This window comes from Carassius carassius, chromosome 26 (genome assembly GCF_963082965.1).
Source record: "Carassius carassius chromosome 26, fCarCar2.1, whole genome shotgun sequence".
NCBI lineage: Eukaryota > Metazoa > Chordata > Actinopteri > Cypriniformes > Cyprinidae > Carassius > Carassius carassius.
Window position 1 is genome coordinate 13,582,374 of NC_081780.1, and position 144,179 is coordinate 13,726,552.

The window sequence follows — 144,179 nt, forward strand, 5'->3', positions numbered from 1 at the left end:
ACTGGAGTTTAGTTACAGAATGTGATTGTCACTGCTGTAAAAAAATGTACTGCTAAGGGCTTAAATACAGGATGAACAACCACATACTTCTGCTGTGTGAATGTGGCCTTAGTGTTCGATGTTCAGTCTGTCGCTGACTTTTTTCATTCAATCTCTTCGTTTTATTGTCAGGCATTCAACTCAAACAAGTGGATGCCGGAGGTGACCAGATTATTGTAGGTGTTTCACCGGTAGACGATGTCTTCTGCTTAAATAAGGATGCTAACAATGTCATGCCATCCGGTGATGCTCCTTGGGTTCAACTTACAGGAAAGCTGAAGTACTACAGCTGTGGACCAAACAGCTGTTGGGGAGTGAACGCTGCAGGGAATATCGTCATCAGAAGGGTGAGTGCACTGCTAAGATTTCAGAATCTTGTGAAGTGCATCACTGAATCTCTAGTTCTAGGCAGCTTTAAATCATTACTTGTTAAAGTAAAAAAATAAAGTAAAGTCTTCTTGTGTTGTAAAGTCTGTAACTGGTGCTGCCTGTGGAGGGTCGGGTGCATTTGAGGCCGTTGGTGGAGCTCTGTCCATGGTCGAAGTAGCAAGTGATGGCAATGTCTTTGGTGTTGACCTTCAGGGGAATTTACTGCAAAGGTGAGCTACAAAATACACGTCTTGCATTGAAATTTAGTTTAGTTTAAAGAACCTGATAATTATGAACAAAAATGAAATTATTTTCCTTAGAAGAAACCATTTTTCTTGTGTATTTTAGAACTGGTATCACTATATCGAATCTCCCTGGATCAAATTGGGGACTTATTTCAATCTGTCCCAATGGCCACAAGCACGTGACTTATGATCTGGGAAGTCTGTATGTCATCTGTAGTGATGGATCCATCAGGAGATGCATTTAAATGTCCAACAGAGGAGCTCAACTATCAATATAAATAAAAACATTTTTCTGTCGCTTTAATGTCTTTGCTGTTGAACAAATAAAATTTTATGATTTCTGACTTTACATAATATGTGAAGTGTCATTAAAGGGTCAATAAAATGCTTTACCATTTTCAATAATTGTTTTTTTATTATTGTTATTTTACCCTTGTGCTGTGTTGAAAATCCTTTACTTAAGTGTTCTGGTCAAAAACTAAACCATTTTAAACCAAAAAAAAAGGAAAATGTATTGTTTGGCATGATAACGATTAGAAGGCATATGTGACTGGGCATTAAATCAAGCTGGACCTTTTTCACAATCATGACAACTGCATCTGGGCCAAATTCTGTGTTGATATCTCAAAGCAATCAAAAGTTTTTTCACACTTTCAGAGTGCACTTTATAAAGCCCTGTTAATCAGAGTGATCAGTTCAAATCAAGTCCAATCCAAAAAGACCAATAACAATGAATATTCTAATGAAAAATAAGAATGATCCATTTTTATCTCGTGGTGACTTTAATATGTTTTTGTACGAATAAGCCATACAATTTTTGGACAGTCAGTTTTGAGGAGTAACATGTAACGTTATTACATAATTCAATTACAAAATAATTGTAAATGTAATTTGTTACATTTACTGAGAAAAAAAGTGTAATTAAATTAAATAGAAAATTACTTAAAAATTACTTCAAAATGTTAAATGGGGTTACATCTAAATATTTTTACACACACCCACATACATTACACTAACATTAAATGGAAAAACGGCATTAAAAGGTGAGTTTAACAACGCTCCAAGGCGCGTGCAAGTAAGCAGTTTAACCATTTTCTTACAACCCATTCTCGCTTATCGCTTATACATAGTTTATCACTATGAAATCACGTTCAAGAAGTCTCATTCAGCACACATCGCGATACTTGCCATCAGTTTACATGTGCCACAGGTTCGGTGAGTAGATGTAAATACTCTTTTAATGCCTGTTATGAAATATATTCTGTCTTCTTTATTAATCAGATTAGCGCCTTTTTGATTACTCGCTGTCTTTGAGTTTCATTGCATTTAACTAAATGAACACACCTGCTAACACGTGTGATTAAACTCTGTCGGTCACGTGATGTGCCATAGACTCTCAATATATTCATTTCAGGTTCAAAGATGTAAATTTGTAGTAAAATCATGGTAACCACAACACATACAATAGTAACAAATTAAATTTGAAGTTAAAACGCAGGAACGGGACATTTACCATGTTTTTACCACAGTAACTGTAGTTTTACTATGGTATATTAATGTTGCAAGTTCGTTGGAGGAAAGGAAGAGGACAAAGGGGTCGGCTGGACTGCTGACGTATTTATTTAACAAATATAAAATTAAAGTTCACAAACACCAAATGGTGACTTCTATTCTGACACGTTGGCACAACACTTTCGGTTTACTCTTTCGGTTTGGTTTCCTGTTCGCGTCAGCAGTCCGTCTCTCTCTCGCTTGCTTCCGACTCTCCTGGCGTTTTATACTCTCTCCACGGCAATTTACTAGAACAAGAAACAGGTGATGATAATTTTAGCCCAAACCACTCACTTACCGCTCGTCTCCTGATTTTCTCTCCCGCTGCAGACTTCGCTAAACCACGCCCCCCCTGCCACATACCCTCACCGCCCGACTCAGGCCGGGGAGCCATCCGGCCTGCAGCCCCCCACCCCCCCCCCCCCCCCCCATTTCTGGAGAGAAAGTCGGCCACCGCCATCTGAACACCCGGCCTGTGGATCACCTTGAACTTAAAAGGCTGAAGAGCTAGATGCCAACGAGTGATCCGCGCGTTGGTATCCTTCATGCGGTGGAGCCACTGCAGTGGAGCGTGGTCCGAACAGAGGGTGAACTCCCGTCCCAGGAGATAATAGCGGAGGGTGAGGACGGCCCATCTGATGGCAAGGCACGTCGCGACGCATCTGTCTGCAACAGAAAAGGGAGAGAAAAATCAGGAGAGTGTAACAACGGCCCGCCACACAGAGCAGCCTTGACCTAAGTAAAGGCCTGCTGACACGGCTCCGTCCACTGGACCGTATCTGGCACCTCCTTTTTAGTAAGGTTGGTCAAAGGGCTGGTGAGGTCCGAATAATTAGGAATAAACCGTCTATAATATCCCGCCAGCCCCAAGAACTGCCTTACCTCCTGTTTGGTCTTGGGACGTGGGCAGGTCGCAATAGCGGCTGTCTTATCAATTTGGGGACGCACCTGCCCATGCCCCAAATACCTTACCAGATACCTTACTTCCACACTCCCAATCGCACACTTCTTTGGGTTGGCCGTGAGCCCCGCTGTAATACAAACGGCGTTGTGAAAGCTGTCTTTTCTCTGCACAATGGAGACAAGGGGATTTGCCAATAGCCCTTTGTTAAGTCCAATGTCGAATAAAAGCGAGCCGTGCCTAGCCGATCAAGCAACTCGTCAACCCGCGGCATTGGATACGCGTTGAATTTCGACACAGCATTCACCTTGCGGTAATCTACACAGAATTGGACTGAGCCGTCCGTTTTCGGAACTAAAACTATCGGGCTCGCCCAGTTACTATTAGATTCTTCTATTACCCCAATGTCAAGCATAGCGCCTACTTTAGCCTGAACTACTTTTTTCTTGTGCTCAGGTAAACTATACGGCCGGCTGCGAACTACCACGCCCGGCTCGGTCTCGATATGGTGCTGAATCAGGTTAGTACGGCCCGGTAGGGGCGAGAAGACGTCAGCAAACTCTGCCTGCAATTTCGTTAAATCAGTGAGTTGGGACGGCGAGAGGTGATCTCCCCCTGGAGCCAGGGCGAGGGATTGTGGTTTGATATTCGCCTCTGGCCGAGATCATCCTCTCCGCCAATCACCGTTGCCAACATCACTGATTCCGCCTCATTCCATTTTTTAAGGAGATTAAGGTGGTAGATCTGACAGGACCCGTTCCTATCGGACCGTATTACCTCATAATCAAGATCTCCGACCTGTCGTGCGACCTCAAACGGTCCCTGCCACTTAGCCATTAATTTGGAGCTCGACGTTGGGAGTAATACAAGTACTTTCTCTCCCGGTGCAAATTTGCGTAACCTAGTTACCCTGTTATACAGCTGGCTCTGGTGGTCCTCGGCTTGTAACAAATTCTCCATTGATAGCCGCCCCAATGTGTCCAGCACATATTGAATTTCGTTTTTGCCCTGAGATGGTCCATCCTCCCAAGTTTCTCTCAGTTCGTCGAGCACCCCCCGGGGCTGGCGTCCATAGAGAAGCTCGAAGGGGGAAAACCCCGTGGAGGCTTGTGGGACCTCTCGCACAGCGAATAACAAGGGCTCTAGCCACCTATCCCAATTTTTGGCGTCTTCGTGAACGAACTTACGGATCATGGATTTAAGAGTGCGATTAAATCGTTCGACCAGGCCGTCGGTTTATGAGTGATAGACGCTAGTTCGAATCGATTTAATGCCCAACAATCCGTACAGTTCGCGTAGCGTACGTGACATAAACGCCATGCCCTGATCGGTGAGAATTTCTTTTGGAACCCCCACCCGGGAGATAAGACGAAACAGGGCATCCGCAACACTTTTAGCGGAAATGTTGCGGAGGGCCACCGCTTCAGGATATCGTGTTGCATAATCAACTATGACTAATGCAAAGCGATGTCCTCGTGCCGATCGCTCTAATGGCCCGATGAGGTCCATACCAATTCTTTCGAAGGGGACGTGCATTAAGGGAAGAGGGCGCAAAGGCGCTTTTGGGGTGGCCGGTGGGTTCATCAACTGACATTCCGGACAAGACGCGCACCACCTGCGCACATTGTCATGAATGCCCGGCCAAAAGAAACGGGTCATGAGGCGATTTAGTGTTGCGGCCTGTCCCAAATGGCCCGCCATAGGATTAGAATGAGCCGCATGGAAAAGCATTTCCCTGCGGCCCTTTAAAATTAACAACTGGGTTGTATTTACTTTTGTCCGAGCGTCTTGGGTCACTCGATAAATACGGATAGGAGAGCGGGAGGGCCGGTTGGAGAGACTGGCCATCGATGGCGCGTACCTGTTGAAACGCATGTTTTAGTGTCTCATCCTGAGACTGCTCCAGAGGAAAGTCATCACGCTCCGAGAGAATCAGTCCCCTGAAGCAGAACCCAGCAGTCTTGGCTCAGTTTCCCCCACCTGTACCCGCGAGGTCTCCTTCCACGCCTTATTTCCCCAAGAGGCATCCGCACATAACGACCCCAATAAAACCGTAAATGCGGGCCAATTCGTTCCAAAAATTATCGGATGCCGGAGGTGGGGACTAACCGCCACCTCCACACTATGCTTTTGTCCCCGGAATTGAATCATAATTGGGACGACCGGATACTCCACCACATCCCCGTGTACGCACCGCACCTTAACCACGCGGCTTGTATCCAATGCCCCCGGTTGAATCAGGCTTTGATGGATTGAGGTTTGGTTACATCCTGAATCCACCAAGGCCGGATATGTACCCCCCTTGATACTCACAGGTATTTGGTACTTGCCAGCCTGACCGGGGGTGACCTGTGGGACGTCCGGTGGCACTGGACCCACTCGGTCGTCTTCTTGGGCAGCCGAGCGACAAACTGCTCCAGCACCACCAGGTCGAGGAGATGCTCCACGTCACCTCCCTCGACCAGTAGCCACTTGCGGCAGGAGTCCCGGAGCTGTTGGGCCATCGCGAAGGGCCGACCGGCTTCGCCCAAGTCCAGGGACCGGAAGCACTGACGATGTTGCTCGGGCGACCGGCCGACCCGCTGGATGATGGCCCTCTTTAGGTCGCCGAAGACCAGGAGGTTCGACACCGGAAGTTGTCGAGCGGCCACCTGTCTTCGCCGGAGAGCAGGGGAATGAGGCGCACTGGCCACTGCTCGCGAGGTTAGCCACACGCCTCCGCTGACTTCTGGAACAGCTCCAGGAATGCCTCCGGATCGTCCTGGGGCCCCATCTTGTGTAGCGGCAAGTGCGTGTGCGCGGTGGGTGTACCGGCGGCCTCGGCACGAACCTCCCGATCGATCCGACTCTTGCTTCTGACTCTCCTGGCGTTTTATACTCTCTCCACGCCAATTACTAGAACAAGAAACAGGTGATGATAATTTTTGCCCAAACCACTCACTTACCGCTCGTCTCCTGATTCTCTCTCCCGCTGCAGACTTCGCTAAACCACGCCCCCCCGCCACAATTAATAATCGATACAACAATACAATAATCATCAAACTAACTATGGTTGTAAACTGTAATGGTCGTTTTTGATGTGTTTTTATATGACAGATATCACACATTTACTGTACCATGCTTTTGATAACTTTTTATGTAAATCCAAAAAAAGTAAATAAATAAAAGGACACATTTTCCCCCTCTTGCAGTTCATTCATATCAGTTTGTATTTTAAATATTTTGCTCACAAAACATTATTAAAATTCTGTTTATAATTCTATTTTATTCTACCACCCCCCCCCCCCCCTTCTTATTTTTATTATTATTTTATTTATTTTTTTTAGCTGAAAAGATGTAAAGGAAGCAGTCAGCCCTGTGGTGTTTCTGGAGAGGTATTCCTTCAGAAATGGAGAAGACAGAAAGCTGCGGAGGCAGACATTTGCAGCAGTAAGTCTGTGATAGTTTTACCTTTTTATCAAACTGCTGTTATAAATTGCACAGCATTTGTTGTTTCTTAAACTGTTGCACTTTCCAAATACCCACACTTGCCATCTTTGCACTTGACCACTTGATTACTTATTTGACCTCTTTCCTGTATTTGCCCTAGTGTTCTAGTGAGCATGATGACCATAAGTGTGTGTCGAACTTTTCATGACCTGATGACAGTGGTTCCCAATCCTGGTCCTGGAGAACCCCAGCACTCAGGGCCAGATTAACACTTTGTTGTACCCTGGGCAACAATATTCAAGGGCCTCATCATCACGACCCCAGGATCACCATAATATGGTCATATACAGAATATATTACTGTAATATACAGTAAATATACTCAATACTTCAAATTCTAACTGTCATCAGGTGTATTTTGATTTACAAATATTTAAATGCTCATAGAACTACAAATGCACTACTATGTCCCCTATCAAAGACATTCACTCACATATGATGCTATGAAAACAAAACACATCAGCATCTGTATAATCTGGTAAAATTGACCCACTACATTGAGAGGGAGGGAAATATCCTCCATTTTCACAAAAATGAATAAATAAGCAACCACTTTCAAACCACTGTTTATTTAACAACATTTATTCCCAATAGAAATGTATTGAATTGATATAGCTATAACAGAAGACCACAGACAACACATCAAGAAACATTTTGGTCCTCAGCTCATTTTAAGCAGAAATCACCCTGACAGGGTGACCCTGTTTCCTCAGAATTCAACAAGGCAATCAAGTTATTAGTCCAACACAAACAATTTGAAATCTGCCAGTTATCCCTCCACAACAATATACAGCATTTTAATAAAGCTGGCACCTCAAGGAAAAAATAAATAAATAAAATGCAGTATCACTGTTATCTGCTCATAAACATTTTTATCCTAAGCTCATTTTAACTTGTTTTAAAATAGAACAACAACATATCACAGCACAATTAACCAGTTAAACATTGTAGTGCTACATAAACATTTAGAAATCTGTCAATTTCTCTGAAGAAGACAAGACAGAAATAAATGCTACATAATCTGGCAAAACACACAATTTTAGTCCTAAATAATGAGGAAGTGCATGTTTGAATTTGAAATGCCTTTATTTGGCAAACACATCTTACAATGGCTTTTTTCTGGACTTTGACTGTGCAAACTGGTGTACAGTATAACATCTTCAAAATCAAGGCCACTAACAAGTTCATGTCCAATAGCTAAAATAGAAAGTGCAGAGCCGTGTCTGTGACACAATTTCTCTCTAGAAGACAAGATAAAAATAAATACTACAAAACCTGGCAAAACACACAATTTTAATCCTAAATAATGAGGAAGTGCATGTTTGGTTTCATTTGGCATCTTGTAGAAAAGTCCTGGCTAGCTGAGTTGTCCTCGTCATTGACGGAAGCTGACGGCAACATTAACAGGAGTGAAGAAACTGTCGGCAACATTAACAGGAGTGAAGAAATTACCTATTTTAGGTATATACTTTACATTTTCTGCGTTTCTGATGTCCTTTTCCTTTTTTAATTTCCGCTTCGCGCTCCCACTTAGCTTCTCCATGTCAGATGTTTTTCTATTGTAGCAACGCCTGACGTAACCCGCTCGGCGTAACATTTGACCAACCTCATGCGGACTGACCAATGAGGAGAGGGTCTTAACTTGAGGCCCTCTCTTCATTGGTCATTCCGCATGAGACTGACTCTCAACCGCTCTCAACTCACGTTCAAAGTCATAGGCAGCGCAGCGTCTCTCTGTGCAGCGCAAAAGCCCGTGTTGACAGTTTGTTTAATGTAAATGTGGTTCCCAATCCTGGTCCTGGAGAACCCCAGCACTGCACGGTTTTGGTGTCTCTCTTATCTGACAAACACACTTTTGAGGTCTTGGAGTCTACACTGATGAGTTGAATCTAGTGTGTTTGAACAGGGAGACATATCAAACATGCAGTGGTTGGGGTTCTCCAGGACCAGGATTGGGAGCCACTGCCTTATGGGACACACTTATGTGTTTACAGAGATTTTTAGTTTTTTTAAATTTTATTATTCAACTTTGCATTTTAAAATAAATTCTAAATCTCTTTTCATTAGTCCCTATTACAGAGGACAATTTGATTTTTGGTGCTTCTAATTAAGTGAAAAAATTATTTTCAATATCTAATTATTATTATTATTAATATTTCACATACATTGGAAAGGTTTCTGTGACCACTTGTGAGATCTCGGCAAAAAGTCTCACAATTTATTCCAAAACATGATGCATGATGGGATACACTAAGCCTGGTATAGAGCTCCGGAGCGGTATTGGAGATGTGGGGTTTGGTGTGCATTAAGGGCACTGTGCTTTGGCATTATTAAGACTTGCGCACTACTGATAACAGTCCTGTTAGCTTATAATAATTTTTTTTATAATTCATATGAATATAGCTTGTTATTAATGACTTGCTTTTATTAATGGATGCATTTAACATTTAATTATACAGCATCTTTACAGAGGCTGTATAATTACACACACACATACATACAGTAATCTATAAGTTGCACGTAATGTAATAATATTTCCTTTCGTTCTGTCTTACAGGATTGTTTGCAGATAATTCTGTTCTTCTTTTTCAGAAGTTTTTGGTGAGCCAACCCTCACAAACCTTCCTAAAAACTAAAAGAGCTATTACTGAGTCTGAGCGAATCTAGCCATGACCAGCTCTTCCCAGGTACATTTGTTTAGAATATTTTTGAATCAACATTTACTCCTCAAATGCTCTGGTCTGAATCTTATTTTAAATTAACTTAATTATATGTTTTAATGAGCAATATTAATTGCACACAGAGTAAGTAGAGATTATCTTGTTTTTTAGAAGATAAGGAAGACCAAGGAAATTATTTGCTCAGGATGAGGAATGAAGACGGCCATCTTGAGCCCAAACAAAGACAGAAGTCCACTGGTATGTGTGTGTTGAAGCAATGCTGTGTTATGTGTTACAGGACTTTATGATTTTATCTCACAGGACTGCTCATGTCAGCCGTAATTATTCTTTCTAATATGTTTTTTTTTTTTGATACAGCTATTACAATTATAGCATGTTGGCAAAGTGTGACTGGAACATTTTTAAATTTTAAGTTTAAAAAAAAAACACCACCTGTTTGTTGAATCGTGTTTGTCTTGATGCTACTTTATCAACTTCATAGTCTATGCTTCAATTAAATTAATATGGTGAATATTGTGTGTTGAAAATTCTTGGTAAATTCATAATTTTACTAGGTAGGCTAATATCTGTTTATTCTACACTTGAAAAACTACATATTATTAATTACCAGGATTATTTTTTACTTAAGACATAAAACTTTTTTATCAGATGACATCTGGAACAACAATACACCAGAAAGTTATTATTTTATATATTTAATCACAAATATGCCTTTATATATATATATATATATATATATATATATACATATATATATATATATATATATATATATATATATATATATATATATATATATAAAGGGAGTTACTAGATTAATTATTTTGAAAAGCCATTTGCTTTATTGTTACAAACACTTGAGGGATAACTGAGAATGTAGCAGGAATGATCAATGTGGATCTTGTACTCCATTAAAACCAAGAGCATGCACATTACTGATGTCCAGCACCTGAGGAGCAAGATACGGGGGTGAGGAGGACATTTTTACACTGATTGTTGCTAATTAGTTTATAAAGTATTCTTAGGACTCCATGAATTTGTCCATGTGTAATAGTGAAGTATCACAATGTGTATGCATTGTCCTTGATTACTGCTTAACAGTGCGGAATAGATAATGCCAAGTTGTTGCAGGTTTATCCATTATATTTATTACTGTTAACTTCAAAAATAAAAGAAATAATCTATTATTTTTATTATTCAATTCAATTCAAGTTTATTTGTATAGTGCTTTTTACAATACAAATTGTTACAAAGCAACTTTACAAAAAATTATGTTTCTACAATATTTAGTAGTAGCTAGTAGTTTGTGCACATTTGACAGGATTTTATAAAATATAAAAAATACTAAATGAACTAAAAAATTAACTATCAATATTATTAATTAATAGTTATTATATGATGCAGTCACACATGCAGCAATAATTGTTAGTTCTGTTTGTTGATTCAAGGTTAGCATCATCTGGGGTCCTCTTAGGGTCAGATCTCTTCTCAGGTGTTCTGGATCCAGACTGGAGCTTGTGTAAATCCTAGTTACAAAACATAGAAACAAAATAGAGACATCATTAGCATAGCAGCTGATCCAACAAAGTCAAATTAGTTTAACCCAAGCTAATGAATAAAAATGCACATTTGATCAGATGCAACTACACTCACAATTTAAGAGATACATTATTCGTATGCTTGGCACATTATTCGTATGCTTGGCTTATTCGTATGCTTGGCGTATGCTCGTATGCTTTATTATTAAATAATTTCTTTATAATTTTTCCATGTTTCATCAGATGGCCTCACCATGTCCTGTCAAAAGCTTTACTAGCCATGATGTAAAAATAGAAAAGTGTGGACTGTGAAAACTGTCAGATATAAATGTGACTCAGCTCAGTTTGGAAAACTAGGCGCTGTTTTTTGTAGTTAATTGAAGTTATGCTTAGGGTTAGGGTTAGGATCTCGCTAAAGAGGTCATTTTTCTCAACATAGCAACCCTTAATTGTTGACTTAATTTATTACTAATGTGATAATAGCAGCAAAACGTACTTTTGCAAAATGATGCGCTGTTTAATATGGGTTAAAAGATAGTCCAACCACAGACAATCCTTCGGTGACAACGGACATTGACAGCCAATGATATCAAAGCTGAGCAGCGGCGTCACACTTCCTTATCCATTTATGACAGATGTCTTTCGTTTTTCGGCTGAAGGGATAGATTGGTTAACAATCAATAACATTTGCTATCTATTAGATTGTGTTTTATTAACGTCTACACCTACCTCCAACAATAATGCAAATGCTCTAATTATTGTTGTTCAGCTTGACAAAAATTGGGCAATATTGATGAGCATATGGCCAGCATTCGCAGTTCTATCTAACCGATTCCTCTCATTAAATATAATATTTTTTTTCAAAGACAAGTACATTTTCTAATCAAATGATTATATTCTAACATTTATATTGTATGTTATGTTGTGTTTTAAAGTTATAAAAATTATTCACTTTTGTGTTTCTGTGATTTGCCATTCTCTACCATTTGAACTCTAGCAATAAAAACAGAAAGAAAAAACTAATTCAAAGACAAAGTGCCCATATAACTGCACTGCATCCTCTTTCAATAAGCTTATTTTTGCTACTATGAAGTTTATGAATACTTTTATAAAAAATAAAATAAAAAAAAGAGTAAATACAGATAGTCTTTCAGAGAACACTGGAGAATTTAATTGACCAAAAAGTGATACAACACACTGTTTCAAACTCATAAAATAAAAACCATGAAGACATGCATGTCAAGTGTGCAATATCATCTATAAAACTCCATCAGCACAGCATCAAATAAACACTGATTGTCCGAACAATGGAAGAAAGATAACATGTTCAGGAAAACAAACAACAGCTACATAAAAATGCAGAAATAAAACTGACAATAACATCATCCACTTCATGACTGGAACTAGGGGATGGCTGTGCATGAATACGTCCTTTACGAAAACTCCTGATGAGAACTGATGTTTTTTTTTATGATACAAGCACCAGAAGTAAAGTTTACTGTATGAAGCTTGAAAAAGAGAACACAATGCTTTATCAATACGAAAATACTATTTTCAATTATTGTTTTGGTCACTGGTTCTGTATACAATATATGGGTTGCTGGAAGGTCACAATGTATTCATTATAAGCTTAGAATTAAAACAAAGTTGCATTTTCTGCAAAAATCAAACCACTGCAAACCACTGGTCACGGAAACCTTTCCAATGTATGTTAAATATTAATAATAATAATAACAATTAGATACTGAGAATAATTTGGTAGTAAAACAAAGTTTTGCACGTTTTCTTGGTGTACAGAAAAGTATATTTATTTTGTACATCATTTGCAACTGCTTTTTTTCACTTAATTAGAAGCACCAAAAATTAAATTGTCCTCTGTAATAGGGACTAATGAAAAGAGATTTAGAATTTATTTTAAAATGCAAAGTTGAATAATAATAATAATAATAATAATAATAATAATAATAATAATAATAATAATAATAATAAAACTAAAAATCTCTGTAAACACATAAGTGTGTCCCATAAGGCAGTGGCTCCCAATCCTGGTCCTGGAGAACCCCAACCACTGCATATTTGATATGTCTCCCTGTTCAAACACACTAGATTCAACTCATCAGTGTAGACTCCAAGACCTCAAAAGTGTGTTTGTCAGATAAGAGAGACACCAAAACCGTGCAGTGCTGGGGTTCTCCAGGACCAGGATTGGGAACCACAGTCATCAGGTCATGAAAAGTTCGACACACACTTATGGTCATCATGCTCACTAGAACACTAGGCCAAATACAGGAAAGGGGGGGGGGGTAGAATTAAATAGAATTATAAACAGAATTTTAATAATGTTTTGTGAGCAAAATATTTGAAATATAAACTGATATGAATGAACTGCAAGAGGGGAAAAATGTAGATTTACATTAATTTAATAATTAATTATTATTTACTTATTATTTACTTATATTATTTATTAATTATTTACATTTAATTTGTTACTATTGTATGTGTCGTGGTTACCATGATTTTACTACAAATTTACATCTTTGAACCTGAAATGAATATATTGAAAGTCTATGGCACGTCACGTGACCGACAGAGTTTAATCACACGTGTTAGCAGGTGTGTTCATTTAGTTAAACGCAATAAAACTCAAAGACAGCCTCGGATGACTCATATAATACAGCGAGTAAACAATACGGCGCTAATCTGATTAATAAAGAAAACAGAATACATTTTAAAACAGGCATAAAAAAAAGCGTATTTACATCTACTCACCGAACCTGTGGCACATGTAAACTGATGGCAAGTATCGCGATGTGTGGTGAATGATACTTCTTGAACGTGATTTCATAGTGATAAACTATGAATAAGCGATAGGCGAGAATGGGTTGTAAGAATATGGTTAAACTGCTTACTTGCACGCGCCTTGGAACGTTATTAAACTCACCTTATAATGCCGTTTTTCCTGCAGTTGAGCGTTGCTTTGGTCAAACTCACCACTGAATGCTGTTTTACCTGCAGTTGAGCATTGTTAAACTCACCGCTGAATGCTGTTTTACCTGCAGTTGAGTGTTGTTAAACTCACCACTGATGAACGCGCTAAGCCTTTGCACAAGGAGCACTTTGATATCAGATTGCGAGAATTTTTAAACCTCAAAAACAAGTTGGAGGGCCAGATAAAAACGATCTCTGTTATATATAATTTTTTGTAGCCTATTCTTTTTATTTTTATTTATATAGTCTCGTTGCGGTGTGCTGACCCAAGACGTCAAATTTAAACGCTGCTGAGTTCTATAGAAGTCTATCGAACCTGCACGTTGAAAAATAACGCCAAAGGTATACCCAGTGTGTCAAAAAAGTGACGCCAGATCCCTTGACCATGCGTCAGACATTCGACGAGTAGGGAGTGAGACTGTGTTGGTATGAACAATAGGCATGGCTTCATGATCATGTATTCAGTTATGCAATTAATTAGTTTTGCTTTCACTTACTGCACATGTTTATTTCACATGTTAACTTCAGTTGTTTTCATCGTGTCTCATACAGAGTCTGCCAGGCCCAGGTAATGGCAGTTGAAGTGGCAGACACTATTGAAAAGTTTGCTGCTAGTCTGATAAAAGCATGTTTTCAGCATCTTGTACATAAGTGCACATTGCGTTTCTTGTGTGACTGAGCAATCTTATGTGAACTAAATGATGAGAGAAATGGGAAACAAATATATATATTTGAGAGATCCACTACTGATTTTTTAAAAGAAGTCTGTTGTGTTATTATTATTTATTTTAAAGAACTGTTTTCTATTGTAATATATTTAAAAATGTCATTCATCCATGTGAATATTTTTAGTGAGCATCCTTGGATTCTTCCAAAAATATTTCTAGTATGCTGATTTGGTGCATATTAATTGTTTCTTATCATTATCAGTGTTTTCAGGATTCTTTGATAAATATAGAGTTAAACATAATTGTATTTAATAAAAAAAATATGTTTAACTGTCACTTTTGACCAATTTTATGTGATCTTGCTTAATGGAATAATGAATTTTTTGAGTAAAAAAAGAACCTTACAGATCACAAACTTTTGAATGATATTGTATATGAATCTAAGGGCCCTATTTTAATGAACCCAGGTGCACTCAGGGTGTGTCCGAATCCACTTTTTCTAGTTTAACAATGGGAAAATGGTCGGCGCGCCCTGGCACATGGTCTGAAGGGGTTGTCTCTATTCCCCTAATGAGTAATTAAGTGCTTTTTGGGCATAATGTGCAATAAACCAATCAGAGTCTCATCTCCCATCCCCTTTAAAAGCCAGTTTTGCATGGTGGGTTTACAAGGCGGAAATGTAATTTTTTATTTTAAAAAATGTTTGTGTGCTGCTGCGCTTCCCTATGTGTGTAATAAGCAAAGTGAATGCCCGTTGTGCACCCACTTATAGGCAAAAATTACTAATGCGCTCTTTAAATAATAAAGAAAAAGTATTGTGCCAGACTTTAGACCAGGGCTGCGTTTTCCGAAACCTTTTTAACACTACGTCATTTGTAAGTTGTGCCTTTATGTTAATATGTGTTTCCCGAAACGTTCTTAGTTAAGTATACCTTCTGTAAATCATTCGTAAGTAAGGTTAGTCTGGACCAGTCTTAGCTATACCTTATTGTTGTTCACAGTTCACTCAGCTAGTGCAAAAAGCTTCTTCACATTTCAGTCAATACGATTGTAATTCTGTAGCAAGAAAAAGTGCAAAACTAAATGTATTACAATTCTAAAGTTTAATACACCCAGTGTTCAATTAGTGCTCAATTAATTAAAGTGTTTTAATACAAAGAATAAAACTTTCATTATACTGATGGCTGTTCCTATTTTCCATTATAATATACAAAGGCACATTGGCTGGCAAACCATTAAGCAGCCCATAATTAGGAGTCTATTTAAAGGGAATGAATGTGATGTGGAGTTTGGTCAAACTATTGCAATGAGACAGTGAATAGTTGTCATCAAAGACGGCTGCGTCCGCAGAGACAGTTAATGTAGCATATGTGCTACATCAAAGCAGTCCATGGGAGAATCAAAAGGTTAAGAAATTTAACAAAAAATGCTTTAAAATAAGTAATTGTTGAAGCACCAGTGCGTTTAAATGTATGTTGATGCGGAAATTAAGACAGTATATGAAGTTACAGACTGTTCACACAGCACACTTTCACACGGTTTCAAATCAGCAGCAACTCAGGACTTGACATCAATAAATACAAAGAATTTTATGGATGTAAATACTAGCATGTACAAGAGTGCTTCCCTACAGGATTTTATGCATGTAAATTGTAAGAATCCACCCACCAGCCCAAAAGGCGGAATCCAGCGGCCTGGTTAAAGCTTCTGAATTTATCAGAATTTAGTTTACATTTTTGTCTAGCTCTGTGTTCAATCTGACTACAATTTCACGTGATCATTAAATTTGTGCAATATAAAATACAAAAGATATCGATTGTATATTAATTAAGACATTAGGGACCAGGTATCACACAGGAATTGCCCTCAGCCAACTGTTAACCCATGGACACAAACTCGTCAGTCCACACTTACTCAGAGGGGTTATAAGACCTTTATTGAGCTACATCCTGCTTGCTCATAACAAAAAAGTGTATTTTTTTTCACATAACCACGAGAGCTACACTGTGTTAAGCCAGTGAAAGTCAGAAATCTGAAGCACCTAATGGTGTTCCCCATGGTTCATCCATTGGTGCTTCAGTATGATCTGTCCTGAACGCAGATTTACAGAAATACCACCACATGCTAATCTACTTGAAAATAATATTTCAGAAGAGATCAGAATAAATGAAATATAACAATTTGTTATTTTAGTGAAATTGTATCATGCTGATTAAATAATTAAACAATTAGAAGCCAGTTTAGAAAAGATAATGGTATTGTGAATCACATTGTAGCAGCATGGCAACCCGCTCCTGCACATAGTCACTGTAGCTATATGAGAAACAACCAAGTGTTCCGCGCAGGAGACAAACAAATTTAACATGGTCACACCTGACTGGAGACAGAAAAACATTCTCACAGACCCCTAAAAGGGAACACAATTCCTCCTCAGCAGAACACAATTCTATAATTATTCCGTAATTAAGTGACTGCTGTGAAATTAAGACCATTTTACCAATCGCAATAAGACCTTTAAAATGATCAGTTTACGATCATGAATTCTAAATAAATAAAGTAATTGTTTTATGTGAGCATAGCAACTTTAGTTTTTGGCATTCCTCTGTCAATATTTTTGTGACCTGGATCATGTGCCCAGAGAGGAAGGATGGGTGGAGGGACCGACGAGCCAATGTTCTTTCATTTTCTTTCTTCCTATGAAGTTAATTTCATGAGGAAATATTTTCACTCCTTGCAAAATACTAGCGTGTACAAGAGTGTTTCCCTACAGGATTGTCTGTTAATGAAGAGATGGACACTGCAGAGAAAGTCATTATTTTCTGTTTTCTGATAGAAGGTAGGATTTTCTTTCCCTTCTTCACACCTAGTGTTCAGTATGACTGAGGATGTACATTAACTAGTTTCATAGGCATTAAACAAACTTTTCATTTAGAGCATTTTTAACTAAATCGGTTAGATACTAACTGGCACACAGATTTTTTTCTAAAGACTGGTATCTCATGCAACATATTTATAATATTACAGTAATTCAAATATTAAAATACATTAAAAATTACAAATATGCTCGATGTATGCTCTGCTCGTTCTCCCTTTAAAATAATACTGTATACACCCTTAATAATAACGCTTTTCATCATGTGTGTGTTGTAGGTGTTTGCTGTAGAGATTTCAACATCAGTCTGCCAAATAAGATTAAAGCTCTCAGTGGATCTTGTGTGATCATAAAGTGCAGATTTGAGATTAAAGAACAATATGACAAACACCTCACAGAGAGAGCTACAGGAGTGTGGTACAAAGATGGGACTAATCTAAACAGAAATGTAGTGTTTAACTCAAGCACATCAAGCAGAAACTTATTAATTAGAGGAAATATAACTGGAAAATTAAAAGATAAGGACTGCACCACTGTATTTTATGACCTCAGATCAAATCACAGTGGTCAGTATTTATTCAGGATTGAGAGTGAAGGTAGACTGAAGAGACCTTTATACAAGCCAGTGTTTCAATAGATGTGATTGGTGAGTAAATTCATGACTGGAAATATTATTTATAAATACTTGTATAATAATGAAATTAAAACATGAGTTTTATTAGACTAGACATCAATCAAATATAATAAATGAATCTGTGTGTATTTCAGAGTCTCCTCCCAAACGCAGAGTCCAGCTGTATGTGGAGCAGAAGGAGGTGCAGGGTCAGGAGGAGGTGTTGGAGGTGTTGGAGGGGAGCTCCGTGAGTCTGCGCTGCTCTGCTGAGACTCTCTGCTCCTCTCCTCCACCAACTCTCACATGGAGCTCCACTCCCAGAATCCTCCTCAATGAGAGCAGCAGACTACAGGATCTCATCTCTGATCTGAACTTCACTGCTACTCACCGTGAGCACGGAGTCACTTTCACCTGCACTATAACCTACCAGCTACAGGACAAGACCAAAACAGAACAGGACAGCATCACACTACATGTTCAGTGTAAGTCATGCTTTTTAGTTTTAACTTGTGAATTATAATATTTTGATTTTTAATGTGAGGCCCTATTTTGTTTACCTTCAGATTCACCCAAAAACACAACAGTGTCTGTGACTTACTCCAGCTCTGTGTTAGAGGACAGTTCAGTGACTCTGATCTGCAGCAGTGATGCAAATCCAGCAGTGAACTACACCTGTTCCAGAGAGAGTGAAGGACAGTTGAAGCAGCTGCAGACAGGAGACACTCTTACCTTCAATAGGACCGACCCGACACACAGAGGCTGGTACCACTGTACAGCTCAGAACCAACACGGCAGCCAAAGCTCATCTGTGAAGCTGGACATTCAGAGTGAGTAATACATGACAGACAATTTACCTCCTAACATTCATTAGCACCTAAAAGTCAATTATATTAAATGAAAGGTTATTACACTGTTATTGTGTAATAGTGCAAGAATAGTTATAATAAAATTTTTTATGTTGATTAAATTAAAGCCTAAATAATAATTAAAAAGCCTCTAAATTGTTCAGTTAACCAGTTAATCTTCCCACATTACTTTTATTTCAGTGTCATTTAACCCTTATATACTATTTTTATTTTTGAGTTGTCTGAAATATCAGTTAACCTATTTCATTTTTATAATTTTTTTTTTAAATGTAGTGATTTTTTTTCTCATTTAGGGTCATACACATGCATACAAAGTTTCAACACACTGATAAGTTTTGACGTACAATTTTTGTTACATTTGTGGTCCTTGTGGGTCAATCTGACCCCCACTATATACTATACAGATCTGAACTAATACATTTATTAGGAATATGTTGTTATTTTATTATTATTATTATTATTATTTTACTACCACATGGAGCCAAAAAAGAAGCTTTCCCCCCCAATATTTTCACTAGGAAATAATATTTTTTTAGACAAAGATGGTAAAAAAAGTTTCAATACGCTGATGTGCTGTGAAATACGGAAATGTTTATACATTTGTAATGTTGGCGGGTCAATTTGAGTTTTTCAACTCAATTTTGTGAAAACAAGATCTGTTAACTGTAAGTCGGTTACAAATCTTGAATATTTCAGAGCACAGACTTAAGTTTGGTAGTTTTGTTTAAAGGTGGAACATCACAGATTATTTTAGAAGTAATTAAATGTTATAAAACTTCATTCATAAAATCTTATAGAAGTTTATGAAAGTATAAAATATAAAATATATTCAGTACATTTTTTTATATTTTATATAATACATTAATGTATATTTTACATAACATGTTTACCACCAAATCTTCAAGCAAATCAAAGCCTATCATCTGAACAAGTTTTTTTGCCAAATTTTAGGCTGATATCTACATTTAAGTTTGTATACATATTTTAAACCATGAATCATCAGTGGTTTTCTAAACACTTATTCTTCTTTAGGTTTGAATCATTTCTCTTTGCTGATTGGAGTTGCTGTTGTGGCTCTGGTGGTCATGTTGTTAAGCGCCATTACATGCATCTGTGTACGGTAGGTGCACAACACACATGAGGTATTAAGAATGATGTATAATAGAAGAGCACTGTGAAACCAGTAAGAAAAACACATTCAGCATATTTGATCTGATGATTTTACTGTACATTAGCCAATTTCTGGTACATTTATAAATGTATATTTGTCTAGCAAAAACATTACAATCATAAATAAGGTTTATTTACAACTATATCTGTTTTTGAAAAATTTATAGATAAGGATATAAATTAGTATACTTTAACAGACTATGTCACATTTTAAAATGTGTTATTGCAGTATTAATAAACTTTTAATCTAAGTAGCATTTATTTTAAGAAAGATAATTCAAGCAAAATTGTCAAGCAGTTTTACAAATAGAAGCATGCTAGGTTTCAAAATATAGATACATTTTTCAAACTGAACACAATGTTTTTGACACATGTGGTTGTCACCAGTATAAGCACCTTGACACCATTTGGCTAAAAGTGTATCATACACTATGTTCTAAAATGGAATCATAGTCAAAAGCTAAAATATTGGAGTCTGTTCCCATCACCCACTATGTGATTTATCCCAAAAACCTCCAGACAGCAGATTGGGGCAAAAATCCGTCAAAATTGGTGGAGTGTTGTAGTCTTAACACTTAATAGAAACCTATAAAATCCGAGAACATACTTTCACTCTTATAGAGTGGCCTCAAAACACAAATGTATGAAAGTTATAGCGGTAGATTTTAATTTTTTTTTTTTTAATTTTAATTAACTATGGATTTCATTCAATTTCAAACCTCAAAAACAGAATAATTTTTCTAAGCTTTAAATCATAAACCATATGTGAAATATATCAAAGAACAAAAAGGTATTTGATGCTGCGTTCCAGGCAGGCTTTTGAGCCCGTAAGTCACGATTTCAAACCACGACTAATGACTTTGTTCTGTTCCAGGCAAGTCACGCCAAACTTCCTGAGCGTAAGGAATTTTAGTTAGATTATTAATTTTATTGTAACGTTACACTGTCCTAAAATCTTTTTTTCAACATGTACCACTTGGATAAGCACTGCATCTGTAGGCAATATTATTCGTAGGGACTGCCATTGTTCTTTCGCTTGCTGTGTGACGTCAGAACTCTTAACTGAGAGTACATCGATCTAGTACGAGTTCACGGGTGGGAAGTCACGGGTTTGACTGACGTTCCAGTGTACTTTCACGGGTTTAAGGTTGGAAAAACACGGGTTACGGGTTGCCTGGAATGTGGCATGAGACTGGTTGTCAAGCATTAGTTACTATGATGAACAAAACTGTGGTTACTCTGTTTGTACATTTTGTGTGAATTTCAGGGGAAATCTGACTTATTGTCCAAATAAAAGTTGATTAAAAGTAATTTTAGAAGTGACTGATATCAAAAGATAGCACAGACATGCTCTATACTTAACTAATCAATAAACTTAAAACTAATACTTTTTTATATTTGTATACAGATTGTCCACTAAGCAGAAGGTGAGTGTTTTTCTTAAATGACATGTTAAGTCACATGTTGATGATGATGGTGTTGACAAGTGTTTTTGCTTCAGGCTCAGAATGAGGCAGTAGACACATATGCTTCTCTTCAGCTCTCTGCTCCAGTTTCTGAATATGAGACTTTGAACAATAGGCAACAAATACACGTGTGATCTCCTACTCTGTCTTCCTCTGTCAGCTGTACTTTCAGTATTTTAAAAATACACATTTCCAATATGTAAGACTAATAAAAACACTGTTTTATATCTGATACATAAAGCACAAAGACCAAGCCTCACTACCAGAGAAATAAACTATTTTGACATTTGATTGGAGCTAAATCTGTTTAGTTTATGTTACACCTGCCTGTTTGCCTGGTTTGCCCCTGCTGGCTCTGCTACACAGTGCAGATGTAAATTGTGCAACAGGTGTTTTCAATCCTTAACTAACTCACCAGAGTATAAAGACCGGTGACATGGAATGAGATATGCCTCGCTTCGCCCTCACTTCTCCCCTACTTTGTCATTTGTATATTTCTATTTTCTCATTAATCATCACTTTGCTATGTTTATTTGAAGTTCCAGATATTGTTTATTTAATAACCGCACGTCCTATTTTTCCCCTAGACGTCGGTTTCTTTTGATTGTTTAATAATTGTTTGCTTGGTTTGATAATAAATTGCTTTATTGTTAAAGAATCTGTTGTCTGCCTCTTTTATTTTGCGGTTCACGAGACAGCCGTAACATTTAAATAAATAATTTTACACATTTAGAGACTTGTAATAAAATGTTTAGATGGAATATGTGTTTAATATGTATGAAATACTTTATAGTTATTAATCTTTTCACTTTTGTGCTGTTTTCTAGACTCTCTGATAACAAATAAATATTTAATTTTCTTCATTCTCTTCTAAAATTTACTGAACATTCAGGTTTTTAAATAAATATGTCCTGTATGAGACACACATACTGTCAGTCTTCTGTCTTTCTGTCACTGTCTTCTGTGAGTGTTGTGTTTGTTTGGTGCCATGTGCTTCTCTCCTGTCTTTTTCTGACCCCGCCCACCTTGTCACCTCATTACTGTTTAGTTGCTACACCTGTGTTTCTGCCTTGCTCCCGGACTAATTTACCTTTACTCTGCACACCTGTCTCTCAATCACACACTCAGCTGTTGCTCATTGTCATGGACTATATATTCTTGTCTCACACACCACTCTCTCTGGCTGTATTATTTGTTGTTTGTGTATGCTGTGACAGGGTGGGCGGGGTCAGAAAAAGCACATGGCACCAAACACAACACTCACAGAAGACAGTGACAGAAAGACACAAGACTGTGACACATACTGCTTGTTTTACACCATGAAGATATAACAGATGATAATCATAATTGACATGGTGGTAATTGTGGTAATAATGCCACTTTTGTATATAATCGCAGTGTATCTGTTTGTATCACAAAAAAACTGTCATGTCTTTTTAGCAGAATGCATAAAGTGGTTATTTCGCATTTTCTTATGTTTACCAACATATTCTAAACAATCGGTTTTTAACACACTTGGCAATGGGAACAGTGTCCTCTTTATCAATGTTCAGAGCCTAGTGAAACTCCATGGTAAGACAAAAAACAAAAAAACAATAGACTGATTGATTTTATAGCTCTTACAGTCTATTAGGATTTGTTGTTGAGAAAAAAACAACACAGGACAACAGTAGAATATATATAAAACATATTTTTTTGTAAGTCTTTATAATCTTTTGAGGTTATTTATTGATCATACTGTGGCTTCTATTGATTTCTTCTTCTTAAGACCTCTGAAATGGAAACCTTGTGTTCTGTTTGTTTTTCAGAGGCACTGCCTCCTTCAGGCTGCAGATGAGTTTTAGTTCTGTGATTCAACCAATGAAAGACAAACCGCAGCATCTTCCAATAAGTGTATGTAAAATAAATAAATATATAAAAAATATATATCTTGCATATATTACCCAAATAACTGTCTTTGAGATAAAGTAAGTGGGAATGCTATTGGAAAGCTTTTTTTGTTTCCCTCACTTTGGGGACACGAAATGAACACAGAAAGTATTTTGACACTTTGTGGTAGTCACATGCGCTAATGTGATGAACAACACTGTTAACTCTGTTAGAATATTAGTGTGAGCCTGAGGGAAACTGACTTCACATATCCACTAAAAATGACTTTGACTCAGATTGCAAAATAAGCAAAAATAATTTACATAATAGAGATGTCAGTTGTAAGAAAAGCTCTTCCATAATTTGTTTGCAGATGCCACTTGCTTTGTCTTGTTATATCTAATGTAATGACATTCAGACATTTTTAAATACATCTTAAAGAGTAATTATATATGCTACTCTTGTCTATTAATTTCTCTTCCTGTAAAACTCATATAAAGCTACACTTGAACATAAACACATGCTTTTCAAAACAGAAAACAGGAAACTTCCACTGAATAGATGTGCTATGAGAAACAAAAACTGATGAAGTGAGCTAACTGATACACACAATCACATAAATGATTTATTCACAACACAACACAAAAAGCCTAGAGTTGTAAATAAGCACTTTTTAGAGACCAAAACAAGCTCACAAACAACTGAACAATTTATACTAGAGCTTCCCATTACTGATTCAGTTCTGTCTTTAAATCAGTCCACGAGAGAATCAAGACGTGAAGAAATTAAACATAAAATACATTAAAATAAGTGATTGTTGAAACACTCGTGTGTTTAAAGGTTAAGCATGTGTGTTGATGCTGACACAGGAAATTCAGTCAGTATATGAAGTTACAGACTGTTCACACGGCACACTTTCACACGGTTTCAAATCAGCAGCAGCTCAGGACTTGAGATCAATAAATACAAATCATTTTATGCATGTAAATACTAACGTGTACAAGAGTGTTTCAGACAGGATTGTCTGTTAATGAAGAGATGGACACAGCAGAGAAAATAATTATTTTCTGTTTTCTGTTAAAAGGTAGGATTTTCCTTCCCTTCTTCACACCTAGTGTTCAGTATGACTGAGGATGTACATTAACTAGTTTAACAAGTGTTAAACTACATTTAGTCTGCTGCATTAAACTAAATGAAAACTTTTCATTTAGAGCATTTTCTAGCTAAATCAGTTAAATGACGTTGTATCTAAAGACTGCTACCTTATTCATCATATTTATGTTACATTAATATATTAAAATACATTAATAGTTACAAATATCCTTGATGTAGATTTCACTGTTGCTGTTGCTCTGCTTGTTCTCCCTTTAAAATGATACTGTATACCCCCTTAAAAATAATGCTTTTCATCATGTGTGTGTTGTAGGTGTTTGCTGTAGAGATTTCAACATCAGTCTGCCACAGAAGATTAAAGCTCTCAGTGGATCTTGTGTGATCATAAAGTGCAGATTTGAGATTAAAGAAGAATATGACAAACACCTCACAGAGAGAGCTACAGGAGTGTGGTACAAAGATGGGACTAAACTAAACAGAAATGTAGTGTTTAACTCAAGCACATCAAGCCAGAAATCCTCTATGAAAGGGAAAATAACTGGAAAATTAAAAGATAAGGACTGCACCACTATCTTTTATGACATCAGATCAAATCACAGAGGTCTGTATTTCTTCAGGATTGAGAGTGAAGGTAGACTGAAACATACCTATATACAAGCCAATGTTTCAATAGATGTGATTGGTGAGTAAATTCATGATTGGAAATATTATTTATAAATACATGTATAATGATGAAATTAAAACATGATTTGAAACTAGACATCAATCAAATATAATAAATGAATCTGTCTGTATTTCAGAGTCTCCTCCCAAACCCAGAGTGCAGCTGTATGTGGAGCAGAAGGAGGTGCAGGGTCAGGAGGAGGTGTTGGAGGTGTTGGAGGGGAGCTCTGTGAGTCTGCGCTGCTCTGCTGAGACTCTCTGCTCCTCTCCTTCACCAACTCTCACATGGAGCTCCACTCCCAGAATCCCCCTAAGTGAGAGCAGCAGACTACAGGAGCTCATCTCTAATCTGAACTTCACTGCTACTCACCGTGAGCACGGAGTCACTTTCACCTGCACTATAACCTACCAGCTACAGGACAAGACCAAAACAGCACAGGACAACATCACACTACATGTTCAGTGTAAGTCATGCTTTTTAGTTTTAACTTGTGAATTATAATATTTCGATTTTTATTGTGAGGCCCTATTTTGTTTATCTTCAGATTCACCCCAAAACACAGCAGTATCTGTGACTCCCTCCAGCTCTGTGTTGGAGGACAGTTCAGTGACTCTGATCTGCAGCAGTGATGCAAATCCAGCAGTGAACTACACCTGGTCCAGAGAGAGTGAAGGACAGTTGAAGCAGCTGCAGACAGGAGACACTCTTACCTTCAATAGGACCGACCCGACACACAGAGGCTGGTACCACTGTACAGCTCAGAACCAACATGGCAGCCACAACTCATCTGTGAAGCTGGACATTCAGAGTGAGTAATACATGACAGACAATTTACCTCCTCACATTTATTAGCACCTAGAAGTAAATTATATAAAATAAAAGGTTATTACACTGTTATTGTGTAATAGTGCAAGAATAGCAACTATAAAAAAATTTATATTGATTAAATTAAAGCGTAAATAACAATTAAAAGGCCTCTGGATTGTTCAGTTAACCAGTTAACCTTCCCAAATTATTTTAATTTCAGTGTCATTTAACCCCCATATACTGTTTTGATTTTTTAGTTGTCTGAAATATCAGTTAACCTATTTTATTTTAATTTCATTTTTCTAAAATGTAGTGTTTTTTTCCTCATTTAGGGTCATGAACATGCATGCAATTTTATTTGAAGGTGGAACATCACAGATTGTTGTAGAAGTAAATAAATGTTATAAAACTTCATTTATAAAAAGTTAGAGAAGTTTATGAAAGAATAAAATATAACAATACATATACAGTACAATTTTATATTTTATATCACAAATAAATGTATATTTTACATAACATGTTTACCTCCAAATCTTCAAGCAAATCAAAGCCAATCATCTGAACAAGTTTTATGCCAAATTTTAGGTTCATATCTCAAAAAAAGAATGATTAACTTTGGGCGAAATACCAAACTTTTCCACTAGATAATATACAGGGACTCTTCGATTTTTATATGGTTTGAGTGATCTGAACCATATATTTATAAATATTCATGAAGTACTATTCAGGATCTATCCATCTCTATAGGACTTAAAATATATTATATACAGTTGCCCCAAAACATATTTGAACACTTTTGGATACTTCAGCCACACATAATGTCTAAATATATCATCGCATTAGATAAAACATCAAGCAAAATGGCATCTACTTTGATTTCAGTTTGGTTTTGTAACCTGATGCAATGATATTAAATTAAGCTTACATCCAAATACCAATGTTACTGCCTCTAATTTTAGCTATCCCTTATTCCTCAGTTATTTCTTCCTTTTTATTTATCTTTATCTTTTCTTCTCAGATGCCCCAAAAAACATGTCAGCTTTAGCGATTCCCTCCAGCTCTGTGTTGGAGGGCAGTTCAGTGACTCTGATCTGCAGCAGTGATGCAAATCCAGCAGTGAACTACACCTGGTCCAGAGAGAGTGAAGGACAGTTGAAGCAGCTGCAGACTGGAGACACTCTTACCTTCAATAGGACCGACCCGACACACAGAGGCTGGTACCACTGTACAGCTCAGAACCAACATGGCAGCCACAACTCATCAGTGATGCTGGACATTCAGTGTGAGTAATACATGACAGACAATTTTACCTGGTCATAGTCATTAGCACCTAAAAGTGAATTATATAAAATTAAAGGTTATTACACTGTTATTGTGTAATAGTGCAAGAATAGCTGCTATAAAATGTTTATGTTGATTAAATGAAAGCCTAAATAATAATTAAAAAGCCTCTAGATTGTTCAGTTAACCAGTTAACCTTACAATATAACTTTTATTTCAGTGTCATTTAACCCCCATATACTGTTTTGATTTTTGAGTTTCTGAAATATGAGTTAACGTATTTTATTTTAATTAATTTGTTCTTAAAATGTACAGTTTTTTTCTTCATTTAGGGTCATGAACATACATGCAAAGTTTCAACACACTGAGAAGTTTTGACAAACAATTTCTGTTACAATTGTGATGTTTGTGGGTCAATCTGACCCCCATATTTAATGTTCTAAAGCAACTCTACATCTGCAATAATAACATTGCTTAGTAATATGTTGTTATTTAGTTTTTTTAACCACTTTATGAAGGCAATATTTTCACTAGGAAATAATATTTTATCAGCCAAAGATAGTAAAAAAAACAAAAAAAAAAACAGTTTCAATACGCTGATGTGCTGTGAAATGTAGATACAGAAATGTTTATACGTTTTAAATGTACGCGGGTCAATTTGAGTTTTTCAACTCTAGTCCTGAAGTGCTGAAGTACTTTTTATTTTCACATTTTGTAAAAACAAAACCTGTTAACTGTAAGTCATGACATGAAAATGACTTTTACAGGTAAAATTTTTACAAATATCGAATATTTGGAATGGAATGCATAGTCGATATAAAAAACTGGATGACGAGTAATTTCTTACTGCTTAATTCTGAGAAAACGGAGGTGTTAATTATAGGACCTAAAAACTCTGCATGTAATAACCTAGAACACTGTCTAAGACTTGATGGCTGCTCTGTCAATTCTCCTTCATCAGTTAGGAACCTAGGTGTGCTATTTGATCGCAATCTTTCCTTAGAAAGCAACGTTTCTAGCATTTGTAAAACTGTATTTTTCCATCTCAAAAATATATCTAAATTATGGCCTATGCTCTCAATGTCAAATGCGGAAATGTTAATCCATGCATTTATGACCTCAAGGTTAGATTATTGTAATGCTTTATTGGGTGGTTGTTCTGCACGCTTAGTAAACAAACTACAGCTAGTCCAAAATGCAGCAGCAAGAGTTCTTACTAGAACCAGGAAGTATGACCATATTAGCCCGGTCCTGTCAACACTGCACTGGCTCCCTATCAAACATCATATAGATTTTAAAATATTGCTTATTACTTATAAAGCCCTGAATGGTTTAGCACCTCAGTATTTGAATGAGCTCCTTTTACATTATAATCCTCTACGTCCGCTACGTTCTCTAAACTCAGGCAATTTGATAATACCTAGAACAGTGGTTTTCAACCTGTGGTGGTATTGCAGGTGGTCCGCCAATTATTTTCTGTTCATTTCCAGTCCATTCTAGGGCTGTGCGATTAAAAGAAATCGTCATAAAATCACAATTTGAGCGTGCACGATTTCTAAATCGCTTTACAGCACGTTTTTCCGGGCCCTGACCTCCCTTAGTATGCTATCCAATCCAATCAGAATGCATTGCGCCTAGCGCGAGAACAGAACAGACTGGGCATAAAACTTAGCCCATGTTAACGGATCAGAGCGTTCACACTGCACGTGGTAAAAGGCTAGAAATAAAAACGTGCAAAAATAATTAATATCTAACACATGAGCATAGAGAGAATTGTGAGTGCACAGGACGCAGTTTAAGTGAGAGGAGATACGTTTTAAGTGCGCACACTCTCTCCGCGCAGAGCAGCGTGTATCTGAGCAAGCAAGTCTGGTTTTGTGACAGCGCAAAGGAAATCTGCGTGCAAACAGAGAGATTCGCACTCGTGCATTATGTTAATGTGCTTTCGCGTTATATTTATGCGCTTTCGCTGCTGACCACATATACTGTATACACACTGCAAACACCTGAGGCAACGCTACAATTAATGTGCTCTTTGAACAATGCATGGCAAAAAAGAAAAAAAAAAGTCCTTGTACATTGGATTTTTTTTTTTTGCCATAAGTCTATACATTTTGTTACATCTTTACTATAGTGATAATTTTGACTTATGTCTGTTCTAGAGACGTTACAACTTTTTGATAAAGCTCTAATAGGTTTTCTTTTGGAAATGTTTCAAATTAATCCTGAATGCATTTATGACTGTAAAAGCATATAGGTGTGTGTCACAATCGCAAAATTGATCAAAGAAATCGCGATAGTTTTTTTTTTTTTTTTCATATCGCACAGCCCTAGTTCATTCAATAAATACAGTTAACAATCTAGCTTCTGAGAACTAAGTTATTAACCCAACAATAGCGGGGTCAGTACATTTTTTGAAGTGGGCCGCGCAAACAAAGGAGTGTGGTTGTGTGGGCCTGAGTTGAAAAAGGTTGGGAACCACTGATCTAGAATATCAAAATCAACTGCGGGGGGCAGATCCTTTTCCTATTTGGCGCCTAAACTCTGGAATAACCTACCTAACATTGTTCGGGAGGCAGACACACTCTTGCAGTTTAAATCTAGATTAAAGACCTATCTCTTTAACCTGGCTTACACATAACATACTAATATGCTTTTAATATCCAAATCTGTTAAAGGATTTTTAGGCTGCATTAATTAGGTAAACCGGAACCGGGAACACTTCCCATAACACCCGATGTACTTACTACAACATTAGAAGAATGGCATCTACGCTAATATTAGTCTGTTTCTCTCTTATTCCGAGGTCACCTTAGCCACCAGATCCAGTCTGTGTCCAGATCAGAGGGTCACTGCAGTCACCCGGATCCAGTACGTATCCAGACCAGATGCTGGATCAGCACCTAGAAAGGACCTCTACATCCCTGAAAGACAGCGGAGACCAGGACAACTAGAGCCCCAGATACATATCCTCTTTAAAGACCTTGTCTCTAGATGACCATCAGGACAAGACCACAGGAAACAGATGATTCTTCTGCACAATTGAACTACTGGTTTCGTCTGGTCAGAGGAGAACTGGCCCCCCAACTGAGCCTGGTTTCTCCCAAGGTTTTTTTCTCCATTCTGTCACCGATGGAGTTTCGGTTCCTTGCCGCCGTCGCCTCTGGTTTGCTTAGTTGGGGTCACTTCATCTACAGCGATATCACTGACTTGATTGCAAATAAATGCACAGACACTATTTAAACTGAACAGAGATGACATCACTGAATTCAATGATGAACTGCCTTTAACTGTCATTTTGCATTATTGTCACACTGTTTTCCTAATGAATGTTGTTCAGTTGCTTTGACGCAATGTATTGTGTTTAAAGCGCTATATAAATAAAGGTGACTTGACTTGACGACTATTTCAGAGCACAGACTTAAGCTTAGTAGTTTTTTTTTAGAGGTGGAACATCACGGATTATTGTAGAAGTAGTTAAATGTTATAAAACTTAATTTCTAAAATCTTATAGAAGTTTATGAAAGTATCAAATATAACAATACATGTTTTATATGGTTTGAGTGATCTGAACCATATATTTCAAAATATTTGTGAAGTACACATCCTATTCAGGATCTATCCATCACTTTAGGACTAAAGATATATTATATACAGTGGCCCCAAAACATATTTGAACACTTTTGGATACTTCAGCCACACATAATGTCTAAATATATTATCGCATTATATAACAAATCAAGCAAAATGGCATCTACTTTGATTTCAGTTTTGTTTTGTAACCTGATGCAATGACATTAAATTAAGCTTGCATCCAAATACCAATGTAACTGCCTCAAATTTTAGCTATCCCTTATTCCTCAGTTATTTCTTCCTTTATTTATCTTTTCGTTTTATCTTTTTTTTATCTTCTCTCTTTATCTTTTTCTTCTCAGATGCCCCAAAAAACATGTCATTTTTACTGATTCCCTCCAGCTCTGTGTTGGAGGGCAGTTCAGTGACTCTGATCTGCAGCAGTGATGCAAATCCAGCAGTGAACTACACCTGGTCCAGAGAGAGTGAAGGACAGTTGAAGCAGCTGCAGACTGGAGACACTCTTACCTTCAATAGGACCGACCCGACACACAGAGGCTGGTACCACTGTACAGCTCAGAACCAACACGGCAGCCAAAGCTCATCTGTGAAGCTGGACATTCAGTGTGAGTATTAAAGGAATAGAGGAAATATTTCAAACAAGTGACTGTAAGCAATGAAAACTGCATGAAAAGTTACCAAGAAACATTTCAGGTGTGCTGCTCAGACCATTCTCGATCTTTCACTCTGTTAGATTTTCCTCAGATCTCTACTTCTTCCAGCTGTAGCAGAACTGATGTAACTGTGTGTTTCTGTGAGGCTGATGGGAATCCCTCTCCTGAACTGGAGTGGCATCTGTCTGGACGTCATGTCACTACTTCTTCAAACACGTTCATCAGTGAAGAGCGATTGAGCAGCACAGTCTTGAGGAGCTTCATCACTCTTCATCAGTCTCTCACAAACACATCCACTCTGCTGTGTGTCAGCAGAAACACTCGAGGCACTGCGAGTTATCTGTTTCAGCTGCCTTCATCTGTTGAACGTAAGTTTCAGTTCTGTGATTCATCCAATAGAAGAACATCTATCAATAATATTTCAGACATGAACCACTTTGGCAAGTTTACTTGAGTTTATTGAACACAATTTATCTTTGGCAGTATGGTTCCTTATGGGGGTTCTTGCTCCCAGAATAATTGAACATACAAGAGCTTTAACATGAACCCCCTGGAACCATGAATTTAGAAATACATAACAATTAAGACTTTTAATAAAGTCTTTAAAGCAAACGGTGATAATCATGTAGATGTGGCAGTGGACCGTCTATCCTGTAGCCTGGTTATGAAGATGGTTGTCTCTCAGCAGTGAGGTCCATATCAGCTAAGATTTTGGAAGCCTTAGTGATCTGAAACAAAGAAGACGACAGCTAGAAGGTGCGCAGTAATGTGCTCATGCTTATAATGGGGAGGGAGGGTTGCGAGCCGCTGAGCATACTTACCGAGCAGTAGTGCCACATACATATATATGTCCCGTGTCTAATAGGAGAGAGGAGGTGATTGGAGCGATTTGACAGCTGACCGCATCAGCTGTTCACAGCCTTGCCTCCGTGGCCTGACTGAACTAAAGCTGCGCTCTATATAAATGACAAACATGATAATTGTGCATTCACCAGCAAAATATCAAACATTGGTTTCATCCTAAAAATACTGCATTCCAATGTGGGAAGGCACTAAGGCATGCCAATGTTAGTCAATGTAAGCATACTGTCTCCAGAAATGCCTTAATCCGATAAATTTGTAAAAGTTATATAGATCTGTCGTGTTTCCCTGCCTTTGACATCCCACAATTCTGTGATCAATTCCATGACAGGTGGTTTAAAAATGAAAAAAAAAAATGATGTCATTAAATATTTGCCAAAGCACTCACTAACTTGTTGTAGATCATTAAACCATTATGCTACCTCAGAAGTCATGAGGTACCTTTGTGTACCTTTGTACCTGATAAGACAGTGAGGCATCAGCTGCCTAAGCTTTCAGATGCAACCACTGACATAAGTGGCAATGCTAATGCTAATCTCTTACTTTTTAAATTCTCATTCCCGTGCCATCATACAGTAGTTATTTTGTTGTTAAAAGATTAAGATAATCTGGCAATTGCATAATTGCATCAGTGAATCATCAGTGGTTTTCTAAACACTCACTTATTCTTCTTTAGGTTTGAATCATTTCTCTTTGCTGATTGGAGTTGCTGTTGTGGCTCTGGTGGTCATGTTGTTAAGCGCCATTACATGCATCTGTGTACGGTAGGTGCTCAACACACATGAGGTATTAAGAATGATGTATAATAGAAGAGCACTGTGAAACCTGTAAGAAAAACACATTCAGCATATTTGATCTGATGATTTTACTGTACATTAGCCAATTTCTGGTACATTTTTAAATGTATATTTGTCAAGCGAAAACATTACAATCACAAATAAGGTTTATTCTCAACTTAATAGATAAGGATATACAATTTTATAATTTAACAGTCTATTAGGTCATTTAAAAATGTATAAGTGTTATTGCAGTATTAATAAACTTAATCTAAGTAGCATTTATTTTAAGAAAGATAATTCAAGCTAAATTTTCAAGCAGGTTTACAAATAGAAGCATGCTAGGTTTTAAAATATAGATATATTTTTCAAACTGAACACAATGTTTTTGACACGTGGTTGTCATGTGTTACTGTGAAGAACAACACAGTGTTTACTCTTCGACTGTACATTTATGTGAACTTGAGGGAAATCAACTTCTCACACTACACACCAGTATAAGCACCTTGACACCATTTGATTAAAAGGTGTTGCAAAGAATAGATAAGTTAGATCTGAGAAACCCTTAAGCATAAATAGTTTGTAGATGCCACTTTTGATTATTTGTGTCTAATGCAATGACATTTATATATGTGACTTAAATGCCAATCCTGTCTGATTTATTGATTTAGCCAACTGTGAAGCTTTTGTAGAATTTTTTTTATTTATTTAGAAAAGGGAATGGGAAACTTTCACAGACTACACAAGAAGGCACCAAGAGAAGTGATCAAAGTACCAGTGAAGTGAGTTACAACAGAAACACAAAAACAAAACAACAACAATACTAATACTATAAAAAAATAATAAAAAAAAATCACAGTTTTTTTAAAACCAACTAAACTAGAACACAAATGGCTGAACATTTTAGAGACACTCTAGCGCTTTCCAGCACTGATTCAACCCTGTCAATCATTAGGTCGCCCCACACGAGAATCAAGACGACCCTGTTTATGTCATGATGTCATCTGCTGGAGCCGCAGCAAATCAAGACTCCGTCATTTATTCCCCCATTGTCTTCACAAAATCAGAATCACAAGAGTTTGGTAGCCTCTCTTCACTTGACTATGCTGTGATGCAGGATTGTTCTAAAGGGCTGTTAAAGACTGAGAGCTCAATAGGAGAGTCTTCAAGAGCCAGAGAAGCACAGGTGATTGTGAGTGCAAATGTGCGAATGAAACAAACAGAGGAAGAGCTGTTTGAAGACTCCTCTCAGCTTTACGCAAAGGTTAAACGGCGTAACCCATAGAAAACTAGAGAGTTTGCCATTCCTCTATTAGATTTTTCCTATATATATATCAGATACTGTATATGTAAACAAGATAAAAATGTAACATTTAGCCTCATTATTGCTCACTCATCACACAACTTTACAGGTGAAATGTGTTTGTTAAACAGACTCATGAGTAAAAATGAGTGGAGAATGCAAGGATAAAAAGGGGACTGTAAAAACTCGCAGATCTTATTTAACCCATTTGGTGTGCCTTTAGTATTTAATCTTTTGTTGTGTATTATATCATTAATCCCCAAATTTCCATTCTTTGGCGTTTTGGGGAATGTTAAATCCACATGGTATTATTTGAAATCCCTTGGATTTGTCATGGAAATTGGAATGTGATATGTTTTAGTTTATACATAATACTGATTTCAGATCAACACATATTCTGGAGTAGAAGCACTTCTAGTTAATGAATATCAAAATCAGTCTAAGATTTTCATTTGGTGCTTTTGAGACAAAACTGAAGTTCCAACATAAGAATCTACGAATTCTCCATAGCAAACTGTGTGTTGTTTTATTTTCTTACAGTTTTGTTTATTTGTTTTTAATCATTTAATCATTGAATTATTTTATTTAATCATATTCATTTACTACATGTATAATTTAAACATTTAATCATAACCTAATGAGTTATTAAGAATGATCCATAGAAGAACAACATGACTACATCAATGAGAAAACGTATTCAACATATTTTATCTGATCTAATGTCTGATTTCCAACATCTTTAAATGTATATTTTTCAAGAAAAGAAAAAAACTTGTCTCAGAAGAGGTGCATTTAAGTCATTGTATTTTAATAATTAAGAGTTATGTAAAAAAAAAACATGTAACATGTACATACAAGTAAAAATGTTGTTGCAATATAAAACAAACTTTCAAATCAACTGTGATGAACAATGTTGTGTTTACTCTTTTACTGTACATTTATGTGAACTTGAGAGGAACCATATTCACATTCACACTATAGTATAAGCAACTTGACACTATTTGGTTAAAAGCTGTTGCAAAAAATAGGGAAGTTGGTTCTGAGAAATTCTTAAGCATACATAGTGTGTAGATGCCACTTTTGATTATTTGTATGTGATAATATCCATATATGTGACATTAAAAGCAGCATTTGGAGATATTCCAGTGTTTCCTGCATTTCAGAATTTATTTTTATCACCTGTATGACCTATTAAGAAGGCAAGTCATTTTAGCAATTAAAACACAGAAATAAGACAATATACTTTTAGAGCACACACAGACAACAACAAACACCCCTTTTCTTTCTTCTCTACATTTATCCTCCCATCGTAAGAAAAAACAAATGTTTTGATAACAAAGTTTGGGAGGAACATTCAATTAATTGACCAATTTGACATTCGGATAACATGCCAAATATGCATACTATTTGCTCAATCTGATTACATGTAAGTGTTAAAACAGATAATGTCCTGGCAGAAAATATTAAGTTTGCCATATTTCTTTCAACCCTAACACAAAAACCATGCAATGTGCAATTCAAAATAGAAACTGAAAAAAATACTAATAAAATAAAATTTTATATATATATATATATATATATATAAATAAAAAAATAATGTGACGAGTCAGCTGCCTCCTCCCTGATTATCATCGGCACCCTGTCCTAAATTACCATCCTTCACCAGGCTCCCGACAGGAGTGAGTGTGTGAGAGAGGAGGCCTATCAGGTGCGAGCTATCCTCGACTCAAGACGCCGAGGCAGGGTCCTCCAGTATCTCATTGGGAGGGGTACGGTCCGGAGGAACAATCTTGAGTTAACTCTCAGGACATCCTAGATCCCAACCTTACCACTGAATACCACAGGGGCCACCCCGAACGACCAGCTCCTCGACCCCCTGGAAGACCTCGGTGTACAAATCATGCTCGCTTCGGAAGCCACTCCCAGGAAGGGGGCTCTGTCACGACGCAGGCCTCTGTGGCTCTCTTCGACGGCCACCGGAGGGGACCTTCACCTGAGTACTAACATCTTCATGGACTACATTACCCATATGCCCGTACCTCGGACTAATCACCACCAGGTTTTCCTTATTCTACGACCTATAGAAGCAGAAGCCAAACACTCACTCAGTGCGAAGTCTTGTTTAGCCCGCCTAGCATTTCTGAGCATTTATCCTTGCCTGATTATCCGTGTATTACCTTGGACTGTTGTGATTCTGCAGATCCTCTGCTGCCTGCCCTACTGACCCACTGCTTTGTCTCTGAGCTGTCTATTGTCTGCCGCCTGCCCTGATTCAAGCCTGGTTAACGATCTCGATTCTGATTGTCTTTGATATCCCTGATGCTGTTGTCTGACCTTTGCCTGGTACTTCTAACTTTTCTAATTAAACATTGCACATGGATCCGAATGTCTCTGACTCCTCGTTACAGTGTTGGTGTCTGTAAGGTATTAATGTTTTTGAAAGACACTAAAGTCCCATTCATACCAAGAAGGATAACTATAAATATAAAAATCTTAGTGTTTGACCAGTGAATAATTGTATTTTTATTCTAAGCACACGTGCACATGCTGCTTTAAGTTCTTGAGTTTGTTATAGCAGGATTAATTCTGATTGTTCTTGTCCTTGTGGTGAACAGGCCTTAATGCTTACTAAAGTTGCATTTAGCTGTTTAAATGTATGCTTTTGTTAAAAATTGACATTTAAATTTACAAAAGCGAACTATTACATCTTGAATTCTTATATAAAGACCTTCATTTATTTATTTTTAAGATTCTGAGTCTCTCCATCAAATCCCACTGACACATGTTAGCAAGGGATGATTGCCTCTCCTAGAAGCTTCAAACATCTGACCCTTGAGGCTTGTTCTCAGCTACAATTCAGTTGATCAGGTCTGTGATGAACGTTGCTCTGCGGTCACATTGGGTATAGAGATCTTGTGCTTCGTGACTGGATGAGTGATGCAGCTGGAGATGACAGAGATGGTTTCCAGACAATCAATCACATTTCCATGTTAGAGATGCACTGCAGTCACACACAAGCTGAAGGTGGAAAGGTTGCTAGTTAATGCAAAGGCTCTAATCAGAGTTTAGAATAAGGCAGAAATTACACAAGGCACATGTATGAAGAAATGAGAGCCTTTCTCAGACTGTTAGTACACAGCAACGTGTGGTAAAAAAATAAATAAAAAGAAATTCTCAATCTGATTGCAGCAATGCCAGCTGGATGAATTTATTAGAAGAACAGCACAGCCTTGTGGTGATACATAATTTAACACCACCTCGATTCATTTCAGGATCTATTTGGCCAGTCACAGAAACAGCTTAAACTTGGGTAAAATATAATTTCCAGCTAGAAAGGTAGAACAATTATTTATTTTAAATCTTTATTATGTCTTGAGTTTATGCATTTGTGAATAAATAATTTGAATAAATAAAAAATAATTTAAATAAATAAGACCACAGTGATAGAACACAATCTCGTGTAACTGGACCACAAAACCAGTCAAAAGTAGCACAGGTATATTTGTAGCAATAGCCAACAATACATTGTATGGATATAATTATTGATATTTCTTTAATGCCAAAAAATCATGTTCCAAGAAGATATTTAGTAAATTTCACACCATAAATATATAAAAAGTAAATTTTTGATGAGAAATATGCATTGCTAAGAGCTTTATTTGGATAACTTTACTGACGGTTTTAAGTTTTTTTTTTTTTTTTTTTTTTTTTTGCAGCTTCAGCTTTTCAAATATCTCAGTCAAATGTTGTTCTATCCGAACATTTTATAAATTAATGGAAAGCTTATTTATAACATTTTCATGTGATGTATAAATCTCAATTTCACGAAGTTGACCCTTATAACTGGTTGTGTGTTCCAGTGTCACATTGACGTGTGCTCTCCTCAAAAATCCAAATGACCCTTATGTAATTAATCCTGGGGTTTTCAGACTTGTAGACTTTGGTCAAGATTAACTGCAGTCAATGTCACTATTATAATAATTTCATAAACTCAAATTACATGTAAACACAATAAAATTAAGTTCTCCTCTGACCAAACGAAACAGCTGCAGCAATGTGCCAAAGACTATGTGCCATATTTCTAGAGAGAAGAGTGGCACCACTCCAGGTGAGATGAAGATAATCTCTTATCAACAGGTCAGGTCTGCCCCAAAAGCTTGGCCAATTGTCTATGAAACCTATGATATTCTGCGGGCACCACTTAGACATCCAGCCATTGAGTGATGACAATCTGCTATGCATCTCATCACCACGGTAAGCAGGGAGGGGACCAGAGCATATTACAGTGTCTGACATCGTGCTTGCAAGTTCACACACCTCTTTAATGTTATTTTTAGTGATCTCCGACTGGCGAAGTCGAACATCATTAGCGCCAGCATGAATAACAATCTTACTGTATTTGCATTTAGCATTAGCCAGCACTTTTAAATTTGCCAAGATGTCAGGCGCTCTGGCTCCTGGTAAACATTGGACTATGGTGGCTGGTGTCTCTTTATTCACGTTCCGTACAATAGAATCGCCAATAACAAGAGCACATTCGTGCTTTTTAACAAGGGGGGTAATGTTTTGATCGGAACCGAAGAGCGGTGTATTGAACCACGACTATGCCGACTCACTGTCACCCAGTTGCCCTGCTGCAGAGGCTCTGTTACCAGAACCGAACAATGTACAGGACTCCCTGAGCTAGACGCATCCAAAGCCGTATCTAGAGCCCTCAAATTCTTACTGTCCTCAATTAAAGTTTGGATGTGTGTCTCTAATTCTGAAATCTTCTCTGTCAGCCTAACTATTTCCCTGCATTAATCATATGTTAATCCCTCGGCTCCGACAGACAGAGATAAACTATACATGTGGGAAGCGGTGCAAATAACAATAGCAGGAGAAGCCATTACTCACAGTGCTTGCTGAAAGATTCTAACCACAGTTGTTTGATGAACTTGTGAAAAACCGGAGAGACAGAGTAGCGAGAGAGAGAGGAGAATGAAAAAAGAAAACAGCGATAGGCACAAATGGAAATGCTAATGACACACTAACGAATGCTAACATGATGCAGGTGCACTGCACTCATGGATTTAGAATAAAAAGAATTATCAAATTAATCAGATTAGTTTGATAGATAATATCAGAAATATGGTGGGAATTAAGTTATATTTTATCACTTTAAACAACACTGACTGATAATAAGATAGAGATTCTACAGAAAAACAAAGCTACACGGCGCTACTTTCACAAACCAGCAGCAAGGCAAGCAGGAATAACACTGTCCAACAGCCACGAAGTGTCGTTCAAAGATGGGACTGATGTGAACAGAAATGTAGTGTTTACCTCAAGCACATCAAGCCAGAAACTCTTTATGAAAGAGAAAATAACTGGAAAATTAAAGTATAAGGACTGCACGACTGTTTTTTATGACCTCAGATCAAATTGCAGAGGTCAGTATTTCTTCAGGATTGAGAGTGAAGGTGGACTGAAACAGACCTATAAATATGCCAATGTTTCAATAGATGTGATTGGTGAGTAAACTCGTGATTGGAAATATTATTTATAAACACTTATATAATGATGAAATGAAAACATGAATTTGATGAGACTAGACATTTCTTTGAATCAATATAAGAAATGAATCTGTGTGTATTTCAGAGTCTCCTCCCAAACCCAGAGTGCAGCTGTATGTGGAGCAGAAGGAGGTGCAGGGTCAGGAGGAGGTGTTGGAGGGGAGCTCTGTGAGTCTGCGCTGCTCTGCTGAGACTCTCTGCTCCTCTCCTCCACCAACTCTCACATGGAGCTCCACTCCCAGAATCCCCCTCAGTGAGAGCAGCAGACTACAGGAGCTCATCTCTGATCTGAACTTCACTGCTACTCACCGTGAGCACGGAGTCACTTTCACCTGCACTATAACCTACCAGCTACAGGACAAGACCAAAACAGCACAGGACAACATCACACTACATGTTCAGTGTAAGTCAAGCTTTTCAGTTTTAACTTGTGAATTGTATTATTTAGATTTTTATTGTTAGGCCCTAATTTTTTCTCTTCAGATTCGCCCAAAAACACAGCAGTGCATATGCTTTCCAGGTGTGCTGCTCAGACCATTCTCAATCTTTCTCTCTATTAGATTTTCCTCATATCTCCACTTCTTCCAGCTGTAGCAGAACTGATGTAACTGTGTGTTTCTGTGAGGCTGATGGGAATCCCTCTCCTGAACTGGAGTGGCATCTGTCTGGACGTAATGTCACTAACTCTTCAAACACATTCATCAGTGAAGAGTGATTGAGCAGCACAGTCTTGAGGAGCTTCATCACTCTTCATCAGTCTCTCACAAACTCATCCACTCTGCAGTGTGTCAGCAGAAACACTCAAGGAACTGCGAGTCAACTGTTTCAGCTGCCTTCACCTGTTAAACGTGAGTTTCAGTTCTGTGATTCATCCAATAGAAGATAAATATGTCAATAAGAATATATAACTAAGTAAACTGTAAATAATAGCTTAATTACTGTCATTGTGATAAATGTTAATGCTAATCTCCCACTTTTTAGATCATTCTCATGTCCCATTCACTATGGTTATGTATTTGTGTTTTGTTTTTTAAGATTGATACAGCTCTCTAACACTTGCTTAATAGTTTCCCAAACAGTCATTTATTCTTTAGGTTTGAATCTTTTCTCTGTGCTGATTGGAGTTGCTGTTGTGGCTTTGGTGGTCATGTTGTTGTGCGCCATTACATGTGTACGGTAAGTGCACGACACATCGAAACATGCTCCTTGTTGATAGGAAACGCATGACAAATGAAAAATAAATGTACAAATTCAAGAGTGCAGTAATTGTTGTAGTGACTCTTGAGTTGCAAAACACAAAAAGTGTATATGTATGTTATGTTGGGTAAATATGGTCAGTATGGAGTGTACTGATTGTAATGAGAGCTGGAGGTGAGTGATGTTAAATCTGTTATAGGATGCTGTGATTCAAACTGTTCTACAATTGAATCATAGTTAGAAGCTAAAACATTGGAGTCTGTTCCTATCACCCACTGTGATTTTCCCCAAAATCTGCAGACTGGCTCTGACCATATGTAAAATATATAAAAAGGTATTTGAGACTGGTTGTCAAGCAATAGTTAATATGAAGATGATATGAACTGTTTTTGTTTTCAGGCTCAGACTGAGACAGTAGACACATATGCTTCTCTTCAGCTCTCTGCTCCAGTCTCTGAATATGAGACTTTGAACATTAAGAGAGGTGACACACAATAAACAACAAATACAAATACAATACAACAAATGTCTGATCTCCTCCTCTGTCTTCCTCTGTCAGCTGTGTTAATGCTCCTAAATTATGGAATTCGCTACTAATATATCAATGTATTATATATACAGTATCTACAATATATGTAGATATCATCTTTTTCTACATTCTAGACTCAGCTAAAAATTTATGTTTTTAATGTGTATTTTAAATAATGTGGCTGTATGTGGCCTTATGTGTTTGTATTGTGTATGTGGGTGTGCATATGTTTTGTTTAGCTCTATGTAAAGGGACCTTGATCTATGGAAAGGCTCTATATAAAATAAAAATTCTTCTTCTTCAAATCAGTTTAAATAAGTCATTTCATACATTTAAAAACTTGTAATAAAATGTTAAGATCTAATGAAAAAACAATATATATGTGTGTGTGTGTGAAATACATTTTGGTTATTAATCTAATAACAAGTTCACATACTGCTTGATTTACACCATGAAGATATAACAGATGATAATCATAAATGACTTTAAAAAGATGTAATTGTGTTCTTCGGTTCTTTACTTCCTTTGGTTTGTTATTTCTTTACCTCTACGGTTATGCCACTTTTGTATATAATCACAGTGTATCTGTTTGTATCGCTAAAAACAGTTATGTCTTTTTAGCAGAGTGTATAAAGCGGTAATTTAGCATTTTCTTATGTTTACCAACATATTCTTAACAATCGGTTTTTAACACACTTGGCAAAGTGAACAGTGTCCTCTTTATCTATGTTCAGAGCCTAGTGAAACTCCATGGTAAGACAAAAAAACAATCGATTGATTTTATGGACCTTACAGTCTAATATGATCCTCCAAAATCTTTTTTTTCCCTTTTTTGTTTTTTAGATAAAAAACAACAACACAGGACAACAGTAGACTTATAACTATAACTTTTTGTAAGTCTTTATCATCTTTTGAGGTTTATTATTGATCATACTGTGACTTCCGTTATTTTCTTCTTCATAAGACCCCCAAAGCTAAAACACTGTGGACACGAAGTTTACACAGAAAGTTTTTTGACACTTTCTGGTAGTCACAGCGCTAATGTGATGAACAACACTGTTAACTGCCCAGGGACTACAGGTGGAAATTAGCAGAAATGCTACATCCTGGTATAATGCATCTCTCCTTTTTAAGGTTAATGTATATTTTACAGTGTCCCTGTTCAATAAAAATAAAGTAAAAAAAAACACTGTTAGAATATTAGTTTGAGTCTGAGGGAAACTCCACTAAAACCAGTATCCACTAAAAATGACTGACTCAGGTTGTAAAATAAGCAAAAATAAGGTACAGAATAGAGAAGTCAGTTGTAAGAAAAGCTCTTGCATAATTTGTTTGCAGAACTTTGCCACTTGCTTCGTCTTGTTATATCTAATGTAATGATATTCAGACATTTTTAATTGTGAATACATCTTAAAGAGTTATAAATGTAATTATATATTCTAGTCTGGTCTATTAATTTCTCTTCCTGTAAAACTCATATAAAGCTAAACTTGAACATAAGCACATGCTTTTCAAAACAGAAACAGGACACTTCCACTGAATAGATGTGCTATGAGAAACAAAAACTGATGAAGTGAGCTAACTGACACACAAAATCACATAAATGATTTATTCACAACACAACACAAAAAGCCTAGAGTTGTAAATAGGCACTTTTTACACGCCAAAACAAGCTCACAAACAACTGAACAATTTATACTAGAGCTTCCCATCACTGATTGAGTTCTGTCTATTTAAACCAGTCCACAGGTGAATCAAGAGTTGAAGAAATTAAATTAAATTAAATACATTAAAATAAGTGATTGTTGAAGCACTCATGTGTTTAAAGGTTAAGCATGTGTGTTGATGCTGACACAGGAAATTAAGACAGTATATGAAGTTACAGACTGTTCACACGGCACACTTTCACACGGTTTCAAATCAGCAGCAGCTCAGGACTTGACATCAATAAAAACAGGACAGGAATGTCGGTTAATGAAGAGATGGACACGGCAGAGAAAATAATTATTTTCTGTTTTCTGTTAGAAGGTAGGATTTTCCTTCCCTTCTTCACATCTAGTGTTCAGTATGACTGAGGATGTACATTAACTAGTTTAACAAATGCTAAAATTCATTTAGTGTGCTGCATTACACTAAATGAGAACTTTTCATTTTTTCATTTTCATCTCGTTCTCCCTTTAAAATGATACTGTACTGTATACCCCCTTTAAAAAAATGCCTTTCATCATATGTGTGTTGTAGGTGTTTGCTGTAGAGATTTCAACATCAGTCTGCCAAATAAGATTAAAGCTCTCAGTGGATCTTGTGTGATCATAAAGTGCAGATTTGAGATTAAAGAACAATATGACAAACACCTCACAGAGAGAGCTACAGGAGTGTGGTACAAAGATGGGACTGATCTAAACAGAAATGTAGTGTTTAACTCAAGCACATCAAGCCGAAACTTCTTCATTAGAGGAAATATAACTGGAAAATTAAAAGATAAGGACTGCACCACTGTATTTTATGACCTCAGATCAAATCACAGTGGTCAGTATTTCTTCAGGATTGAGAGTGAAGGTAGACTGAAACAGACCTATAAACAAGCCAGTGTTTCAATAGATGTGATTGGTGAGTAAATTCATGACTGGAAATATTATTTATAAATACTTGTATAATAATGAAATTAAAACATGAGTTTTATTAGACTAGACATCAATCAAATATAATAAATGAATCTGTGTGTATTTCAGAGTCTCCTCCCAAACGCAGAGTCCAGCTGTATGTGGAGCAGAAGGAGGTGCAGGGTCAGGAGGAGGTGTTGGAGGTGTTGGAGGGGAGCTCCGTGAGTCTGCGCTGCTCTGCTGAGACTCTCTGCTCCTCTCCTTCACCAACTCTCACATGGAGCTCCACTCCCAGAATCCCCCTCAGTGAGAGCAGCAGACTACAGGAGCTCATCTCTGATCTGAACTTCTCTGCTACTCACCGTGAGCACGGAGTCACTTTCACCTGCACTATAACCTACCAGCTACAGGACAAGACCAAAACAGCACAGGACAGCATCACACTACATGTTCAGTGTAGGTCATGCTTTTTAGTTGTGACTTGTAAATCATATTGTCTTGATTTTTATTGTGAGGCCCTATTTCTTTTCTCTTCAGATTCACCCAAAAACACAACAGTGTCTGTGACTTACTCCAGCTCTGTGTTGGAGGGCAGTTCAGTGTCTCTGATCTGCAGCAGTGATGCAAATCCAGCAGTGAACTACACCTGGTCCAGAGAGAGTGAAGGACAGTTGAAGCAGCTGCAGACTGGAGACACTCTTACCTTCAATAGGACCGACCCGACACACAGAGGCTGGTACCACTGTACAGCTCAGAACCAACACGGCAGCCAAAACTCATCAGTGATGCCGGACATTCAGTGTGAGTAATACAGGAACAGAGAAAATCTTTCAACCAAGTGACTGTAAGCAATGAAAACTGCATGAAAAGTTACCAAGAAATATTTTCAGGTGTGCTGCTCATACCTTTCTCGATCTTTCTCTCTATTAGATTTTCCTCAGATCTCTACTTCTTCCAGCTGTAGCAGAACTGATGTAACTGTGTGTTTCTGTGAGGCTGATGGGAATCCCTCTCCTGAACTGGAGTGGCATCTGTCTTGACGTCCTGTCACTAACTCTTCAAACACGTTCATCAATAAAGTGAGATTGAGCAGCACAGTCTTGAGGAGCTCCATCACTCTTCATCAGTCTCTCACAAACACATCCTCTCTGCTGTGTGTCAGCAGAAACACTCGAGGCACTGCGAGTTATCTGTTTCAGCTGCCTTCATCTGTTGAACGTGAGTTTCAGTTCTGTGATTCATCCAACAGAAGAACATCTATCAATAATATATAAATGACAAACATGCAAATTGTGCATTCACCAGCAAAATACCAATCATTGGTTTCATCCTAAAAATACTGCATTCCAATGTAGGAAGGCACTAAGGCATGCCAATGTAAGTTAATTTTAGCTTCACTTGCTATCTCCTGAAATGCCTTAATAAAATACATTTTTAAAAGTTTCATAGATATATTGTGTTTCCCACCTTTGACATCCCACAATCCTGTGTTCAATTATGTGACAGGTGGCTAAAAAAAGAAAAAAAATGGCTCCTGAAAGTTGCAGTTATTAAATCAGTGAATCATCAGTGGTTTTCTAAACACTCACTTATTCTTCTTTAGGTTTGAATCAATTCTCTTTGCTGATTGGAGTTGCTGTTGTGGCTCTGGTGGTCATGTTGTTAAGCGCCATTACATGCATCTGTGTACGGTAGGTGCACAACACACATGAGGTATTAAGAATGATGCATAATTGAAGAGCCTTGTGAAACCAGTAAGAAAAACACATTCAGCATATTTGAGCTGATGATTTTACTTTACATTAGCCAATTTCTGTTACATTTTTAAATGTATATTTGTCAAGCGAAAACATTACAACCATAAATAAGGTTTATTCTCAGCTGTATGTGTTTTTGAAAAATGTATAGATAAGGGTATAAATTTGTATAATTTACCAGACTATTAGGTCAAATTTAAAAAGGTGTAAGTGTTATTGCTATATTAATACACTTTTAAACTAAGTAGCATTTATTTTTAGAAAGATAATACAAGCTCAATTTTCAAACACATTTACAAATAGAAGTATGATTTTAAACTATAGATTTAATTTTCAAATTAATTTTCAAACAAAGTTTTTGACACGTGGTTATCATGTGTTACTGTGATGAACAACGCAGTGTTTACTCTTCGACTGTACATTTATGTGAACTTGAGGGAAATCAACTTCTCACACTACACACCAGCATAAGCACGTTGATCCCATTTGGTTAAAAGGTGTTGCAAAGAATAGAGAAGTTAGATCTGAGAAACCCTTAAGCATAAATAGTTTGTAGATGCCACTTTTGATTACTTGTATCTAATGCAATGATATTTATATATGTCTCTTAAATGCCAATCATGTCTGATTTATTGATTTTGCCAACTGTGCAGCTTTGTAGAATATTATTATTATTTCTTGTCTTTTTTTTTTTTTTAGAAAAGGGAATGGGAAACTTTCACATACTACACAAAAAGGCACCAAGAGAAGTGATCAAAGTACCAGTGAATTGAGTTACAACAGAAAGACAAAAACAAAACAACAACTATAATAATACTAATAAATGCAAAAAAACAAAATAAAAATACTAGAGCTTTCCAGCACTGATTCAAACCTGTCAATCATTAGGTCGCTCCACATGAGAATCAAGATGACTCTGTTTATGTCATGATGTCATCTGCTGAAGCCGCAGCAAATCAAGACTCCGTCATTTATTCCCCCATAGTCTTCACAAAATCAGAATCACAAGAGTTTGGTAGCCTCTCTTCGCTTGACTACGCTGTGATGCAGGATTGTTCTGAAGGGCTGTTAAAGACTGAGAGCTCAATAGGAGAGTTTTCAAGAGCCAGAGAAGCACAGGTGATTGTGAGTGCAAATGTGCGAGCTAAAGAAGCAGAGGAAGAGCTGTTTGAAGACTCCTCTCAGATTTACGCAAATGTTAAACGCTGCAACCCATAGAAAACGTCTCATGTTACGAATGCAACCATGGTTCCCTGAGTAGGGAACGAGACACTGCGTCCTCTAGGGGGCACTATGGGGAACACCTCGTCTTGACCCCTGTCTGAAGCATACATTGAAAAAACACCAACTTGTTGGCCGGCGACAAGGGAACTTCGAACTGCGTCCTCTAGGGGGCGCTATGGGGAACAGTATACCCACGCCGTCATGCTGAGGGGAGTGCAGGGAATCATGGCGAGCACTAAGTACCAACTCTACCATTTCCATGGGAGTCGCCCCTGGGACGTTTAGACGGCTTCTATGACAGTCCCCCTTACGGCCAAAGGCCTAAGCTACATACCCAACTTAATTGTTAGGGCCTCGGCCCAGGGTAGAGCTGAAGTCTTGGAATCAGGAAAGATTCCTTTAAAGGGATACGGCTAAGAACCTAGAATTTTATACCAAGTCTTGCCTGTCAAACAGGGGCTACCGCTAGCTTACGCATAAGCTTGCTGAAAGAGCTGTCTCAACAGTTCTCTAGTAGCAACACCCTGTTTTAGATAGTTATCCGAGGATACATGGGTGGAGTGGCGCCCAAGATGAACGGGGCTTTAACCGACTCAAGAAAGGGCATGAAGCAACCGCGCAAAGCCCTCACCATATAGGATTTTAGAAAGAATGCAGAATACTAGCCTACGAACTTACCACACTGTGGATTTCAGAAAGTGTGCAAAGACTTCACGTGCTCACTTACCATAGCATGGATTTTCAAATACTGTTCTAAGGAGGGGCTCTCATGGCACTCCGATAAAGCAGCTCATAGATAGAATAGTGCATCTCAAAACAGTATGTTTGAGAGTCATCAACTCGATCTATGGAAACAATACCTGAGCGCTCTGATGAAAAAACTGAGAATTCCGTCTCATATGAGGAGAACTCCGAGCTCAGAGTAGCGCGCTCATAGGCGGCCCTTTTCCGAAAAAGGGGAGTGCTGCTAAACTACCATGAGAATCACCCAAATAGCCCCTCATGTTGAGGGAAGCGATGCTTGAGGTGTATAAACAAATACACACTGGCTGAATAAAGCCCAAGGAACCAAGGTCTAATCATCTCAAGAAAGGGAAAGAAGCGGAGAGCGTAACCCTTATCGAACAGGATTTCAGAAAGTGTGCAGAGTCTTGCGTGCACACTTACCACTTCTGTGGATTTTAGAAAGTGCGCAAAGTGTTCACATGCACACTGACCACCATGTGGTTTTGAGAAAGTACACAAAGCTTAGCGTGTGTACTTAAAGGTTCCTAAGCATCGCAGAGGCACTGAATTGCACGGGAGAGGCAAGCTCAAATTTTAGAAACCTCGGATGAGGGGAGCATCACCTGAGGCAGCATATACAAGAAGATATGCAATCCGGACATCCACGAAATTCCCTACAGTGCTGTGCCAGGACTGATGATCAAGGAGGCTCCCTCAGAAACCTGTGATCTCAGCCACCTAATACCGGAACATGAAGCCAGACAGCTGGTGCTGGCGAGTGTTTAGTAAACACTGTAATTGAGCACTGCAAAGGAAACTCACAGAGTTTATTAGTAGACACATAACCACCAGCAATTTAATACACATAAGTATATACAGAGAGGGTTACATTTACTCACCCACCCTCCTGCGCTGGAGCCCCGCTCAAGGGGCGCCTCCTTTTAATCTGGACCATCAGTCAGGTGGTTGCTATGAACACAGAACCATAAAAAACATTATAGGTCAAGCATAGGAGACTGTTATGTGAGAGGTTTCCACCTAACCTCAATCAGGTGGAGAGCTGGTGGTTACAGGGGAATTAGGAAGGGGAGGAAAAAAGCAGAAGTAAAAAATCCCCAAAGGGAACGTAGATACCTCAGTATCACTCCGATTCGGACGAGAATGCTGCCTCATCTGGATCACATCCTTTAGGTTCTGCTTACCTCCTCGTGACTCACGATTCCTCTAACCCCTGCCCGCAGGTGGGGGAGGAACGCGAGTTGCGACACTAGCTTTCTGTGCCTGTCTTTGATCCTCAGATCGAGAATGCCAGGAACCCTATGTTGTTTGGGCTCAGACCTGGACCTTCATGGAACGAAGGATCTGAAAGCAGCAGAGCGCACCTTTGTCTCCCTGAACTTCTCAATCGCCGTCTCAACGGAAATACCGAAAAGTTCAGAAGGCGAAACCTGAGCATCGAGAAGAAAGCCTTTTCTTACCTCCCGATGTCTGCCAGGTTCATCCACAGATGTCTCTCCGCTGCCACCATGGCCGCCATAGTCCTGCCCATGGTGGAGGTGGCCTGCTTGGTATCACAGAGAGAGATCCGTGGTGCGGCACAGCTCAGCTACCTGATCAGAAAAAAGGCCTCCGCCTCTATCCAGGTCTCTTAGCAGATCAGTTGGATATGCTTGAAACACCAGCATCATGTGTAATAAAGCCACAGCCTGACATGCTACTGCGTATGCCTTGCCATTTAAGCGAGATGATTTTCTGAATCGGCTTAGATGGCAAGGAGGAAGATTAAGAGAGGATGTTTCCCCTGCAGAAAATATTTTTTTTTAGCTCTTTCTACAGGGGAAATCCCCTCATAGCCATAGCCATCACCTCGATGTTGGCAAATTTACTTTCGTGCCAAAACCGATAGATGCGAGAAGAAATTTCTTTCATTTTTTTTGATCTCTGCATGGAGATCATGCAGAAATGAAAGGCTCACCTGAACTGGAAGGCTATGGTCAAAAAGATAACACTGATTAAGGTTTTTTTGTTTTTTGTTTGGGCCTCACAGTATCACCTTGTTAGCGCACTCTAATGGAAAGTCCCTTTTTTTTTTTTTTTTTTTACTTTGCCGTGGCGCGATCAATAACCTCCAACAGCTTTACATACGCAGGACAGGAGAATTGAGAAGGCTGAGCCTCAGCTTCTTCACCATCCTCAAATATCTCCTGCTTTTCCTGGGTAAAAACCCAGCAGAGCACTAACCTCAGGATCAGAAAGTTTTAAAGATATAACATCATCCTCCCGAGGCTCTCTCTCGTCCGCCGCCATTACGAGCGCGAAAGGGAATATCCCTCTTTAAACCATTCAGACAGACAGAGCTTCTCACGAGCTCATTCTCCTCCATGCCTCAGCAGCGACAGGTCCTGAACTGCGGGAAGCAGATGGCTGCCTTTTTTCTTTTTTTTTTTTTAGAAGAGAGAAGAACGAGAGTGGAGCTTTTTTCATTGAAAGCACGCTCACAATGCATGCAGATTGCCTCCTCAAAGACATCGCGTGCGTGCTCTTCACCCAAACAAATAACGCAAAGATCGCTTGTGTCATCGGGTGTCATAACGCCGACACTGATGCACTCATTGTCTAAACGCTTGCTAGTTGTCGCCATGATAAACAGAGAAAGATCGCTGTTACCGGTTCTTTCAGATGCACACTTCAAACAGAACGGTCAGTGAAGATGAAGAAGAGAATGAAGTGTGTTCCCGTTGGTTGTTTATAGTCACACCGGTAGTGACGTCAGAGGCTGTCGCCGGCCAACAAGTTGGTGTTTTTTCAATGTATGCTTCAGACACGGGTCATGACAAGGTGTTCCCCATAGCGCCCCCTAGAGGACGCAGTTCAAAGTTCCCTTGAAAGGGAACTAGAGATTTTACCATTCCTTTATTAGTTTTTTTTTCCTAAAAAAAAATATTTCAGATACTGTATATCATAACATTTAGCCTCATTATTGCTGACTCATCACACAACTTTACAGGTGAAATGGATAAAAGGGGTATGGTAAAAACTTGCAGATCTTACATTTTTTAACTAATTTGGTGTGCCTTTAGTATTTAATCTTTTGTTGTGTATTATATCAATATTCGCCAAATTTCCATTCTTTTGTGTTTTTGGGGAATGTTAAATCCAAATGGTATTATTTGAAATCCCTTGGATTTGCTATGGAAATTGGAATGTGATATGTTGTAGTTTATACATAATACTGATTTCAGATCAACACATATTCTGGATTAGAAGGACTTCTGAATCAATGAATATCAAAATCAGTCTAAGATTTTCATTTGGTGCTTTTGAGTCTAAACTGAAGTTCCAACCAAAGAATCTATGAATTCTCTATAGCAAACTGTGTGTTGTTTTATTTTCTTACAGTTTTGTTCGTTTATTTGTTTTTAATCATTTAATTATTCAATTCTTTTATTTAATCATATTAATTTACTACATGTATAATTTATAAACATTTAATCATAACCTAATGAGTTATTAGGAATGATCCACAGAAGAGCAACATGATCATATTATTAAGAAAACAGATTCAACATATTTTATCTGATTTTATAGCTATTTCCAACATCTTTAAATGTATATTTTTAGTATATTGTCTTAGAAGAGGTGTATTTAGGTCATTGTATTTGAATAATTAAGAGTTATGGATAAAAATTTACATCATGTAACAGACCCATAAATACATTTATTGGCATTTATTTTTTACACATATATTTGTCAAACTGAAAACAAAAACTATTTAAGGTGGTTGTCATGTGTTACTGTGATGGACAATGCTGTGTTTACTCTTCTACTGTACATTTATGTGAACTTGAGGGTAACCATCTTCACATTCACACCAGTATAAGCAATTTGACACTATTTTGTTAAAAGGTGGTGCAAAAAAAATAGGGAAGTTAGATCTGAGAATCTCTTAAGCGTAAATAGTTTGTAGATGTAGATTTTGATTATTTGTATGTGATAATATCCATATATGTGACATAATTATGCATTATATGCAGAGGTGGGTAGTAACGAGTTACATTTACTTCGTTACATTTACTTGAGTAATTTTTTGGGGTAACGAATACTTTTCGGAGTATATTTAAAGATGGGTACTTTATACTCTTACTTGAGTAAATTTTTGGGGGAAAATCTGTACTTTTACTTCGTTACTGTGGGCGACGCTCCTCTCGTTACTTTATCTTAATGCAATAAATGTTATAATGCTTCAGTTTATTCCAAACGCGCCGTCTACTTTTCTCTGGGCAATGAGCGATGCCCATTCGCGAATGATTCATTCTTTTGAGTCAATTCTGTTCAAAGGCTTGATCAAACCAATTGGCAAACGAGTGAATTGGTTCATGAATCAGTTTGAATGAGTCGTTCAGTTCCCTGCCGCACGCGCTGAGCGTCTGAAGTGGTTAAAGAGTAATTATATATTCTAGTCCGGTCTATTAATTTCTCTTCCTGTAAAACTCATATAAAGCTACACTTGAACATAAACACATGCTTTTCAAAACAGAAACAGGACACTTCCACTGAATAGATGTGCTATGCAGGGGCGGCCTTAAGCATCTGGGGGCCCGTTTCAATAACTAATAGCGGGCCCTGCCCACATAAAATGTAAACATAATAGAGCAGAAAAAGCAAGGATTCCTGTTGGTTTGCATCATATTATTTTATTACTGGCACTTTCAGCTTCATTAAAAGGCAGCTTTATACAAACTATATACAATACAGCGTTTTACGTTGGAATAAGCCTCGCCCTTTCACGCAGGGCAACATCACTGCTTATTTGATTTGCGCAGTAGCTATATTTTCAGCTGTCTGGGCTGACTTAAAAAAAAAAAAAAAAACAGCTCAAACATCCCCTCAACTTGCCGTATTACGGAGCCCGGGAAGTCACCTGTGTAAGTAAAAATAATTTTTAAAAAATCCGTGACGACGGTTTTGGCAATCCGTGCGCCCTAAACCGTACTCACGAATTCTCAAACTGTTCCCTCGGTTTAACAAATCGTGCCCACGGATTAATAAACCGTACCCACGAGTTTCTAACCCGCGCTCTCAGATTTGTAAACAGTGCCTGCAGTTTCTGAAATCTGTACCCACGAATTCATAAACCGTGCCCACGCTTTCGCAATCCGTTCCCACGGGTTTGTAAAATGTACTCACGGATTTGTGGCTCACTCATTTTAGAAGATCATTTGAGAGCTACTTTTTAAAAATGAAAGTGGCCGAGAGCTACTCATGCAATAATTAAATCTCTTAAATAATGTCTCATAACTCTCATATTAACAACTATGCTAACTGTTTTAGACCTAAAAGAGTTATTGTAGGCCTATATATGTCCCCCTTAATTGACATAGGCTATATATATCAAAATATTATACTGTAAAAACACATAATTATTGTTGATTTTATAGTGCATCATAACTAGAGATAAAATGGTATAAAAATGTAATTTCATGGTTATAGTGACCAAAATGAGCATGGTTATCACATAATCCTGTTCAAAAAGTACTAATACTACACAATAAAATCAATTCACCAAGTTTTATGTAGAAAACCAAATAACAAATAAACTTACCATCAATATGCACTTTTTGTTTACATGAACATTAAAATAGTAACATTAAAAATTATGGCCAAATTTGAAAGGAGTGTCTTGCAACATGTTATCTAACAATCTAAAAAGACAAACCTCGCATATTTCAGCCTTTAAATCATTTTTATAGAAAGAATGATTCAAAAAAAGACAAAATACTGACATTTACAATGCACATTATTAGCTTATCTTTTATTATTAATAGTAAAATTCGGTTCCCGTGGCGTCTGTCGTTGCTATGCACCATGCGCTCTCCACAACGACAGAGAAGTTTTAATAGCTAATGGATTTCCACCACCGAAAAACGCTTTGCTGTAGCTCTGCTAGAAGATTTATTTAGAAAAAACACCCGTAGTTTGGGTGCACCCCCATCCTTCATGTTGACTTGTTGCGCCTGGAAAAAAATGAGCGCGTCGCTTCAATTATTTGAAATAATGAACTTGAGCGTGCAAAAGACGCGATATTGAACGGCCCTCGAGCTACCTCCAATCAGGTCACGAGCTACTCTCGCGAGCGACGTGTTGGAGACCACTTTAGACATTATGTCTGAAAATCAATATCCTAGGGAGAAAATGAATGGGATTTTCCTGTTCTGTTGGGGGCCCCCTTGGAGGGCGGGGCCCGTTTCAATTGAAACGGGTGAAACATAGGTAAGGCCGCCTCTGGTGCTATGAGAAACAAAAACTGATGAAGTGAGCTAACTGACACACAAAATCACATAAATGATTTATTCACAACACAACACAAAACCCTAGAGTTGTACAGACCAAAACAAGCTCACAAACAACTGAACAATTTATACTATTTATACTTCCTATCACTGATTGAGTTCTGTCTATTTAAATCAGTCCACAGGAGAATCAAGAGGTGAAGAAATTAAACATAAAATACATTAAAATAAGTGATTGTTGAAGCACTCGTGTGTTTAAAGGTTAAGCATGTGTGTTGATGCTGACAAAGGAAATTCAGTCAGTATATGAAGTTACAGACTGTTCACACGGCACACTTTCATACGGTTTCAAATCAGGTGCTAAACTACATTCAGTCTGCTGCATTAAACTAAATGAGATCTTCATTTAGAGCATTTTTTTTTAAATCAGTTAGATACTAACTAACATGTTGTTTTCTAAAGACTGCTATCTTATTCATCATATTTATAATATTACATTAATATATTAAAATACATTAATAGTTACAAATATCCTTGATCTAGATTTAACTGTTGCTTTTGCTCTGCTCGTTCTCCCTTTAAAATGATACTGTATACAGTACACCCTTAAAAATAATGATTTTCATCATGTGTGTGTTGTAGGTGTTTGCTGTAGAGATTTCAACACCTATCTGCCACAGAAGATTAAAGCTCTCAGTGGATCTTGTGTGATCATAAAGTGCAGATTTGAGATTACAGAACAATATGACAAACACCTCACAGAGAGAGCTACAGGAGTGTGGAAGATAGGACTGATGTAGTGATGTATGATGAACATAAATGTAGTGTTGAAATCAAGCACATCAAGACAGAAATCCTCTATGAAAGGGAAAATAACTGGAAAATTAAAAGATAAGAACTGCACCACTGTATTTTATGACCTCAGATCAAATCACAGTGGTCAGTATTACTTCAGGATTGAGAGTGAAGGTGGACTGAAACATACCTATATACAAGCCAGTGTTTCAATAGATGTGATTGGTGAGTAAATTCATGACTGGAAATATTATTTATAAATACGTGTATAATAATGAAATTAAATAATGATTTGAAACTAGACAACAATCAAATATAAGAAATGAATCTGTGTGTATTTCAGGCCCTCCTCCCAAACCCAGAGTGCAGCTGTATGTGGAGCAGAAGGAGGTGCAGGGTCAGGAGGAGGTGTTGGAGGGGAGCTCTGTGAGTCTGCGCTGCTCTGCTGAGACTCTCTGCTCCTCTCCTCCACCAACTCTCACATGGAGCTCCACTCCCAGAATCCCCCTCAGTGAGAGCAGCAGACTACAGGAGCTCATCTCTAATCTGAACTTCTCTGCTACTCACCGTAAGCACGGAGTCACTTTCACCTGCACTATAACCTACCAGCTACAGGACAAGACCAAAACAGCACAGGACAGCATCACACTACATGTTCAGTGTAAGTCATGCTTTTCAGTTTTCAGTTTTGACTTTTGAATTGTATTTTTTTTTTTTTTATGTGAGGCCCTATTTCTTTTCCCTCCAGATTCACCCAAAAACACAGCAGTGTCTGTGACTCCCTCCAGCTCTGTGTTGGAGGGCAGTTCAGTGACTCTGATCTGCAGCAGTGATGCAAATCCAACAGTGAACTACACCTGGTCCAGAGAGAGTGAAGGACAGTTGAAGCAGCTGCAGACTGGAGACACTCTTACCTTCAATAGGACCGACCCGACACACAGAGGCTGGTACCACTGTACAGCTCAGAACTAACATGGCAGCCAAACTCATTAGTGATGCTGGACATTCAGAGTGAGTGATAAAAAAATAGAGGAAATCTTTCAACCAAGTGATTGTAAGCAACGTAAACTGTATAAAAAGTTACTAAGAAAGATTTGTGCTGAGAGTTGTACTGCTCAGACTATTCTCGATCTTTCTCTCTATTAGATGTTCCTTAGATCTCAGTTTCCTCCAGCTGTAGCAAAACTGATGTAACTGTGTGTTTCTGTGAGACTGATGGGAATCCCTCTCCTGAACTTAAGTGGCATCTGTCTAGATGTCCTGTCACTAACTCTTCAAACACATTCATCAGTTTTTTTGTGTGTATGTATTGGGTGCAGGTAGAGTACAGGAAAAGCAGTGGTTGTGGACTGGGCCTGGACTGTGGTTCTGCAAGTGACCAGTTGTTTGTATATATATTTAAAAAAAAAAAAAAAAAAAAATGTTTTCCCTTTTGGCTTTGTTCCAGTTGAAATGTCTCAGGAGCTGGAGGAATGGGTTGGGCAGCTAATGGAGCAAATTAAACAGTTAAAGGTTGACAATGAAAGGCTACGTCAAGGAAATGTAGAATCTTCAGGGGCTGTAGGACGGGAAGAGCAGAGTCAGCCAGAGTTAAATCGCCAAGAGCTTAATTCTCAAGAGCCAGGGTCTTCTGGATTAAGGTATGTGTATGTTCCTAGAGAACGTAAATATCCCAGGTTCTCTGGTAGTTCAGAGTCTCCTCCGGTGGAGGAATGGATTGAGGAGGTCCAACGATGCAAAGCTAGAAATTAAACTCGATCCAGCTTCAGTTAGATCCGAGCCTGAGAATATTTTCTCTATACTGACTGAGACTTTTGGCTGTAGCCAGTCTTATATTAACGCTCAACAAATTTTTTTCAATGTCGTCAACGGGAGGGAGAAACGTTGCGTGAATTTTCACACTTGTTAATGTAATTTATGGAAGTCGCACAACGTAAAAATACAACCGCAATTGCTAAACCTGATTGTGTTCTCCGTGATCAACTCTTGCTCTGGCTACTGTGTATAGACCACCAGGGCCGTATACAGTATTCCTAAAAGAATTTGCAGATTTCCTCTCAGACCTTCTGGTTACAGTTGATAAGGCGCTAATCATGGGAGATTTTAATATTCATGTTGATAATACAAATGATGCATTAGGACTTGCGTTTACTGGCCTAATAAACTCTTTTGGAGTCAAGCAAAATGTCACCAGGCCCACTCATTGTTTTAATCATACACTAAATTTAATTATATCACATGGAATCGATCTTACTGCTATAGATATCATACCTCAATGTGATGATATTACAGACCATTTCCTTGTATTGTGCATGCTGCATATCACTGTTATTAACTATATGTCTCAGCGTTACCGTCTGGGCAGAACTATTGTTCCAGTCACCTAAGACAGATTCGCAAATAACTTGCCTGATCTATCTCAACTGCTATTTGTACCCAAAAATACACATGAATTAGACGAAATGACTGACAGCATGGGCACTATTTTCTCTAATATATTAGAAGCTGTTGCCCCCATCAAATTGAAAAAGGTTAGAGAAAAACGTACTGTGCCATGGTATAAAAGTAATACTCACTCTCTCAAGAAAGTAACTTGTAGTCTTGAACGCAAATGGAGAAAAACTAACTTGGAAGTTTTTAGAATTGCATGGAAATACAGTATGTCCAGTTATAGACAGGCTCTAAAAACTGCTAGGGCAGAGCATATACACAAACTCATAGAAAATAACCAAAACAATCCAAGGTTTTTATTTAGCACAGTGGCTAAATTAACAAATTACCAGACACCACCTGATTCAAATATTCCACCAACGTTAAATATTAATGACCTTATGAATTTCTTCACTGATAAAATAGATAACATTAGAAATACAATAGCGAATGTAGATTCTACAGCGTCTAACACTTCAGTTTCATCCATTGCACCCAAAGATAAACTGCATTGCTTTACAAATATAGGACAGGAAGAGCTAAATAAACTTATCACTGTATCTAAACCAACAACATATTTATTAGATCCTGTACCCACTAAATTACTGAAAGAGTTGTTATCTGTAGCCGAAGAACCGCTTCTCAATATTATTAACTCGTCGTTATCTTTAGGTCACGTCCCAAAACCATTCAAGCTGGCGGTTATTAAGCCTCTTATTAATAATACGAGTTAATAATATTGGGAAGTCGTGGCCTAATGGTTAGAGAGTCGGACTCCCAATTGAAAGGTTGTGAGTTCGAGTCCCGGGCCGGCAGGAATTGTGGGTGGGGGGAGTGCATGTACAGTGCATGTTAATTATTAATAATTTCTATACTCATAGATCGATTACAAAACTATACAGGTATTCAAGGGCAGGCTCTAAGATGGTTTAGATCCTACCTGTCCGATCGCTACCATTTTGTTTACTTAAATGGGGAGTCATCTCATTTATCATCAGTAAAATATGAAGTGCCACAAGGATCCGTCCTAGGTCCCCTTCTATTTTCAATATACATGTTGCCCCTTGGTAATATTATTAGAAAATACGGAATTAGCTTCCACTGTTATGCTGATGATACTCAGCTATATATCTCAACGAGACCAGATGAAACCTCTTGCAGATTACAATCTGCAACTAGACGGATGTACTGTTACTTCTTCTACAGTCAAAAATCTGGGTGTTATATCAGACAGCAACTTGTCTTTTGAAAATCATATTTCCCATGTTACAAAAACTGCATTCTTCCATCTTAGAAACATTGCCAAGCTACGAAACACATTGTCTGTTTCTGATGCAGAAAAGCTAGTTCATGCATTCATAACCTCTAGACTGGACTATTGTAATGCACTTCTAGGTGGTTGTCCTGCTTCTTCAATAAACAAGCTACAGGTAGTCCAAAATGCAGCGGCTAGAGTCCTTACCAGGTCAAGAAAATATGATCATATTACCCCAATTTTACAGTCTCTGCACTGGCTACCTATCAAGTTCCGTATCAGTTACAAATTATCATTACTTACCTATAAGGCCCTAAATGGTTTAGCTCCTGCGTACCTAACTAGCCTTCTACCATGCTACAATCCATCACGCTCCCTAAGGTCACAAAACGCTTGACTTTTGGTAGTTCCTAGGATAGCAAAGTCCACTAAAGGAGGTAGAGCTTTTTCACATTTGGCTCCCAAACTCTGGAATAGCCTTCCTGATAATGTTCGGGGTTCAGACACACTCTCTCTGTTTAAATCTAGATTAAAAACTCATCTCTTTCGCCAAGCATTCGAATAATGTATCTTAAATTGTGAGTATAGTTGTATCTGATCAAATGTGCATTCTTATTCTTTGGCTTGGGTTAAACTAATTAATTTTACTTTGTTGGAACAGCAGCTATGCTAATGATGTCTTTATTTGTTTCTATGTTTTGCCACGGGATTTACATCCCGTGGTAACTAGGATTTACACAAGCTCCAGTCTGGATCCAGAGCATATGAGAAGAAATGATGCTGACCCTCAGAGGACCCCAGTTGATGCTAACCCTTAATCAACAACAGAACTAACAAATATTGCTACAAGTGTGACTGCATCATATAAAGATTATTAATTATTAATAATATTAATAATGTTTATCATCTGGCTGACTACGAAATTTTTCTACAAATCCTGTCATAGCTATTACTAAATATTGTAGAAACATAATTTTATGTAAAGTTGCTTTGTAACAATTTGTATTGTAAAAAGCGCTATACAAATAAACTTGAATTGAATTGAATTGAATCAATTTGCAGAAAACGTTAGAGACAAAATGCTGTGTAGAGAATTAAAGCATATCTGCCTTAATCCTGATTCCTCCTTTTTGGACTTGCGTCGTGAGGCATTTCGTTGGGCCGATGATGGTGAAGGGCCTCTTCTTGTCCATGCTAGAGCTTTTTCGTGTGACACTAGTTCAAGGGTGGTAGGAGCCAAGCAGGCAGAAGCCCAAGTCATTGTAGCACAACCAAGTAATGAATTGACTGAGCTCAAAGACTGTTTGCGTAGGCAGCAGGCCCAATTAGATACTATTCTTAAACATCTGTCCTCTGGTTCAGGGCCATCCAATCTACCAAATAGGCAGACCAATCATCAGAGGCGGTTTCGTTTTGATGTGGATGGCAGACCTATTTGTCTGCGTTGTGAGCAAGTAGGCCACATGGCTAGGGATTGCCTGGTTGGCTCACGGCAGACACAGCATGTGGGGGTTGAATCCAGGTTGGCCGTTGGGAATGGGAGGGATGACTCTTCCAGCAGGCAACAGGGAAACTAGCACCCTCTAGTGCATGGAGCCAAGCACTGGAAGGGGGTTTGATGGGCTCAGATTCGTTCATATCTCTTTTGACCTGTCCTTCTGCATTGATGGGCGAGTGTCCAGTGGCAGATGTTCAGATGGGCGGTATAACTGTTATTTGTCTTATAGATGCCGGTTCAATGGTATCTACCATTACGGAGTCCTTTTTTAATGACCTGGGAATGTACGAGTAAAAACCAGATGGAATAAAGCGATTGCGATAGTATTACAACTAAACAAGCTCGTGGCTCGACACTGCGGTCTGTGTTCATACAGGAGGACCGTCATTTGCCATCTTGACCACTGTTTTTCCTGTGCCCTGTTTTTAGTATTCAGTCGTGTGTGTGTGTGTGTGTGTGTGGGAGGGAGGCCCACTGTGTTTCCCATTAGCCTTCCCCTGTGCGTGTTGTTTGTTTCATGTTTTCTTTTTCGGCCATTGGGCTGGTGCAGTATTCTGGTGGGGGGGGGGGGGGTAACAATTTTGTTGTGTGGTCACTGGGTTCCTGAGTGTAAATTATTATTTTTGTTTTCCTATGCATGTGATTTTGTGATGTGCCTTATTTACTCTTTTTTGTTGATTTGAGTTTTTGCTAAATTTTTGTTATTCATTTAAACATCTTGATTTTGCACTTTGTTTTACCCGTCCCTGAATTTGTTGACCAGAGGCCTAATGTTTGTTATTTTTCGAGTGTGTCTAATTTGAGGAAAATAAAATAAATTGTTTATATTTTTATATTACTCCAGTCCCTCTCTCTTCTCCTTTCACTTACTGTGTGCACACTCTTGTCTCTGATGTTCATCACCTCAGGAAACTTTGACAAGTAATCAACAATCAGTAGAAATGACTGACCTCTGATTTCAAAGATGTCGGAAGCTACTTTTAACCAGGGGAGCTCTGGGATTTAATGAGAGATGAGCGGCTCTTTCTGGTTCCTGGGCTGAAACTGCTGGCACGTTGGACACATCTCAACCATCTGTTCTATGTGTTTGGTCATTCCATCATGTGCTTTTGTGCGCTGCATTCCTTGAAGTGAGATATGTAGTTTCTGCAACATCTCTGATCTCATTGACTCGGGAATTAAGATTCTACCTGCTACCAGTAATATGCCATCTTGCACAGCCACAGTGTGTCTGACAGGCCAGAACTGATGATTTGAGGGACTGAGTTTCTATGTGTTGGCCATCCTGTCTTTTGAGTTTTCACAAGCAACTGGAGTGTACTGTCTCTTGCAGTAGCATCTCTAAGCTGCTTCAGCATTTCTTCACTGAGAGCCTCTGCTGCTTCAAGTGAATATATGACCCTTTCATCACTGAGATCATCTGTACATGTGTGTTGGCCTTCAGCGACAGCACGTGACAGTGTATCAGCAATTAACATGTCCTTACCAGGCGTGTATTGAAGAATGAGGTCATATTTCTGTAGCTGTAAGAGCATACGTTGGAGTCTCGCTGGAGTTTTGCTCAGTGGCTTCTTGAAGATAGCCTCCAATGGCTTACCGTCAGACTGCACATTCACACTGCGTCCGTACACATACTGATGGTATCCATTAAAGACCTGGACGCATATGCTATTGGTTGCCCCTCCTGCAACAGACATGATCCTAAGCCGTCTTTGGATGCGTCTGTTTGTATAGTGAGTGCTGTGTTGGGGTCATAGTACGTACCTCAGAACTGGTGTGTTTGTCAGTGCTGTTTTGAATGCAGACAGTTACTTGTGGTGTTCTGGTTGCCACTGGAATGCAATGTCCTTTCTCAACAGCTGTCTGAGAGGAGCCATGAGTGATGCCTCACCTGGAATAAACGGTACAAGATATCTTATCATACCCAAAAGACGCTGCAGTGCTTGTCTGTCCATGGGTGCTGGCATGCTTACTACTGCCTGTATCTTGCCGTCATCTGCTTTCACACCCTGTGGAGTTATCACATGGACCATGAAATGTACATTGTTCACCTTGAACTGGATCTTGTCGGGGTTGAATTTCACATTTAGTTTTTTGCTCTCTCCATAACTTTAGCAACAATAACATCATGTTCTTGTTTTGTGGCAGCTGCGACAATCATATCATCAGCTACAATATGTACACCACCTATGTCTCCGAACATTTCATTATTGTACTGCTGGAACACTTCACTAGCAGACTTGATACCAAATGGTAGACGTTTTAATCTGTATCTACCCCATGGCGTGTTGAATGTGCATAGTAGGGAGGATTCCGTGTCAAGTTTGACTTGCCAGTATCCGTCCTTTTCATCAAAGATGGAGAAAATTTTCTTTCCAGCAAGCTTGCACAGGACATCTTCAGTTGTTGGAATAGAGAAGTGTTGACGAAGAACAACTTTATTTAGGTCACGAGGATCCAAGCATACTCTTAATGACCCATTCTTTTTTTCAGTGACAATAAGGCTGTTGACCCAAGGAGTGGGCTGGGTGACTGGCGCTATGATGTCTGCTTGCAACAGCTGACCCAGTGTGTCCTTCAGTTTGCCCAGCCCTGCTAAGGGAATTTTTCTGCAGCCATGTATGACCGGGATTGCTTTTGGATCAACATGAATATGATGTTCACCTGGAAACTGACCGAGCCCTTCAAAAACTGTTGGATGTTGTGCCATCAATTCCTCTTTGGAGGTAGAATGCTTGATTACAACAGTCTCAACTCTTTTTAGCAGTTGCATCTGTTCACATGCTTCCTTATCAAGTATTGGAATGGACGAGTGTCGGGTGATGTAAAAGGGTATGCAAACTTGCACTTTGGGTGTGACACACTGAAGCTTGGCCACGCCTTCTGGCTTTAATTTAGTTCCACCATACGCCACCAGCATAGTCGAAGTCAGTTGCAACAACGCTGATTCGTGCAGAGATTGATAAATGTCGAGAGGTATAATATTGGCTTCTACTCCAGAGTCCAATTTGAACTTCACTGTCACATTTCCAATGTCTACATCCGTGTGCCATGCATTCTGTACAGAGCCACGAGTCTCTTTTAGTTCAACTGACCCGATGAATAATGAATCCACAGTGACATTTCTATTGTGGCATCTATTTAGGCATTGTGTCTTTTTGTTCAGACATGCACACTGAGGTAAAGTGATTCCGTTTTCCACAGACATGACATGTTGCGCCAAAAGCTGGACACTGTCGTGGAAGGTGAGATTTTCCACACTTTTTTCAGGTGAATGAAACTGCTTGTGCTGGTGAGATGATGTTCTTTCATATCTCTTGTTCTGTTTTGCATCTTTTGTCTTATTTTTAATGGCATTAACAGTTTATTCTGCTCTCCCATTGCTTGAATCTGTGTTTTAGCTACCTCTGCCGCTCTGCAAATGTCCACTGTTTTTTCAAGAGTCAGGTTTGTTTCTCTTAAGAGCCTCTCCTTTAAACGTTGATCACTGATACTGAACACTGAATCTGGCATGGGGTAGGCCAAGAATTGGTACATTTCGAAAACAACATTCTTTCTGGGTAGGCAATACTTCTCCAATGCAGTTACTATATCTTGCATTGTTTCATTCCCCCCATCTGGCTCAATAGACAGTGAATTGTATACTTCTAAGGCCTCCTCTCCTAAAGCATCACTTTCTAAGTCTGAACCTGTAGCAGTCATGTAAATGTTGAACCGCTGTATCCATATTCTCCAGTTTTCACCTGTATTCTCTGACAGGACTAATGAAGGTGGTAATCTGAAGTGATAGACTACATACACGGAGAATTATAACTCAAAACCACATATTTATTATAGAACACAAGCTGCTCCTGCTGCTAACCCGCTCATGCAAAACCACAGTCTAACTCGTCTAACCCGGTAACCCACCTCAGTCAACCCCAAGGTTGGTGTGGTGCAATTACACCATAAATGCATATAACACTACATCACGTAACTATATAGCTATAATTTTGTGCATCACGTGAATACAGCGCTCGACTGCATGATGGTTTGGTTTGTTATACAGAATAAGTTTTATATGGTTACATTTTATTTTGATTATCCCCTTAATCAATCGACTATAAGCAACTTTGCAACTACATGCCAACTAACTCTCATTAGAGTATTAGTATGCTCAAGAATGATAGACTCTAGTATAATAGAATGAGTTTACATACTTGCAAAGAAATTTGAGGTGATTAAAACCCTCTTGGGAAGGCAGAAGTCTGCCGGGGAAACACGGGCTCTAAGGCTATACCGTGGACTATACACATATGAGTACCGCTTAGATCTCAATATGGAACCCACCCTTCCATGGTTCTCACGGATTCATCATGAAGGTCTGGCGCCAGACGTTCCGCCGCGTCCAGCTGCTTAGGGTGATGGAGGATCTCAACAGGTTCTACAGTACAGACACTCTGGAGCGGTTTAAGCAAGCCGACACTAACCGGGGTCTCTTAGTGCCACTACCCGTTTGAGGTGAGAACACAGGAGGATACCGGCTCTACACGAAGGCTATAGAACCTAGCAAACGTGTTAGAGGTCTTCCAACCCGCAGCTCTACAAATATCTGTCAGCGAGGCGCCACGAGCCAGCGCCCAGGAGGATGCAACACTTCTAGTTGAGTGAGCTCGTAACCTGAACAGGCAGGGCACACCCTGAGCCTGATAAGCCAGGGTTATGGCATCCACAATCCAGTGGAGCACCCTCTGCTTAGAGATGGCACTCCCCTTCTGCCAGTCTCCATAACAGACAAAGAGCTGGTCTGAGGTCCTGAAGCTTTGTGTCCAGTCTACGTAGCACCTTAATGCTCAGACGGGACAAAGCACAGCCAGGGCTGGGACTGCCTCCTCCAGGGGCAGCGCTTGCAGGTTCACCACTTGGTCTTTGAAGAATGTAGTGGGAACCTTGGGCACGTAGCCAGGCCGGGGCCTCAGGGTTACCTGGGAGTCAGCCGGCCCGAACTCTAGGCACGAATCGTCGACCGAAAATGCATGCAGGTCCCCTACCCTCTTGATGGAGGCCAGTGCAAGCAGGAGCAGAGTTTTCAATGAAAGAAACTTTAGCTCAACTGAATGCAAAGGCTCGAATGGGCCCTGCTGTAGTGATTTAAGCACTAGGTCTAGGTTAGGTCCCAAGGGGGTATAAAGGGGGGCTGGGAAGGATTTAACCTCCTGGCCCCTCTAAGGAACCTGACGATGAGGTCATGCTTACCCAGAGACTTTCCATTCACTGGGTCATGGTACGCAGCAATAGTGGCAACCTGGACTTTGAGGGTGGAGGGAGACAGCCTTCGCTCCAACCCTTGCTGCAGTAAGGATAGCACGACCGCAATCGGGCATCTTCGGGGGTCTTCTCGGCGAGAAGAACACCACTCAACGAACAGGTTCCATTTCAAGGCATAAGCGTGTCTCATAGACAGTTCTCTCATTAAAGTGATGGTGTTCACTACCTCTTGGGGTAGGTCACCTAGAACCTCTGCGTCCCGTCCAGGGACCAGACATGGAGTTTCCAAAAGGTCTGGACGCGGATGCCAAATGGTGCCCCGTCTCTGAGTCAGTAAATCTCTCCTCAGAGGAACCGGCCAAGGAGGGGCTGTCGAGAGGAGCACTAGTTCGGGGAACTAGGTCCGAGTAGGCCAATATGGCGCTACTAGCAAGACTTGCTCCTCGTCCTCCCGGACTTTGCACAATGTCTGTGCGAGAAGGCTCACTGGGGGAAATGCATACTTGCATAGGTCCCGCAGCCAGCTGTGTGCCAGTGCGTCCGTGCCAAGAGTTTCCTCGGTCAGGGAGTAGAACAACTGGCAGTGAGAGGTCTCTGGAGAAGCAAAGAGGTCTACCTGAGCGGCTCCGAACCATCTCCAAATCAGCTGGACCGTCAGGGGATGGAGTCGCCATTCTCCCGGGAGCATTGCTCGAGACACCTCGTCGGCTGTACGATTGAGCAGGCCTGGAATGTTAACGGCACGAAGTGACCTCAGAACCTTCTGACTCCAAAGGAGGAGGTGGCGAGCGATTTGCATGTACGCAACGGTTGCAGTGTTGTCCATTCGGACCAGCACATGCTTGACTCGTAAGAGACCTTTGAGACGGTTCAAGGCAAGGTGTACTGCTAGCAACTCTAGGCAATTGATGGACACATGACACATGAAAGTACGCGTCCTTCAGGTCGATCGCTGCAAACCAATCTTGGGGACGGATGCACCCGAAAATGCGTTTCTGTGTCAACATTTTGAACGGTAGCCGATGGAGGGCCCGATTCAAAACTCGCAGATCCAAGATCGGCCGTAACCCACCGCCTTTCTTGGGTACAATGAAGTAGGGGCTGTAAAACCCCGTCCTCATATCGGCTTGAGGGACCGGCTCTATCACGTCCTTCGCCAGTAGGACTGCGATCTCTTCCCGCAAGACAGGGGCATCGGATGCTTTCACTGCAGTGAAGCGGATACCGCGGAACTTGGGGGGACGCCGGGCGAACTGAATCGCATAGCTGAGGCTGATGGTCCGCAGAAGCCAGCGAGACGGGCTGGATAGCGCTGACCAGGCACTTAAAAACCGTACAAGCGGGACCAGTGGAACCACAGCCGTACCCGCAGTGGGGCGGTGAGGTGGAACACAGGGACCCAACTCGGGCAGCTTGTGAGCAGGCCGGAGTGTGGTGTGGGGTGCAGGGCTCACCTGGTTCCACGGGTTGGCAGAGGGTGCGTGAGTAGGGCCTTTGTTGACGCTCTCGAACCGCCCGCGGCTGCCATCTGGTGAAGGAGGGGGATGAGTGAGGTCCGGAGCTTGGCCGTCCGCAACTCTCCGTGCCCCCCTGGGATCCAGAGATAAGGGAAATTGATCTTTTATCGAGTATTTGGGTACCGTCGGCCGTGAGGTCAACGGCGGGAAAAAATGAAACAAAAGATTCTCCACCTGGACCTCCTCCGGGGGAGGGAGTGGTGCGTTCACCATCTGCCGAAGAGCAGATCCCTCCATCTCTGGGTCGCCTGTCTCAGGGCCGCTTGCTCTTCCGTTTACCGCCAGGTTTGGCGGGGGCCCGCCCACGGCCGGCTCCACGGCGTTGCTTTGTTGGAGGCTGCTGCGGATGCAGCGCGGGAGCGGGGGCAGACGCAGGGGGCCGCCCTCGGCGACGTGCAGGCTGGGGCACTGCGGCCGGGAGGAGGCAGCAGGTGCCTGCCGGGGCAGGATGTGTCGTATCGCCTCAGTCTGCTTCCCGTAGGGCAATTCAGTTTTAGTCTACCAGTCGTATCAACAAGACAAAGACAACACTTAATCCAGCATTTAGAAACACTGTCAGTAGTATCATATTGCATTTGGGTGCCAGAACAAGCAACAAATACACAGGCCACAATACTAAGTCTGAGCAGTGACCAACTTTATTGTCATTGTTCACAGTACAAGTACAGACAGAGAAACAATGGGGAATAATTAAATGTTTATTTTTGATGCATTCATTGCATTCTATGCATTTAAAAAATTTTAATATTTTTTTTCTAAAAAAGGAAACTTAGTTCATTTTAAGAGACCCAGGAGTCTTATTTTCTCTTGCATAATTAATATTGCACTTATTAAGCAAAAACACATTTTATCCGATTACTCGATTAATCGATGGAAATTTTGGTAGAATACTCGATTACTAAAATATTCAATAGCTTATTATTATCAAATATGGTTGATAAATATAAACCATATTTATATTGCGGCGCCGCAGCATAAATGGCTGCCCACTGCTCCGGGTGTGTGCTCACAGTGTGTGTGTGTGTGTTCACTGCTCTGTGTGTGTGCACTTCGGATGGGTTAAATGCAGAGCACAAATTCTGAGTATGGGTCACCATACTTGGCTGAATGTCACTTCACTTCACTTCTTCTTCTAAAAAAGTAAAGCCCAAAGGGTCTTCTTTCCAAAGACACCAAAATTATGTTTGTAACACACTGAAGTAGGAAACTGTTACAATTATAAGTTAGGTAGAGCACTTTCAGCTGTGAGTTCCATAATGGGGGGTGGCTAACAGGTCAATTTGTCTGCTTCGGGTCTGATATGCTACACTGATTAGAGTTGCTGTTGTGGTTATGATGATTTGCCTTGATGTGTATGGTAAAGGGGCACAACACTTACAGTATAAAGTATATAAATGATGTAAAGAAAACCCACAGTGATACTAAGTGACTGAAAAGAACATAAATACTAAAAAGTGATAAATAATATAAACATATTACATTGAAAATCTGTGCAAAAGCCATGTCGTGTATGCACTTAATTATTCATTTCCCAATCAAGTGCATTTGCAATTCGTTCCCAAAATTATCGGATGCCGGAGGTGGGGACTAACCACCACCTCTACACTATGCTTTTGTCCCCGGAATTGAATAATAATTGGGACAACTGGATACTCCACCACATCCCCGTGTACGCACCGCACCTTAACCACGCGGCTTGTATCCAATGCCCCCGGTTGAATCAGGCTTTGATGGATTGAGGTTTGGTTACATCCTGAATCCACCAAGGCCGGATATATACCCCCCTTGATACTCACAGGTATTTGGTACTCGCTAGCCTGACCGGGGGTGATCTGGGGGATGTCCGAGACCCGGATCATCGTTCCCACCTTCATCACTGGACACCTGTCCACAAAATGATCCGGGTCCCCGCAACGCCAACAGGCCAGCCCAGACCTACCCGCCGCCCCAGTGGCAGGGAGTGGATTGGAGAATTGGCGCGGAGAGAGCGGAGAAAAGGAAGCACTGTCCCCTCCGGCAGCCATAAGCCCCGCCCCCCTGGGCGGAGCCCTAGGATTCACGAGGTGCCCTTGGTCAATCCCGCCCCCGGGGCGGGACACGAGGAGGGCCGAGTGGACGGGACCTAGGGAGAGGGACAGGGCGAGAGAGAGAAGGGGGAAAGAGAGAGAGGGAGAGAGAGACAGGGGTTCGCTGACCCCTGAGCACGCCACCATGTGGTCCTCCGCCAGATGGATGGCCGAGTCCAGCGACGTGGGGCGGTAGCACTGGACCCACTCGGCCCCCCCCCCCCCTGCCACAGTCTGTATGTCAATTCATTTTGTGCACAAAAAAAATTATCAGATGCTTTTAGTCATGAGAAAAAATGAAGTCTTTATTAACAGAGTGGATCTGTGAATGCTGAGCAGGAAGCTGGTGGAGCTGTCACATTTATTTTCAATACTGAAGATGATGGAGACTGACTTTTTTCAAAAGCTGTGGTCACAGTTTAGCCTACATTTACATTTTTCACAGTGTCAATAAACCAGATAAATTGTAAGTTAAACTCTGGAGGAATTTAGTTTACATTTCTTAGAATAGGTTAAGACACCAGTTTTGTGATTTCATGTTTTGAAGAGAAAAAAATAAAAAAAGCACAAAGAAGGAACAATGCTGTGGAAGCATCAGATCAACTGCAATAATGAGTGGTTATATACATGATTAGATTATTGTAGTCGAAATGGATAAAAAATCATCAATCAAATATAATCACCATGCAATGTGATTTAATGGCTTATCACTTTTGATCAATAGGTTGCATCATAGGTAGATATCAAATTATTTTTATTTAAAATTTTGAGAACAATTTATTACATTTATTAAATTTAGAGCCAAATAACAATTAAAAAGACTGGTTGTTCAGTTAACCAGTGCTCTGTGCTCTGTCGTGCACAGAATTCATGTTCTTGCTGATAAATGAAGTACTGGTGTGAGCTGATGAAAAAGGGAAGTTACAATAGATCTGTTGTCAGTCAGTAGACTGTACTTCAGATTCTGATCCTGCAGCAGAGCTACAGTCCGTCTCTAATCAGCAGCAGATGTTACAGCTGGAAACTTAGGATCTAAACAGGAGATTCCTGCACTTCAGGAAGGTCAGATTAATTTTCTTTTACAAATTAGCTCTGTCAAATAAACTCTTTATATTTATACATTGCCAACACTTCGTGGCCTATGCATTTTAGCTTGCTTGATTTACGTTGGTTACACACATTTATGCGTTACCATGACATTCACACATGCACAAATCTACTAAAATAGTACATCAATGTTTCACACACACACACACACACACTGTTAAACATTGCAAAAATAAGCTGAAACAACTGAAACGTGATGCCTGGAAAATGCAAGTTTCAAGATATGTGGCTCACCAAATAAGATTACAAAGAATAGCTGAAAACTGTAACAATGTAACCTTGCTCTCACTTGAAACGTGTCCCAACATTAACAGGGTGACCAGAGGTGTTATGAGTCTGGTTCTTCCTTCTGGCTTTTCCTTTCCTTTTCCTCCCTCTGCTGGTCATTACCTCACTCTTTCCCTTTCCCTCTTCAGCTTTTCTCATTTGTAGCTTTCTCGCTGATCCGTTCCACCTTTTCCCCCCTCTAACTCGCTTGCTATTTAATGTCCTCTGTTTTCTTGCCAGTTGCCGGATTATTTCGTCAGAGTGTGATGCTGGTGGCTATCTACAAACCCTGCTGTATCCGTCTTGTCTTGTCACAGTCCTGTCAACAGTCAGGTTCAGGTCAGCTACACCATATCACTGCTTATTAACCTCTCTTCTACTGTGTCCAGCCCTCCCGCTGTCGACGATCTCCCTGAGCTGCGCTCAGTGCATTGCGGCCGCTCAGTACGTGGGGACGAGAGGTCTAAGTTCCACTAGCCGGTCTCCCTGATTACCTGCTGCATTCCAGCCGCTCACAAGAGTCACGAGAGAGCCACTGACCCATTAATAGAGGACCCTCTTCAGAGACCGTCCTGTGATCTTTCCTTTGACTTTTTGCAATCTGCCTGTGTTTCAGTTTAAAGAGACTATTTTTCTCTGCATCACCTGTGGCTACTTGTGTTCCCTTTTGAAGAGACTTGTGTCATCGCTCTCTCAATAAACTCTTTCATTTGCATTTGGATCCTATCTCTTCCTTACTACAATAGGTTCTTAAAAAGTCTTAAATGTCTTAAATTCAAGTTCGATGGGTCTTAAATATTTTCGGTTCCATTTCAGCAAAAAATTCTCCAGTTTGACGGACCCAGTGACCGTTTAAAGTCATTGAACAGACAGATTTTCTACTGCTACAGTTAAAATGGGTTAATGCAAGTTTACTGAAAATTGGCTTGTACTACAATTGATAGAGAATCACGTAAGACTTTGCTGTATTCAATAACATAATATTCAATAAAATATGTTAACATGTAGGCTACATATGAGCTTGCTGCATGAATCTGTGAGTACTGTTTACAAATCTGAGGGAACAGATTGCGAAAGCGTGCACACGGACTATGAATTTGTGGGTATGGATGAAAAAAACGAAGGTATGGTTTACAAAATCTGAATTGAAAATTAAAAAAAAATGAAAATCCATGGGTACATTTTATTAATCAGTGGGCATGATTTGTTAAACCGAGGGAACAGATTTTATGGCATCGTCTATGGCATCGGCACTCACTATGCTCCCTTACCGGAAGTAACATCATATTTCTGAAGCATGAAACATAACCCCACAGACTGCATGCATAAACCACAGTGATGACGTTCTACTAAGTTGTTCAATGACATTGTACATAAAACGTGTAATGAGTCAGGGAACTTACCAGTGACTGAATTTGTGTACGATCTACTGATTCACGAGCTCGGGAGCTGATTGAGATGAACTTAATGATCTATAATAGAGAATATATGTATAAATATATATATCATATATAGATCAGTGGACGCATGATCATGCTTGGTCATGCGGTGCTTTTGTGGGGATATTTTCAGAGGTGGAAAGAGTACAAAAATATTCTACTCAAGTAAAAGTACCATTACATAAATGAAATTTTACTTAAGCACAAGTAAAAGTACCAGTCTAAAAATCTACTCAAGTAAAAGTAAAAAGTAGCTCATTTAAAATTTACTCAGAGTAAAAATTACTTAGTTACATTTTAACAGTGGGAGGAAGTCAAAATGGGACAGGCCAAGGGTGTCAAACTCAGTTCCTGCAGGGCCACAGTCCTGCACAGTTTAGATTTAACCCTAATTAAACACACCTGATCCAGCTAATCTAATCATTTAGGTTTATTTGAAAACTACATGATATGTGTGCTGGAGCAGGGTTAGAACTAAACTCTGCAGGGCTGCGGCCCTCCAGAAACTGAGTTTGACACCCCAGGGATAGGTCTATTAATCTCAAACTAGTTGTTTTTAATTAAAGGAATCAGTTATTTAGAATAATAAAACATTTGGGCTGTTACCAGGCAAATCAGTATCAACAAACTCATATTTTAATGCAGAGGAAATGCAGAAGATTCATTGGAAGTGGCATTTAGATGTATTACACTGTTTAGTGCAGGACAAGAATGCATTTAACCTGCAGTTACAAATGCATGAATAATGTTTTGATATACAAGACATAAAATGTTGAATACTCATTTGAAATGATAAGAAATTAATTATTTAAAAAAAATCAAAAGATACTTTAAATGTGAAATTAAAATGGCCAGTATGTGTCAGCAAGTCACTGTTAATAAGCGAGTCATTGCGATTGAACCGAATCATTTAAACGGTTGATTCATTCAGGAACGAAACACTGTCACGTTGCTCAAAGACGAAAAACTGTGCTTTGGTGGCTGTGTTTGGAATTATTTTCTGTTGTAGAAATAGAGCTAAAAAAGGCAATATGGTGTCTAAAACGCAAGTCTCTTAATTAACTTGTTTACTGAACTGTTATATATATATATGTATGTATATATTCATGATGATTTTTGGAGGAAAAGATGGCATTCTTTGTGTGATTTTTATTTAATATATGAAATTATATAACTATGTGAATTTTCTGCCCCTATATCTTCAATTTTGTGATCATTCTAAATCATGGGCGGATCTACAGGGGGGCAAGGGGGGGCAGGTGCCCCCCCACTCTAGAGCCTTGCCCCCCCAGCTGCCCCCCTAACTTTAATGATCCAAAAACTGTACTTACAAAAACAACCCACCACTATGTCCAATACATTTACCAAAAGTGAACAATTTAATTTTTAATTTTAAATGTATTATTCGCCCTTCCCCCCTGCCCCTCAAATACTTAGTTACGTCCCTGATTCAAACGTGCAGAGCGGTGTTCGCTCAGTCTGGCTCATACACACAGCGAGTCTTCTTCGGTGCGGTGTCCCTGCAACCAGAGACTGAGCTGCCCCGGTCAGATCCTCTGAAGGTGAAGTGAGTTTCCCCAGGTGTAGTTTAAACACACGTTTAACTTAAAGTTACATTTGTAATGAATGTATTGTATGCTAAAGACGATTCAGCATCAGCAAAAACAGCGAGTCTATTACGTTAGGCAAAATCAGCGGTCAAATCGCTCCCTCGTGATTTGTAAGATCACTCTTCTCTTTGATTAGCCTGATTTAGATTTTAGTAAAGACAAGAACAGCTTAATAAAAAATATAAAATATTGAGGGGCAGCGCTAGGGCTGGGCTAATGGGGCTTAAGCCCCGAAAGTTTTTAGTAAAGCCCCGAATATTTTGTTAACTTGTCTTTCTCACAGAGCAAAACAATTCATCAGAAAAACAAATGTGAATAAGATTACAGCGGCCGCGATTAACTAATCATGAACAGTGCATATTACATTTTTATTTATATTTTTCCCTTTGCATTAAAGGTACTTTTGACGTGCTTTTGCAACGTTGAGCATTGTAGCCAATCACAGACATGTCTGTTGATCACATCGGCCAATCAGAGGCGTTTAAATGAGTCGCTGTGCTGAAGATGTGTTTTGCGCGAGCTCACCGAGTTCACGTTCGCAAACCTGTCATTATTATTGGCAATAAACTTAAGATGCAGATAAGAGATTCACTTGATATTATTATTGATGCTGCTCTGATGCACTACATTACGCAACGCTCTGTTTGTTGTTATGAAGACTAAAAGTTCAGCGGTCTAGCTCATCAATGTCAAAATTATTAAATAAGTTAACAAATGCCTGGTAAAATGTAAGTAGATAATTTAATATTTGACTGTTTTACAATGGAAAAGTTCAACTTTTTTATTTATTTATTAAATTTTGCCTTTTTGAATTGAAAATATGCTATAATTTCCTTGATTCATTTATGTAAATTAAAAATAAAATATTAGTTGCAAATAGTTACAATTATTTCACTAATACAACAAGGCTTTCTTTTTCTTTATTCCCTTAAATCGCTTTAATAATTAATTAATTACTTTAAATAAAAATACCCAATTTAAGTTTGGGCTGTTACGTGCCAGTTAGGAGATCGATCATTTGATTAGCTAAGCCTAAGCAGTCCTATTAAATCCAATTCCTCTCAGATATCACAGCAATGAAACCAGGTTACAACTGGGGAAATAACAAATACAATAGAATTAAGTAGTCTAAACATAACTGGTGTGTGTGTTGTGAATTAAACGTTGTAGTGTGTAAGGGCATGATTAAACAATAACTACTGTAGTTTAAAAGTGTTTTTGTGTTTTTTTAAAGCAATTCATATATATGGATTCCATGTACCCCTGCCACCCTGCCAAGACCTCTTGCCACCCCTTTGCCCCCCCATGCAAAATTTTCTAGATCCGCCACTGTTCTAAATGCATTTTAGGAGACTGAATCACACAGTGAAAGAACGCACTATAAATGCGCGCGCACATAATTAAAACAAAAATAGCACACTCCTCACCACGGTCTTTTTAGCTAATTTTTGCAAAACCTCTTGCTAAAATGTCAAAGCTTCATTTTAACCACCAATGCAACGATGCAATTATTTAGCTTACCTCTACATTCTTGCGAAGAGTGGATGTCTCGTCGAGATTTTATAAGCTGCTAGTTTGGTCTTCCTAGGAAAGTACAGCTTACACTGCATAATAGAGCATACATATGGCCAGGGGTTCACTTCATTTCCTTCGAGTTAAACTTCAGAATATGACGGGGTTTCGTTTTCAGCGGTGTCTGCACCACTAACGCCTGTTTTGTCCGTCTGCATCTTTCTTGTGACTTTAGCGCCAGTTTGCCCTCCTGCCCATTATTTACTGACGTAGTTTCCAGGGAGCGATTTATTTTTTTTATTTTTATTTTTTTTACTCAGTAATTAATGTGTTTTAAAATGTAGCGAAGTACAATACTTCAAACTAAATATACTTAAGTAAAAGTAAAATTACACATTTAAAAAATTACTTTAAAAAGTATTAGTACACAAAAAAGCTACTCAATTACAGTAACGCGAGTAAATGTAATTCGTTACTTTCCACCTCTGGATATTTTAACGCATTCTCATCCCAAGGCGTCATATACTGACCCTTTTGACATTTCGTCAACATCCTACGCATATGGCACCCTCTAGCATCAATATGAGACACAGATTATGGGTTAAGGTTAGGGTTAGGGTTAGGGTTAGACCGCTAGGAGGCGCCTTCTGGCCCATTTTTATCTGCGTCTCATATTGACGCTAGAGGGTGCCATGTGCGTAGGATGTTGACGAAATGTCAAAAGGGTCAGTATATGATGCCTTGGGATGAGAACGGTCTGGATATTTTGTATCAGATATTGTCTGCTGATGAGAAGTTTGCTGTATAATGTAATAATAAAAAGCATGTTTGGCAGCAATATATCATTTATATTTAACAAATTAAAAGTTTGCTGTATAATGTAATAATAAAAAGCATGTTTGGCAGCAATATATCATTTATATTTAACAAATTAAATATTACATTATACGTATGTAAAATAATGTGATTTCCATCAGAGGTTTGGTCTTAAATTTCATAAAGATGGTATTAAAAAGGTCTTTAAAAGTCTTAAATCTAACTTGTTCATATCTGTAGACACCCCGATTAAGTCCTTGAATCTGAGACAGTATGAACAGATACTGTCATATTCATGCTTAATTTTTGTTATAAAGGACATATTATATGAACAATTTCATCAAACAACTAATAAAAATGTCATGCATAGAATATTTTGATCTTTTAGTGGTCTAAATATTGTATATGCAATACTGCAATATTAAAGTAATGGGCCAAGTTTCAAGGGTCTAAAAAAAGAATTCACAAAGGAAAAAACTGTGAGATGTTTGCTCAATATTATTTTCAGGAAGTATTTTAATTTATGGAAAATAAACCAAAAAGTAAGGCAATGATTTAAATCAACCATTAATATTGATGTAAAGTGTGAATTGTTAGTTCCTCCTTCCTGAGATAGCAACTTTGTCAAAATATGTGCATCTTTTTCCTTAAAAGCGAAGGTGTGTTTCTTGTTGCTAGTGCTCTAACAATCACAATGAAAAATCTCTTAATCACAGGAGGTGAGAAATTAGTCATTTTTGAATATATGACAAAATAATTTGTGCAAACATGTGATGTAAAGGGTGTGTGTGGCGGGGGGGTGGGGGGTGGGGGGTGTTACGCAGTTGTATTTATTTATTTTTTCTTTGTTTTTCACCTATAGGTTGACATTCCTCAATGAACAAAATGATGGACATCTGGAGAGCAGAGAAAATAATTCTACTTTTTCTTTTGAAAGGTTAAAGTATATTTTGATTTATATACTATTAAAAAATTACAGACCTCTTTTCTTGGTATTTATGGTTATTTTTGAATTATTTCTTGTTTGTGTGTCTTGTAGGTATTTGCTGTAGATATTTTAGCGTCACTCTGCCAGAGAAGATTGAAGCTCTCAGTGGATCCTGTGTGATCATAAAGTGCAATTTTGAGATTGAAGAAGAATATGACCAACACATAAACGAGAATGATGCTACAGGACTGTGGTTAAAAGATGGAACTGAAGAGGGTATACATCAAGTGTTTAACTCCAGAGATCCCAAACCTAATCACTTTAATGGGAAAATAACTGGAAAACTACATGAGAAGGACTGCACCACTGTCTTTTATAATGTTAGCTCAAAGCACAATGGTAAATATTACTTCAGGATTAAGAGTGGAGGTCTGAAACACACCTACACGCAACCCTTCTCCACTATAAATGTCATTGGTGAGTGATTTGAGCCTTTTATTTCTAAACAAAAGTGTTAAATGAGTGTTTTAATAGTTGCCATCATTGTCATTTTACTTTTTCTATTTCAGAGTCTCCTCCCAAACCCAGAGTGCAGCTGTATGTGGAGCAGAAGGAGGTGCAGGGTCAGGAGGAGGTGTTGGAGGTGTTGGAGGGGAGCTCTGTGAGTCTGCGCTGCTCTGCTGAGACTCTCTGCTCCTCTCCTCCACCAACTCTCACATGGAGCTCCACTCCCAGAATCCCCCTCAGTGAGAGCAGCAGACTACAGGAGCTCATCTCTAATCTGAACTTCACTGCTACTCACCGTGAGCACGGAGTCACTTTCACCTGCACGATAACCTACCAGCTACAGGACAAGACCAAAACAGAACAGGACAACATCACACTACATGTTCAGTGTAAGTCATGCTTTTCAGAAACACAGCAGTGTCTGTGATTCCCTCCAGCTCTGTGTTGGAGGGCAGTTCAGTGACTCTGCTGAAAAGGTTATAACACTGTTATTGTGCAATAGTGCAAGAATAGTTACTATAAAAATGTTTATATTGATTAAATTAAACCCTAAATAATAATTAAAAAGCCTCTTCAGTTAAGCAGTTAACCTTCCCACATTACTTTCATTTCAGTGTCATTTAACCCTCATATACTGTTTTGATTTTTGAGTTGTCTGAAATATCAGTTAACTTATTTTATTTGTATTTATTCATTTATGTATTTATTTATTTTAAATGTAGTGATTTTTCTACTGCATACAAAGTTTCAACACACTGATATGTTTTGACGTACAATTTCTGTTACATTCGTGATCCTTGTGGGTCAATCTGACCCCCACTATATACTATACAGATCTGAACTAATACATTTATTAGTAATATGTTTTTATTTTATTATTATTTTTTTACTACCCTATGAAGGCAAAAAGAACCCCCCCCCCCCCCAACCCCAATATTTTCACTAGGAAATAATATTTTATTAGACAAGGATGGTAAAAAAGTTTCAGTACGCTGATGTGCTGTGAATTACGGAAATGTTTATACATTTGTAATGTTGTCGGGTCAATTTGAGCTTTTTCAACTCTAGTCCTGAAGTGCTGAAGTACATTTTGTGAAAACAAGATCTGTTAACTGTAAGTCATGATATAAAAATTACTTTTCCAGCTATAATGGTTACAAATCTCGAATATTTCAGAGCACAGACTTAAATTTGGTAGTTTTTTTTTAAAGGTGGAACATCACAGATTATTTTAGAAGTAATTAAATGTTATAAAACTTCATTTATAAAATGTTATAGAAGTTTATGAAAGTATAAAATATAAAAAAACATTACAGTACATTATTTTATATTTTATATAATAAATAAATTTATATTTTACATAATATGTTTACCACCAAATCTTCAAGCTAATCAAAGCTTTTTGCAATTTTGTATATATACAAACAAGTTTATATATAAATAAAAAAATACACTTTTGATGTAGTTAATATTGTACGCATTAAATATTTGCCAAAGCTCTCACTATCTTGTTATAAATCATTACACCATTATGCTACCTCAGAAGTCTGTCTGAAATCAGTTTCGTGAGGTACCTTTGTGTACCTTTGTACCTGATAAGACAGTGAGGCATCCGCTGCCTAAGCTTTCAGATGCAACCACTGACATAAGTGGCAATGCTAATGCTAATCTCTTACTTTTTAAATTCTCATTCCCCTGCCATCATACAGTAGTTATTTTGTTGTTAAAATATTAAAATAATCTGGCAATTGCATAATTGAATCAGTGAATAATCAGTGGTTTTCTAAACACTTATTCTTCTTTAGGTTTGAATCATTTCTCTTTGCTGATTGGAGTTGTTGTTGTGGCTCTGGTGGTCATGTTGTTAAGCGCCATTACATGCATCTGTGTACGGCAGGTGCACAACACACATGAGGTATTAAGAATGATGTATAATAGAAGAGCACTGTGAAACCAGTAAGAAAAACACATTCAGCATATTTGATCTGATGATTTTACTGTACATTAGCCAATTTCTGGTACATTTTTAAATGTATATTTTTCAAGAAAAAACATTACAATCATAAATAAGGTTTATTCACAACTGTATGTGTTTTTGAAAAATGTATAGATAAGGATATAAATTAGTATACTTTAACAGACTATTATGTCACATTTTAAAATGTATAAGTGTTATTGCAGTATTGATAAACTTTTAATCAAAGTAGTATTTATTTTAAGAAACATAATTCAAGCAAAATTTTCAAGCAGTTTTACAAATAGAAGCATGCTTGGTTTCAAAATATAGATACATTTTTCAAACTGAACTCAATGTTTTTGACACATGTGGTTGTCATGTGTTACTGTGATGAACAACGCAGTGTTTACTCTTCGACTGTACATTTATGTGAACTTGAGGGAAATCAACTTCTCACACTACACACCAGTATAAGCAGCTTGACACCTTTTGCCGTTAAAAGTGTATCATACACTATGTTCTAAAATGGAATCATAGTCAAAAGCTAAAATATTGGAGTCTGTTCCCATCACCCACTATGTGATTTATCCCAAAAACCTCCAGACCGCAGATTGGGGCAAAAATCTGTCAAAATTGGTGTAGAGTTTTGTAGTCTTAACACTTAATAGAAATCTAAAAAATCCAAGAACATGCTTTCACTCTTATAGAGTGGCCTCAAAACACAAATGTATGAAAGTTATATCGGTAGATTTTAATAGAAAAATTCAAATTTTAATTAAATATGGATTGCATTCAATTTCAAACCTCAAAAACAGAAGAATTTGCTAAGCTTTAAATTATAAACCGTATGTGAAATATATCAAAGAACAAAAAGGTATTTGATGCTGCGTTCCAGGCAAGCTTTTGAGCCCGTAAGTCACGATTTCAAACCACGACTAATGACTTTGTTCTGTTCCAGGCAAGTCACGCTAAACTTCCTGAGCGTAAGGAATTATAGTTAGATTAGAAGGAGCAGAGTCCTAAAATCTATTTTTCAACATGTACCACTTGGATAAACACTGCATCCGTAGGCAATATTATTCGTAGGGGCTGCCATTGTTGTTTCGCTTGCTGTGTGACGTCAGAACTCATAACTGAGAGTACATCGACCTAGTACGAGTTCATGAGTGGGAAGTCAAGGGTTTGACTGACGTTCCAGTGCACTTTCACGGGTTTAAGGTTGGAAAAACACAGGTTACGGGTTGCCTGGAATGTGGCATGAGACTGTTTGTCAAGCATTAGTTACTATGATGAACAAAACTGTGGTTACTCTTTTTGTACATTTTGTGTGAATTTCAGGAGAAATCTGACTTAATGTCCAAATAAAAGTTGATTAAAAGTAATTTGAGAAGTTACTCTGATATCAAAAGATAGCACAAACATGCTCTATACTTAACTAATCAATAAACTTAAAACTAATACTTTTTTATATTTGTATACAGATTGTCCACTAAGCAGAAGGTGAGTGTTTTTCTTAATAGACATGTTAAGTCACATGTTGATGATGATGGTGTTGACAAGTGTTTTTGCTTCAGGCTCAGAATGAGGCAGTAGACACATATGCTTCTCTTCAGCTCTCTGCTCCAGTTTCTGAATATGAGACTTTGAACAATAGGCAACAAATACACGTGTGATCTCCTACTCTGTCTTCCTCTGTCAGCTGTACTTTCAGTATTTTAAAAATACACATTTCCAATATGTAAGACTAATAAAAACAATGTTTCATATCTGATACATAAAGCATGAAGACCAAGCCTCACTACCAGAGAAATAAACTATTTTGACATTTGATTGGAGCTAAATCTGTTTAGTTTAAATAAATCATTTTACACATTTAGAAACTTGTAATAAAATGTTAAGATGGAAAATATGTGTGTTTAATATATGTATGTATGAAATACTATATAGTTATTAATCTAATCACTTTTATGCTGTTTTATAGACTCTCTGATAACAAATAAATATTTCATTTTCTTCATTGTCTTCTAAAATTGACTGAACATTCAGGTTTTTAAATGAATATGTCCTGTATGAAACACACATACTGCTTGTTTTACACCATGAAGATATTACAGATGATAATCATAACTGACTTGGTGGTAATTGTGGTAATAATGCCACTTTGTATATAATCAGAGTGTATCAGTTATTTTGCATTTTCTTATGTTTACCAACATATTCTTAACAATTGGTTTTGAACACACTTGGCAAAGGGAACAGTGTCCTCTTTATCAATGTTCAGAGCCTAGTGAAACTCCATGGTAAGACAAAAAACAAAAAAACAACAACAAAGGCTGCAGATGAGTTTTAGTTCTGTGATTCAACCAATGAAAGACAAACTGCAGCATCTTCCAATAAGTGTATGTAAAATAAATAAAAATGTCTATATATATAAATCTTGCATATATTACCCAAATAACTGTCTTTGAGATACAGTAAGTGGGAATGCTATTGGAAAACTTTTTTTGTTTCCCTCACTTTGGGGACACAAAATGAACACAGAAAGTATTTTGACACTTTGTGGTAGTCACATGCGCTAATGTGATGAACAACACTGTTAACTCTGTTAGAATATTAGTGTGAGCCTGAGGGAAACTGACTTCACATATCCACTAAAAATGACTTTGACTCATTTCTTCACTGCTACTCACTCACCGTGAGCACGGAGTCACTTTCACCTGCACTATAACCTACCAGCTACAGGACAAGACCAAAACAGCACAGGACAACATCACACTACATGTTCAGTGTAAGTCATGCTTTTCAGTTTTGACTTGTGAATTGTGTTATTTTGATTTTTATTGTGAGGCCCTTTTTTTTTCTCTTTAGATTCGCCCAAAAACACAACAGTGTCTGTGATTCCCTCCAGAAATGACTTTGACTCAGATTGCAAAATAAGCAAAAATAAGGTACAGAATAGAGAAGTCAGTTGTAAGAAAAGCTCTTCCATAATTTGTTTGCAGATGCCACTTGCTTTGTCTTGTTATATCTAATGTAATGACATTCAGACATTTTTAATTGTGAATACATCTTAAAGAGTAATTATATTCTAGTCTGGTCTATAAATTTCTCTTCCTGTAAAACTCATATAAAGCTACACTTGAACATAAACACATGCTTTTCAAAATAGAAAACAGGAAACTTCCACTGAATAGATGTGCTATGAGAAACAAAAACTGATGAAGTGAGCTAACTGACACACAAAATCACTTAAAAGATTTATTCACAACACAACACAAAAAGCCTAGAGTTGTAAATAAGCACTTTTTACAGACCAAAACAAGCTCACAAACAACTGAACAATTTATACTATTTATACTTCCCATCACGGATTCATTATGTCCATTTAAATCAGTCCACGAAAGAATCAAGAGGTAAAGAAATTAAACATAAAATACATTAAAATAAATGATTGTTGAAGCACTTGTGTGTTTAAAGGTTAAGCATGTGTGTTGATGCTGACACAGGAAATTAAGACAGTATATGAAGTTACAGACTGTTCACACAGCACACTTTCACACGGTTTCAAATCAGCAGCAGCTCAGGACTTGAGATCAATAAATACAAAGAATTTTATGCATGTAAACACTAACGTGTGTTTCCTACAGGATTGTCTGTTAATGAAGAGATGGACACAGCAGAGAAAATAATTATTTTCTGTTTTCTGTTAGAAGGTAGGATTTTCCTTCCCTTCTTCACATCTAGTGTTCAGTATGACTGAGGATGTACATTAACTAGTTTAACAAGTGCTAAACTACATTTAGTCTGCTGCATTAAACTAAATGAGAACTTTTCATTTAGAGCATTTTCTAGCTAAATCAGTTAAATAACGTTGTTTTCTAAAGACTGCTATATTATTCATCATATTTATAATGTTACATTAATATATTAAAATACATTAATAGTTACAAATATCCTTGATGTAGATTTCACTGTTGCTGTGGCTCTGCTCGTTCTCCCTTTAAAATGATACTGTATACCCCCTTAAAAATAATGCTTTTCATCATGTGTGTGTTGTAGGTGTTTGCTGTAGAGATTTCAACATCAGTCTGCCACAGAAGATTAAAGCTCTCATTGGATCTTGTGTGATCATAAAGTGCAGATTTGAGATTAAAGAAGAATATGACGAACACCTCACCGAGAGAGCTACAGGAGTGTGGTACAAAGATGGGACTAATCTAAACAGAAATGTAGTGTTTAACTCAAGCACATCAAGCCAGAAATCCTCTATGAAAGGGAAAATAATTGGAAAATTAAAAGATAAGGACTGCACCACTATCTTTTATGACATCAGATCAAACCACAGTGGTCAGTATTTCTTCAGGATTGAGAGTGAAGGTAGACTGAAACATACCTATATACAAGCCAATGTTTCAATAGATGTGATTGGTGAGTAAATTTGTGACTGGAAATATTATTTATAAATACATGTATAATGATGAAATTAAAACATGATTTGAAACTAGACATCAATCAAATATAATAAATGAATCTGTGTGTATTTCAGAGTCTCCTCCCAAACCCAGAGTGCAGCTGTATGTGGAGCAGAAGGAGGTGCAGGGTCAGGAGGAGGTGTTGGAGATGTTGGAGGGGAGCTCTGTGAGTCTGCGCTGCTCTGCTGAGACTCTCTGCTCCTCTCCTCCACCAACTCTCACATGGAGCTCCACTCCCAGAATCCTCCTCAATGAGAGCAGCAGACTACAGGATCTCATCTCTAATCTGAACTTCACTGCTACTCACCGTGAGCACGGAGTCACTTTCACCTGCACTATAACCTACCAGCTACAGGATAAGACCAAAACAGCACAGGACAGCATCACACTACATGTTCAGTGTAAGTCATGCTTTTCAGTTGTGACTTGTGAATTGTGTTATTTTGATTTTTATTGTGAGGCCCTATTTTTTTCTCTTCAGATTCACCCAAAAACACAGCAGTGTCTGTGATTCCCTCTAGCTCTGTGTTGGAGGGCAGTTCAGTGACTCTGGTCTGCAGCAGTGATGCAAATCCAGCAGTGATCTACACCTGGTCCAGAGAGAGTGAAGGACAGTTGAAACAGCTGCAGACTGGAGACACTCTTACCTTCAATAGGACCGACCCGACACACAGAGGCTGGTACCACTGTACAGCTCAGAACCAACACGGCAGCCAAAACTCATCTGTGAAGCTGGACATTCAGAGTGAGTAATACATGACAGACAATTTACCTCCTAACATTCATTAGTACCTAAAAGTCAATTATATTAAATGAAAGGTTATTACACTGTTATTGTGTAATAGTGCAAGAATAGTTACTATAAAAATTTTTATGTTGATTAAATTAAAGCCTAAATAATAATTAAAAAGCCTCTAGATTGTTCAGTTAACCAGTTAATCTTCCCACATTACTTTTATTTCAGTGTCATTTAACCCGTATATACTGTTTTTATTTTTGAGTTGTCTGAAATATCAGTTAACCTATTTCATTTTTTATAATTTTTTTATTTTTAAATGTAGTGATTTTTTTTTTCTCATTTAGGGTCATACACATGCATACAAAGTTTCAACACACTGATAAGTTTTGACGTACAATTTCTGTTACATTTGTGGTCCTTGTGGGTCAATCTGACCCCCACTATATACTATACAGATCTGAACTAATACATTTATTAGGAATATGTTGTTATTTTATTATTATTATTATTATTATTATTATTTTACTACCATATGGAGCCAAAAATGAATCTGTTAACTGTAAGTCATGATATAAAAATTACTTTTCCAGCTATAATGGTTACAAATCTCGAATATTTCAGAGCACAGACTTAAGTTTGGTAGTTTTGTTTAAAGGTGGAACATTACAGATTATTTTAGAAGTAATTAAATTTTATAAAACTTCATTTATAAAATCTTATAGAAGTTTATGAAAGAATAAAATATAAAATATATTCAGTACATTTTTTATATTTTATATAATACATTAAATGTATATTTTACATAACATGTTTACCACCAAATCTTCAAGCAAATCAAAGCCTATCATCTGAACAAGTTTTTTGCCAAATTTTAGGCTGATATCTACATTTAAGTTTGTATACATATTTTAAACCATGAATCATCAGTGGTTTTCTAAACACTTATTCTTCTTTAGGTTTGAATCATTTCTCTTTGCTGATTGGAGTTGCTGTTGTGGCTCTGGTGGTCATGTTGTTAAGCGCCATTACATGCATCTGTGTACGGTAGGTGCTCAACACACATGTGGTATTAAGAATGATGTATAATAGAAGAGCACTGTGAAACCAGTAAGAAAAACACATTCAGCATATTTGATCTGATGATTTTACTGTACATTAGCCAATTTCTGGTACATTTATAAATGTATATTTGTCTAGCAAAAACATTACAATCATAAATAAGGTTTATTCACAACTATATCTGTTTTTGAAAAATTTATAGATAAGGATATAAATTAGTATACTTTAACAGACTATGTCACATTTTAAAATGTGTTATTGCAGTATTAATAAACTTTTAATCTAAGTAGCATTTATTTTAAGAAACATAATTCAAGCAAAATTGTCATGCAGTTTCACAAATAGAAGCATGCTAGGTTTCAAAATATAGATATATTTTTCAAACTGAACACAATGTTTTTGACACGTGGTTGTCATGTGTTACTGTGATGAACAACGCAGTGTTTACTCTTCGACTGTACATTTATGTGAACTTGAGGGAAATCAACTTCTCACACTACACACCAGTATAAGCAGCTTGACACCTTTTGCCGTTAAAAGTGTATCATACACTATGTTCTAAAATGGAATCATAGTCAAAAGCTAAAATATTGGAGTCTGTTCCCATCACCCACTATGTGATTTATCCAAAAATCTGCAGACTGACTCTGACTTTTGGCAACTAAAGAAGTCCTCCAGACAGCAGATTGGGCCAAAAATCTGTCAAAATTGGTGGAGTGTTGTAGTCTTAACACTTAATAGAAACCTATAAAATCCAAGAACATGCTTTCACTCTTATAGAGTGGCCTCAAAACACAAATGTATGAAAGTTATAGCTGTAGATTTTAATAGAAAAATTCGAATTTTAATTAAATATGGATTGCATCCAATTTCAAACCTAAAAAATAGAAGAATTTTGCTAAGCTTTAAATTATAAAGCGTATGTGAAATATATCAAAGAACAAAAAGGCATTTGATGCTGCGTTCCAGGCAGGCTTTTGAGCCCGTAAGTCACGATTTCAAACCACGACTAATGACTTTGTTCTGTTCCAGGCAAGTCACGCCAAACTTCCTGAGCGTAAGGAATTATAGTTAGATTAGAAGGAGCAGAGTCCTAAAATCTATTTTTCAACATGTACCACTTGGATAAACACTGCATCCGTAGGCAATATTATTCGTAGGGGCTGCCATTGTTGTTTCGCTTGCTGTGTGACGTCAGAACTCATAACTGAGAGTACATCGACCTAGTACGAGTTCATGAGTGGGAAGTCAAGGGTTTGACTGACGTTCCAGTGCACTTTCACGGGTTTAAGGTTGGAAAAACACGGGTTACGGGTTGCCTGGAATGTGGCATGAGACTGGTTGTCAAGCATTAGTTACTATGATGAACAAAACTGTGGTTAATCTGTTTGTACATGTTGTGTGAATTTCAGGGGAAATCTGACTCATTGTCCAAATAAAAGTTGATTAAAAGTAATTTTAGAAATGACTGATATCAAAGGATAGCACAAACATGATCTATACTTAACTAATCAATAAACTTAAAACTAATACTTTTTTATATTTGTATACAGATTGTCCACTAAGCAGAAGGTGAGTGTTTTTCTTAATAGACATGTTAAGTCACATGTTGATGATGATGGTGTTGACAAGTGTTTTTGTTTCAGACTCAGAATGAGGCAGTAGACACATATGCTTCTCTTCAGCTCTCTGCTCCAGTTTCTGAATATGAGACTTTGAACAATAGGCAACAAATACACGTGTGATCTCCTACTCTGTCTTCCTCTGTCAGCTGTACTTTCAGTATTTTAAAAATACACATTTCCAATATGTAAGACTAATAAAAAACAATGTTTCATATCTGATACATAAAGCATGAAGACCAAGCCTCACTACCAGAGAAATAAACTATTTTGACATTTGATTGGAGATAAAATCTGTTTAGTTTATGTTACACCTGCCTGTTCGCCTGGTTTGCCCCTGCTGGCTCTGCTACACAGTGCAGATGTAAATTGTGCAACAGGTGTTTTCAATCCTTAACTAACTCACCAGAGTATAAAGACCGGTGACATGGAATGAGATATGCCTCGCTTCGCCCTCACTTCTCCCCTACTTTGTCATTTGTACATTTCTATTTTCTCATTAATCATCACTTTGCTATGTTTATTTAAAGTTCCAGATATTGTTTATTTAATAACCGCACGTCCTATTTTTCCCCTAGACGTTGGTTTCTTTTGATTGTTTAATAATTTTTTGCTTGGTTTGATAATAAATTGCTTTATTGTTAAAGAATCTGTTGTCTGCCTCTTTTATTTTGCGGTTTACGAGCCAGCCGTAACATTTAAATAAATAATTTTACACATTTAGAGACTTGTAATAAAATGTTTAGATGGAATATATGTGTTTAATATGTATGAAATACTTTATAGTTATTAATCTAATCACTTTTGTGCTGTTTTCTAGACTCTCTGATAACAAATAAATATTTAATTTTCTTCATTCTCTTCTAAAATTTACTAAACATTCAGGTTTTTAAATAAATATGTCCTGTATGAGACACACATTTGTTTGGTGCCATGTGCTTCTCTCCTGTCTTTTTCTGACCCCGCCCACCTTGTCACCTCATTACTGTTTAGTTGCTACACCTGTGTTTCTGCCTTGCTCCCGGACTAATTTACCTTTACTCTGCACACCTGTCTCTCAATCACACACTCAGCTGTTGTTCATTGTCATGGACTATATATATTCTTGTCTCACACACCACTCTCTCTGGCTGTATTATTTGTTGTTTGTGTATGCTGTGACAGGGTGGGCGGGGTCAGAAAAAGCACATGGCACCAAACACAACACTCACAGAAGACAGTGACAGAAAGAAACAAGACTGTGACACATACTGCTTGTTTTACACCATGAAGATATAACAGATGATAATCATAATTGACATGGTGGTAATTGTAATAATGCCACTTTTGTATATAATCGCAATGTATCTGTTTGTATCACTAAAAAACTGTCATGTCTTTTTAGCAGAATGTATAAAGTGGTTATTTTGCATTTTCTTATGTTTACCAACATATTCTAAACAATCGGTTTTTAACACACTTGGCAATGGGAACAGTGTCCTCTTTATCAATGTTCAGAGCCTAGTGAAACTCCATGGTAAGACAAAAAACAAAAAAACAATAGACTGATTGATTTTATAGCTCTTACAGTCTATTAGGATTTGTTGTTGAGAAAAAAACAACACAGGACAACAGTAGAATATATATAAAACATATTTTTTTGTAAGTCTTTATAATCTTTTGAGGTTATTTATTGATCATACTGTGGCTTCTATTGATTTCTTCTTCTTAAGACCTCTGAAACAGAAACCTTGTGTTCTATTTGTTTTTCAGAGGCACTGCCTCCTTCAGGCTGCAGATGAGTTTTAGTTCTGTGATTCAACCAATGAAAGACAAACCGCAGCATCTTCCAATAAGTTAATGTAAAATAAAAAAAAATATAAAAAATATATATCTTGCATATATTACCCAAATAACTGTCTTTGAGATAAAGTAAGTGGGAATGCTATTGGAAAGCTTTTTTTTTTTCCCTCACTTTGGGGACACGAAATGAACACAGAAAGTATTTTGACACTTTGTGGTAGTCACATGCGCTAATGTGATGAACAACACTGTTAACTCTGTTAGAATATTAGTGTGAGCCTTAGGGAAACTGACTTCACATATCCACTAAAAATGACTTTGACTCAGATTGCAAAATAAGCAAAAATTATGTACACAATAGAGAAGTCAGTTGTAAGAAAAGCTCTTCCATAATTTGTTTGCAGATGCCACTTGCTTTGTCTTGTTATATCTAATGTAATGACATTCAGACATTTTTAATTGTGAATACATCTTAAAGAGTAATTGCATATGCTAGTCCAGTCTATTAATTTCTCTTAATGAAAACTCATATAAAGCTACACTTAAATATAAACACAGGCTTTTCAAAACAGGAAACTTCCACTAAATAGATGTGCTATGAGAATCAAAAACTGATGAAGTGAGCTGATACACAAAATCACATAAATGATTTATTCACAACACAACACAAAAAGCCTACACTGTAAAAAAACATTCCGTAAAAAAATGGATAATGTACTGGCAGAAAATTACCAGGACATTTTCTGTTAAATTGACACTTTATGGACACTTCTGTGGATTAACATTTTCTTCCGTACCATAAACGGAAAATCCGTTATGCAGAGATTTAAAAAAAAAAATTATAGCATAGGCCTCTTCTGTAGCAAATAAATCCAGCACAATATGTACAAATTGAACATGGTTAATTTTTACCTCATGTGAACATTCTTAAAAATGCGTTCAGTAGCTTTTATTTGCCTTAAACAGGTGAAGACAAAAATATTATGACATCAATTTAACAATGTGAAAAGCACCATTGAAAATGTTTGTATTATAGAACAATTTTTAGTTTAAACAGCAACATGCAGAAAAAAGAAATCATGAACAGGTACTTGTACAATATTGGTGTTGCACCAAATAGTGGTCACAAAGAATACATTTTCAAATACATGGGGTAAAAATTAATACAAAAGACAGGGCTGTCATTATTAACAATTGCTACGGACTTATAGTCAATAGTCAAGTGAAATGACACCATTTTCCCATAGAACACAACATTATTTAAAAAGCACAAAATGTGATTTTTTGTCATCAGTTACTCTTCCTCATACAGTTTCAAATCCATACGATTTCCATTCATCTTTGAAACACAAATGAACAGTATTTTTAATGAAATCTCTGTGCTTTCTGTCCCTCAATTGACGGCCTATGCAACTACCATTTCAACGTCCAATACAGTATAGCTGTCAGATTTCATTAAAATGGATCTTCATTAGTGTTCCAAAAATGAACAAAAGTCTAAAAGGATTGGAATGAGATTATTCATATAATATTATGAACTGTGAACTAACCCTAGTTAGATTACTAACCTCATATTCATGCTAAATTATCTGCATCTACAATTGACATCGAAAAAAAATAAAGAAGAAAGATTTATCCACTCATGACTGACATTTCAATGTTAAACTAAGAAAACTATACAATCCAAATTAAGATCAGGGCTCCAAGTGTTTGTGTGCATTTAGTATCTCTTGCCATGTGCCCGTTTGAGGAAACTACTTTTTTTTTCTTTTGCTGCATTTTTAGTCCAAATCCTAAATTGAGATTTGAAAAAAAATATATAATAATTACACGGAATCTAGAAGTAGTTCATACATGAGTCTTGGAAGCGTAGATTGCCTTCATCTGAACATTTGACGCTTGTTCAGGATTTCTTCACAGGAAGACTGTTAATGACAAGAAATGAAAATGAATGAAAAAGTAAAGAATAACATGCAGAACAGGTTGAGATTGAATTATTAAGTTCCAGTTTAAACATTGCTTATAAAATATCTGTTAAGTCATTCAGTTATCTTCAGATCACAAATTAAGATATTTCTGATGAAATTCGAGAGCTCTCTGACCTATGGGGAATGTGTGTGGTGCTGTTGACGTAGACCCTGCATGCGCTGCACCTTGTTTACTGGCAAATTAATGCACACGCATCCATAGTGGTACTCTAGTTAATGGCGGCAGACTATCCCAGGAGAGGATAAATCATTGAATAAAGTTGTAATTTTGTTTACTTTGCACACAAAAGTATTCATTTTATATAAAAAAAAAAGAACCACTGATGTCACATGGACCATTTTAACAATGTCCTTATACTATGTTTCTGTGCCTTGATCGTAGTAAAAGTGAAAGTGACATTCAGCCAAGTATGGTGACCCATACTCAGAATTCATGCTCTGGTTTTAACCCATCCAAAGTGCACACACACAGAGCAGTGATAACACACACACACACTGTGAACACACACCCGGAGCAGTGGGCAGCCATTTATGCTGCGGCGCCCAGGGAGCAGTTGGGGGTTCAGTGCCTTGCTCAAGGGCACCTAAGTCATGGTATTGCAGGTGGAGAGAGAACTGTACATGCACTCCCCCCACCCACAATTCCTGCCGGCCCGAGGCTCAAACTCACAACCTTTCGATTGGGAGTCCGACTCTCTAACCATTAGGCCACGACTTCCCTTTACGGCCCTTGCTGTCTATGCAGGGTCAGAAAGCTTCCAGATTCCATCAAAAATATCTCAATTTGTGTTCTGAAGATGAACGAAGGTCTTACAGGTTCGGAACAACATGAGGGTGAGTGATTAATGACAGAATTTTCGTTTTTGACTGAACTAACCCTTTGATTATTTTCCACTAAAAGGCAACATAAAATGCTTTATACACAGTTTCATTAGATATGTTCCTTACATTTGTATGAATTCCAGTGTAGGTGCCATTCTCCTCCGGATGTTTATGTTTAAAATAAAACAAAGGGAATGTCTCAATGGGGGAGGACATGGTAACTTGTATGACAGCAATCTGGAATCACCAATAACAATAAACAAAGAAATTATAAACAACACATTGTAAATTCAGAAAGCCACTCCAAACATTGATTAAATCTTTCCTACACAAACAACTTCACTAACCAAGTTAACTGAATAAACAACTCAATGACTATTTTTCTGTCATTGTTGAACATCCCTAATGGTAAATAAATATGGAAACATATGGGTAGCAATTTGAAATATGCAAAATGGCAATGCAATATGTAAAATGTTAATGTATTTCTGTGTTTTAATTTACATTTCACCATACATGTCCAAAATTTTGTTCAAAATGAAAATTCTGTTATATGATTTACATATCCATTTTCTACACTAGTTTTAATATGCATATTAAAAACATTTAAACACTTTATAAGTTGCAAAATTAAAATTAAAATGTATTACCCAAATTGATTAGATAGGTTTAACATGTCCAAGCAAAAACTGTAGCAAAATTTTTGACATGCTTTTGACATTTTTCCTAAATGCATTAAGTCTTGAGGGTAGAACACATTTTAATCATAATACCTCATAATAATTGTAGCAAAAATGCTGTGAGAATTTCAGAATGCATTCTGAGCCAAATGTGCAGCAAAATGGTGATTTAAATCTTTATTTTTCTTAAATGCATTGACTCTTACATAGAAGACGTTTCAATAGCATTTTCATTTAACACCCTGCGATGAATTTAGTTTAAGTCAATGTGGAGAGCGTTTGGTTGACTGAATATTGACTTATTGTGTGTCCTGTTGCGAGCCCCATCTTGATGTAGCCTAACGATTGACAGGCCAGGGGCGTGTTGCATTTTCAAATGCATTTCAAATCCACACTGACTTTTTATTCATTGCGAGGTATTAAGTGAAAATGCAATTGAAACATCTTGTATGTAAGTGTCAATCCACTTCTTCAATGCACTAAGAATAATAAAAATTTAAAACACCACTTTGCAGCACCTTTGGCTCAGAATGCATTCTGAAATTCTCACTGTATTTTGCTACAATTATCATGCTGTATTATGATGAAAATGCAATCCCAAGTGTCCTACCCCCAAGTCAAAATTTATTTAGGAAAAACTGCATTTAAATGATAATTTTACTACAGTTTTTGCTTGGACATATTAACCAAATCTAATCAATTTGTGTAATATATGTTCATTTGAATTTTGCAACTTATAAAGCATTAAAATATGTTTTTATTTTGCACATTAAAACTAGTGTAGGAAATGGCAAATGTAAACTATATAATAGATGTTTCATTTTGCACTAAATATTAAACATTTGTATGGGAAAATGTACATTAAAATACAGAAACACATTGCCGTTTTACATTTTGCATTGCCATTTTGCATATAAAACAGAATACAAACCCATGATAAGAATGCAGCAGGTGCTTGGGATGCAAAGTACAGCAGCAATTATGACCTGTCATTAGAAAAGAAACACCATGAATGTCATGAACTACTGTCCCTTTAAAACATGACTCACATTGATGGACATCTGACACATCCCAACTCTTTACATCAGTCAAGACTTATTAAAGACTCTCACTCACCAGAAATTCTAATTTTGACTATTTTGCGTGCTTTTGTCTGTGTAAGTGAGAGAGAACTCGATGCGCTCCTGGCGCGTTCTATGAAGCGGCATTCTCTGCGCGTGCACGACGTATGCATTCACGGACAGTGTGCCAGTTAGTGATGGGAAGTTCGGATCATTTTACCGACTCGGACTTTTGAGTCTCGTTCAGCAAAATGAACGAATCTTTTTTCGAGTCATTTCGTTCATTTCAGCAAATTGTAATGAAAATGTTATGTGTTACTTCCCCAACAGATCTAGTACTTACGCAAACGTTGATCACACTAAAAACAATACAAAACTAAAATGCTATAAGATACAGAAAAAAAATTCATTCTTTACCTGGGTCTTTAGTCTGTGATTAGCTCACCTCACCTCTTATCTGACAAGAGTCCTCGGGTTTAAGTCATTCCTTAATCACGTGACAGACCCATACGCAAAACGAACGCAGTCTTGAGCCGGAAAGAGAATTGATTAGTTCATCTCATGAGTCTTTCGGGTCTCGGGTCGAGTTTGACTCGTTCCTTAATCACGTGACAGACCCATACGCAAAACTAACGCAGTCTTGAGCCGGAAAGAGAATTGATTAGTTCATCTCATGAGTCTTTCGGGTCTCGGGTCGAGTTTGACATGGAGTTTGACTCGTTCCTTAATCACGTGACAGACCCATACGCAAAACTAACGCAGTCTTGAGCCGGAAAGGGAATTGATTAGTTCATCTCATGAGTCTTTCGGGTCTCGGGTCGAGTTTGACTCGTTCCTTAATCACGTGACAGACCCATACGCAAAACTAACGCAGTCTTGAGCCGGAAAGAGAATTGATTAGTTCATCTCATGAGTCTTTCGGGTCTCGGGTCGAGTTTGACATGGAGTTTGACTCGTTCCTTAATCACGTGACAGCCCCATACGCAAAACGAACGCAGTCTTGAGCCGGAAAGAGAATTGATTAGTTCATCTCATGAGTCTTTCGGGTCTCGGGTCGAGTTTGACTCGTTCCTTAATCACGTGACAGACCCATACGCTATTTCTGACATTTTCTGTCACTGTGTTTTTGTTACTGTTTGTTGAGGATCTGTGGTTTGTTATTATTTTATAAATAAATAAAACCCTGTTATAAATAAAATATTGATTAATTTGTCATTTTGACTGTCTATCGGTAAATAAACACTAGGCTATATAATAATATAATCCAAGCGTACAATAAAAAGTATTTATAGACTAGTTTGTTAATTTTTACTCCAATTTTGAGTTTGCTGGTATAATAATTGCTTGTCCTAGGCAAACTTGACATATTGGTGTAATATATGTATAAGAAGATTGCTCAAAAAAGGACATAATGACATATACATTAAAAGCAAATAAAATTTTGAATTTGAATTATTAATGTTAGTTTAAAACATTAAGGTTATGATAACTTCAGCTTTAACAGTTTTAACCCAGCTCAGAGTGAGGAGGATACTTCAGATCCTGGTGCGACTGCCAGTGCAGGGGCCATGTTTTGGGAAGACTTTGACGAGAGGGTAGCAAGCTTGAGGCCTTCTGCTACCTCTTCTAAGACCTCAGATGCTATAAAGGTGCAGGCCTACCTTGCAGAGCCACTCTTACCCCGCACATCAGACCCTCTGGCCTGATGGAGGAGATGTTCACCAGTATACAAAAGCCTTTCTGAAGTCACAAAGACAAGACTTTGCATTGTGGCCACATCTGTGCCATCTGAAAGAATTTTTCCTAAAACTGGGCAGATTATCTCAGATAGAAGAAACAGACTCAGCCCATCCAAGGTCAGGGAGCTTGTTTTTTTGTTTTTTTTAATGCAAACATGCCTTAAAGCAAGTCCTAAAAATATAGCCACAGTGTGTTATTTATTTTAAAGCTTATTTATTTTTCTTTATTTAGAAAAAGACTAGCTTGTTGTGCAATATTTTTGTTGTTGTTGTGATTTTAAAGGTAATTTGTTATTGTTATAAGACTCAGTAGCTTTAGTATCTCTTAATTTTCATTTATTTTTATTTAAATGGTTTAAAATTATTTGGGGAATAGTTATCCTCTTTGATATAAAGTTTTTATTTTGGCACAAAAGTGTTATTTATTTTAAAACGTATTCATTTTAAATTATTATATAAAAAAGCAAAGCTTGTTGTGCAATTTTTAGTTTTTCTTCTTTTTTTCTTTTTTTATATTGTACTTTTAAAGTTCATTTGTTAAGGTTATTAGACCCTGTGGCTTTATTATCTTTTAATTTTAATTTTATTTTTAATTATTTACTTTTTTATTATTTTGATTTATTTTGGAATAGTTGTCCTCTTTGTTACAAAGCTTTCTGGCACAAAAATAAACAATAAACAACAATTCAAAAGTATGTACACAGTGTTTTTTAATGTTTATAAAGTGTCATATGTTACAAAAGTATGGTTTATACAGACAATCTGATTTAATAATTACTCTAGCCAATGTTGTCACATCACGGGACAAAAGAACGAACAACCCGAAGAACCGAAAGATGAACTAATCAAGTCTCTTTCTGGCTCAATACTGCGTTCTTTTACTGTTAGCGTATGGGTCTGTCACGTGATTAAGGAATGACTCGACCCGAAGACTCATGAGATGAACTAATCAATACTCTTTCCGGCTCATACTGCATTGGTTTTAGCGTATAGGGCTGTCACGTGATTAAGGAACGAGTCAAAAACCCGATAGACCCGAACTATGAACTAATCAATTCTCTTTCCGGCTCAGACTGCATTGGGTTAGCGTATGGGGCTGTCACGTGATTAAGGAACGAGTCAAAAACCCGATAGACCCGAACTATGAACTAATCAATTCTCTTTCCGGCTCAGACTGCATTGGGGTAGCGTATGGGGCTGTCACGTGATTAAGGAACGAGTCAAAAACCCGATAGACCCGAACTATGAACTAATCAATTCTCTTTCTGGCTCAAGACTGCATTGACTGACAGGTGAATCACTACTACTAGAACAGAACCTATAGAATAATGCGCATGCGCGACTGAACGAATCACTCCCCGAGACGACTCGTTCTTCCCGAGTCACATTAAAGATTCGTTCAAATTGAACGAATCGTTCAAGAACGACACATCACTAGTGCCAGTAAAGTTACAGAATTAACTTATCGAGTGTGTGTGTGTTTAACATAAACAAGCCGATAAAATGTCTAAACCTTACAGTTACCTTACTTACAGTTGTAAGTTACCGCACTTCAGATTTAACGTTATCACAGCTGCTCAGTAACATTAATATGCCGGATGCTTTACAAGATGCTCATTAACAAAAAACGTTACACTGCATTAACAACAATAAAAAGTTAATAAACCTTTATTTATAAAACTGACAGTGAGTACTGTAACACGTACCTTCACGCTGTATAACGTTAGAAGTGTAAGATGAGACGGTAACTTAACGTTATGCTGAAAATGTTGAATGCGACGGCTCTGACATCCATTTGCCAAACAAGCCAGGCAGCAACTAAGTTAATGTTACAGTTTGTTACATTTAACAAAACATAATTTACAAAGGAAGAGTAAGAACCATTCTCAAAATCCTAAATCCGACTTTAAAATGAGATTTTGACCGAGACTATCTCCGTGAATAATGGCGCCTGCTCAAGCACTGGTTTCGCGCCGATTGTCGACTGACTGAGCTTCTTGTACCCACAATGCAAAGCATAATTTAAAAAATACGGGGAAACACCTGTAAAAAGAAAATACGGACAATTCCTTTAAGTTATTACGGTATATTGTACTGTATTTTTACGGACTTTTTTACAGTGTAGAGTTGTAAATAAGTTTTTACAGACCAAAACAAGCTCACATACTACTCACCAATTTACACTAGAACTTTCCATCACTGATTCATTATGTCAATTTAAGTCACGAGAGAATCAAGAGTTGAAGAAATTAAACATAAAATACATTAAAATAAGTGATTGTTGAAGCACTCGTGCGTTTCACATGTGTGGTTCAACATGTGTGTTGATGCTGACACAGGAAATTAAGACAGTATATGAAGTTACAGACTGTTCACACAGCACACTTTCACACGGTTTCAAATCAGCAGCAGCTCAGGACTTGAGATCAATAAATACAAATCATTTTTTGCATGTAAATACTAACGTGTACAAGAGTGTTTCCTACAGGATTGTCTGTTAATGAAGAGATGGACACAGCAGAGAAAATAATTATTTTCTGTTTTCTGTTAAAAGGTAGGATTTTCCTTCCCTTCTTCACATCTAGTGTTCAGTATGACTGAGGATGTACATTAACTAGTTTAACAAGTGCTAAACTACATTTAGTCTGATGCATTAAACTAAATGAGAACTTTTCATTTAGAGCATTTTCTAGCTAAATCAGTTAAATAATGTTGTTTTCTAAAGACTGCTATCTTATTCATCATATTTATAATATTACATTAATATATTAAAATAAATTAATAGTTACAAATATCCTTGATGTAGATTTCACTGTTGCTGTGGCTCTGCTCGTTCTCCCTTTAAAATGATACTGTATACCCCCTTAAAAATAATGCTTTTCATCATGTGTGTGTTGTAGGTGTTTGCTGTAGAGATTTCAACATCAGTCTGCCACAGAAGATTAAAGCTCTCAGTGGATCTTGTGTGATCATAAAGTGCAGATTTGAGATTAAAGAAGAATATGACGAACACCTCACAGAGAGAGCTACAGGAGTGTGGTACAAAGATGGGACTAATCTAAACAGAAATGTAGTGTTTAACTCAAGCACATCAAGCCAGAAATCCTCTATGAAAGGGAAAATAACTGGAAAATTAAAAGATAAGGACTGCACCACTATCTTTTATGACCTCAGATCAAACCACAGTGGTCAGTATTTCTTCAGGATTGAGAGTGAAGGTAGACTGAAACATACCTATATACAAGCCAATGTTTCAATAGATGTGATTGGTGAGTAAATTTGTGACTGGAAATATTATTAATAAATACATGTATAATGATGAAATTAAAACATTATTTGAAACTAGACATCAATCAAATATAATAAATGAATCTGTGTGTATTTCAGAGTCTCCTCCCAAACCCAGAGTGCAGCTGTATGTGGAGCAGAAGGAGGTGCAGGGTCAGGAGGAGGTGTTGGAGGTGTTGGAGGGGAGCTCTGTGAGTCTGCGCTGCTCTGCTGAGACTCTCTGCTCCTCTCCTCCACCAACTCTCACATGGAGCTCCACTTCCAGAATCCTCCTCAATGAGAGCAGCAGACTACAGGAGCTCATCTCTAATCTGAACTTCACTGCTACTCACCGTGAGCACGGAGTCACTTTCACCTGCACCATAACCTACCAGCTACAGGACAAGACCAAAACAGCACAGGACAGCATCACACTACATGTTCAGTGTAAGTCATGCTTTTTAGTTTTGACTTGTGAATTGTGTTATTTTGATTTTTATTGTGAGGCCCTATTTTTTTTCTCTTCAGATTCACCCAAAAACACAGCAGTGTCTGTGATTCCCTCCAGCTCTGTGTTGGAGGGCAGTTCAGTGACTCTGATCTGCAGCAGTGATGCAAATCCAGCTGTGAACTACACCTGGTCCAGAGAGAGTGAAGGACAGTTGAAACAGCTGCAGACTGGAGACACTCTTACCTTCAATAGGACCGACCCGACACACAGAGGCTGGTACCACTGTACAGCTCAGAACCAACATGGCAGCCACAACTCATCTGTGAAGCTGGACATTCAGAGTGAGTAATACAGGAACAGACAATTTACCTCCTAACATTCATTAGCACCTAGAAGTCAATTATAAAATGAAAGGTTATAACACTGTTATTGTGTAATAGTGCAAGAATAGTTACTATAAAAATGCTTATGTTGATTAAATTAATTGATTAAAGTTGATAAAAAATCTTCCCAGATTACTTTTATTTCAGTGTCATTTAACCCCCATATACTGTTTTGATTTTTGAGTTGTCTGAAATATCAGTTAACCTTTTTTATTTTTATAAATTTTAATTTTTTTTTTAAATGTAGTGATTTTTTTTCTCATTTAGGGTCATACACATGCATACGAAGTTTCAAAACACTGATAAGTTTTGATGTCCAATTTCTGTTACATTCGTGATGCTTGTGGGTCAATCTGACCCCCGTATTTACTATACAGATATGAACTAATAAATTATTAGAAATATGTTGTTATTATATTCTTTTTTATTTTTTTACTACCATATGAAGGCAAAAAGAACCCCCCCCCCCCAATATTTTCACTAGGAAATAATATTTTATCAGCCAAAGATGGTAAAAAAAGTTTCAGTATGCTGATGTGCTGTGAAATACGGAGATGTTTATACATTTGTAATGTTGGCGGGTCAATTTGAGTTTTTCAACTCTAGTCCTGAAGTGCTGAAGTACATTTTGTGAAAACAAGATCTGTTGACTGTAAGTCATGACATGAAAATGACTTTTCCAGCTATAATGGTTACAAATCTCAAATATTTCAGAGCACAGACATATTAATTACACAAGTGATTAAATCTTATAAAACTTCATTTATAAAACGTTATAGAAGTTTATGAAAGTATACAATATAACAAAACATTACAGTACATTTTTACAAACAAGTTTGTATATAAATAAAAAAAATCCACTTTTGATGTAAATAATATTTTACTCATTAAATATTTGCCAAAGCTCTCACTATCTTGTTGTAGATCATTACACCATTATGCTACCTCAGAAGTCTGTCTGAAATCAGTTTCGTGAGGTATCTTTGTGTACCTTTGTACCTGATAAGACAGTAAGGCATCCGCTGCCTAAGCTTTCAGATGCAACCACTGACATAAGTGGCAATGCTAATGCTAATCTCTTACTTTTTAAATTCTCATTCCCCTGCCATCATACAGTAGTTATTTTGTTGTTGAAAGATTAAGATAATCTGGCAATTGCATAATTGAATCAGTGAATCATCAGTGGTTTTCTTAACACTTATTCTGCTTTAGGTTTGAATCATTTCTCTTTGCTGATTGGAGTTGTTGTTGTGGCTCTGGTGGTCATGTTGTTAAGTGCCATTACATGCATCTGTGTACGGTAGGTGCACAACACACATGAGGTATTAAGAATGATGTATAATAAAAGAGCACTGTGAAACCAGTAAGAAAAACACATTCAGCATATTTGATCTGATGATTTTACTGTACATTAGCCAATATCTGGTACATTTATAAATGTATATTTGTCAAGCAAAAACATTACAAGCAGGTTTATTCTCATCTGTATTTGTTTTTGAAAAATTAATATATAAGGATATAAATTGCTATAAATTAACAGACTATTAGGTCACATTTAAAAATGTATAAAAGGTTATTGCAGTATTAATAAACTTTTAAACTAAGTAGCATTTATTTTTAGAAAGATAACACAAGGTCAATTTTTTTACAAATAGCTGTTTTACAAATAGAAGCATGCTAGGTTTTAAAATATAGATACATTTGTCAAACTGAACACAATGTTTTTGACACATGTGGTTGTCATGTGTTACTGTGAAGAACAACACAGTGTTTACTCTTCAACTGTACATTTGTGTGAACTTGAGGGGAATCAACTTCTCACACTACACACCAGGGACGGACTGGGACTAAAAAACAGCCCTGGACTTTGACTAGGCCCGGCCCAAAGCAACTGGGGCGCATAAACTCGATAACAACAACAATAACGCCTGGCATGAATGTCACAAGACTTTAATTGTGGCTCATGATACCATACCATCCAAATTATAGCAATAACACTGATGTTGACTAGTTGTTGAGCTGGAGTGGGTGTCTTTCTCTGCTCTTAGTCTAAGCTCAACCTAAATAAACAATGATGGAATGGATTGTTTTTTTTTAAACAGGTTTTATTCCAAGATAGCATGGAATAGTTTATATAATATGCTGTTATAACAGCATATTATACAATCTATTCCATGTTGTCTTAAAATAAATGTATTGCTTAATAATCTTAATTTATGCAGTAATTAATTAATTAATCTTACTGCACAGATAATAATACCACATCTAAATGAAAATACACCATTACAAATGTAACTTCTGTATTCAAAATCTTCAAAGTTTGTAAGCATTAACTGTAAAGTTACCAACATTTTTAAAGTAAAAGAACAACATATTTCTTAATATTAGCTACTGCATGTGACATTTTACAGCTAAAATGTTGAAGTTTAGCTGTTTTAGCTACTGTAATCATTAAAAATGTAGCAACCTGAATATCACTTCCTAACATCATCCCTATAGCAAGTAAATTTCTTTCTCCTCTCATGTTCCATACTTGGATCTGGATCTGCATGTGTAACCAGCTAATCTTTCTGTCCTTCATCATCATCACTGATGGCATGTTGCTACATATTTGTCTGGCTCACTTCACTGCTTCTAATTTTTAACTGCGAGGTGATGCTTCTGGAAAATATTGCTATATATTTCAGTTAGTTTGGGAAATTTAGCGGCTTCAGTATCTAAATTCCGTTTTTTTTTCTCTCGCCTTCTCAGCCCCACGCTTTTCTTTCCGTTTTTTACCCGCAGCCGCGTTATGCATATTGTTTGTTTGTTTCTATGCTTCTTCTATCTAACGTTAACGTCTTTGCAGTTCATTTCTTCCTACTCTTCCACTTCTTATTCTTCTTACTTGGCGGCCACGGCCAGTTCAACTGACATCCAATTTAAAGGTGAATTGCTGCCACCTACAGTACTGGAGGGTAAAACAGATTAGCGGAGGAAAAAAAAACAGGTGATGACTGCACGCGTGGCGGGTGGTGGTCCGGCCTGCCGGCCGTCCTGGAGTACCGGCCGTTCTGTGATTCTCCAGATCACACAGATGGCCAGTCCGCCCCTGCTACACATCAGTATAAGCACCTTGACACCTTTCCCTTAAGCATAAATAGTTTGTAGATGACACTTTTGATTATTTGTGTCTAATGCAATGATATTTATATATGTGACTTAAATGCCAATGCTGTCTGATTTATAGATTTTGCCAACTGTGAAGCTTTTGTAGAATAATATTATTATTTCTTTTTTTTTTTTTTTTTAGAAAAGGGAATGGGAAACTTTCACAGACTACACAAAAAGGCACCAAGAGAAGTGATCGAAGTACCAGTGAAGTGAGTTACAACAGAAACATAAAACAAACCACTATAATAATACTGATAAATGCAAAAAAGATAAATAAATTCTAGAGCTTTCCAGCACTGATTCTACCCTGTCAATCATTAGGTCGCCCCACATGAGAATCAAGATGACCCTGTTTATGTCATGATGTCATCTGCTGGAGCCGCAGCAAATCAAGACTCCATCATTTATTCCTCCATTGTCTTCACAAAATCAGAATCACAAGAGTTTGGTAGCCTCTCTTCGCCTGACTACGCTGTGAAACAGGATTGTTCTGAAGGGCTGTTAAAGACTGAGAGCTCAATAGGAGAGTCTTCAAGAGCCAGAGAAGCACAGGTGATTGTGAGTGCAAATGTGCGAGCTAAAGAAGCAGAGGAAGAGCTGTTTGAAGACTCCTCTCAGATTTACGCAAAGGTTAAACGGCATAAGCCATAGAAAACTAGAGAGTTTACCATTCCTCTATTAGTTGTTTTTCCAAAAAAATATATATTTCAAATATATACAGTCTCTCATTCACACCATCTCATTCAAAGAATTTTCTTTGAATTGAAATTGTAGATTCACACTGAAGGCATCAAAACTATGAATTAACACATGTGGAATTATATATGGAATTATATACATAACAAAAAAGTGTGAAACAACTGAACATATGTCATATTCTAGGTTCTTCAAAGTAGCCACCTTTAGCTTTGATTACTGCTTTGCACACTCTTGGCATTCTCTTGATGAGCTTCAAGAGGTAGTCACCTGAAATGGTCTTCCAACAGTCTTGAAGGAGTTCCCCGAGAGATGCTTAGCACTTGTTGGCCCTTTTGCCTTCAGTCTGCAGTCCAGCTCACCCCTAAACCATCTCGACTGGGTTCAGGTCCGGTGACTGTGGAGGCCAGGTCATCTGGCGCAGAACCCCAACACTCTCCTTCTTGGTCAAATAGCCCTTGATGCCTTCAGTGTGACTCTACAATTTTCATAGTCGTGAAAATAAAGAAAACTCTTTGAATGAGAAGGTGTGTCCAAACTTTTGGTCTGTACTGTATATAGCCTCATTATTGCTGACTCATCACACAACTTTACAGGTGAAATGTCTTGGTTAAAACAGACAAGCAAACTCATAAGTTAAAAACAGTGGAGAATGCAAGGATAAAAAGGGGGCTGTAAAAACTTGCAGATCTTACATTTAACCCATTTGGTGTGCCTTAAGTATTTAATCTTTTGTTGTGTATTGTATCATTATTCCCAAAATTTCTATTCCTTGGCGTTTTGGGGAATGTTAAATCCACATGGTATTATTTGAAATCCCTTGGATTTGACTTGGAAATTGGAATGGGATAGGTTCTAGTTTATACATAATACTGATTTCAGATCAACAGATATTCTGGATTAGAAGCACTTCTGAATTAATGAGTATCAAAATCAGTCTCAACATTTTCATTTGGTGCTTTTGAGTCTAAACTGAAGTTCCAACAAAAGAATCTACGAATTCTCCATAGCAAACTGTGTTGTTTTATTTTCCTACGGTTTTGTTTGTTTATTTGTTTTTAATCATTTAATCATACAATTATTGTATTTAATCATATTAATTTACTACACATATAATTTTAACATTTAATCATAACCTTATGAGTTATTGGGAATGATCCACAGAAGAGCAACATGACCATATTAATAAGAAAACAGATTCAACATATTTTATCTGATTTTATAGCTGATTTCCAACATCTTTAATGTATATTTTTAGTATATTGTCTTAGAAGAGGTGTATTTAGGTCATTGTATTTGAATAATTAAGAGTTATGGATAAAAATGTACATCATGTAACAGACCCATACATACATTTATTGGCATTATTTTTTACACATATATTTGTCTAACTGAACACAAAATGTATTCGACGTGGTTGTCATGTGTTACTGTGATGAACAATGCTTTGTTCACTCTTTTACTGTACATTTATGTGAACTTGATGGGAACCATCTTCACATTCACACCAGTATAAGCAACTTGACACCATGCAATGTGCAATTCAAAATAGAAACTGGAAAAAAAATATACAGAAATAATTTAATATAGGAGAGTAGTTTGCATCCTAGTGTAGTTGACTAATAAACCTGGCGTTGTATATTACAAATATTGTTGAGCTTTTTTTCTCTCTCTATTTTGTAAAAGGACAAAAGAATCTCCTAAATTCATAAATACAACTTCTCAGTACATATTGATGGATGGCCACTATGAGTGAAATCCTGCTCTTAATCAGCACTCTGACCAATGAGAGGACAATTTTACTCGCATGTGATTTTTGTACATTTTGGCATGCCTAAAAATGTTGACTTGTAAAAGTGAACCAAACTAAGTGTAAAATGCAACATTTTAACAATTTACGTCCATAAAAAAAGCTAAAATCTACAGGTCAAATACATGAAACATGTAAATTTTAGTTCCCTATCTGTCGGTCACTACGAGTTATGTCGAACGACATATGGGGTCTCACTTGGGAGGCCAATCATCTCTGAGTTTAAGAGAAAATGCCAATGAAAATTGGCTAGTGGATTTAACATACCTGAGCCACTCCTCGTGCCAACGGGTATAAATAGGGCGACAGGAGCATCCACTCATTAGATTTTTGCTTCGGAGCCAAGTTGTGGATGTATCCAGTCTCTACAAAGCCTTCATCTGTGTGTTCGAGAGCTGTTCCTGGTCGGTGTGACGGCACAGTACAGCGGTGTCCCTGTCAGCGATTCCCCTGGGCGCTTCGGCTAAAAGAGCAGTTTGTAAAAGAGCAAATCACGGACGATTCGCGTCTTTTTCAAGATGCCGTTTCGTCTGTGTCCTTCTGGATGTGGTCGTTTCCTGTCTTAGGTTGACGGTCACGAGCGTTGTCTGTAGTGTCTGGGCGTCCAACACGCTGAGGCTGCGCTCGTGGATGATTCATGCGTCTATTGTGGGCGTATGAACATGGCAGCGCTGCGATCGCGTCTCTCACTCCTCAAGGGGAGTGCAGCAGACCCCTCTGTCGCCACCCGTCCCGGTTTCTCTGGCTCGTGCAGGGGACCGCCGGCTGGCAATCTGGGAGATCTGAGGGTTACAGTGATAGCTTCTCCGATGGACCTCTCGCTCCTCCCGCAGCGCGTGTCCCCTGCGGCTGCCGATTGATTCTGCTAGGCCGTCTTACAGCGGCCCCAGGGTGTCTTTCGGTGCGCCGCCCGAGGATCAGATGTCGATTGCTGCATCGGGGGGATGGGTTATCGGCCTCTGAGGATGAGGATTTGGCGGGGCTGCCCCCCTCAGGGTGCCCCCTCAGCCTCCCTGCGTCCTCCACACCAGCTCCGCCCCGTGCTGAGAGTTCTTCGAAGCCGGTGCATCGAGCCCCGCGCAGGAGAGCAGCGCCCCCTGTGTCACTCCCGGCTGCGAAGTCCTCTAAAAAGATGACTAAGCAACCCTGACATGGGCAACTCGGAGATGTGGGAGACTGCTCTTCAGGAGCTGGCGGAGAAAGCGCCACTCCTTCCCCCGGAGGAGGGCAGGGTGGAGAATCCTCAGTTTTTGTTTCTTTCTGTTTCGCCGCTGGTCCAATGGCCGGCAGCAACCCACTTTGTCAATAAAAGAGCAATTTCCCTTTCCTCCGAGTTGCAAGGCTCGTGGGTTGACGATGAGCGACACATTGCCTCCTCATTCTCACCCATGACGCCCTCTTTCGCCAACAGTCAAGAGGTCGCGGTTCGGAGACGCAACGCCTCTCCACGCGTCTCTGGCCAGTTCCTCCGGGAACACGAGGAGTGTGGCTGTGATGACTGTTTAAATAACATTTCTGACTGTTTCAGCCGCTGTTGCTAGACAGGCACGTGTTGGTCCACAAGGACAACACTGCGGCTGTTTCATACATCAACCGACAGGGCGGTCTACGATCACGTTGCATGTCTCAACTCGCCCGCCATCTCCTCCTATGGAGTCAGACGCGGCTCAAGTCGCTGCGCGCTATCCACATCCTGGGGGAGCTCAATCGTTCAGCCGACGCGCTCTCATGACAGCTCACCTTTCCCAGGAAATGGTGACTCCATCCCCAGACGGTCCAGCTGATCTGGAGTCGATTTGGGGAAGCCCAGGTAGACCTGTTTGCTTCTCCCGAGTCCTCCCACTGCCACTTTGGAACCTTTACGTGTGGCTTCTGGACGGGACGTGGCAGACCTAAGTGATCTGCCCCCAGCGGTGGTAGACACTATCACTCAGGCTAGAGCCCCCTCTATGAGGCAGGCCTATGCTCTGAAGTGGAGTCTGTTCACGAATTGGTGTTTTTCTCACCGAGAAGACCCCCGGAGATGCCCGGTCAGAGTCGTGCTTTCTTTCCTGCAAGAAAGGTTGGAGCGTGGGCTGTCACCCTCCACCCTGAAAGTGTATGTGGCTGCCATTGCAGCCCATCACGATGCAGTGGACGGCCGGTGACCTGATCGTTAGGTTCCTGAGGGGTGCCAGAAGGTTACATCCTCCTAGGACACCCCTGATTCCCTCCTGGGACCTCTCTTATTGTCCTGGCGGGACTTCAGAGGGGTCCCTTTGAGCCGCTGGATTCATTCGAGCTTAAGTTCTTGTCTCTCAAGACAGCGCTCCTGATCGCTCTCACTTCCATCAAGAGGGTCAGGAACATCCAAGCATTTTCGGTAAGTGAAGAGTGCCTTGTGTTCGGGCCGGCCTACTCTCACGTTGTTCTGAGATCCCGGCCGGGATACGTGCCCAAGGTTCCCACCACTCCCTTTCGAGACCAGGTGGTGAACCTGCAAGCGCTGCCCCTGGAGGAGGCAGATCCAGCCTTGCCGTTGCTGTGTCCCGTAAGAGCGCTTTGCATATACGTGGACCGCACCCAGAGCTTCAGAAGCTCTGAGCAGCTCCTGGTCTGCTTTGGAGGTCAGCAGAAGGGGAAGGCTGTCTCCAAGCAGAGGTTGGCCCACTGGATAGGGGATGCCATCGCCTTGGCATACCATTCCCAAGGTGAGCCGTGCCCCCTGGGGGTTAGGGCCCACTCCACAAGGAGTGTGGCCTCCTCCTATGCGCTGGCGCACAGTGCCTCTCTGGCAGACATCTGTCGAGCTGCGGGCTGGGCGACACCCAACACCTTTGCGAGGTTTTACAACCTCCGTGTAGAGCCAGTTTCTTCCCGTGTGTTGGGTAACAGGTAATTGGCGGGAAGGGCTGGCTGGGTGTCAAGCTTGCTGCGCCATTCCCCCCTAACATGTGAGCGCCTCTCCCAGTAGAGTTCCCCGGTTGGCGTTCCCATGTCGAGCATCCTCCAGCACCCTCGGCAGTCAGACTTGGCGGAGCAGTCTGTCGCTAGGCCAAGTACTGGTGTTAGCATGTCCGGAGTTCCGGTCAGCCCCTGTACTGGGCTAGGTGTTCATATGTCTTGATTCCCTATGGGTAATCCCATATGTGTATTCTTCCACGGTAAGGTTTCCCTCTTGGCAAACCTGTGTATTCCCTTGACAGACCCGCTCTGTCAGTCTCTTCTGGCAGCTATTCCATCCCTACTCTAAGGTAGAACCTGCCTCAGAGACCCATTCCATATGTAGTACTCCCCCCCGGGCCAGTCCATATCAGTATCTCCACATGTCACCTCCCTACGGGTAGGATGTGGTCTCCGTAGCGACCTTTTCCTCAGGCTCGCTTCCCCATCGTTCTGCCAAGCTGTAAGAACAAATAGGGAAGATTTGAAGCAATCTTTCTCCGAAGGTTGAAATCCCTTCCACTAACTTTGTGTGGGCGGAACAGCAGCGTGGCAGCTTCTCCTGCAGCGATGTCCTCTCCCTTTGGCCCCTTCGGTACCAAGGTCAGTAAATTTGCGCTGGGGCTTTGGGAAGGTTACGACCTTAAGCATAGCTTTTGTGGCACGCCAGGGCTTGTCGACAATTGCAGCACCACAGGGTTGTGACGGTGTTCAGGTTGTGGCGTTTTCCATAGGACTCCATATGTCATTCGACATAACTCGTAGTGACCGACAGATAGGGAACGTCTCGGTTACGTACATAACCCTCGTTCCCTGATGGAGGGAACGGAGATGTTATGTCCCCATGCCACAACCTTGAACCGGTCGCTGTTGCCGGGACACGTTCTCGGCTCGTCAGCATAAAACCTAATGAGTGGATGCACCTGTCGCCCTATTTATACCCGTTGGCACGGTTAGTGGCTCAGGTATGTTTAATCCACTAGCCAATTTTCATTGGCGTTTTCTCTTAAACTCAGAGATGATTGGCCTCCCAAGTGAGACCCCATATGTCGTTCGACATAACGTCTCCGTTCCCTCCATCAGGACGTTTACTTAAATTCCATACAACAAGAATAAGCATGAAGTTGTTTTTAGTTTTATGTTTGGAAATGTGGCTGTGTGATAGCCTGTTTAGCTGCAATTTGTTTTCTGATTTTGCAAGTGTAACACTTGATAGGTGGATGGGGATTTTAGGCACAAATTTTATTTACAAGAATCCATGTTCTTTATTTTCAGGTACATTTTTGTGTGTGTGCTTTTTTCTTTATATTTTTGTGTGTATTTCTTTGTGTTTGTTCAATGGTTTAAGGGTGTGGGGTGGTTAAGTGATGTGTAGGAGGTGTCTAAAGCTTCGTGGAAGATCTGATCATCAGGGTGGGGTGTGATGTGTTTTTTTTTTCTCTGTGACATGTTTGTGTGTATTTCTTTGTGTTTGTGCATTAGTTTAAAGGGATACTCCATCCCCAAAATGAGAACTTTGTAATTAATCACTTACCCCAATGTCATTCCAAACCTGTAAAAGCTGTGTTTGTCTTCGGAACAGAATTGAAGATATTTTGGCTGAGAACCGGGAGGCTTGAGATTGTCCCATAGACTACCAAGGAAATTACACCGTCATGGTCCAGAAAAGTATGAAAAGCATGACTTTATTCAGTAGTATTCTCATCACTTCATAGCGTTAAGGTTGAACCACTGATGGCAGATGGACTATTCTGATGATGCTTTTCATGCTTTTCTGGACCTAGACGGTGTAATTTACTTGGCAGTCTATAGGACAGTCACAAGCCTCCCAGTTTCATTTTGGGGTGGAGTATCCCTTTAGGGTGTGGGGTGGTTAAGGGCTGTGTAAGAGGTGTCTAAAGCTGCTTCATGGAAGATGTGAAGATCGCAGCACTTTGTGAGGGTGGGTGTGATTAGATGTGGTTTCTCTTTAGCTGATTGAAGACTAAATGTAAAAAACAGTTAGCTCAACAGATGAAATCCATTTCAATAGGAGTCCATACAATCAAGGATTAAATGTGGGTGTGAAAGTTTTCCCTTTGTAGATTTCACAATGACTGTAAGTTGGTCAGGCAGATTTGCTGCAGTGACCAACAGAAAGCTATTTGTTTTGAAAGTGACTTCTGAGTCAGCTGTGCTTCATATTGTTTCATTATTGACAATAGACAATGGCCCTTTTTACCATTGACATTTTGATAACTTGACTGTAATGGACAATGTGCCAGATTCTGAAACAAATGTTCCAAACAACATGTTGTTTTGGGAAGCAGCAGTGTCTGGTGGACTTTCTATCCAATATCTACTTAATAATGCTGTTAAAGTCAGGTGCCCAGGATACTTAAGGTATCATGTAAGGTTGTTAGGGCTCCCCTACAGTGTTGGGCATTCTCCTCTCAACAAATCCTGAGCTAAACAGCTTCAGTTGTTCCCAACAAGTGAGATCTTTCAGGGATTTTATTGTGTATTTAAAGTGGGTTGGGTTTAATACATAAAAAATAAATGATCAGTTCCACTGTGAATTATTACGACGGTGTTTTAGTGCCACGTCAAAAAAAAAAAAAAAGATTAAAGTCATAATATTTCGAGAACAAAGTTGAAATTACAAGAATATAGTTGAAATATTTATGAGAATAAAGTCGTAACAGGCCTACTACGAGAATAAAGTTGAAATGTTTAGAGAATAAAGTCGAAATATTACGAGAATAAAGTCAAAATCTTTCGAGAATAAAGTCGAAATATTACAAGAATAAATTCAAAATATTATGAGAATAAAGTCAAATTTTTTTGAGAATAAAGTCGAAACATTACGAGAATAAAGTCAAAATATATATAAATAATTAAAATCAAAATGTTTCATGAATGAAGTCGTAATACTACGAGTTTAAAGTCGAAAATTTTCACATATTTTGAATTTTCAAAAAGAAATATTTATGAGAATAAAGTCAAAATGTTTAGAGAATAAAGTCATAACAGGCCTATTACGAGAATAAAGTTGAAATGTTTCGATAATGAAGTCGTAATACTGCGAGTTTAAAGTCAAAATATTTCGAGATTAAAGTCGAAATATTATGAGAATACATTTTCACATATTTTGAATATTCACAAAGAAAACAGTTTAATTTAATGAACTGCTTCACATAAATACAGCAATCTGATCATTAAGAACTTGAAAAACACGTTGTAAGACATCTTTTGTGTTTCACTATAAAACTGATTTTGAAAGCTGAGACATTAAAAGTAGGTCTATCAAAAGCAGCTGCTGTTCATAATGTATATATAAAATTCTTCATTGCTCTCAATCCAGGACATTTACATGTGCAATAAAGGCCTACTCTCAAAATAATAAAACTTTAATTTCTACTATTTAAATTCTCAGAATTTTGACTTTATTCTCAAAGTATTTTGACTTTATACTCGAAACATTTCGACTTTATTATCGTAATATTTCGACTTTATTCTCAAAATATTACAACTTTAATCTTTTAATATTAGATTTTTTTTTTCAACGTGGCACTAAAACGCCCTCGTAAATTAAATATATAAAAAACAAAACAAAACAAAAACTACTGTCAGTATTAACTGAATTCAACCAATGTGAGGAAAACACCTGATACCATAAGACATCAAAATTCTAAATACAAATATAAATATAAATGAGATATATGTCTATATTTAGCTATATAAACTAATTGTCACACAACTAATTTTACAAACACTGTGGCCACATTTGTAGTGTAGCATCACTCAGTTTATTATATTTTTATATACTGATGCTGGGTTAGGCTTTGTTGGTTGTGGTGAACAAAAAGAATGAAGTCTTCCTTTTCTTGGAGACCAGTTTTGAAAAGGTTAAATTATCCATGAAGCACAATCAACGTAATTCTTTACATACAGTATACAGTATCTTTTGTGTTGTTAATAAATGAAATCACTTTAGCTTTAAAACCTACTTAATATCAAGCAATATTGACTTACTGTAGGCTTTATTGAGTTGTTCAAGTTTATCTACATAGAAACTTCCACGAAAAAAAGGTCCAGCTCCTGACCCCTGAATCCTGGTCCCCATTCACCAGAAGACCATGAAAGAGATACCATGCAACACAAAAACGATTCAACAGGAGTACAGCACAACCTTGTGGTGGCACACAATTTAACATCTTCTTGAGTGTCTATTCACTCACAGACATAATTCAAATTCTATAAAATGTGCATAAATAGATATATTTATAGTTTAATTTATGTGCATAGTTTCTATTTTCCCTTCATTTTTAGTTGATTTTTGTTTAATGTTATTATATTTTCTAGCAAAGTTTTCAGTTATGAATTCAAAATAAATGTATGCAAGAAAGGGCCATTATTATCTGCACATTATACAACAAAACAGAATTGTACTGTATATGTATATATACAAGTTATATACATTTCTCATGCAGCAAAATACAATTTTGGTCATATGGTCTATCCCTAGTTGCCGTAGTTAGTCATTTGTTAATTGTTAATTCCTTGTTTTATCCCAAATTGATGCTGTGTATTTATACCAGCTGTTGTGGTATGTAGTCCTTTTGTTTGTTTTTGTCTGTGTGGTTTGGTTTGTGGTTAAACATATTTCCTAATCTTTTTTATGTTGAAATATTTCTTGCCTGCACCTGTGATAAAAATGAGAGATGTGGAAGATATTTGTTGTCTATGCTACTGTTAGAAAGTTTAGAGTTTAGTTTAGAGTGTGAGAAGTTTCACCATTTATCATAGCTTTCACTGTTTTTATTCTGTTACCTATGGTCCATAAATGAACATTTGTGATCTGCCTCTTGGTGCCAATGTTAATGACCTTGTATTCTAATTATGACTCAAAAACAGTTTCTTACTTCATGATGTTATTGAGGGGAATACGCACATTTGTAAGATCTGGTTTAAGACAAACTGCAGTATTGTGAAGATCTTATTTAAAAAAATCAAGTGTGGGTCAATACAGACTGAAATTCTGCCAGTGTGGACTGGTGTGGTGTGAAGCTTGTGGGAACAGGTGAGTACTTTGTCTGTTTTAGCATCAGAGTCCAATCCTGCTGGAAGATTGTAACCTTTGATCTGAGAAAGCTGTGGGTTGTCTGTAGTGATGGATCTATCAGAAGATGTACTTGAATGTCCACCATGAGTTCCAGAAGACTTGACTCGAAGTAAGTTTTAAATTTGATTTTTCATTAGATTTTTGTTTGAAGGTTTATATAAAGTTGTTTCATTTTCTGAAAGTTTAAATGAACTTGGGCAATGGCTTACTACTTAATCAACTTTCACAAAATAGTTTGCTAGGTTTTAAACTATAAATAGTGTACTAAACGCTCAAAACATTTGGCTATAGTTGTCAGATGTGAATGTTAACTCTTAGACATATGTGTGAACTTTAATGGAAATGACTAAGTTCTTAAATTTTTTTCTTTAAAAAATGTGTTCAATTATATATGGAAAAATATATGGAAAAATAAACAAATATTATTGCATATTGTTTGTGTAGTTTTGGGTTAGTTTATTATCGATTTTGTGATCTCGTCCCATTCAGGTCCCGCACTTCGGTGGGCTGAAACAATCTGGTCACAGGCAGGTCCCGCTACACAATCTTTCGAACATTTCATCACACACTTCCGGGAGGTATTTGGCACAACAAAGGGTGATTCATCCATTGGTGAGCAACTATACCAACTCAAACAGGACAAACTGTCTATGCATGAATATACCTGCAGTTTAGAACTCTTGCAGCGGCCAGCGAATGGAACGAAGTGATCTTTGATCACCGCGTTTCGCCAAGGTCTAGAACCCTGACTTCGCCTCCAGATGGCATCTCGATGACTCGCAGGGTCTAGAAAGTTTTATCCAACAAGCCACCAGATGTTCCAACCGCTTGAAATCTTCCTCCAGGAATGCTCACCAGCCAGATTTACACCACGATACCACCGAGCTGACACCCAGAATGGTGCATACAATCTCATCCGCATAAGCAAGGGGGATGAATGGAAGATGGCATTTGTGACCCCTTCTGGCCACTATGAATATAGGGTCATGCCGTTTGCGCATTTCTACTGCCATTTTATAAAGAACTACAGTACCATCACTAGTCCCATCACCAACCTCCTACGTAATAAGCCAAAGTCTCTGTCCTGGACTCCCACTACCACTAAAGCCTTCACCACCCTAAAACAAGCCTTCACAACCGCTCCCCTCCTAGTTCACCGAGACCCTGAACTCACATTCGTACTGGAAGTGGATGCCTCTACCACCGAAGTGGAAGCTGTACTTTCCCAATGGCAGGGCTCTCCTCCTCGACTCCAACCATGCGCCTTCTTCTTAAGCAAGTTCAGCCTGGCGGAGAGGAACTACAACATTGGGAATCGGGAACTGTTGGCTATCAAGTTAGCATTAGAGGAATGGCAACATTGGCTAGAGGGCACGGCTCATCTGTTCACCATACATACAGATCATAAAAACCTACAATACCTCAGAGAAACAAAATGCCTATGATGGGCTCTCTCTTCACAAGGTTCAATTCCACTATCTCCTATAGACCCGGTCCTCGTAACATCAAGGCTGATGCCCTGTCCCGAATCCATGCTCCCAAAGACAGTACAGAAGAGCCTAAAAATATAATCCCTACTCAACTCATTTCTAGCCCTATTCAGTGGACCTCACCACCAGTCATTGCGGAAACTCCTCCTGCTGCTCCGCCGGGCTGCCCCCCTGGATGTCAATATGTTCCACGGACCCAACACACTCCACTCATTCTAACCACTCATACCTCCTTAGGAACTGTCCACCCTGGGACTGATGCAACTCTCTCACTGCTAAAGGATTGCTTCTGGTGGCCCAACATGGCAGGAGATGTGAGACCATCTCATTCCCCTACAGGGTCTACTCACAGCCTTGGAGACAGCAGAACTCTTCTTTAATTGGGTGTTTCGCCAGTTTGGCCTCCCCGAGGGCATTGTGCCGGACAATGGACCCCAATTCATTTCCTGGGTATGGAAGGCCTTTTTCTCCTTCCTAAATGTGACCGTAAGCCTCTCCTTTGGTTGCCATCCTCAATCTAATGGTCAAACGGAACGAAAGATACAAGAGGTAGGACGATTCCTCAGAACCTTCTGCCATGGTCACCAGAACTCCTGGAACCAGTTCCTGGGCTGGACTGAGTATGCCCAGAATTCACTTCGTCAACCATCTATGGGTCTCACACCATTCCAATGTGTACTTGGGTACCAGCCCCTATCTTCCCCTGGTCAGGAGACCCCTCCGATATTCCTGCGGTGGATTACTGGTTCCGGGAGAGAGACAGAGTCTGGGATGAAGCTCATCATCATCTCCAAGGGCAGTGCACAGGCAGAAGATGGCAGCCGACCTTCGCAGAGCACCTACTCTGACTTATCAGCCTGGACAGAAGGTATGGCTGTCCACTCGGGAGATAAGACTGCACCTGCCCTGCCGGAAACTCAATCCCAGATTTGTCAGCCCCTTCACCATTCTTCACCAATCCCTCTTTCAAGGATTCCTCTCCAGCGTTATCCCCAGAGGTGTGTGCAATATATTCCCCATTCTGGTCACCCCACCTGCCATACAGAGTAAGCCAAGATCCAACCAAGATCTCCATAACCTGCTCACCGGATCCCCCGAACTCTCTCACCTGCTACTCAGTCAGAGTCATATACATACCTGCTTTTAATAAATAACCTGTTCATATTTTACCTTCTGTCCCTGAGTCAGTTTGTTACACAAACAATATTGTCTTTTTATTCTAATCACATGCGCACCTGCTGCTTTAAATTCTTAAGTTTGTTATAGCAGGATTGATTCTCATTGGGTACCAATGTTTTTTTTGTTAATAAGCTGGGAAAAATAGGTCTGAAAGTGATTTCACCGATAGTGTTTCTCTGTGCCATTATTGTTATATCTGTGGTGTGGACTGTTATTCTGTAAAACTGCAAACATCTTTTAGAATTGTATATTTATTGTTATCTTTATAGTTATTGTCCTTGTGGTGAACAGGACTTAATGCTTACTAAAGCAACATTTAGATGCTAATTACAATTAAAATTTATAAATGAAAAGTACTACAGCTTGAATTCTTGTCATTATTCTTGTGTGTAGTGCAGGGGCGTAGTTTATGGGGGGGGATGGGGGGGAGGTAACCCCCCCAATATTCAAATCCATCAGTTACAACCCCCCCCCAATATTTCAACATGAAAATCACAGTAGATCAAATGAAAAATATAATATGAAAAAAATAGAATTTATTTTTTTTTAAAAATAATTTTGTTCCTAATCAAATATGAGTATGTCATAATAAATCAGACAAAAAATACTCCCCCTCCATTGAACCGATTGGTAACGCCCAACCAATGAGTCGCACTTTCACCAAAACAAGCGAGTGGTGTTTGAATGGGAGAGCACACGGTTAATGTTAACGCCAAAAATGAAGAAAGCCTGCACAGCGGACTATATTTAACTGCTGGTCAGAGAGGGATGCAAAAAAATAAAGCATGTACTGAGAATGAGGTATGAGAATATTGTGTAATAGTTAGTACACACCACATATATTTTACCTAGCTAATCCATTGCAATGTATTTAGCTATAACTATCAGTATAACAAGTTACCAAAGCAGCTGTCTGTTTTGCTAGTATATTTTTCAATAGTGTCTGTAATTATCAACGACAAAAGTATTCACATCGGTGTTTGTTTTCTTACTAAATTAATCTGACTTTTGAACGAATTGGATGAATTAACGATTTAAGTGGCTAACTCATTAAAACAGTGAAACACTGCCGCCTACTGGCGGTTTCAATACTTAATTTCTTTCTTTTGATAATCTCTACTATGTTAGAATTTTATGAATGATGATTATACACAAATTTTAATAACGTTATGAGGTGTATAATCTCTTATAACATGTTTTTATAACAGATTCGAGGTAAATATAGCTGCAGGGTAGAAAAGTCAGCAGAGGGAGAGGAGGAGCAGGTGATCAGGTAAAGAAGATGCCATTCAATCAATCAAATAAAATAAAATAGGAAACAGTATAGAAAAACAGCAGTTTTGTAAAGTTAGGCTATACATTAATGCCTTTAATGTTTTAAAGATGTGTTTCCCTTTAGAAAAAAAATTAAAAAGCATTAAGGTGGAATGTAAAAATCTTAAAATAAATGTCTAAATGTTGTCTCTTTCATATTTGTATATGTTGAATTTGTAATCAGTTAAAGCATGTTGCCAGATAGATAGATAGATAGATAGATAGGTAGATAGATAGGAAGAAATAAATTATCCAATAACAATACACATAAAAAAAATTTTTTTTGAAAAAAATAACGGGCAGCATACAACGTTCAACCCCCCCAATGTTCAAACCAAATCTACGCCCTTGGTGTAGTGTGTATTTTATTTCATTTTATTTTATTTTATTACATTCTGAGTCTCTCCATCAAATCCCACTGACACATGTTGGTAAGGGATAGTTGCCTGTCCTAAAAGACTCAAACATGAGACCTTTGATCTGGCAAGGCTTTGTGTTATCTGTATTGATGGATCCATGAGAAGATGTGTTCCAGAGAAACTCCGTTACACTGAAAAAATTTAAACAATTTTCACATTTTAAAATTGCTAGAAGTTTCACAAACCAAGTGATACATTGAAAAATGTATCTTTGCTTTTTATACACTATAAACTAGATTTTGCTCTACACTATAAATTTGAATTTTGTGTTGATAGGTTTAATAAAATCATACAGATAACTGGACGTAATCGGCGGCTTCTTTCCTAGCGTTCTGCCATGTTCAGATATTCAGATATTCCTTTTGGCTTGGTTTGTGACGTCTTCAGGGGCTAGGCCCACCACTCTCATATCCTTCGTGATGGACTCTATCCACTGCTTCTTGGGTCTTCCTCACGGATGGAGGCCTCCAGGATTGAAACGGAGCATTTGGTACCATCTCAGAAGGGCTTCCCTCATCTTGCGGCTACTCGGAGACATCGCCTGGCGGCCTCATTCATTACGTGGTTGTGTAGGCTCAGCCCAAGCATCCACTGTAGCACCTTTTTAATCGTGTGGATGGCCGACTTAAGTTTCTTGGTCATGAGCCAGCATTTTACACTCACACACACGGCTGTCAATGCAGATGGTCCCATTGATTTGGTGCCGAATTCAAGGTACTCTGTTTTGGCAATGTTGATTTTGAGCCCTTTTTGATCTGGCCGTACCGTTGTTGTGCTTGCTCCTTGAGGCTTATGTGCATTGTATCTGCGAAGGTGAAGTCACCAGTGTAGAGAAGCATCCAGGGGTTTGGTCTTTGGAGGATGGCCATCACTGTGTTCATACAGCTGTATATGACAGAGGTGGTTTCCAGACAATCAATCACATTTCCATGTTAGAGATGCACTGCAGTCACACAAGATGAAGGTGAAAAGGTGCTAATTACTTGAAACTCTATGCTCAAATCAGAGCTTAGAATAAGGGAGAGATTACACAAGGCACATGTATGAAGAAATGACATTAATCAGTCATTCTCAGACTGTTAGTACACAGCAACTTATGGTAAAAAAAAAATCCCAATGTGATTGCAGCAATGCCAGCTGGATGAATTTAAGAGAAGAACAGCACAGCCTTGTGGTGATACATATTTTAACACCACCTCGATTCATTTCAGGATCTATTTGGCCAGTCACAGAAACAGCTTAAACTTGGGTAAAATATAATTTCTAGCTGAAAGGTAGATCAATTATTTTAAACATGTATTATGTTTTGAGCTTATGCATATGCATTTGTGAATAATTTGAATAAATAAAAACAATTTGAATAAATAAGACGACAGCGATAGAACACAATCTCATTTGTGACCCTGGACCACAACAAAACAGTCATAAGTAGCACAGGTATAATTGTAGCAATAGCCAACAATACATTGTATGAGTAGAATTATTGATATTTCTTTTATCCCAAAAAATCATTAGTAAATTAAGGAAAGATCATGTTCCAAAAAGATATTTAGTACATTTCCCACCATAAATGTATAAAAAGTTAATTTTTTATGAGAAATATGCATTGCTAAGAGCTTCATTTAGAAAACTTTATTGGCAGTTTTAAGATTTTTTGCAGCCTCAGATTCCAGCTTTTCAAATAGTTGTACCTCAGCCAAATGATGTTCTATCCTAACAAATCATACATCAATGGAAAGCTTATTTATACCACTTCCATGTGATGTATAAATCTCAATTTCACAAAGTTGACCCTTATAACTGGTTTTGTGTTCCAGTGTCACATTGACGTGTGCTCTCCTCAAAAATCCAAATGACCCTTATGTAATTAATCCTGGTGTTTTCAGACTTGTAAATTTCAAGATGAACTGCATCCAATGTGACTATTAGAATAATTCCATAAACTCAAATTACATGTAAACACAATGAAATGCAAGAATATTCTACATTAAGGGCTGATAAAACAATAATCAATCTTCATTGTTTAGAAATTTTAATTCAGTGAAAAAATGGTGGAGGACAAATATTTATACTGTAAACAAAATAAGCAGCAGCAGGATGTAATTTCAGTTAGGTGATGGGGACATGGTGCTTCTGAAAGCTTTTGTTTTTATGCTTTTGATTTGAATGTAAACAAATAACAAAGCTCGAAATGATAAATAATGCAAGTAAGTAACTTAAGTAAATTATATGACGCGAAGTCCTTTTCCTAAATACCAGATAAAGTAAGGTGTCTCGAGATGTGACAACGCTGAAAGACTTCACCTCAGTCAAACCTCACCTCAGTTGTTATGGAGACAGCAGCGCCACGCGGTGGTTACGGGAGCCGTTACAGCGGCGAGGCGCGTTTGTTTGTCCGGGGTTTGGCTCGTGAGAGCGGCTGGCTGGTGCTGACAGGTCCGCGAGAGGGACAGGCAGGAGTGACAGCCGCTGCCGGGTCTCTGGGCGGACTAACACCTCCGGAGAGAGTTACCGGTCATTCGCAGCTCGACTCTCTTCACAGCATCTCTGCTTTAATCCATCCTCCGTTGCACAGAGCTGCTGCTGGAGCAGGTGAGGCGGCTTTTGTGGAATTCGCTGCCTTTCTGAAAGGTGACGATGCCAAATAACGGGACTCGGTGACTTGAGGACATATTGTGAATCCCTGGAAAGGTGCGTACTGCTGCTCTTATCTTATAGAGTCTTATCTTTGAAATGAGGTGCACTGAAATGAATAGATACTTTAACGTCAATGTCGTATTTCAACTGTTGCCAGTGATGCTCGATCTTCACCGGGCATTAAAATAGAATAAAAGGTGGATAGACTTGGTTTTAAAAGTGTTAAACATGCCTATTTAGGTTAATTTTTAAATTGCTCACTGTTGATAAAGTATTGCTCTTGCTCATTGTTACCCGCGTGCATGAATGATACTGAGGGATGCAACAAAACATGCTCTGATGGTTTATGCAGAAAGTGTTTAGTCTCATCAGTTAGATCTGATCCAATGTGCTGCATATTTAAAATCAAATGCAAGCAGAAACATTACTGTAGGACTTAACACATGCTTTTCTCTTGCCATGCATAAATCAGAGCAGTAGTCATTCCTTATGTACGGTATAGAACCCCTGGGCTACATTTTACTTTAAAATGTATTATGTGTCAAAGTAGTATTTTTCAACGCCGTGCATTCACCGAATGTAGGATTGAATGTTAACGTGTATGTAAATGCATAATTCTATGATTTCAGTTCTCTGAAGTACTTTCACAGTTACAATTTTGAGGCCTCAGTTGATACAAAATTACAAAAACCTCCATGTAATTGAGGAATTATAAAGAATTAGACTTGTATTATGATGAATTCATGTTTTTTCAGTGTAATATATATTTAATTTAGTCTCTCAATAATATAACATCACAAAAACCTTCATGCAAATATACAAAAATTACTGAGATTTTACTGAAATAGCTGTGGATGGAGTATATCATATCAGATATGACATGTCATGCCAACTACCCGATTACAAATTAACACAAATTAACAAATGCCTGTGACAGGTTAGATTTTTTTTTGGCTGCTAAAAAAGCCCTGGGCATTATTATGAATGATCCATGTCATCCTATCTGTAGTTTACAAATGGATTACGATTAAGGGGCTTATTTTTGACAGATATCATCCATGCAGTGAATGCTAGCGAATTACACACATTTCTACTAATTGCCTTTTGCCCATTTCCTAATCGTCTCCTGATTTCACGGTCGTGAAAGACAAGAGACTTGATGTTTCTCTAAATGATTGTGTTGTTCACACGCATGTTTGGTCCCAATCCAATTCCTCTTCCCAAAGCGTGCTGTATCCTCCACTACAGTAAATGAACTCTGTAGTGTGAGTGCTGAATGGCACACGGGAGAATCGTTGTAATCCAGGCTCGCTGAAAGGAACCATGTAAAGACAGATGAATCAGTTCTCTGGGCGGATGGAGAGTTAATGAGATTTTCTCACACTTGTCACCACATGGTTTCTAATTTGAACCGGTGGCCACTTTCACTAGCGGTGCAGTGGACCCTGAAGGACTCCTCTCTTCTCCTCTTCTACATTCACAGCTCATCCCTCAATCTCCTCCAGCCTTTCTCCTCCCATCTCCATCTGCAGTTCTGTTTCACATTCAGCGTCTCTTCTGGCCATTGTTTATGCTTAATTTGACACGATTTACCTCATCATATAGCTTTCATCTTAAAGGAGTATGAAAATGTACTCACCCTCAGGCCAGAATAGAATATTTTGTTACTTCACCTGAACAAATTTAATTTATATCACTAGCTCATCAGTGGATCCTTTGCATTGAATGGGGGTCTTCAGAATGAGAGTCCAAACAGCTGAAAAACAGCAACACACAATCCACAGGACTCCAGTCCATCAATTAACTTCTTCTGAAGTGAAAAGCTGCATAATTGTTCGTAACAAATGGATCCATCATCATGGCATTTAACTTTCTTGGTCTTTAAACTGTCACTCCTGCCCAAACATAGTAACACTTCCTCCAGTGAAAATAATCCATCCCCTTTTGTCCTTTCACATCAAAAACCCCCAATATGTTTGTTTAGAACTGTTTTGGAACTGTTTTAGGTGCTTATCAGCTGTTTGAAGACTCATTCTGACGGCACCCATTCACTGCAGAAGATCCATTGGTGAGCAAGTGTGGCAAAATTTTTCCTTTCTTGAACCCCTCCCCCCATTTTTTTCTTTTTTTGTGGCCTTTCATGATTGTTGTGTTCCATTTTTCCTAAAGAGAAAACTGGCTTTACTTCTTTCACAGAGGTGTGTTCAAGTTTCAAGGAGAGATGAAGAGAACCGGCATTTGATGTAGGGCTGGCGCGATAACCGCAATATTGTAATACCGCGCTATTGACATGCAAACCGCGGAGGAAAGATAGCAACCGCAGAAACCGCGGCAACCGCAGTGTTCAGTTTTTTTCTTTTTTTTTTTTTTTATGAGGCTGTGGCCTTCTTGTTTTTTAAACTTGTAACTATGCATTCAATGTTAAATGAATGAATGATACAATATGGTTACGACTGTAATTTTCTCGCGAGCCGTTGTAGCTTTATGGTGCTTCGTTTGTTTTGAATAGGCCGGCTGAAACGATGGGAGGCGCTCAATCTCGTCCCAAATACTAATGTCACGTCGCCAGTTTGGGAACATTTCGGCTTTCAACCCAATGAAAAGGGCGAGCCAGCGAATTTAGATGAGCCGATATGCAAAATTTGCTGATAAAAGGTTCTTGTGACGTGGCAATGCATCTAATTTGAGGTCTTCGGGACATTCTAAAACGCTTAACGTGAAAACCGCTTAACGTGGTTTAATGTACTAATACAGTGATATTAACAGACCAAACTCACTAAACATCATATTAATAAGGTATACTATCTACAAAAAAATCAGATGATCCCTGAATATGAATTCAACGCGTTTAATAACACGTTAAGCCTTTTCCTCCCATAGAAAACCATCATAAGGCTTAACGTGTTACTAAACGACTTGCATTTATATTCAGGGCTCATCTTTTTTTTTTTTTGTACATAGTATACTTTATTAGTATAATGTTTAGTGAGTTTGGTTTTTAAAAATCAGTGGTGGCGCGATAATCAGTCTAGATTTCCGCTGCTGTCCAAAGTCGCGCGCAAATACATGTGTAATACATGTTAGAACTTTGATTTCTTAAAAAAAAAATTATTGGAAAACGCATGTTCTTGTTGCTGTTTGGCATTTAACAATAAACTAAAATGTTTTAAAACGTGTCTCTCTGTCAGTTAAAAAAGCAACAATATATGCCACATAACTCAACAATAGAGCTTTGTATGCAGCAAAATCAGGATAAATTAGGTATGTAAAAAAAAAAAGGCGGTAATACCGCATATCGCGCCACCCATAATAACCGCAGGGAAATTTATTAACCGCGACAGCCCTAAATTTGATGAAGAACTTGCTTTTCGACCAAAGTATGTTCTACAGTTTATTTATGCATGCCTGTTGGAGTTGTCATGATGCTTATGATGGCAGCTGGATTGCTGTTTGCAGCCAATGAAGAATGCACACTTTAGTGAGGTTAGTTTATTCGAACATGGGACATGATTTTTTTTATTTCATATTCGTTTCAAAGCATTTGATTGGACACAAATATGTTTACTGCATCATAAATACTTTTGGTCTATTTTTGGCAGAAGAGAAAGAATGTATTTGTAATGTATGAGTGTATCAGCTTTCACTTTCTATTTCTTTATGCATTATCTAGAAACCGATTTGCAGGGCAATTTAGGAAAACATCAGAAGAGAAACAATGCCATAGAGCTGCTTGAGAAATGCTTTTTTGGGCAATGTGTCAGAAGTTGAGGAGGGAGATACAGAAGAAATTGTGAGATGGAGGGAATGAGAAAGGGATGAGGAGAGAGAACAAGAAAGGCCAAGTTGATTTGTCACTTGGATCCGTTAAAGGCAGAGCGCATTCTGACACTGATGGCTTGTGAAGCGACTCTCAAATGCCTGTGAATTAGGTTGTCATGACAAATAGGCATTCTTTCCTGCACTTGTCTGTGACTGCGGCCAACATTGCCTTTGAGTGGGAGAAATAGAGGAAATAATTAAAAAAAGAGGTGTCGGTAACTACTTCCTTTCTTTTTATCTTTGCTCAGCAGCCTCAATCCATCTCTGCGACTGAAGTAATTTGTTAGTGTGGTTTTAGACATTTCTGGAGACTTTTTAATAGTGTATTATCATTCTTTTATGTTATTGTATGCATTATAAATTGAAATTATTATTATTGATGTTTAAATAATCCTGAGAACAATGTATCACATGCAGTTTCCACAACAACATTAAGCAGAACAACAATTTCCAATGATTATAATTAATAAGAGATATTTCTTGAGCAGCAAATCATCATATTACAATGAGTTCTGAAGGATCACTGAAGAATGGAGTAATGGCTCCTAAATGTAATAAATGACATTTTAAAATATATATTAGAAAACAAAAATGTTTTGCAATGGATAATAGACATCTTTAATAATACATTTATTGATACTGACTTTGGGATGTAATGGGAATATAAAGTAACATATAAAGTAAGCATTTCCCACATGACCACAATAGCTCAATATGAAATCTTATAAGGTGTTTTATATATTTTTTATATTTTATATATTATAATAAGACATTCAAATCGTAATCAACATATATTAGCTGTTTAAGTTAACCTGCCAGCAGTGAATAACCCCAATAGTCCATATTTGCCCTTACTGTAGGTGTAGCACTCATAAATTCAAGCAGGTCATGAGTGTGGAAAGCAAAGGACACCACAGAGCTTCATACTAATAACAATGCACCACCGTTCTGACAGCACATATAGCAGAATGTCACTGTATACAGTGCTACAATACGGTTTATTCTGATTCTCTACTCGCTTCCGAATGTAAAGTTGCAGTGAATGAATTGAGAAGCAAATTAGGAAGACTCTCCAGTCTGATTAGATACCACTCCCTCATTTCTGTCAGCAAGTAAAAGGAGGCTCAACATGGTTTGACGTCATAAGGTTTTTATTGAACTCATCAGGCTACACTGGGAATGGAAAGACATGACAGTCAGGCGTCATTTTCAGATCCAATTAATCAAATCTGAATGTTACGGTATTTTATTTATTTTTTCATTTTAACAGGCTCACCACAGATGTTGTCTTGAAAATGCCTGTAAAAGATCTTGCCGTGAACCTTGAGCGTTTTTCACTCGAAACTCTGTACATAGCCTACAGACTCCCAGTGTTCGCGCAAACATTTGCCTTTTCATTAAATATGTCAGTCAGAAGTTGCTGAGGATTTTATTTACAAAGATCTTTAACACCCTGTTTCATTTCAATTAGGCCAGAGCTTGGTGTCCTGTTAGCTTTGATGCTGAAAGGCTTTAATTAACCAATGCCAAATAACCTAGACAATCAGCCTGTCTTTCTTTATCGTAGAGGTGCAGCCAGAATCCAATCTACTCCGTTTTTAAGGTGTCAGTTTTAGGGTGTGTGTGTGTTTCTTTGTGGTATGAAGATTGTTCCTCGTATGTGTGTTTTTCTTCTTGTGCTATTAGGAGAGAATAAGACTTGAGATTTTTCTACCTCACAGTGCTGTGTGAAGGGACCCTCGCTGATTGTTATTTCTGCTTGTGTGTGTGTGTGTGTTTGTGTGTGAATGGGAATTGGTGCGGACGGAGTCCAAGAAATGCTGAAGAAGAAGAATTTCTTTCCTTCCCTACAATAATCATTGTGGCATTCATTGTATCATAAAATTCTGCGTGCAAAAGAGGAATATTGTGTGTGTGTAATGGCTGTTTTGAGGGTTTCTCTGTCACTGGGTTCATTTACTCAGTGGGTTGAATACTCTATTTACAGTGAGACTCATACTTTTCTGCTTTAAAATCATGATAGCAATGCATTTTTAACTAGCTTTTGTGTTGTTGTCATAGCAGCAGAGAAGTTAGACTCCTCAAAGAAGGTTTTGGATCATTTGTTTCAAAGGGATAAAATTAATTCATTTCAAATTATCCTGCATTCAGTGGCGATGGCAGTTGAAGCCATGGGTTTTTATCAAGCATAAATCAGTGAATGGATTTTAGCATCGAGGATTATCTCAGCAGGCCAAAAAGAGCATCTGCTCCCCTCTGACTCCCTCCTGATCTCTCTGTCTACATTTGCTCTTTTGATTTGTTTCTGTCTACCATCCTAATGTCTTTAATATCACAACTATATTCTTTTCTGTTCATGTTGAACACAGGGTAACCCACAGTTTATTGGTTTATTAAATAAGATAATTGAGAAAACAGGCCTATATTCAGCAAAGAGTTTGGAAAATGAGTCATTATCCGTCATATCCAGTAATGCTGCATCAGTGGAGCGTAGTGTGAGGTTTTCATATTAAATTAGAGCATCAGGAGCCAAGAGATACACCATACCGTTGTGTGGTTGTGAATGGGCAAAGTGATTTGAATCACAAAGTGCCCATTAGCCGACACTAGTAACACTGAGCCCTTTCGTAATCAAACTCACAATAGAGCAAAGCATCTCTGCCAAAGACAAATCTTATGATAATTACCTTTAAAAACTCACCTTAATCAGTGAAGCTCTGAGGAGCAATTAGCAAGTCACTGCCAGGCTTGGGGGTGAAAAGTAGCTTTTTCATTTGCCTTCTAAGCTGTAAGGAAAATGGAAGATTTCATAGTAATTTGTGTCCCTACTATACATTTGACATATTATATGCATAGCAGCAAATACAAAATAATTACAAAAGCTGCATCTGGAATTGCATGCATTTCATGGGATGGTTTTGAATGGACTTTGTGACCATTAACTATATATATATACATATATATATATATATATATATATATATATATATATATATATATATATATATATATATATATATTTTTTTATATTTTTATATAGTTTTTTTTCTGATCAAATAAATGCTGCCTTGGTGAGCATAAGATACTTATTACAACAAAAAAAAAATACTACCTTATATGCTTATTCCTCTGTTATTGTATATTGTTGTGATTGATTGTGGCTAGAATTTTTAGGAACTTGGTAGGAAAGAATAATCAAATACAGAAAGTTCAAAATTTGCTGTTTTTGGAATTTTATTTCTACAAAATATTCACATCTTAATTTAAATGTATTTTGGCAGTTCACTCTCATGTACCTGCAAAAATAGTTGCCTGCTGAGGATATAAATCTTCATGACTAGATAGACACAGGTGAGTTTCTCTTTGCTCTGCACATTAGGTTTTTCTATAGATGTGAATCACTCAACCAGAGGTAAATTAATCCTGTCAGATTGTCCATCCTTTCAGTGAGCGTGTAGCGACCCCAATCTGCTTTCGTCCGTTAAAGTTAACCTTTTCATATAACAATCGAAGTCTCGGACAGTGAGTGACCTTACATATGCAGGTAAAATCTGATTTTCTCCAGTCATTGTTAAAAAAAAAGCTTACAAACTTTATAGCTAGTGTTAGTGAAGTGGTCAGGGGAATCTTTCTGCCTCCACCTAAGCTCCACCCACATTAAAAAGCCATTAACAGAAAAAGGGTTTGTACCCTGAGCCAATCCAGAGCTGTTAAAAATCTAAATTTAAACACTCTGTGACAATCATAATAATTGTGACGCAGATGACGCATTTACTCTGTGCTGTGTAGTTTGGTTTGAAGTTGTCTAATACAGTGTCTCTGGTTTAAAAGTGCTGCATGAATGTGAACATTTGACATAGAAATGACTGATAATTTGAAACTGATGTGTGAATGGTGCACTACTGGTAAAAAAGATAGAATGCCATTGCCTGTGTGAACAGCACATTTTTGTATTTACCAGTAAAGTCGTTCTGGTAATTTTAAGCAATTTACTGGTATTAATGTATAAAAGGGGATAATGTAAGATACTTTTTGAGATGCAGTGCAATATTTCTTTTCGCCTGCATAGTTTTCTTTTCTAATTGTTCTCTAAACCTTATAAAACGTATTTAAAATGCTGTTCTCTGGTCTGTTTATCCACCACAGTAGTATGTAAACTCTGCTGTAAACACATGGTATGGATTTATCTGCCATAATTACACTTAGCAGGACCTAATTAAGTTATGAACTATTTACTTTCAAAACACAAGGGAAACTTCACACAGACCACGACAGGCGAAGACGCTGCGACCAAAGATGCCATGCACAGCAATCTCTCACTCCTTTTCCAGCTTAATGGGTTTCTGCTGATATGGTTGCATGCCAGCCTTTCTGAAGCCTCAAAGCTACAACTTATTGGAGCATTTATTGGTTAATTACACTATTAAACAATAATGGAGGACCTCCCCTGTTAAGTGATGTTCCGCTCTCATCTTTTGCCTTCTTTCATGTCTCTTCATCTGTCTCCTCCCGTTCTCTCAGGCCTCCCAGATGATGCAATGCTTGTTCTCACAGTCAGTCTCATCTGCTGCCCCGTGGTTCCTCCTGCCATGGTTGGGGACTGACATGCCTGCGTGTTTTTTACTTAAAGTGGGCGGTTGAAAGCAATACTTTCCATTACAAGCTTCTCACCACAGTTTTGATGATCTGAAGATTTTTTGTTCCCCTTTTTGCATAAAACGCAATAAATTCACCCGCTGGATGATGAGAGCACACTGGAACATGCACGATTGGTCAGATCACTGACTTTAGGGTTTACTTAATGGTGCAAACATCGCCTGCCTGCTTTGTAGTATTTAACACTCAATTCGATGTGAATCTGAAAACATTTTACATCATCCTCCTACACACTTGCAAACACACAGCCTGTCAGACCAAGTGTGGTGTAATGAATGTCATTAGTTTTCTGTGAGCTGCGGGCATGCAGAATTCATGAGAGGGCATTCATTTATGCCAGCATGGCAGGCGTGCAGATTATTGCAGGAGGTGGGGAAGAAAGGTGAGAGTGTGAATTTGCGTGAATTAGGAAAGGAGGGAGGCAAACATCCTGTCACTGGCCTAAAGCTCTTGGAACTAGGATTGTGCAGATAGACAATAGTATTGTGTATCGACAATAGTCAGAGAAATGATAAGCCCCTTTCACACTGCGATTCCGGCAAATACACGGGTAAAGTGTTCCAGCAATTGTTCCCAGGTCGCTAGATTTTGCACATTCACACTGCCAGTGATTACCCGGGATATGTGCGTGCTTTCACACACAACCCGTAAAGGTCCCGTAACGACATGTGACATCAGGGTGTGACGTGTAATGTACGAGTCGAAAACGTTAGGCACGTTATACTTTCACTGAAGCTGGCGAATGATCTCGGCGTCAGCGCGGAAAGTGAGGAACTAACTGATCTTTGCATCATTACAGTTTGCACATATTTTTTTGTCACGAACGTTGATCTTCCTTCAAAACTGCCGGTAAAAAAGTAGCGCGTTAACGTGCGTCATCACTACGACACGGCATTAGATCTGGCTTTTGTTCACACAGCGCTCGTCTTTGTTAGACGGCCTACTATAATTTAGCTATTATTATCAAATTGTCCTGCTACTTTACTTCAGTACCACATTTCACACTCGCGCAAATGAGGCCCATTTATGTGCAATATTTTAACTGAGCCCTCACCAACTGAGTTTAATGCCGCAGGTATGTTAGAATGCATATCATTCTTGTTTTTCTGGGGGTGAGGGGGTTATGTCTTGGTCTTTAAAATAAATCTACGTTTGATTTTCACAGTTGACTGCAGACCTTTTAGACTGATAACTTCCATGCTCTGATGCTGCAAACTTGTTACAGGATGAGCGATCCTGATAGTGGTGTATGATTGTTGTATCTGAATATATTTGAAATAGCTGTTTTAAATATTTTTTTTAGATTTAACATGTTAGTTTATTAATAGGCTATGTTTGAAAGTATATTACTTTGATTATTGGCGTTTTCATAGGCTCTCTCTCGCTCGCCTGCATGATTTAAAACAACACATAGTTCTGAAATGGCATATGATAAGATAGGTACAGAGAGTCTCTCTCTTGCCCCCACCCACCCATGCATGCACGATAATATTGTGTATCAGCTATTTCACGGGCTGGCGATATGATGATTTGAAAAATGACCATATCACCCAACACTTCTTGGAACACATGACAGTTGGATAAAGTTCAATCTTTGAGTGAACCCAGACTTTAACAGGGTTATTTTGTTCACTTTTGTAGTGGCCTTTGGGTTATTCCCTAATGGTATAATGGGTTTTGAGTATGTGTAGGGTTTTTGGCTCAATATCTGAACTTAAGGAAGTTGTGCTGCCAGAAAACTGTTGTATCTCGGGAGAAAGTCCCTTTGGTGCTCTGTGGTTCTCAAATGCTAAGAGGTGCTAGAGGTTAAAACATAATTTTTATCATTCCTAGGTGTGTATGCATGAAGGTGCGGTCATGTTTGCGATTTTTTCCCACAAAATTTTCATGTGCAAAATCCAGGTACTCAATAAGAATCAGCATGATCTTATCTTAAAGGGATAGTCAATTCGCTTACAGAAAGCCTTTATTAACCCCCCCGGAGCCATGTGGATAGATACACTTTATTGGACTTCTATTGGGCTATTGAATATCAACACCCATTTACTGTCATTATAAAGCTTGGAAGAGCTAGGACATTTCTTAATATAGCTCTAAGTATATTTGTCTCAAAGAAGAAAGTCATATACCCCTAGGATGGCTTGAGGGTGAGAAAATCATTGGGTAATTTCCATTTTTGGGTGAACTATCCCTTTAAATGTTCATTACTTGCCTAAAATTGGTTTTGTTTTAAATGTTTCAAAATTTAACACTTCCTCATTGTATGTGTTGCATACCACAGCGGGAATCATCTGGATCATGGTTTACAATTAGACTGCTGGGGCCTATCAGCTTTTTAAAACTGGAAATGTTGCCAGAAACAGGAAGACGCTTAAGTCATGCATCTTCCAACACATGTCTAATTAGCTTGTTTCGAGAATGGCAGAGTTTTCCTCTGTGCCCAATTTGCCTACTGCAGGAAGGCAGCGATTATTAGGGTTGGGTACCTATGTAACCAGGATGTAATAGAACCGAATCAGAACGCAGATTTCGGTGCCACTTAAATGCCTGAGCGATCAATTGAAATATTTGTCCTGGTTCTCCGAAATGGACGTAAGAAACATGGGCATTACTAGGCCATTTTTAGTGGGGCTATAGCAATTAGCTCCATAAACTGAACATAAATTTGTGTTCGCCTCAGAGTCAGTGCCCTTTAAATTTCATATAAAACGGTGACAGACTTTGTCTCCTCCACGTCTTTCAACACGCTCTTCAATCCACAGACCGTGGCGGCGCAGTGCGAGTGGACTCAAACAGAAACAGAGTACACAAGTTGTGTTTTTATTGATTTTTTTTTTTAGGTATCAGTTCAGGCAACCTTTAGGCACTGTACCATTTTAAAAGTATTGATTTGGCACTGGTATCGTAAAAACCGCAATCGATACCCAACCCTAGTGATAACACAGAAAATCCTTTTCTGCCGCCTGTCACTCTTTCCCTCGCCCCTGTTTTCTCTCCCAGAGAGTGTGTGTCAGTGATCCATAGCCTTCATCTGGCACCGAAAAACAGCCAAGCAATTTGTCCCGACCTCTGTCATGTTTGCCCAGCCGCAGTTGCTGTTGGCGGAGTAGTGGCAGACCCAATCTGGGATAGGATGAGTATAATGGTGGTTGCAAGGCACCCGTTGTCATTTGGACGTGTGTTTATGCGTGGGTTTCAGGCCATTGTGGTACATTGATAGGGGACAAGAGAAATTTGAATCATTTCCATTGGCTCATCCCTACTGGAAAATAGGCAGCTGTACTTGTCCTGTGGTTTGAGAGCATTGAAGTAGCTTGTACTTCTTTAAGTGTGTAAAATATTAGAGTAAATGTTCTATGTGTTCATTGAGCTTAATGCCAAAGGCTGGCTATACACTACTGTAGGCCTGTAGGAGAAAATAAGTGGTGCTAAATCAAAGACTGAGATGAGCTGATCTCTCTCACGAAGACACCTGCTGCAATAAACGATACACAAATATGGATGATCAACAATGATGACACAAAGCTGCAACATGCAAGCTATCAGATGTTTGAACAGTTTTATAATGCATGGGCTTTATTATCATTTCAAAAACTTTTTCTAACTTGCAGTGTTGTGTGAAAATGCCTCCTGGAATCCAATTCATGAATTGGATTCGAGGCGGCAAAGAGAATGGATAATCACAATTTGGATTCAACTTTTCCACAATTTGGAAAGAAGAATTTTCATGTTTTTCTTTTACTCCAGTTAGTTTAATAACACACATGTGGCAGTTCTTGATGTTAATATGTCAGCCCGTATGGCAGGATACAATGGATTTGATTTTTGTTATTGGGAGGAAGTAATGTTATTAAAGTATAAATATTTAGTAGCTACAGTGATTGAATAAATCAATATTTTTTTTCACAATAGCTTACTGTGATCAGAACTAGGGTTGGGCAATGTCTACAAATTTGCCTTCGGACAATGTCTACAATGAAACATTGTGATAGATGATGACATCGGCAGGGCAGGGGTGGGGATGGTGGTTGGTGTCATGGGGGATGGTTGTGCCTGAAGAGATTCATATATATATATCAGTCAATAGAAATCATTATAATCAGTGATGCTGTCTACACTGGACTCGGCATGACACCACAAATCTCCCAAAAGTAAACTGCTGCCTTGTTCTATTTATGACGTGCTGACACAAATTTGATTGACTCAACATCGTGATATCTATCAGCCATCGGCGATGGATGATGGCATCTTCTATCGGCCCAACCTTAATCTGAACATTTTCAGTATGTTGTACATGATTTCATTAGATGTCTTAGATAATTTATTGCATGCTAATAACTTGTAGCCCTATAGATGTTGTTAAACATTTCTCAAATACTTCATGAATATATTAAAGCTGCAGACTGTAACTTTTTTGGATAAAATTATCCGAAATCAATATGTGAGCAAGTAAATAACCAACCAGTGTTCAAAATGGATTTTAGCCTTTTCTCACAGCAGATGGAATAATTAAATTTCTTAAATTATTTGGTGGATTGTAATCCAGAAAGGATTAAGTGTTTATGAAACACAAGTGACTTAAATTTAATTATATTCCAGTTTTAAATGTACATCTGATTACAGTCAGATAGCCTGGGATTACACATGATTTGTATTTTAAAGACAACCAGTTCAAAGAAAGAATAATTTGCTTTTTTGGGTTAAAATATTTTTTATATGAATTTTTAATGGTATGACATTTAGAGATTAGACTGTACAGAAATTGACATCTACAGTACATGTTAATACACATTATATACACGTAGTGCTGATGTTGTTAACATGAACAATTTGAGAACAAAGTATAACAAAAATAAGTTTGATGTAATATGAGCTAATTAATAATAATAATAATAATAATAATAAATTTTATTTAATAAAGCGCCTTTAAAAGCAGCTTCTCAAAGCACTGAACACAGTATAATCAATACAACAAAAAACAATACAAAATCAATTAGCGAATGCAAAATGTCTTAGGTTGAACCTTAAAAACATCATAATTCTGAGAGCCCCTAAGTTCAAGAGGCAGAGAATTCCAAAGGACAGGATCATAGAAAGCCTTGTCACCCATAGATCTTTGATGTGTTTGAGGAACAACTAACAAGTTTGACTGAGAAGAACACAATCTACGACTAGGATAGTATGGATGTGACAATTCTGTAAGGTAATATGGTACCAGTTCATGTAATGAATAAAAATAAGCATCGTAATTTTGAAATCCACCCTAAACCTGACCAGGAGCCAGTGCAAAGATTCTAACACTGGAGTAATATGACTGCCAATCCTAGTCCCAGTTAAAATCCTAGCAGCTGAATTTTGTACATATTGCAACTTATTCAATGTAGATTTAGAAACTCTGGCTTAAAGAGCATTACAATAGTCTAACTGTGAGATGACAAAGGAATTTATTAGCATTTCTGCAACTGCAAAATGTAACATAGGGTGCAATCTTGTGTTATCTCTAAGGTGGAAAAAAGAGGTTTTGACAGTGTTCTGGACAAAAGAATCAAAAGACATATTTGCATCAAAAATAACTCTGAGGTTCCTAATTCGACTCTGGATTTCCCAAACAGAGCCGTCAGGAGTCAGAGACAGACAAATGGCTTTAGAAATTTAACAGCGGGAACTAATTACCATAACTTCAGTTTTATCACCGTTTAAGCACAAGAAATTATTATCCATCCATATTTTAATCTCAGTAATGCAGAACAAATAAGCAACAAATAAGCAACATCAAGGCACTCATGAGGTTTTGAATATATAGAAATCTGTTTGTTGTCAGCATACACGTTGATGAAGGACGAGCAATCTCAAAAGGTGGCCTAGAGGTGAACAATAAATGTTAAAACGTAAAAGACCTAAAAGTTACCCCTGAGGGACGCCAGTTGTGACAGAACTAATCTCAGACCTATAACTACCCATTATCTATGGGAGTGGTCAGTAAAATAAGACCTCAGCCACCTTAAGACACACCAAAGACTCTTTCAAGATGAGTTAGTACTGTAGTAGACTGTGATTCACAGTTTCAAAGATGGCTCTTAGATCAAGAAGAATAAGAAGAGATGTTGCACCAGAATCAGAAGACATCAACAGATCATTGGTGACTTTGACCAAGGCCCTCTCAGTACTGAAAATTGTATTAAAACCCGACTGAAGAGGTTTAAAAAATATTATTAACTGTGAAATCATTACACAAATGAGAGGCAACCATATGCTCAAGTAATTTTGCCAAAAACGGGAGATTTGAAATAGGTCGTCCTATTCGTTATAAGTCGTCCAGTGCATCATTTTCTTTTTTATGTACAGGGGTTATAGCAGCAATCTTTAATGCTGCTGGAACAATCTGTAAGGAGTCATTTATAATACTAAAAACAGCAGAATTTACCGATTGTTAGATTTAATTACCATTGGTAGTAAGATTTATTGTAATAAATTTTTCCTCATTTGGTCAGAACAAATGTGGCAGACTTGCTCAGAGGACAATATCTGGTGAAAATTCTTATTTGGGTCATACTTCCAAGAAGTAGGCTAGAATCTGAAGTACTGTGACTGACAGCCACACATACTCCTCAAAAGATTACATGCATCCGCACTGGAGCCATGCCGGTGCACAGCCAACATAATGAAGATAACTGCACAAATAACTGAAATTGCAGGTTTTCAAACAGAGATAGCGACAAAGACGCAAAGACGCAAAAAGTGCTTTAAGTGGTAGATAAAAAATATCCCAAATTTTTAATGTGGTCATTTGGTCAAAATGAAATTGAACACTTATATGTTAATAATGCAGTCTTCTTCAGACCTCAAGCCATATGTTTCCTCACTCTGTTTCAAGAGAGTAATCTTCTGTAAAGTTATAAAAATGGGAAGTGGTCATGCTTTTCTTTGAGTTTCCAATGAATAACATTTTCTTTGACCAACAATCCTGTTACCGCTACTTCAGAGTGGCATAAAAAAAGTCCCATGTCAGGACTCGGAAAAAGGGACGTCAGTAAAGCCAAAGCCACATGGTGTGTTATTATCTTCTGGTGTGCTTCCATTTATCTCTTGCCCATGTCATCTCTCTCTTCTGGTTTTCTTTTATACAACATCTGCAGCCCATTGCATTACAATGACTCCCCAAGGATGACCTGACTATGGGGCTTAAGCCTGAAGATTCACTTTGGTCTTGTCATCGTTCTGTAACCGTAATATATGATTTGCCGGTCTCTGATGTAAGACCTTGAGAGGCTCTGTGAATCTGTTGCTCCGATGTCATATTCGTTCCAGTCAATTACATCACCTACAGACTGGCTCATCCTCCTCACTCAGCAGTGTCTCCTTGAATCCTCCGATTACGTTGTACAGGTAGATACGTCTCTGCTACTTTAAGAGTGTCTTTATAGATCCTCATAATCTTTGACTATTTCATTCACATCAAACCTCCCAAAATAAGGCCCAACTTGATTCACCCAAGCATGAATAACTCGCACACATCCTTCGCTTCAAAGTTTAGGTCTGAATGCCTTTGATACTGTCATGGGGAATGTAGGCCATGGTATCAAGGTGCCCAGAGAGACGCTCACAGAGCACCACAGATAACATGAAACAAAACCTCTAAAGCTGCCCAGCCATAGGTCTTAGAGGGTCTGTTGAATTTCACTGCAGAGAGAGCCTGTATTTTCTCTCTAATGCTTAGAGCTAGACAGGGACTCTTTTGGGAGGATTATATAAAGGGATTTCAAAAGCAAAGCAATGATTGGATTAATTTCAGTGTTACTCTTCTAATAATTTAACAGTATAGAGAGAGATTTTTATAAGAACTCTTATTAAAAACTGTAAAATAGGCTATATAGTGTGCAGCTGCATTCTTTTAGAGATTAATTAATTTAGAGATTGGATTGGAAATGGCTGCTGATTTGTAATTAAAATGTAAGGAATAAGTCATTTGTATTTCATTTGTGTATATTTTATTATATTAAAAGGACTAGATAGTTATGTAATTAATATGTCAAAATGTCAATGTGGTTGATGTTTTGTGGTGCGTGTGTGTTTATAGAATCTATACATAATACACGTTAATTATATCTAGCTATAGACAGGTAGATAGATAAATTGATAATTATAATTAACATAGTGAAGACTAATTAATTTACACAATGTATTGCAATTCTTTCTTTATTTATCTTCAATGAGCCTGAGTTTTTTTTGCTTCTTCTTTTTAGGCTTGAATTAGTTTGATTAGAGGTTGATCAGAGGTGGTTTATTTCGACACTGGTGACAAGCATTATCGAAATTCTATGGTATCAAAATTTCAATATCATAAAAACCTTTTTAAAAGAAAAAATAACTATATTGTGATATAGATCGTTACCGTGATATAAAATTACTCAAATCGTGATATAAGACTTTGGTCATATCACCCACCCTATTAATATCTGAAAAAAATTAATTAGTTTGAATTAGTTGAACATATCACCTGGTCCATTTTCAGACACATTGCAATCAGGCTCAGGATGTTAGTAGTCTTTGCACGCAAGCAGAGAGAAGGTAAAGGCACCTTAAGCCACACTTCGTATCACGTCTTCCATTAGCAGCGTCCAGCTGCTCTAAATACCTCTTTAAGGGATTTTCACCACCACACGTCAGTTAATCACTGCTGGTGTACTTGCGGCTCCCCGAAATCCATGTGGTTCAGGGTTTCCTCTCCCTTATGCCCACTGCTTCCCATCAGGCCTTGTGATCTAGCAGTTTAGACTCTTTGATACCTGAACAACAATAATGTGCCTAATGTTTCCCACTGCGACACCTAGCCGATAGGAGCCAATGTTGTTCGAGGAAAAAAAAAAATACTGATACTGTAACCTGAATCATAGATTCTGTCTTTTCTGATTGGACTGTTTACCTGCTGTAGCATAAATTATGCCTAGTGTTTCCAGGGTTTTCTATACATTCAAAGGACATTTGCCATTTTTCATTCCCCTTGTCTTAAGGCGCGGTCACATTACACTATTCGTTCCATTGACTTCCATTCATATGCATGCAAATGCGTCAGACCTGAAACGAAAACCAGTGCAAAAAATTTTTGCATTTCGCTGCGTTCCAAAGTTCAAACTTGTGGCGCTTTTCCACTACACAGTAGCAGCTCGCCTCGACTCGGCTCTGTTTGGTTTTCCACTGTGTAAAAGTTGTACCTGTACCAGCTTCCAGGTACTTTTTTTCGTACCATCTCCGGCGAGGTTCCAAGCGAGCTGAGGCGAGCTGAGGCGATACTAAAATGTGACGTGAAAACACAGCAGGCTGCTGATTGGTCAGAGAGAATCGTCACTATTCACTGCGTCATCAAACTCTCCTGTTTTTTTCAGCAGTGTTTCGTTTTGCTGCCCTCAGCCTCTCCTGAAACAACGTTTGTCTTCTTGCTGTGAGAAACAGCCACATCCCGAGGATCAAAAACAACATGCACTCGATTTCCTCTATTGTCCTGTGTGTGTGGGTAGCGGGTGTGTGTCGCGTAGAAGATTACGTCACGGCAGTTTCCTGCAGCGTCGCTATGACAACCAGGTACTATTGTGGAGGTACTATCTGCAATGGAAAACGGAGTGAAAAGCGAGCCGAGGCGAGTCGAGTCGAGCTGGTACTGGTAATGGAAAAGCGCCATTGGTGAACTCTGGCCTGCGAATTGGCATCACGTGACACTGTGTGACCAATGGCAGATCGGTTAGTCACAGCATGTCCACCTATCTGAATAAAAGAATATAAATCTAAAACTGCAGTGCTGATGACATCATAACATGACCGTTGCAGCGTCCAAATGAACTTTTCATGCTCAAAGTGTATTTTTTCCTACACTCCTTGCCGGATTTGCATCTCTCTTGATTTAATCTACAGATATTCTTACCTACACTTTTTGATCCAACACTTCTAATTCAGACCCATATCTAGATGTGTAGGGTTGTGTTTACCCATGAGAGATTGACTTGAATGACTAATATGCCAATGGAGAGCAAAGTCCCTTGAGTGTAAAACAAGCTGTAAACGATCATTGGAGGGGTCTACTTGCTACAACACCAGACATGTCTCACCAATAGATGCCTCTGGTGTCTCTGGTGTCTTCTGATTCCTATTTGTGGATCAGACATACATTTGATGTCTTATTTTTCAGCCTCCTCTGGGCTTTTGTCCTCAATGACACAATTTTCCTTTTGCCCTTTCTGAGAACTTTTGGATGTGGAATTAGGACAATCGTTATGATTATGGAAGTGAACAGTGCCTCATGCTTTCTCCAGTAATTTCTTTCCCAAGCCATTATTTGTCTTTAAGCCCTTTTTTACTATGCACCATGAAATTGGAACGGTAGTTTATCTTGTGGTTTAGATTTTTAAGGGGATCGCTACATTGAAAAGGCCCTGTTGCTCACGATTCATTAAAAAAAACCAGTCAACCATATAGGCAAAATTAGAACTGGGTTGCCAGGGAGTGACAGGGCATGTTGAGGATCCCATTTTTCCTGTGGCACAGATCAAAATGTTTTTTCCTTGCTTGTTGTAATAAAGGAAAGACTGTGCATTTTACCCACAACACAAAAACATATGTAGCCCTTGCCTTTAACCCTTTTGGTTCACCAATCAAATCTCTGGTTTGACCCTGCCTACAACAGAGCTTATAATGAATTTCTTTTGATAAAGCTTTGGCCTTTGTTACCCAAACCATTAAGCCAATCTCGGAAACTGCACCTTGCTGCAATAAATGTCAGGACAAAATTGGTGAGACCTTTTTGAGTTACTCCAAGAGTCAGACTGAATGAAGTCTGACAGCCTAGACAAAGGTCACGGTTGAAAGGACAGCACTACACAATCAAATTCATTCTTGCACACTTTAATCACTTTAGTATTGGGTGGAACGATTCCAAACACCCTTCTGTTGGACCCCGGGGTCAAACACCTCTGCCCGACTTAACGGTGTGAATAGGGATGTGGGATACAATGCACATCTTGCAATAAATCACAATGAGGAGTCTTCAGTTGGGGGGATGGGTTAGTGATGGGGGTCTAGGCTGATTGCCATGGCGACAACATCGATGACTCTCTGATGTCTGCTGCTGATCTACGATTTATGCAGCGACATCGTGGCTTAGATGGATGGGCAAATTACTGCCAAGTGCAACACACAGAAGTGATGACTGGGGGTGAGCTCTCGTGAGTGTCATATGTCAAATCAGGTGTTTCCTGATGGTGTGGGGAGATGGAGAAAGAGCTTCAGATCTGCCGATAAAGAAATATCTCTCCCCTGGTTGGTGCTTCTCATAGGTCACCGGGGTTTCGGGTTTGATTGGACAGGGAAGCATTAGGAGAGTGCAAGGCTGGGAGATTAGGTTCTGGAATATTATTTTCCCAGGGAATCAATGGCTCTCTCTGGTTGCACCCATATAATGTTGAAAATGTCACATGCTGGCGCATCCAAGGCCAGCAATTGATATGATTGTGAGCAAATCTAGTTGCTCAGGTTTAGTGATAGATGCTCCTCTGACTTATGAAACTGCTTCTTATAATGTGATGTACTTTAATGCTACTAGTGTCTATTAACATTTTTTTTTTTTACATTTTATTTCTCATTCATCAAAGTCAGTTTAAATTTTGCAATATACAGTTTGTGTTGTGAGTTTTACTTCTGGACCTGTGGTCACTATTTCAGACACAATTTTATGCTTCTTGAGAACAATATTAGGTTTATTAGAATCTCAAGATTACTTGCAAAGACAAATCTAGATTAGACAGTGAGATAGATGAAGGGAAGGAATGAGAGAGAGCAACACAGCAAGATAAAGATTAAGCAAAAGGGAAATGGAATAGACAGAGCAAGGTAATGCCATGTCCTATTTTAGGTTTCTACTCCATGAATCAATTGTTCGTTTGGGGACTTGGAGGAGATCAGCTCTTGGTGCTCAGAGAAAGGTCGATGCATCTGCCTTGCAAACACAACAGAAATTGGATTCCTGTAAATAAACGGACCAAATAAGAGAGAGTCTATATCTCTGTACTGCTTTTATGTTGCAGAATAGTATTAACCATTTAAACCTCACAATTTAGAATTGTGTTTTTATTGTGCCTTTTCAATGCTACATATTGTTGGATCCTTGTTTGAATGTTTTTTGTATTTATCTTGATATCTCAGCATCAGTGTTCCTTGTACAGTGCAGGCCATGTAGGTCAATGTAGCATCTGCATCATGATCATGTACGTCACTCAGAGAGTAGTTGCGATCAGTTCTTAATTTTATCTGGTTGGTGATCCTGTATTGTTTGCCATAATAGAGTCCAAGTACACAAATAGTTCTAGAAACCATTTATAGACCAAACACTTTGGGGTTCTCTAACAGAATCACTCACCACTTTTGCCATGTCAAGGGTGTCTGTGCACTTAACATATTGTAAAAGTTTTTTTAAGATAATTGGGTCACTTTGGTATCCTAAAATGATGCATTCCAGTGTTGCTTGCCCAATCGTTCATTTTGCCAAATCTTGAGCCAAGCTGACTCAACAGCAATCTATATTGGTATGTGCAAGCACATTTATCTGTCCAGCAATTTCAGCCTTCACACCCATTTACTATTCAGCAGTGGGATATTGACTGAGGACACAACAGAAATTACAACACAGACATCCTGGTTACATATGACCTCACAAAATATACCACAAAGGCTGTTAATTTAAATAAATGAAGGAACTGACCTCACACCCAGTTTTTATAGCAGACACAGCTTCTGTTTTGCCCTATATTATGTGGAAAATGATGTGGACATGCCTGCCATTGCTAAAATATTGTTAATTGGATTTTCGCATGTTTACATCTGGGAATAGTTGTAGCAGGTGAGAGAAAGCTTTTACATGTCACATGACAACACTGCTTGCCCTCCCCCAACTCACCATTGTTTTATAACACTTCTCCAGGTGAATTGGCCAGAGTGTTTTCCATCAGGCTGGTCAAGGCTTATTCCTAATCTTAACCATGGAGGATAAAATGAAAGGTTTACCCTCTGTAGGCTCTTCACCATTCTGGATCAATACCGTGCTCACTGGATGAGTCTCTCACATCCCCCCTACCAAGTTAGATTTGCCAGTGTGTTTCATCTTTTTTTAATGGGTGCTTTGAGACCTACTCGACACCTTAATGTCCAGCAGAGGGTCAAGTCAAGAAATATACCCCGTCAAATACACTGTCCATTAACTCATTTGATGGAACTCAGGTCCTCCATGTGCCTAAAAAACATTTGTTTTGCCAGATAAGTTGGACTGGATAAAGCTTGGGTCCCATATGAGTTTCTCTTTGTTTACTTTAGCACTTCTTTCATGGCATGAACCTTCTCAGAGCATTTGATCTTTTTCTCATAAGTCTTTGATAACACTATAATCCTATTCATCAAACCTCTAAGACCTATGGTAGTGCACCAGCTCTCTGATAAGAGACAAGGAGACTGTCACTAGACCAGGGAGTCACTGAGGAAGCACAGACAGTTCCTGCAGAGGCTTATTATGGAGTGTCATCGTCAGGCTAGGCTTTGATAAGTAGCAGCCGCTTTAATAAAATCAGCTGACTGGTACGTCTGGTCACTGTGGAGCCCTACACTAGGCGCTTGGGAGAATTGTTATTTTTTTCAATAAATACACGCTCACGGTCAATAAAGGTGGGGTCACATTTATCATTGTTTGGGCAATATTTGCTAGATAAATCCGGCCTTTTCAGTAGGAATCTACATGATCAGGAATTACATGTAAAGGTGAAAGTTTTCTCAATGCAGTTTTTGCAAAAGATTCAAGATTCAAGTTGCTCACCGAGATCCGCTGTGTTGTCCAACAGAAAGCTGATTGGTATGGAAGTGATTTTTTTTAAGTTCATTGAAATTATGTTAATGTGACCACACCTAAGTCTCTTAGATTATCAAATAGCCCAGTTTTATCTCTTTTTAAAATCTCTTTAGGCAGTTTGTTAGCTCATGGTGAGACACACCCCAAAAATGCAATGCTATTTATAAAGAATATTTCATGAGAGTTGTATAAAAATCTTTTTACCCTGAAATATATATTTTAAAAAAGACCATTAAGATCACATAAATAAGTAGTTAAATTAAAATGTACACACATTAAGATTTTTCTAAACCATATAAACCAACACTAAGTTTATCATTATCAGTGTCATTGATTGAGGAAATTAACAGAGTAAGAAAGGAGTGGTGTTATTGAAAGTTATTGATGGTACTTCCATCCATCCGCACAACCTCTGTAAGTGCAGGTTTGACCCTGTTCATTTGTATTATATTTTGTTGATCTTTGATTAATAGCTCATCCAGTCTCCGCTGTTCTGTTATTGGGGCGTACGGCCTAAAAAAAAAAAAAGTTTGGTTCCGGTTGGTTGTCAGTTGAGGTCATTGGTCGGTAGGGATTTATTTTTTTTTTAATTTTTTTTTTTTTTCCAGTTGCAGTTTTACACACACACACACGCGCGCTGATTTTAAATGTGTGTACCGGTACTTTTACGACAGTGATTCTGTATTCCCGTTTAAAGTCTGTTGTTGCCATAGACACGCAAAACGCACACACACACACAAAAAGCCTTCGCGGGAGTTTGACAGGCGATCTCATAGTAGATTAACATGGAGGATTTGAACTTGAAAAACGGAGTGTACAGACATCTTTTTGTAGTCAAACAACATTCTTTATGTTCATTTATGTGGTTTATTTGATTTTGATGCTATAAATTAACTAGAAGCAAGAGACGATCAGTTAGTTTTAACTGATGATCTAACTTACAGCGATCTGTTCGACACATTCAAGAGCCACAAAACGGTATTTATTGTTTACATTTCTTTAAAAAATGACCACATTTGAAAGGTGAAATAACCAAATGAGACTTTGTTTCATATTAAAAGTAAGCTGGGAATGTTAATGTCCTGTCTGTCAGCATGTTGTCAGTGCCCTCTCTGTTCCGCGTTATATTGTTGACTCCCCCCTCCCCCCCGTGTTTCTCTTAATGTTACGATTTCCAAACCTTAAGTTATAGCTCACTTTAGGAATTGACAGTTAAAGGGTTTTGATGCAATACTTAATGGTTTTTAACGGATTACTTAAGTGTAAAACAGCATTTAAAGGAAACTGTAATTTAATTAACGATGTGTGAAAGACCGTTCTTCCCCAGTCTCATAAAATAAATTTGGGTCGCACATAAATTGACAGGGTCGGGTCCGGAAACCGGAACCAAACAAATTTTTTTTTTAGGCCTAATTCATTTTATCTACCATTTGTTGTAATACAAGCACAGTAATCAAGCAGTTCAGTAAAAGTACACTGGTTAAACTTTTACACAAGGTAATTATGTGCACAGCCAATTTAAAAATGATTCTTTAATGCAGTTTTCGGTTTACTCCTGAGTGATTTAAAAGCATCTTTGCCCAATTATCTTTAACAAGAAATATTATGGATGCCAAGTCAATGGATCACTTTTTTTAGAGCTCTGCCTTTTCCAACAATGTGTGCATTAGGAACCCTAAAAAGCAAGAATACAGAAGGATGCAGTCTTTATACATTATGTCTTTGGACATCTAGCTCCAAATGCTCACACCTGTTAAGATTCTATCATTAAGGACGATGTCTCAAAGTAAATAGGATCATCAGATAGAGTGAAAACATTATTGGTCAC

At 38.3% G+C, this 144,179-nt stretch overlaps 5 protein-coding genes, 1 long non-coding RNA gene and 1 pseudogene across 12 annotated transcripts in view; all 7 read left to right on the forward strand.

Moving 5' to 3' along the window:
• The window catches only part of LOC132106293 (fish-egg lectin-like), a 2,406-nt gene extending 1,489 nt beyond the window's left edge, over positions 1–917 (forward strand). The window contains exons 4-6 of the mRNA XM_059511925.1: positions 172–386; positions 511–638; positions 757–917. Of these exons, the coding sequence (XP_059367908.1) occupies positions 172–386; positions 511–638; positions 757–898 (485 nt within the window). The 3' untranslated portion in view covers positions 899–917. The remainder of the gene's footprint in view (positions 1–171; positions 387–510; positions 639–756) is intronic.
• A 16,259-nt stretch (positions 918–17,176) lies between these two features.
• On the forward strand, positions 17,177–104,093 carry LOC132105858 (myelin-associated glycoprotein-like). Of its 4 annotated transcripts, none has more exons than XM_059511312.1 (12): positions 17,177–17,304; positions 17,619–17,936; positions 25,069–25,119; positions 25,238–25,564; positions 25,646–25,909; positions 26,927–27,190; positions 31,125–31,388; positions 31,517–31,804; positions 32,974–33,061; positions 33,786–33,855; positions 34,029–34,485; positions 103,719–104,093. In XM_059511312.1, the coding sequence occupies exons 1-11, from the start codon at positions 17,259–17,261 to the stop codon at positions 34,356–34,358; spliced, it is 2,310 nt and encodes a 769-aa protein (XP_059367295.1). In that variant the 5' UTR covers positions 17,177–17,258; the 3' UTR covers positions 34,359–34,485; positions 103,719–104,093. The 4 variants fall into 4 exon arrangements, with proteins under 4 accessions (XP_059367295.1, XP_059367294.1, XP_059367293.1 ...); XM_059511311.1 differs by having other exon boundaries at positions 17,619–17,906; positions 25,039–25,119; XM_059511310.1 differs by lacking the exons at positions 17,177–17,304; positions 17,619–17,936 and adding an exon at positions 24,118–24,408 and having other exon boundaries at positions 24,751–25,119; positions 103,719–104,086.
• LOC132105400 (interference hedgehog-like) lies at positions 38,981–40,646 on the forward strand. Its single transcript, XM_059510482.1, has 5 exons — positions 38,981–39,042; positions 39,648–39,889; positions 40,017–40,334; positions 40,415–40,451; positions 40,520–40,646. Exons 1-5 carry the CDS (start codon positions 38,981–38,983, stop codon positions 40,644–40,646), a joined length of 786 nt encoding a protein of 261 aa, XP_059366465.1.
• LOC132105401 (sialic acid-binding Ig-like lectin 5) lies at positions 43,622–47,235 on the forward strand (annotated as a pseudogene).
• Positions 55,118–79,694, forward strand: LOC132105402 (sialic acid-binding Ig-like lectin 14). The gene is made up of 3 exons (XM_059510484.1): positions 55,118–55,277; positions 55,396–55,713; positions 79,057–79,694. The coding sequence occupies exons 1-3, from the start codon at positions 55,118–55,120 to the stop codon at positions 79,200–79,202; spliced, it is 624 nt and encodes a 207-aa protein (XP_059366467.1). The 3' UTR covers positions 79,203–79,694.
• Positions 80,311–81,335, forward strand: LOC132106294 (uncharacterized). Its single transcript, XR_009424102.1, has 2 exons — positions 80,311–80,708; positions 80,783–81,335. It is a non-coding gene; the product is annotated as an uncharacterized LOC132106294 (long non-coding RNA).
• Positions 82,697–103,134, forward strand: LOC132105859 (sialic acid-binding Ig-like lectin 12). Of its 4 annotated transcripts, none has more exons than XM_059511315.1 (7): positions 82,697–82,921; positions 83,268–83,636; positions 83,755–84,081; positions 84,162–84,425; positions 85,376–85,463; positions 102,566–102,635; positions 102,748–103,134. In XM_059511315.1, exons 1-7 carry the CDS (start codon positions 82,876–82,878, stop codon positions 103,075–103,077), a joined length of 1,494 nt encoding a protein of 497 aa, XP_059367298.1. In that variant the 5' UTR covers positions 82,697–82,875; the 3' UTR covers positions 103,078–103,134. The 4 variants fall into 4 exon arrangements, with proteins under 4 accessions (XP_059367298.1, XP_059367301.1, XP_059367299.1 ...); XM_059511314.1 differs by lacking the exons at positions 83,268–83,636; positions 83,755–84,081; positions 84,162–84,425; positions 85,376–85,463 and adding exons at positions 98,073–98,441; positions 98,560–98,886; positions 98,968–99,231; positions 100,486–100,573 and having other exon boundaries at positions 82,698–82,921; XM_059511318.1 differs by lacking the exon at positions 84,162–84,425.
• Positions 104,094–144,179: the final 40,086 nt, after the last annotated feature.

Excerpts from the sequence above, each read along its gene's own strand:
- LOC132105858 (XM_059511312.1), top strand. The coding sequence starts at position 17,259 with ATGGACACTGCAGAGAAAGTCATTATTTTCTGTTTTCTGATAGAAG. Across the intron at positions 17,937-25,068 it reads ATTCAGGATTGAGAGTGAAG|GTAGACTGAAACATACCTAT; the intron begins GTAGACTGAAGA and ends TTGAGAGTGAAG. Across the intron at positions 33,856-34,028 it reads GTGATCAAAGTACCAGTGAA|GTCGCCCCACACGAGAATCA; the intron begins GTGAGTTACAAC and ends GTCAATCATTAG.
- LOC132105400 (XM_059510482.1), top strand. The coding sequence starts at position 38,981 with ATGCCGACTCACTGTCACCCAGTTGCCCTGCTGCAGAGGCTCTGTTAC. Across the intron at positions 39,890-40,016 it reads TGTTTCAATAGATGTGATTG|AGTCTCCTCCCAAACCCAGA; the intron begins GTGAGTAAACTC and ends TGTGTATTTCAG. Across the intron at positions 40,335-40,414 it reads CATCACACTACATGTTCAGT|ATTCGCCCAAAAACACAGCA; the intron begins GTAAGTCAAGCT and ends TTTTCTCTTCAG.
- LOC132105402 (XM_059510484.1), top strand. The coding sequence starts at position 55,118 with ATGAAAGGGAAAATAACTGGAAAATTAAAAGATAAGAACTGCACCACT. Across the intron at positions 55,278-55,395 it reads TGTTTCAATAGATGTGATTG|GCCCTCCTCCCAAACCCAGA; the intron begins GTGAGTAAATTC and ends TGTGTATTTCAG. Across the intron at positions 55,714-79,056 it reads CATCACACTACATGTTCAGT|GTTTGAATCATTTCTCTTTG; the intron begins GTAAGTCATGCT and ends ATTCTTCTTTAG.
- LOC132105859 (XM_059511315.1), top strand. The coding sequence starts at position 82,876 with ATGGACACAGCAGAGAAAATAATTATTTTCTGTTTTCTGTTAGAAG. Across the intron at positions 83,637-83,754 it reads TGTTTCAATAGATGTGATTG|AGTCTCCTCCCAAACCCAGA; the intron begins GTGAGTAAATTT and ends TGTGTATTTCAG. Across the intron at positions 84,426-85,375 it reads TGTGAAGCTGGACATTCAGA|GTTTGAATCATTTCTCTTTG; the intron begins GTGAGTAATACA and ends ATTCTTCTTTAG.